The 138,150-nt window shown below is 45.8% G+C and overlaps 19 protein-coding genes and 2 non-coding genes across 23 annotated transcripts; 9 read left to right on the forward strand and 12 right to left on the reverse strand.

The window, feature by feature from the left end:
• The first annotated feature begins 254 nt into the window (after positions 1–254).
• LOC4352872 (receptor-like protein kinase 7) lies at positions 255–3,733 on the forward strand. Its single transcript, XM_015764749.3, has one exon. It carries the CDS (start codon positions 317–319, stop codon positions 3,338–3,340), a length of 3,024 nt encoding a protein of 1,007 aa, XP_015620235.1. The 5' UTR covers positions 255–316; the 3' UTR covers positions 3,341–3,733.
• A 9,944-nt stretch (positions 3,734–13,677) lies between these two features.
• On the forward strand, positions 13,678–17,465 carry LOC4352873 (receptor protein-tyrosine kinase CEPR1). The gene is made up of 2 exons (XM_015763005.3): positions 13,678–16,419; positions 16,646–17,465. The coding sequence occupies exons 1-2, from the start codon at positions 13,863–13,865 to the stop codon at positions 17,020–17,022; spliced, it is 2,934 nt and encodes a 977-aa protein (XP_015618491.1). The 5' UTR covers positions 13,678–13,862; the 3' UTR covers positions 17,023–17,465.
• A 1,729-nt stretch (positions 17,466–19,194) lies between these two features.
• LOC4352874 (xylulose kinase 2) lies at positions 19,195–23,144 on the reverse strand. Of its 2 annotated transcripts, none has more exons than XM_015762788.3 (11): positions 22,949–23,144; positions 22,208–22,865; positions 22,015–22,103; positions 21,751–21,815; positions 21,547–21,602; positions 21,014–21,134; positions 20,847–20,921; positions 20,444–20,497; positions 20,266–20,360; positions 20,012–20,186; positions 19,195–19,895 (listed from the first exon to the last, which is right to left on the reverse strand). In XM_015762788.3, the coding sequence occupies exons 1-11, from the start codon at positions 23,023–23,025 to the stop codon at positions 19,648–19,650; spliced, it is 1,713 nt and encodes a 570-aa protein (XP_015618274.1). In that variant the 5' UTR covers positions 23,026–23,144; the 3' UTR covers positions 19,195–19,647. The 2 variants fall into 2 exon arrangements, with proteins under 2 accessions (XP_015618274.1, XP_015618275.1); XM_015762789.3 differs by having other exon boundaries at positions 19,336–19,914.
• Positions 23,127–23,200, reverse strand: TRNAT-AGU (transfer RNA threonine (anticodon AGU)). Its single transcript has one exon. It is a non-coding gene; the product is annotated as a tRNA-Thr (tRNA).
• Positions 23,201–23,450: 250 nt separating this feature from the next.
• LOC4352876 (ergosterol biosynthetic protein 28) lies at positions 23,451–25,910 on the reverse strand. Its single transcript, XM_015762790.3, has 3 exons — positions 25,681–25,910; positions 24,466–24,672; positions 23,451–23,912 (listed from the first exon to the last, which is right to left on the reverse strand). Exons 1-3 carry the CDS (start codon positions 25,811–25,813, stop codon positions 23,833–23,835), a joined length of 420 nt encoding a protein of 139 aa, XP_015618276.1. The 5' UTR covers positions 25,814–25,910; the 3' UTR covers positions 23,451–23,832.
• Positions 25,911–37,189: 11,279 nt separating this feature from the next.
• On the reverse strand, positions 37,190–38,864 carry LOC4352877 (protein PRY2). The gene is made up of 2 exons (XM_015763982.3): positions 37,908–38,864; positions 37,190–37,821 (listed from the first exon to the last, which is right to left on the reverse strand). The coding sequence occupies exons 1-2, from the start codon at positions 38,816–38,818 to the stop codon at positions 37,476–37,478; spliced, it is 1,257 nt and encodes a 418-aa protein (XP_015619468.1). The 5' UTR covers positions 38,819–38,864; the 3' UTR covers positions 37,190–37,475.
• Positions 38,865–45,777: 6,913 nt separating this feature from the next.
• Positions 45,778–51,595, reverse strand: LOC4352878 (CSC1-like protein RXW8). 2 transcript variants are annotated; one of them, XM_015762841.3, is made up of 12 exons: positions 51,334–51,595; positions 51,170–51,230; positions 49,993–50,355; positions 49,605–49,751; positions 49,264–49,327; positions 48,961–49,170; positions 48,432–48,626; positions 48,037–48,335; positions 47,472–47,748; positions 47,046–47,321; positions 46,494–46,727; positions 45,778–46,343 (listed from the first exon to the last, which is right to left on the reverse strand). In XM_015762841.3, the coding sequence occupies exons 3-12, from the start codon at positions 50,271–50,273 to the stop codon at positions 46,035–46,037; spliced, it is 2,292 nt and encodes a 763-aa protein (XP_015618327.1). In that variant the 5' UTR covers positions 50,274–50,355; positions 51,170–51,230; positions 51,334–51,595; the 3' UTR covers positions 45,778–46,034. The 2 variants fall into 2 exon arrangements, with proteins under 2 accessions (XP_015618327.1, XP_015618328.1); XM_015762842.3 differs by lacking the exons at positions 51,170–51,230; positions 51,334–51,595 and adding an exon at positions 50,516–50,663.
• A 2,059-nt stretch (positions 51,596–53,654) lies between these two features.
• Positions 53,655–56,698, forward strand: LOC136354617 (uncharacterized). The gene is made up of 2 exons (XM_066306120.1): positions 53,655–53,766; positions 55,368–56,698. Exons 1-2 carry the CDS (start codon positions 53,655–53,657, stop codon positions 56,696–56,698), a joined length of 1,443 nt encoding a protein of 480 aa, XP_066162217.1.
• Positions 56,699–59,856: 3,158 nt separating this feature from the next.
• Positions 59,857–61,078, reverse strand: LOC107277786 (short-chain dehydrogenase ptmH-like). The gene has a single exon (XM_015763220.3). The coding sequence runs from the start codon at positions 60,815–60,817 to the stop codon at positions 59,933–59,935; it is 885 nt and encodes a 294-aa protein (XP_015618706.2). The 5' UTR covers positions 60,818–61,078; the 3' UTR covers positions 59,857–59,932.
• A 2,852-nt stretch (positions 61,079–63,930) lies between these two features.
• On the forward strand, positions 63,931–65,067 carry LOC9267813 (uncharacterized). The gene has a single exon (XM_015763255.3). It carries the CDS (start codon positions 64,351–64,353, stop codon positions 64,792–64,794), a length of 444 nt encoding a protein of 147 aa, XP_015618741.1. The 5' UTR covers positions 63,931–64,350; the 3' UTR covers positions 64,795–65,067.
• Positions 65,068–79,271: 14,204 nt separating this feature from the next.
• LOC107279703 (uncharacterized) lies at positions 79,272–80,660 on the forward strand. The gene has a single exon (XM_026021823.2). The coding sequence runs from the start codon at positions 79,272–79,274 to the stop codon at positions 80,658–80,660; it is 1,389 nt and encodes a 462-aa protein (XP_025877608.1).
• A 1,310-nt stretch (positions 80,661–81,970) lies between these two features.
• On the reverse strand, positions 81,971–83,394 carry LOC4352880 (uncharacterized). The gene is made up of 2 exons (XM_026021950.2): positions 82,768–83,394; positions 81,971–82,700 (listed from the first exon to the last, which is right to left on the reverse strand). The coding sequence occupies exons 1-2, from the start codon at positions 83,177–83,179 to the stop codon at positions 82,315–82,317; spliced, it is 798 nt and encodes a 265-aa protein (XP_025877735.2). The 5' UTR covers positions 83,180–83,394; the 3' UTR covers positions 81,971–82,314.
• Positions 83,395–88,183: 4,789 nt separating this feature from the next.
• On the reverse strand, positions 88,184–89,401 carry LOC9272516 (ocs element-binding factor 1). Its single transcript, XM_015763561.3, has one exon. The coding sequence runs from the start codon at positions 89,036–89,038 to the stop codon at positions 88,532–88,534; it is 507 nt and encodes a 168-aa protein (XP_015619047.1). The 5' UTR covers positions 89,039–89,401; the 3' UTR covers positions 88,184–88,531.
• A 7,343-nt stretch (positions 89,402–96,744) lies between these two features.
• LOC4352881 (uncharacterized) lies at positions 96,745–97,444 on the reverse strand. The gene has a single exon (XM_015763505.3). It carries the CDS (start codon positions 97,251–97,253, stop codon positions 96,894–96,896), a length of 360 nt encoding a protein of 119 aa, XP_015618991.1. The 5' UTR covers positions 97,254–97,444; the 3' UTR covers positions 96,745–96,893.
• A 2,900-nt stretch (positions 97,445–100,344) lies between these two features.
• On the forward strand, positions 100,345–101,386 carry LOC107278623 (uncharacterized). The gene has a single exon (XM_015763007.3). The coding sequence runs from the start codon at positions 100,463–100,465 to the stop codon at positions 100,892–100,894; it is 432 nt and encodes a 143-aa protein (XP_015618493.1). The 5' UTR covers positions 100,345–100,462; the 3' UTR covers positions 100,895–101,386.
• Positions 101,387–101,577: 191 nt separating this feature from the next.
• Positions 101,578–104,299, reverse strand: LOC4352882 (U3 small nucleolar RNA-associated protein 5). The gene is made up of 6 exons (XM_015763006.3): positions 104,161–104,299; positions 103,596–103,843; positions 103,265–103,347; positions 102,900–103,011; positions 102,082–102,156; positions 101,578–102,000 (listed from the first exon to the last, which is right to left on the reverse strand). The coding sequence occupies exons 1-6, from the start codon at positions 104,219–104,221 to the stop codon at positions 101,821–101,823; spliced, it is 759 nt and encodes a 252-aa protein (XP_015618492.1). The 5' UTR covers positions 104,222–104,299; the 3' UTR covers positions 101,578–101,820.
• Positions 104,300–104,710: 411 nt separating this feature from the next.
• LOC4352883 (uncharacterized) lies at positions 104,711–110,248 on the reverse strand. The gene is made up of 12 exons (XM_015763977.3): positions 110,034–110,248; positions 109,860–109,931; positions 109,534–109,698; positions 109,267–109,401; positions 108,109–108,248; positions 107,767–107,856; positions 107,511–107,627; positions 106,643–106,795; positions 106,050–106,151; positions 105,362–105,532; positions 105,183–105,262; positions 104,711–105,087 (listed from the first exon to the last, which is right to left on the reverse strand). Exons 1-12 carry the CDS (start codon positions 110,071–110,073, stop codon positions 105,063–105,065), a joined length of 1,290 nt encoding a protein of 429 aa, XP_015619463.1. The 5' UTR covers positions 110,074–110,248; the 3' UTR covers positions 104,711–105,062.
• A 1,544-nt stretch (positions 110,249–111,792) lies between these two features.
• LOC107279569 (uncharacterized) lies at positions 111,793–116,663 on the forward strand. Its single transcript, XM_015763155.3, has one exon. It carries the CDS (start codon positions 111,963–111,965, stop codon positions 113,688–113,690), a length of 1,728 nt encoding a protein of 575 aa, XP_015618641.1. The 5' UTR covers positions 111,793–111,962; the 3' UTR covers positions 113,691–116,663.
• A 4,680-nt stretch (positions 116,664–121,343) lies between these two features.
• TRNAA-UGC (transfer RNA alanine (anticodon UGC)) lies at positions 121,344–121,416 on the forward strand. The gene has a single exon. It is a non-coding gene; the product is annotated as a tRNA-Ala (tRNA).
• An 8,326-nt stretch (positions 121,417–129,742) lies between these two features.
• LOC9270699 (VQ motif-containing protein 29) lies at positions 129,743–130,640 on the reverse strand. Its single transcript, XM_015765214.3, has one exon. The coding sequence runs from the start codon at positions 130,495–130,497 to the stop codon at positions 130,162–130,164; it is 336 nt and encodes a 111-aa protein (XP_015620700.1). The 5' UTR covers positions 130,498–130,640; the 3' UTR covers positions 129,743–130,161.
• Positions 130,641–134,840: 4,200 nt separating this feature from the next.
• On the forward strand, positions 134,841–137,336 carry LOC4352886 (glycosyltransferase BC10-like). The gene is made up of 3 exons (XM_015765213.3): positions 134,841–135,096; positions 135,568–136,153; positions 136,552–137,336. The coding sequence occupies exons 2-3, from the start codon at positions 135,569–135,571 to the stop codon at positions 137,188–137,190; spliced, it is 1,224 nt and encodes a 407-aa protein (XP_015620699.1). The 5' UTR covers positions 134,841–135,096; position 135,568; the 3' UTR covers positions 137,191–137,336.
• The last annotated feature ends 814 nt before the right edge of the window (positions 137,337–138,150 follow it).

Consider the following 138,150-nt stretch of genomic DNA (forward strand, 5'->3'; position numbering starts at 1 on the left):
CAATTGGCGTCTGTGGTTTTTTTCCGTAATGATTTTTCATGTAAAAAGTTAAGTCTCATCTATAATGTAAATAGCTTCATATATTTAAGAACAGAGAGAGTGGCAAGTTAAATTAACCACCATTAATCAATAATGTCTCTGTTTGGAACAGTACAAAAATTGGCTAAGCTAAGCTAATTAAAATAGCATCTGTGTGCTGTCGTTGGAACAGGCTGCTGACCTACTTACTACCTTAAAGCCAATCAGTCAGCTTCACACACTGACACCAAAGGAAGCATCTTTCTTCCTTCTCTTCCTCCTCCTCTTCCCGGCAGCCATGCCACCGCCCTCCCTTCTCCTCCCTCCTCTCCTCCTCCTCCTCGGCCTCCATGCCGCCGCCGCCGCCGTCTCCGAGGTGTCGGCCCTCATGGCCTTCAAGAACGCCCTCACCATCCCTCCCACCGCCGCCGCCTTCTTCGCCCGGTGGGACGCCGCCGCGGCTTCCCCCTGCAACTTCACCGGCGTCGACTGCGCCAATTCCGGCGGCGGCGGCGTCACCGCCGTCGCCGTGGAGGGCTTGGGCGTGGCCGCAACGTCCGTCCCGTTCGACGTTCTGTGCGGCTCGCTGCCGTCGCTCGCGAAGCTCTCCCTGCCGTCGAACGCGCTCGCCGGGGGGATCGGCGGCGTCGCGGGGTGCACCGCCCTCGAGGTGCTCGACCTCGCGTTCAATGGCTTCTCCGGCCACGTCCCGGACCTCTCGCCGCTGACGAGGCTGCAGAGGCTCAACGTGTCGCAGAACAGCTTCACCGGCGCCTTCCCATGGCGCGCGCTGGCGTCCATGCCGGGTCTCACCGTGCTCGCCGCCGGCGACAATGGGTTCTTCGAGAAGACGGAGACGTTCCCCGACGAGATCACCGCGCTCACCAACCTCACCGTGCTCTACCTCTCCGCGGCCAACATCGGCGGCGTCATCCCTCCCGGCATCGGCAACCTCGCCAAGCTCGTCGACCTCGAGCTCTCCGACAACGCGCTCACCGGCGAGATACCGCCGGAGATCACCAAGCTCACCAACCTCCTGCAGCTCGAGCTGTACAACAACTCGCTCCACGGCGAGCTCCCGGCGGGGTTCGGGAACCTGACGAAGCTCCAGTTCTTCGACGCGTCCATGAACCACCTCACCGGCAGCCTCTCCGAGCTCCGGTCGCTCACCCAGCTCGTGTCGCTGCAGCTGTTCTACAATGGCTTCACCGGCGACGTGCCGCCGGAGTTCGGCGAGTTCAAGGAGCTCGTGAACCTGTCCCTGTACAACAACAACCTCACCGGCGAGCTGCCGCGGGATCTCGGCAGCTGGGCGGAGTTCAACTTCATCGACGTGTCCACCAACGCGCTGTCCGGCCCGATCCCGCCGTTCATGTGCAAGCGCGGCAAGATGACCAGGCTGCTCATGCTGGAGAACAACTTCTCCGGCCAGATTCCGGCCACCTACGCAAACTGCACGACGCTGGTGAGGTTCAGGGTGAGCAAGAACTCCATGTCCGGCGACGTCCCCGACGGGTTGTGGGCGCTCCCCAACGTCGACATCATTGACCTCGCCAACAACCAGTTCACCGGGGGGATCGGCGACGGCATCGGGAGAGCCGCCTTGCTGAGCAGCCTCGACCTGGCCGGGAACAGGTTCTCCGGCGCGATCCCGCCGTCGATCGGCGACGCCAGCAACCTCGAGACAATTGACATTTCGTCGAACGGGTTGTCGGGCAAAATTCCGGCGAGCATCGGGAGGCTGGCACGTCTCGGCAGCTTGAACATTGCTAGGAATGGGATCACCGGGGCCATCCCGGCGAGCATCGGCGAGTGCTCGTCGCTTAGTACGGTCAATTTCACCGGGAACAAGCTCGCCGGCGCGATCCCGTCGGAGCTGGGGACCCTGCCGCGGCTTAATTCTTTGGACTTGTCCGGGAATGACCTCTCCGGTGCCGTGCCGGCGAGCCTCGCCGCTCTGAAGCTGAGCTCCCTGAACATGTCCGACAACAAGCTCGTCGGGCCCGTGCCGGAGCCGCTCTCCATCGCGGCCTACGGCGAGAGCTTCAAGGGGAACCCCGGGCTGTGCGCCACCAACGGAGTGGACTTCCTCCGCCGCTGCTCGCCGGGATCAGGAGGCCACTCCGCGGCCACCGCGCGCACCGTGGTCACCTGCCTCCTCGCCGGCCTCGCCGTAGTGCTCGCGGCGCTCGGCGCGGTGATGTACATCAAGAAGCGGCGGCGCGCGGAGGCGGAGGCGGAGGAGGCGGCCGGCGGCAAGGTGTTCGGCAAGAAGGGGTCGTGGGACCTCAAGTCGTTCAGGGTCCTGGCGTTCGACGAGCACGAGGTGATCGACGGTGTCCGCGACGAGAACCTCATCGGCAGCGGCGGGTCCGGGAACGTGTACCGCGTGAAGCTCGGGAGCGGCGCGGTGGTCGCGGTGAAGCACATCACCCGGACACGCGCGGCGGCGGCGGCGGCGAGGAGCACGGCGGCGTCGGCCGCCATGCTCCGTTCGCCGTCGGCGGCGCGGCGCACGGCGTCGGTGCGGTGCCGCGAGTTCGACTCGGAGGTGGGGACGCTGAGCTCGATCCGGCACGTGAACGTGGTGAAGCTCCTGTGCAGCATCACCAGCGACGACGGCGCGGCGAGCCTGCTGGTGTACGAGCACCTCCCCAATGGCAGCCTCTACGAGCGCCTGCACGAGGGGCAAAAGCTCGGCGGCCGCGGCGGCCTCGGGTGGCCGGAGCGCTACGACATCGCCGTCGGCGCCGCCCGTGGGCTGGAGTACCTCCACCACGGCTGCGACCGCCCCATCCTCCACCGTGACGTCAAGTCCAGCAACATCCTCCTCGACGAGTCCTTCAAGCCGCGCATCGCCGACTTCGGCCTCGCCAAGATCCTCGACGGCGCCGCCGCCACGCCGGACACCACCAGCGCGGGCGTGGTGGCCGGCACGCTCGGGTACATGGCGCCCGAGTACTCCTACACGTGGAAGGTGACGGAGAAGAGCGACGTGTACAGCTTCGGCGTGGTGCTGCTTGAGCTGGTGACGGGGCGGACGGCGATCATGGCGGAGTACGGGGAGAGTAGGGACATCGTGGAGTGGGTGTCTCGCCGGTTAGATAGCCGAGACAAGGTGATGTCCCTCCTCGACGCCAGCATCGGCGAGGAATGGGAGAAGGAGGAGGCCGTCAGGGTGCTTCGCGTCGCCGTGGTGTGCACCAGCAGGACGCCGTCGATGAGGCCGTCGATGCGCTCCGTCGTGCAGATGCTCGAGGCGGCGGCGATCGGCCGGGAGTTCGCCGTGGTCACTTCGGTGAAGGTCAAGGTGATCCCCTAGGACTAGGAGGCATTTGGACCATAAGGGGGAGTGAACAACGTGGGTCCTTGTTGGTCGTCCGATCAGAGAATCAACGGCTCAGATCAAGCGTGATCAAACACGGATAATTCATCGTCGTGGCTCGATCTCAACCGTACTTCATCGATCGGATGGTTTCCAAAGCTTGTAGTTATTACATTAGCAAATCAGCTTCAGATGAGATGAAATTAGCAAAATATATATGTAGATAGGACAATCAATCATGAATTATATTCCAGGTCAATGATGCAGTAGCATACTAGCATGTGTGCACAAGTGAGATTTCCACAGAATAATGGAATCTGTAGTTAGTACTAATACTAGTATGCGTGTAACTGTAAAACAGTAAATTTTGCTAAATCATTTTCAGGTCAATGCGGTGAAAATACTCTGCCAAACATTCTCTTGGACAGTTGGACTCGCTCAACTTTGTGCAGATAAATAAAGTACTGGATGCTGGAGATTAGATTAATAATCAGATGAGACAAACCACCTGCACGTGTTCTAGATGGTTTGAACAATTCGGCTTTGAATTGTGCTGACAGGAAGGTTGGCATCGCCATCAAGGTTGGATGGTACTCTTGTCCGGGAATCATTGCAGAGATTAGTCCACGTTTTAATGCAAGCCAGAGACTCCCTTGCATGATTAAGCTCAACAGAACAATTTATCAGATAGTAGTACAGTATTTCTACCTTAAGGGTGTGTTTGAGGATTGGGGAGATTGGGGAGATTGGGGAGATTGGGAAGATACGCAAAACGAGGTGAGCCATTAGCACATGATTAATTGAGTATTAACTATTTTAAACTTCAAAAATGGATTAATATGATTTTTTAAAGCAACTTTCCTATAGAAATTTTTTGCAAAAAACGCACCGTTTAGCAGTTTGGGAAGCGTGCGCGCGGAAAACGAGAGACAATCTCTCTCAATCCCCCAGATTGCCCAGGAACGAACGTTCCCTAAGACCTGGAAGTTGTCTTGTGTCCATCCTGATTTCTTGTCCGGATGTTAAGATGAGATGACAGTGTGTATCTGCAGGTATTTAACTCCTCAAGTTGCTGTGCAACAGTACACTGAAAGCTCATAATTTTTTTTTTTTGTTTGTGATCCTTAAAAGTCATGTTTACTCATCAAGTTGCTGTTCAACACTAGACTACACGGCTGCAGTTCTTAGCCGGCGTGTTCAAAAGTCTTCTTGCCCAATCCGGAACGTCAGCGTAATGTTTACCGTTAATTAATTAGTTAATTTTTCCAAGCAAATCCATTTGTTAGCGTCATAGGGAACCAAGTCAGTTTTTTTTAATCGGTTGGAGGCAATTGATCATGTTGTTACAAGTTATCTTTGCAAGAGAAATTGAAGGATGTACATCAGTAGGTAGATGTATCATTGATGTTCATCTTGAGGCGAAATTCTGAAGTTTCATAGTAGAACACAGATAACAGTATGCTTTAGCAAAGCTGTCACATGATGAACATGTATCAAATTGTGCGACGTCTGTACCTGATCTCCTCCGAAAGTTAGTATATTGAATATATACATAAAAAAAGTTGTGATAAATGAAACAAATTAATGTATCATAGAAGAAGAAAGGCTGATAAAAGAAATTAAAAATAACTCAAAGAACAATTGAGAAAGGCTTTGTTTCAAATTTCTCATTTTGTTATATCTTCCAATGGGAGCCGCCGCCTTGGAGATCATCGGGAAAGAGAGAAAAGGGGAGAGGTGGAGACAGATAGGGGAATAGAGTAGAGAGAAGGGTGGAGGAGAAAGACGATAGCCACTGGTAAATAGGACCCACGTGGGCTCTATCTTTTTTCTTTCCTTTACTATAAGTGCCAAGTAGATGTTATATGGGATGAAAAATCTAGAAAACTTGCCTATGGGTGTAACGTAGGACGGAACCGTTGTTCAAACCATCGAGGGATTCAATTTACACAAATTTTAGTAGTTGGGAGACGTTCTATACCTAGTTTTATTATAGTTAAGAAATGCAAATGTAACTCGATCTATAGTTGAGAGGGACACAAATTGGATTTTGTTTTCTTTTCGTTTTCCTTATGTCGATCAATTTTTTGTTGACGGGTTGTTACTGGCCCGACATTTGATATGCCGTTTTGGGATGCAAATTTTGTAAGAATAAGTTCATTTTGTCCCTCAATTTATCGTCGAATTTGAACTTCATCCCTAAACCGAAATATTAGTTGGTCCCTCAATTTATATAACCGGATCACCCAAGGTCCTAGGCAAGAAGAGGGAAGATAGAGAGGAGAAGAAAGTGCTAGTCACTGACATGTGGGGTCTGCATGGGTCTCACGTTGACTAAGCTTGTCATGTCAGCTAAAATTGAGCATAATACGGTTTTGTAAATTGAGGAAGTCATTATATCTGCTATTTCGGTTTAGGGACAAATTTAGGACTCGGCAACAAATTGAGTGACCAAAAGTGAACTTATTCCAATTTCGTATGTTAGACCGTTTATGGGCTGGCATTTTGACCTGAGGTCGTCTGTGCGTGGAATATTTCTTTTGCTGGGCCTTTAGTGGGCTGCGCTTGCCAGTAACTCTCTGTGGATGGGCTGTTAGAATTTTGGAAACTTTTCTTACGCTCCGGGCCGTTCATCAGCAAACGATTTCTTTAGGTGAGCTGTTAATGGGCTATTCAATGTGCGTTGTTAACGGGCTTTTCTTTCCACTGACGAAGGCTTCAGGCAATACAGCACACACTTCCAATGGAGTATAAAACAGTACCACAATAGACTATGCCTTGTGGAAAATCTGGACACAATATACTAATACTATGCAGGCGCTTTTTCAGGCCTTGTGGCTGATCTGTACCAAATTCGAAATTCATGAATATTTAGGCCAAAGGTTTATAATCACGGAATATCAGGTGAACGATTAACATATATTCATGATATCCCAAGGTTAATAGTCATGAAATTTTTAGCCAAGTCTAACATTCAAGCATTTTTTAGCCATGGTCTAAGAGCCTATTTGGGGGAGCTTCCATTAACTGCAGCTTCTCCGAATCTGGAAAATGAACTAGAAGCCATTCTCACCAGCAGGGGCGGATTCACAATGGGGGCGGAGGGGTCTCGAGACCCCACTACCGCCCCCGAGACAGTGGAGACCCCCCTAAGCCCCCACTAATTTTTTTTCCATAGATCTATAGGATGTGGGGACTGGAGGTTCGATTTATGCTGATGTAGTTTATTCAGCCCCCACTACTATTTTTTTCTAGATCCGCCACTGCTCACCAGCTAGCTTCTCAGTAGCTGCTTCTCATAATTTTAAGCTCCCCAAACAGGGCGTTATATACTCATATGTTTTTAGCACCAAAGTCTAAAATGCATGAATTTTTAGGTGAAAGGTTAATAATCACGAATTTTTTAGCGGACCCTGATATTCATGCCTTTTTAAGACCCAAGGTCAATACACATGTATTTTTCAACTCTTGGTTAATATGCATGATTTTTTTGGGCCGAAGATAAAGATTCATTTTCGGACAGGAGAGTAATATTCACTCTCGTTTGGGCCCAGTACTCATGATTTTTTTTAGTCCAACGCTAAATAAATACCGGTATGTTTTGGGCCGAAGTCTAAAAGTAATGAATTTTTAGGCCAAATGTTTATAATCATGAAATTTTGAGCAAAAGTCTAATAATCACGCTCTTTTATGACTAAGGCTAATCCTTTATGGGTGTTTTTTAGCCAAAGCCTAAAATCAAGAATTTTTAGGCCAAAGGTTTAAAATCACGAAATTTTGGATAAAGTAATATTCAAACCTTTTTTTAGCCCAAGATTAATACTCATGAAATTTGTAGCACAAAGCCAGAATTCACGTGTTTCTTTAGAGATCTAAGCTAATTTGAGTGGAAGTCAAGTCATAAACTTTTTAGGACAATGTTTATTACGGTGAAGTAGTAGAGTACAGAGATCTATGTCCTTGCAGTGAAAAGTTAAGTTTAGAACCACTTTTATTCTTAACGTCTAATGAACTTGATTGAGCTCTCAAATGAGCTTTAGCATGTCACAATGAGCAAGGGAAAATGAGATATTCTGAAGTGATCTTTAAATTGGAATCTAAGTACATAAAGTGTGACCCACTGAACTTTGGCACTCATCTTTGTGCTTCCTTCAATGCACATATCTTCTTGATTGGAGATTTGACAACCATTGACTAATTCATATACCCTTTAGCATCATTCAAAATACACGAGAAGGCTCAATTCAAAGTCATATTCGCAGTTATTTGACCTGGCTTGTGTCTATTAGGAAGATAAATGACTAGAAGAGCACCTGTGTATCTTTCTTGACTTCATCTCGGACTAAGAAGTAAAAAAATAACTGCTGGGAACATTTCGAAACAACTTGCGTACATGTTCGAGCAAAAATCATACTCCCTCCGTTTCTAAATACTTGACGACGTTTACTTTTTTAAATATGTTTGACCGTTCGTCTTATTCAAACAAATTTAAGTAACTAGGAAGGTAGCCCGCGCGTATGCGCGGGTATGTATCGTAATATGTGTTAAAGAAACTTATAAGATTGAAATATTAACCAGATAGTACATGCTACGCTTCAAATTTCAAAAGTAGTATTTCTCTATGAATGTTTTTCAACGATATTGCTTTGATAATTTTTATAAGCTATTTGTTTGTTTTATGCAACAAAATATTTAATTCATCCCTACGAGTAATTATCTGTCCACGTTATCGAGAAAGAAGGTCGACTTATTTTATTAAGAAATAATTTTTAATAAATTAAGTGTAAATTAAAATTGAAGTGTTATTGTTTTTGTCGAATGTTTAGGGTCTCTTTTTTTAAGTAAATCATGGAAAACTACTATTACTGATAATGTGTTTTATTTATACCATTAAGCTAGGTCTCCTTCTAATCGGTTATCTATTAAGAATTTGGAAGGGGATTAGAGGGCACGGGTGGGAGTCACGGAGGGATTGGATTACATACTTGCGTTTCTTTGCATGTGTGGTGGAAGCCACACGAAGGCATGTGCCTAATATTTCTCATTCATCCAAGAAATATTAAATGGTAGGTTTCTATCTCAATTAACCACCTTACAGAAGAGAAGAGGTGTGTTGCGCCATGATAACAGAATATGTGCATATTTTTTTTTCAAACCGAGTATGTGAGCATTTGTAGGGCCAGCAGGGGATAAGGGTATTTTACAAAATGATTCATGGTTGAAAATAAATGGGTTCACCAGATTAAATGAAAACCGACGGTTAGACTTTTGTTTCTCTCTCAAAATTTCTTGGAATTACACTAATTTATTAGAGTGCCACGTGGTGGCCACTGTGTTCTTTCTCCAATTTCCCAACATCTACTCCCTTATTTTTCACATGCACGCTTTCCAAATTGTTAAATGGTGCATTTTTTACAAAAGAATTATATATAAAAGTTATCGTAAAAATTCATACTAATCCATTTTCAAGTTTTCTTAAGCTAATACTTAACTAATCATGCGTTGATGAGCTACCTCATTTTCCGTGCAGGGAGAAAAAGTTTTTGCAGGAATCCACTAAGAGCGTTTGTAGCAAGTTTCATAGACTTTTAGTATTTAATATATAGATTGATATTTCATTACTATTTGGTTGTTATATAAAGGATATGTTCTAGGTCATATGACGTATTTTCATATATAGCAAAAATATGAGCAATATAGGTTGCTTTAATTATAAATTAAGTAACAATTTAAATAAATTAAAAAGTAAAGAAATTTCTAAAAAATAATGGTCGTGACAATACGGAGAATGGTGGAGGTGAAAGGGATTTGTTTTCTTATAAAAGTTGGTCTAATCGTCTAACTAATATTGCATGAAAATAAGAGATAATTAATATTGCATAAAAATAAGAGATAGAACAGAAGGAGAGACTTGCATAATTAGGATGGTGTAGGGATGTCAATACACGTACCGATGTACGTGTGTGTGTGTATATATATATGTACATAGATAACGTGATAAACCGAAGAGAGTCGGAAAGATGTGGTTTTTTTCACTAACATAAGAAAACAAAAGGATGGATCCAATGGTTCAAACCTCGGTGCTTGATTCTTTTTTTTCTATCACCACACCTTCAATTTGTTTTCATGTTATTAACAAAACAAACCATTATACACTGATAATTTGATTCATCTTCACCTTGGCAAATCAGTACTGCTGCGACACTCGTGATGACCTTGGTAAATCACCTTAGCTGCCTTAGGTTTGGTGGTTCATCTCGGATATTTTGCTTTTCTCTCATAATTTTTTGGATTTATCTAATTTATTAGAGCGCCACGTGGTGGCTTAGTATCATTTGTAGGAAGTTTAATAGAATTTTAGTACTGCCTCCGTCCTAGAATGTAACAACCTAGGATAGGATGAGATCCATCCTAGCTCATATCCATATACATTGTCCTAGCATAGGTCTCATCCCATCCTAGGTTGTTACATTCTGGGACGGAGAGAGTATATGATAGATAGATAGATATAGTATTGTGAAATTTACTCTTTTTGTTTGTATACTGAGTTGCGAGCTAAAAAATAGGGAGGAGAAAGTGAGCAAGGAGAGAGAGGAGCGAAGATCAGATATATGTTATTAATTTAATATTTAATTACTTTTTATTTTTCATGTAAAAGATAGGAGTTTTTTTTCCAAATGATATATTCTTGTATATCCAAACATGGCCAATGCAGATAAATTAAATATATTGTAAAAATTATAATCATTTAGATAATTTGCTTTTATTTACATATTGAATTTTGCTAGGTAGAAAATTGGGTGATTGAAAGGTAAATGGCAAGACGAAAGGAAGGACATGAGAGGGAGAGACGTATGTACGTACGTACGTGAAGGGGAGAGGAGGTCATGTACGTACGTGAGGTGGTGGGGTTGGGGTGGGAGGAGATTATGGATTGGGTTTTAGGATTTTTTTAAGATAGATCTAATGGTGAAGAATAATGGGTCCACCATCTTAAGTGAAAATTAACGGTTGGATGTTTTGCTTTTTTCTCAGATTTTTTTGGATTTCTCTAATTTATTAGAGCGCCACGTGACGGCTTGGGAGCGTTTGTAGGAAATTTAATGGACTTTTAGTATATAATAGATTATTAATTCTTTTCCTATCATTTGATTCATAGTTAAATATACTTATATGTATATATATATATATATATATAGTTTTACATATTTCACAAAAGTTTTTAATAAGACGAATGGTCAAACATGTACTTAAAAAGTCAATGGTGTCAAATATTTAAAAAACGGAGGGAGTATATGGCAACCAATCACATATAACACAAATATAAAATTCTTATCTATAAATTATTTTTTGTTGCTTCGTTCATTTTTCCGAGGCTTATCAACTGTTGAGCAAACGATGAGAGGCTATATATGGCAGAGATAAGGCATGTGTAGTTTAGTCAATCAACAATTTTTCAACGTTTTCTTTTAGTAATTCTTTTAATCTAGCTCCAACTAACAGAAGTTTAAAGTAAACTAGGGACAAACTGTAGCTTCAGTTTAAAATAAACAGGGCAAAATCACAATTGAGCTTCAAAGTTGGGAAAAAACACCATTGCCCCCCTTTAATATATGGGAAAAATGCATTGGATGACTGACGTGTAGTGCAAATTAAACTCATAATTATACTAGTAGCTTGCAGGATTAGATGCTCCAGCTGTTGCAAAAAGGATGGATGAATGTAGGCACTAAACCGCACACTTCAGGTTTCTTTGGTATTTTTTGCAAGACTTCAACATTGACTTGTTAATTAGGATGATCGTTCGAATTGATGCAACTTTTGTGCTTGCCTAGTCTTCAAAAGGAGTTCTCATTCTCTATCCACTACAATAGGTAATGCTATGTGAGGTGTTTTCACCTCGCCTTGTTAATGGCCACCACACCATCATTCATTCCCCTAAGCTTCTTTACTAGAACATTTTATAACTTGTTGATTAATTAACACCATTATTTCCACGGTGAAAAAGGGTAAAATTAAAAGGGTTTTACCATGTATACCTAACTCTGCCGTTTTCACCATGTGCTGTAATAATCTTCATGTCACACAATAAGCACACTCACACACCACTAAGTATATCTACTCAGCTTCCAGAGATTGCTGGCAACTTTGACAAGCACCACCAAAAACCTGAAGCATACAAATTCAAGAGTCCCATATATACAAGTGCAATTGAAGATTATGTATTGTTTTTAATTGATTGCAAACACACAGTCCTCCACATTACAACTTATAATTCATGCTTTATTGGATAGCAATTTTACTGTTCTCGTCAATAAGAAAATTACTGTTCCTATCAGTCAATTCTTCTCACCACTTCATCACTTGTACAACATGCCTTGTCAGCATCCACAAAAACACTGCATTAATTTGGGCATGCAATTAGCTCCTGTATTCATATATAATAGATTAATAGTAACCTTGTTTAGAGGTCAGTCAGTCATCATCAAGATTAACAAACTAGCCAACTTTTTTCCATATGTGGCGAACCGTGTTGCTTATCTATGTTTAACAGAGAATTAGTGGCCTGATGTGGTTCTGGACCTAACTAACTAATGTCAATAGCAATCAATTGAAGCAAGAAACACATGAGTGTGTATGTGAAAAAATGGGGATTTTTTTGGCATGTCAAAATCTCCTTTTCCACCTCCCCACAATGGTGAGTTTTTTTATCTAATCACAAATGCTCCCTTTTGAGTGAGCATCTATGTGTGTTCATCCACCTTACCATGACACCATGGCACACATAACATACCTGCTTATCCACTATGGATTCCTCCAAATGGACCCACTGCCACACAAAAAGGATTGTTCCTGTTCATTTTTCACCAAAAAAGTAAGTGGAGAAACTCATTTTTGAATTTTTTAAATATATGTGAAATTCCTTCAAATGTTTGTACACATCAATATAATGGGAAATGTCATTTACTCATTTTATTCGGTGCTATCCAAATACCTATATTCCTACCAAGGAAAGATGGAAGATAAAAGAACAGAGTGGAGCACACGTGTGCCTTCATACATATGCTTGTGTTGTTCAAGTGAGATTTTTAATAACTGTGCAGAATATGTGCCAAACTTCTAGAAATGATCTAGGTAGCACTAATGTTAAGAGTGGATAAATCAAATTACTTCTTTTACATTTTTACACATTCCATGTTGCAAAAGAAGAATGTTGACTATGTGACTTTGAATGAAATTCCCAAATCTCTCTGAAGTAAAATTCCCCCTCAAAAGATTTCTTACATATCTCCCGAACATGCATGCTTTCAGGCTTTACTCCTCTACTTTTGTGAATATAATAAAACTAGATGGAGACCCCCATGATTAATTTATGAGCAAGTACACACTAAACGGAAAAAGATGCAGATTGGCGTATGCGACCATTGTTAATGAGCTACACATCATCATTCAGGCCACTAAGCACAGATATGCAGTAGCTGCTTAGTTGCTACTACTACTCCTACTTTCTGATGCAGGTGTGTGATCACTGATCACTGACTGTTTGTTAGTTACTACTGAATTGTTTTTTAGGAAGAAAAGGGCCTCAGATTTGTCAGCTCCTTGCTTCATCTCCTCCTAAAGTGTTGGCAATGATTGGGACAGGCACCAACTTGCAGTTCCTTTGTTCCCCATAGAGTTTGCAGGATTAGCTACAGTAACTGTCTATCAATCAGATTTGTGCAATCTTAGCTCCCCTGTATATGCAGCAACTCAATTGCAGTAGTAGTGTTAGTGTTAGTGAAGAATCTAGAGCCTAGCAGTAACAATGCCATCCATTTCAGCAAAAAGAGGAGAAAATGCAATGCTTACTGCATTATGTCATAATTATGTGTGTGGTCATCATTGAGAAATGGCTTGTCTGATGAGAAAGTGCTGAATGGGCATGGCTTTCTGACTTGGCTACAACTGAAAGTGAGAGACCGGGTTCGGTCCGGGCCTATGCGGATGCCGGGCCTAGGTGGATACCGGGCCTACAGCTAGTTTGGGCCAGGTGAGGCCCATCCACAGTTCCAGAAGATGTCACAATTGGTTTGACTGGTCCTGAAGAGAAGAAGAGGCTGGAGAAGGTTGTCACTGCATATTGCATCATTGCATGAGTGAGTGATAATCAGCTAGCAGAGCTTGTGTAAGTGTTTGGGCATATATCCCCAATGCAAAATAAAGCCAAGAAAGAAAGGGTCTTTAAGCTAAAGCCATGCATCTCTCTGGTGTGGGGCCCCACTCTTTATATCATCACCACAGATTCTCCCTCCACTTATATACTCCCTCCATTTCTCATCACAATATTATGAACCATTCTATTCTACCACATCACACACACACAAACACACACATATTCTCAATCTAACATAATAACACTACACTACACTACACTTGGAGTTGGTGATCATATACATATACTACATCTCAAGAACAACAACACAAGAAGAGGCAAAAAGAAGGAGCAAATTAAGCCACCATCTGATCTGTGCATGCTATGGTGATCAATCTCTCTTCTCCTCCAATCTTCTTGTTGTTCTTCTTGTGGTGTGTTGTCGTCTTCTTCGTGGCCGGCGATGGCGGCGCGGTGGTGGCGGAGGCGGCATTGGATGCTCAGGCGGCGTACCTGTCCCAGATGAAGCAGGAGTTCGCCGGGCCGGCCATGGCGAGGTGGGACTTCTCGGCGCCGGCCGTGGACTACTGCAAGTTCCAGGGTGTCGGGTGCGACGCCTCCGGCAACGTGACGGCCATCGACGTCACGTCGTGGAGGCTGAGCGGTAGGCTCCCCGGCGGCGTGTGCGAGGCGCTCCCGGCGCTCCGGGAGGTCCGGCTCGGGTACAACGACATCCGCGGCGGGTTCCCCGGCGGGCTGGTGAACTGCACGTCGCTGGAGGTGCTCAACCTCAGCTGCTCCGGCGTGTCGGGCGCCGTGCCGGACCTGTCGCGGATGCCGGCGCTGCGGGTGCTCGACGTGTCCAACAACTACTTCTCCGGCGCGTTCCCGACGTCGATCGCCAACGTCACCACGCTCGAGGTGGCCAACTTCAACGAGAACCCCGGGTTCGACATCTGGTGGCCGCCGGAGTCGCTGATGGCGCTGCGGCGCCTCCGCGTGCTCATCCTGTCGACGACGTGCATGCACGGCGGCGTCCCGGCGTGGCTCGGGAACATGACGTCGCTCACCGACCTGGAACTCAGCGGCAACCTCCTCACCGGCCACATCCCGCTGTCGCTGGCGCGCCTCCCAAACCTGCAGCTGCTCGAGCTCTACTACAACCTGCTTGAGGGCGTCGTCCCCGCCGAGCTCGGCAACCTCACGCAGCTCACCGACATCGACCTCTCCGAGAACAACCTCACCGGCGGCATCCCGGAGTCCATCTGCGCGCTGCCTCGCCTCCGCGTGCTCCAGATGTACACCAACAAGCTCACCGGCGCCATCCCGGCCGTGCTCGGCAACTCCACGCAGCTCCGCATCCTGTCCGTCTACCGCAACCAGCTCACCGGCGAGCTCCCCGCCGACCTCGGCCGCTACTCCGGCTTCAACGTGCTGGAGGTGTCGGAGAACCAGCTCACCGGCCCGCTGCCGCCGTACGCCTGCGCCAACGGCCAGCTCCAGTACATCCTCGTGCTCAGCAACCTCCTCACCGGCGCCATCCCGGCGTCGTACGCCGCGTGCCGGCCGCTGCTCCGCTTCCGCGTCAGCAACAACCACCTCGACGGCGACGTCCCCGCGGGCATCTTCGCGCTCCCGCACGCCTCCATCATCGACCTCTCCTACAACCACCTCACCGGGCCAGTGCCGGCCACCATCGCCGGCGCCACCAACCTGACGTCGCTGTTCGCGTCGAACAACCGCATGTCGGGGGTCCTGCCGCCGGAGATCGCCGGCGCGGCGACGCTGGTCAAGATCGACCTGAGCAACAACCAGATCGGCGGGGCGATCCCGGAGGCGGTGGGGCGGCTGAGCCGGCTGAACCAGCTGTCGCTGCAGGGCAACCGGCTGAACGGCTCCATCCCGGCGACGCTCGCCGACCTCCACAGCCTGAACGTGCTGAACCTGTCGTACAATGCGCTCGCCGGCGAGATCCCGGAGGCGCTGTGCACGCTGCTGCCCAACTCGCTGGACTTCTCCAACAACAACCTGTCCGGGCCGGTGCCGCTGCAGCTGATCAGGGAGGGGCTCCTGGAGAGCGTCGCCGGCAACCCGGGGCTGTGCGTGGCGTTCCGGCTGAACCTCACCGACCCGGCGCTGCCGCTGTGCCCCAAGCCGGCGAGGCTGCGGATGCGGGGGCTCGCCGGGAGCGTGTGGGTGGTGGCGGTGTGCGCGCTGGTGTGCGTGGTGGCGACGCTGGCGCTGGCGAGGCGGTGGGTGCTGCGGGCGCGGCAGGACGGGGAGCACGACGGGCTCCCGACGTCGCCGGCGTCGAGCTCGTCGTACGACGTGACGAGCTTCCACAAGCTGAGCTTCGACCAGCACGAGATCGTGGAGGCGCTGATCGACAAGAACATCGTCGGCCACGGCGGCTCCGGCACGGTGTACAAGATCGAGCTGAGCAACGGCGAGCTGGTCGCCGTGAAGAAGCTGTGGGTGTCGCGGCGGTCCAAGCAGGAGCACGGCCATGGCGGCGGCGGGGGGTGCCTCGACCGCGAGCTGCGGACGGAGGTGGAGACGCTGGGCAGCATCCGGCACAAGAACATCGTGAAGCTCTACTGCTGCTACTCCGGCGCCGACAGCAACCTGCTGGTGTACGAGTACATGCCCAACGGCAACCTATGGGACGCGCTCCACGGCGGCGGCGGGTGGGGCTTCGGCTTCCTGGACTGGCCGACGCGCCACCGCGTCGCGCTCGGCGTCGCCCAGGGCCTCGCCTACCTCCACCACGACCTCCTCTTCCCCATCGTCCACCGCGACATCAAGTCCTCCAACATCCTCCTCGACGCCGACTTCGAGCCCAAGGTCGCCGACTTCGGCATCGCCAAGGTCCTCCAGGCCCGCGGCGATCGCGACGCCTCCACCACCACCATCGCCGGCACCTACGGCTACCTCGCTCCAGGTAACACATCCATCAATTGTCCGTCTTTTCTCATCAGCTTAAACTTTTAGATTGAGCTGTTAATCTTTTCTTATCAGTTTAACCTCTGATCAGTTGTTTGTCTTTTCATATCAGTTTAATCTTTTCGGTTAAACTGATTGATGGATATACATATGTATATGTATTCTTATCGGTTTAAACTTTTTGGTTAAAATTTTGAGTTGAACTGATTGGTGCATGCATACAGAGTACGCCTACTCGTCAAAGGCGACGACAAAGTGCGACGTGTACAGCTTCGGGGTGGTGCTAATGGAGCTGGCGACGGGGAAGAAGCCGATCGAGCCGGAGTTCGGCGACACGAGGGACATCGTGCAGTGGGTCTCCGGCAAGGTGGCCGCCGGCGGCGAGGGCGAGGCGCTGGACAAGCGGCTCGAGTGGAGCCCCTTCAAGGAGGAGATGGTGCAGGCTCTCCGCGTCGCCGTCCGCTGCACCTGCAGCATCCCCGGCCTCCGCCCCACCATGGCCGACGTCGTGCAGATGCTCGCCGAGGCCGGCCCCGCCGCCGGCCGGACCGCCAAGGACGCCGCCAACAAGAAGGACTCCTCCGGCGAGCCAAAGCTGTAATAATCATCTTTAATCTAGCTAATGCGTGCAAACGTACTGTGTAATTATCCGGCCGGATTAGTAGCTAGTGATCATAAGCAAGAAGAGAGATTGTTCATGAGCTAGCTAGCTCCAACTAATTAATTAGGGGGAAAATATTAATTACTACTAATTATATTTACATGTAATAATACTAATTATGTAGATAGAATCATAAGAGGCAAGTTGCAAAGGTTGTTCGCTCTTGCACTAGGGGATATATATGGCTAGTATTTGTAGAGTCGTAGCTGCCTTTTTGTTTTTTTGGGTTTGGGTCACGTACCATTCACATATACTGCTTGGTGTTTAAGCAGAATCTGATGCTCTCAGTGGATGGACCAATATAAAAATATATATATCAAATATATGTATACATGGATGCAAATATATATACTATATATTAATTAGTGCATTCAGCTTTGAAATGTTCCTTTCTCTTTGCATCGATGGAGACCTTTTCATTTCTTTCTTTGTTTTCCTCTCCAACCTTTTGTTTTTGCTGAGTGAGTGAGGTGACAGCGTGGAGCATGAACTGAAGGGAAACTCTTTTAATCTCTCAAGGAGATGCTCCCTCTTTTTTGGTATGTTTTACAAATAGTTATGAAAAAATATCTAACAAGTTGGATTAATATGCAGTATATCACTTCACAAACACATAAGTTTAAATTTGAATTCTATATTTTTTTTTAAAAAAATACGATTGTGAGCACATGTATGCTAGTACAAGTTTATTATGTTCCCTTTGTTACAACTTGTGGATTGAATTTAAACTTATATGTTTGTTGAGTGACATATCAAAAATCTATCTTATCATTTTTTTTCTAAATTTTCATAATTCTTTAAATAACATTTTCTCAAGGGATTAAAATTTCTGAACTAAAGCTAAGATGATAACGAGTCCCCTTTTTTTTCCTTTTTTCAGCTGAGGAAAATTCATTCATGGAAGAAGTTTTTGGCCGCAAGTGTAGTGTACATGTGCAGTTGAAAAGGTAGTTAGATTCTGTTTGTGGGGCCCCAACAGTGACGTGGCAGTGAGTGCATTGCATATTTGCATGATACAAGGGAATGATTAGCGTACGAGTGCCATGGAAGTTGACTCAGCCTATTATAAATTTATAATAGGTTCATGATTAGTGCCACTGTGGCATCCAAGTCACTAATCTTGTAATCCACGTGCCAAAATTCTGGCATAATGAGACATCAAATTACTTAAAAAGAAATCTTAAGAAGCGTATGAAAAGTTGTTATCTCTCATATATTTAAATAAAGTTACACACAATAAAAATAATAATGGTTCCTTGGGGCAGAGAGAGAGCGAGAGATTTTATTTTTCATTATATGACAAATAAAAATAAAATTCTTTCATGCAAAACAAACAAAACCCTCAGTTATGCTTTTGGTTACCAAGAAGCACTTTATGGTACAGTGCCATTTCAAGGGAAAAAGCTTAAAGCACTAAAGAGTAAAGCTAAAAGGATATACCACATTTTTTTTAATCTTTTCATCTATATGCCAATCACAGGATGTCTCAAAACTATTGGTGTCACTTTCATTGCTTCATTTTCATATAGCTTACATGATTTTGTAGCCAGATTATGGAATCCCACAACCAGAAGTCCCTTTTCTGTAAAGAATGTGCATGTAATCACTCAATTTATGGCAATTCTAATGTCTTAGAGAAACTCAAATTTCTTACCTTCTTTTCTGAAAAAAATAGGGAATTTTCATAATACTTCAGATCAGATTGTGCTCTGCCCTAAGGTACCCTTTCATAAACAGGCATATCATAACAAAGGAAAAAAAAAGCAGAAAATAGTACAGGCAACAATATGTTAAAAGAAAAAAAGTGTTTGCTAGCAAGTTGCAAGAACTTGGTGCCATAGGTATCTAAGCTTGCTAGAGCCTTTATATCATTAACCATACATAGTGGCCACGTATGCTGGACTGTGGTGTCTATAAGAAGAATCCACTAATTCAGTAAGTGGCACAAGTGCATGCAGTGTTAAATAGCAGTAGCTCACTAGTAGATTTTGCAAATTTGGTGGCCATCCTTGGTGTAGCCTCACCATGTTCATGTTGAGTAGGATGCCATTCACCAGCAGAACATGCATGCCATTTGACTTGGTGATTTATCAACAGTAAGACAAGAAAAGGTCAAGAAACATACTCATTGGATTTCAAGTTTTCAACCCATAGTCAGACTACATATCGACAAAGGTGATATTGTTCAGGACAGTGCTAAGTATGGTTCTCCACTGGAATGGGGAAGTACAAGGACAGCATTTCCAAAAAGAGTAAGAGAGGCAACATCTGATTCAGAATTTGGTCTGAATTTGACGATCCATTGGATATTGAATAAAAACACTTCACAAAATGTGACTGCTGACCTAACTCATAATTTTCATGACAACTGTAACCTGGTATCTATATTGTACAACTACTTTACTTTTGATTCAATCTCTGTTTACAGTAGCCCATTGTTTTCTATTTGTTTTGTTTATAAGGCGACAATAATCGGAGAAATGCCGAACTACTCTGCTGGAGAACAGTCCACTGTTGAGACTTTGGGACCGCCGCATTAAGTTCTAGCACAAATACACAAATGCTTCATGAATGTCGACCAAACTTCTCGACAAGCTTCTGTTCAATCTCCAGCCTTTTCTTCATCAACAACGTGTAGTTGTTCAGAAGGTCAATGTCCTCCTCCGAGTCTCCAAATGGAGCAGCCAGCTTAATGCTTAGTGATGTTCTATTCAGTCTGTCCGAGTGCAGACATGAAACAGGCACAAACTTGCCTTTCTGGTTGCAAATCCACCCATGGGCTGCTCTAAGAGCAGCACCCAGTGAGGCAGAGTCTGTATCAATTGAGCATTGCTATGTAAAGGACACAATTATGCTCACAACCAGATGGAAAACATGATAACAGCAGATTAATTCGAATCCATATGTGATGCACATGTCTTATATATACCTGGTCTTTGGACGGTGTAAACCGAGCAGCCAAAAATGGATGCCATCGTCTTGAGAATGATCTGGTTCGACGATGCTCCACCGGTCGCTATAATCCGCTTTGGAGGCACTGGCAGACCACACCTTTCAGCATGGCCCCTCATGGACAGGAACTGCCCTTCTATTATTGCACGGACCTATATCACAACTGTTAGTGAACAGCCTGAAGGAAAGTTTATTAGATCGTTTAACGACCAGTTATGGAAGTCCCCGTACTTCTGAAGGAGGATCAAACTGGTTTATCTGATGCTCCACCATCTCATCTAAAGATCCACTGGCTGAGGAGCTGACAACGTAACGGTGAAACCCAACTACAGATTTATAAGCATAGCACATGAGTAATGACATAAAAACTACACGTTGAAGGGAAATGAAATGTAAGGTCAGAAATAACCTGGAAGTGGTGGCAGAATCTCAGGCTCATTGTAGTAATATCCCAATTTTCTTCCTGGTACAAAGAAAGAAAAAGGGGGATTCAAGAATCCTCAGGAAAGCTACCTTTATGTGGTCAACGCAAGTAACTATCATGAATGGGAGGAAAGGCAACTGTGTGATAGTAACTGGCTAAACATCAATTGGATGATCTACAGTTCAAAAAAAAACATTGATGGGATTTAAAGCATAATTATACTGGCTTATCATCTTGCCAAAATGTACAAGCTTTATAAAACAGAGTTTAATATCCTTATGCTGTTTGTGATTTCTAGTGCCAATCAGCTAGCCTGTTTGTTCTAGAAATATATGGGCTGGCATCCTTTTAGTAAAATAGAAAGGAAAGAATAACTATATTGGTGTACCATTTAAAGGAGCTGTATTCTCCAAATGCTTGTTGAACACATCCCATGACCCGTCAGCATAACGATTGCGGACATCTGGTGAAAAATATAAGCATTTATAGTTTCAAAAACAAAAATATAGGCATTAGTAATGGTAAACAGTGAGATAAAAAGAATCCAAATGGTACCTTCCCGTGTTAGAGAGCCATTTTTGTAGCAAAGCATAACCATATATGTCTTGGGGTCCACTGGGTTAGGGAGGATGTTCCCATCCAGGGATGGTTCAGGTAAATCAGTTATCCCAAAAACCTGAAGGACCATAAAGGCATCAGAATAAGCAACAAGGGCTTGTTTGGCAAATGGGTTTGGGAAAAGATTTCCCACCACACCAAAGGGTAAAATTCAATCCTAGCCATTCTTTCTTTTCGCCTCATTTATTATTTCTGTTTCCCAATCCAACCTCCCATAACTCATTTGCCAAACAGGGCCCGATGGTTCATAGATGTACAGAACAACTTTGTGTTGTGAGTTGTTTTTTATTTGTGAATCCTGTATTCAGTGTAAGTACAAGTAAAACAAGGTTCAATCAGCAGTTAGTGTTATTGCCTTATTGGTAGATAAGAACTAGGTTCTAATGTATCTGTTCCCAGACATTGTTGGTACCATTGCCCTTGAAAACAAATGGAGCAGATTTTGTAAAAACAAGGTGATAGATGATTACTGTATCACTTGTCCCAAGACTGATTGCTAGATCACCAGGATCGCTCAAAGTTAAACCTGCATAATCACATAGGAGTGATCCGAAAATATTCTTTTGACCAAAGTTTCTGGCATATGCTTTGAATCAGATCATCTTTTGATTTGACCAAACAGACATGCCATATGTTGTAAGATATTAGTAGGAAAATTGGGAGAACTTATATACCTGCAAGGCTGTTGGGGTTGTCCCCTGACCACTGAACAACTAGACAGTTGCTTGAAAACTGAAATCTGATGAAAAATGAAGCATATTCATATCAGTAATTCGTCGAGTCAGACCCCAATGCAAAAGTGTCTGAAGTTAGTTTATACATATAATAATTCAATCTTGTAGTTTGATGATGTTGTTCACTATAACATAACTCCTTTTTCAAACACCAGTTTAGCAGACACTGTAAAAGGGGAGGAAAACAGATTGATCAATGGCTACCTCTGAACGAAATAAGGAGATAAAGTTCCTGCAACAGCATGCGCCGGTGCTAGCTTCCCAATCTTGTCTTCTAAATCAGGAGCAGTAGCCTACAAACTTGTAAATTGAAATGCATCAGAAGCAGTTGCCAAAAACAAAAAAAAAAAGATTGCATTTCTCAGTCTGAAAATGTGTGTTGTTGCAAGCAGCAAACCTCAAGGGCGTCCCTGCGCAACTCGCGCGTGGTGATGTCCATCAAGTTCATCCCCGCGCCGTCGGTCTCGTCGATGCAGGCGTAGCCGCCGACGAGCAGCGACGCCATGAACGAGCTCACGAGCGAGATCCTCTCGGTGTCGTCGTACACGCGCCGCCTCGCCTGGTACATCTTCCTGATCTGCGGGCCTGTGCACCGCTCGTGCGCGCGGCACCCGGTCATCCTGGCCAGCTCCAGCGCGCCGCCGACCGCCGCCTCCACCTCCCGGCACTGCGCCGCCGTGCTGCTGTCCATCCACACCGGCGACTCCGTCGTGGCGAGCGCCGCGGCGAGCTGCGGTGCCAGGCCCCTGGCCGGGTCGAGGGACGCGAGCACCGCCGCCGCGCCGCGCTTCCAGTAGACGCTGCCGTGCTGCTGCGCGCCGCCGGAGACGGCGGCGACGCGGGCGTAGTCCACCCTGGGCGCGAGCCTGGCGAGCAGCAGGTCCAGCGCCTCGGCCCACATGAGCGGCGGCGACACGACGCGGCCCGGGTCGCCGCCGGATGGGTCCCGGAGGACGCCGCCATGGGTGGCGTAGTGCGGCAGGTCGGAGTCGAAGTGGACGGCGTCGTGGGCGACGGCGGTGAGGCCGGCGTCCAGCACCGTGGCTTTCAGCGACCTACCACCATTAGCATTAGAACTAGAATTAGCATTAGCAAGCACAGGATTAGGATTAGATTTGGTTGGGAGTAAATTGGTTACTGCGTGGAGCAATCGAAGCCGAGGAAGAGGGAGTCGTCGGGGAGGCGGCAGTGATCACCATCAGCCGCCATGGCCATGGATGCTCAAGCAGTTGAGCTCAATCAGATGAAGAAGATGTGGCAGCCAGCCGATCACAACAAGAACAAAAAACAAAAGAATCCAAAAAGAATAATCAAAATGCTTTCGTTGAGAGTCGAACTCAAGACCTCCCGCTTACTAAACGGGTGCTCTAACCAACTGAGCTACGAAAGCTGCTTGTTGAAATTTGTTGGAAATCTTATCTCACCGATGCATCACCATGGTAAGGCTGCAAAGCAAACCAAGATATTCAGGTTGCAACCAAGAACAAACTATTAGTAGCATATAATCAAATCTGTTTTGATAGAGGATAATTACCGGTGGATAAGGGAAGTCATCACACACAATTCAAACAAGCAAACAGCACCTCAGCTCACCTCAGCAGGAGTAAATAAATTATCATCAGAGTAAATAGCTTCCAGAGTGCGAGTAAATAAATCATCATCAGAGTAAATAGCTTCCAGAGTGCATACTGACTGCTACTGTACTATTTTACTAGTATAGTAGAATTAGTACCAGAGAGGAGAAAGTGCAACATCAGGTTCAGGTACCTGTAAGATGGATTGGATACAGAACTTCTACCCCCCTATGGTTACAACGTTACAATTTCAAGAATTGAGCTATTATTATTGTTATGGTTTCTCATTTGTCAAGCTACAACCAATTTTTTTGATAAAAAAAATAAGGGGGCAAAGTACATAGAAATAATGTGTCACTGAACCACATGGAAAAGGCCGTCTGTGATGTTTCTTCAAGCATCCCGATTCCTACACTGTGTACATCACTGGCAAAGCAAATACTACCACTCATGACTGCTTAACAGATTGAGAACCACGAGATTTCCCATGTGAATTCCATTGAAGCAGCATCCATACAATCGATGTCCCTAAGTAAACAGAATGAATTAAACAGTTATTCAACAAAGGTTAGATATGATATTCCAGAAATGCAAGTTATGAGTTCTTGCGATCTATTTCTAACCGAAGTAACATAAATCATAATTGTTTTTTTTTTCTGTTGCTCCACAGATCAGCTTAGCTCAGCAGGAGTAACATGATAAATCATATAGGCGAACTACTTGGTGCATGAAACGAAATAATTTTCAACCTCCTTATGTAGTCCAATGAGCTTCAAGCATGTCATTTGAGTATTACAAGATAAAACTGAAGAGATGGCAAGATAACTGTTATAAAGGTGAATGCTAAGTGATTTTAAAGAGTAAGCATGCACAAGAAACCGCTAGCTGTACTGAACAAATCTTCCACTACTTAAGCACCAGAGACATCAACCTATTTGGTGTATGTACAAGCATGGTGTTTGACTGTTATTATTGACTATTGAATGTTTGAGCTGATATCATCAGTTGACATTATAGTTGCATGATAACTAAGTAGAAGGCTGAACTGAGCAAACAACACAGTCAAAACTAAATTCATTACCTGCGAAGAAGCCAACAGTGCTCAGATTTGCCACAGCCATAGTATGGTATATCAGGTACTCGGTGAGGAAATGACCAAGAGCATAGATGAAGGACAGGAAAGTGGCCAGATAGAGAGGTCTGTTTTCCAGGTTGAATGCACACAGAAAGCACAGAGTACAGGTCAAAAGTGTCCAGACCCCAAAAGTGCGACCATGTATTTCAGTCACTGCATGTAAAGAAGGCAAACGTTGTTGTATTAGCTATGTTATTATTGGAAAATGGTTTCCTCAAGTTAACTCAACAGATTAACTTAAATATGAGCCTGTTGCTGACTGTCTTAAAGAGAACATGAAACTTATAATCGAAAAGAAATAGTGGGTTGCCATGACAATTTAAATGATCCAAAACAAGGCACAAAGTGATTGATACGATGTAGAAGCATAGCAATAGCTGTCAACTTTATCTATTTTCCTAGGAATAAATTTTTTCTTTATATAATCTCATCAATTTTTTTTTGAAGGAAAAGTTAAAAAAAAAACAGAACAATTCTGCTTAGGTTACCTAAAGAAGCTGAGATCAGCTGAGAATTCATAATATACTCGTACGGTCCAATAAGAAGACCGACATGATCTCCGCTTGGAAGCAACTAGGAATTAACCAAATGTCACAAAAGAATGTTGCCATCAAGCTCACCAACCTAATGACGATGACTAATACGCAATCCTTTCAGAGATAGGCATATAAACAACCAATTTGCACATGCACATTTCTATGGTTGACTAGTAACCTTAGCTCTGTGGTTCAGTTCTGTAATCAAACTCCGATTTCCAAGACAGAACGGCAGCAAAGCCATCCTCTTGGCCCTGAAGCTGAAGGTAGTAGACAAATTTATCCAGCAGGGGAGCAAATTTCCAAGCTCACAAACCCAACCAAATTTTTACAGGACAAAAAAAAAGAAATGCAGTTTTGAGACCTATTGCAGCTCATGTGTTTCAAAAACGCTCTCAGGTGTCAGCCTTGAGGTAGAAGTTTGCATTTAACGACCGTGTCACACTACATGGTACGATCCCGAACCAGATCCACGGGCTCTCAGGTTTCGATCTGGTACAAGCAAGATCCACCCGCTCCGCTTGGATGACTGACTCGCGCCACGCATATGGCGGGAGGAGGGAGGTGGATGTAAATATATATATATATATATAGAGAGAGAGAGAGAGAGGAGAAGCACACGTACTGTCAGTTTGGGAGAAGACGGCAACACGGAGCGCCCAGATGTTGAAGAAGCCGAACCAGACGGAGGCGAGGCGGAGGGAGCCGACCAGCATCAGCCACCATCCCAACAACGGCATCCTCCCGCCTCCGGCCATGCTCCCGCTCCTCTGCGGCGACGGCGCCACCTCTGCTCTGCTCGCAGGATGGAGATCGGCGCCGGCGGCAGACGGGATGGATGGAGGAGGTCGCTCTGCGGCCGGCTGCCTATGGCCTATGGGTCATACGCACAGGCCCATCAGGCTGGAAATATTTCTTCTACGAAAAAAGTAAAGTTCACCTAAGGTCCCTTATCTTGTCGTCGAGTTTTAAAACCATCCCTGAACCGGAATACCAGAGGTAATGGATCATTAATCTGGTATAAACTGAGTCACCTTTTGATCCCAAAGCAATATTGCTCTCCGATTTTGGTGACATAGTGGCTGAGTTAGTACGGCCCCACATGTCAGCCCACAATCTTCTTTCACCTCTCTCCTTTCTTCCCATCTCAACCCAAACCTTCAAGGGAGCTGACAATGGGTGGGGAGAAAGGCGGCGGCCAGCGGGGACAAGCTCGACGGCTGAGTAGTATTAATTCTATCTCTTTTTTTATTTCTCTATGTGTGAGTGGATTTTTATTTTAAGATTTTGTGAAACAGTAGTATTTTATATGTTGTACGAATATTGTTAATTTTTTAAAGATTCTTTTATAACTATTTAAATGGTGTTTTCAGCTACCCTCTCAATTTTAAAACTATTTCCCCACATGGTAGCAGCAGCTTGTTCAACTTAGATACAGTACAGTACTAGCTCCTAGATGGCACCTTGCATGGCGGGCCAGATGTGTAGTACTGCAGCTGGTTGCTGCCACTGTAATGAATCGAGAGACCATAGATGAGTTTACGCACGTCGAGACGTGCAAACATATGCAGGTGCTGCAGATAGATGATCATATACCACTCCACTATAGATGTGCAACATTATCTGAGGAGGAGTAAAAAACAAGGAGAGATCGTCGATGTGTGCGTGGAGTGGACCATGCAAACACCTGATCTGATCTCACTTGAGTGAGAGACTGGCAGTAACAGTAGTCAGTCCTAGCAGTATACGGACATACAATTAAAATATTAAACATAGACTAATAATAAAACAAATTACAGATTCCGTCTGTAAACTGCGAGACAAATCTATTAAGCCTAATTAATCCGTTATTAGCAAATATTTACTGTAGCACCACATTGTCAAATCATGATGTAATTAGACTCAAAAAATTCATCTCGCAATTTGCATATAAACTGTGCAATTTGTTTTTTTTCATCCACATTTAATGTTTCATGCATGTGTTCAAACATTTGATGTGACGAAATTTTTGGAAGTTCGAAGGAAAATAAACACAGCCATAGTCTATTTGTTTTTATTTTCACAGGGTGAGTAGACAACACCTGCTGCCTGCTAATAGTAGAGCGCATCGATCGAATGGTGAAGCTAGCACATCGATCAGTGCAAGGAGTAGTCTGTTTACAAAATCGTTTGATGGTACTTTCAACTTTCAGATGAGTCGTCGCTGCAGTCTTTAGCAATGCAAGCGGCAGCCTTGATCAGCAGAGCACCTACTTCCTCCATAAAAAAAAAACCTTAAACTAGAAGGAGACGTGACCGACGATGAATAGTCGAGATTCGTAGTTCCAGGAGTGATTAGTTTTTTTGGACGGATGGATAAAAAAACTTGTTGGATTGAGTAGCTAGCTAGTTGTGCAGGCCTCTCAACATTTTGGCTTCAGCCGCTTGTGAGCACTGACCGCAGTCCGCTGAGTAATGCATGAAGGCTGAAAGCTTGCAATACGTACGTACACTCCAGTAGAAGTATATGAAAATCCATCTCTTGCAATTCGGCCTTGTTTAGTTTCTAATTTTTTTTTCTGAAAACATCACATTATATCTTTGGACACATACATAGAGCATTAAATATAGATAAAATAAAAAACTAATTGCACAGTTTGTATGGAAATCGTGAGATAAATTATTTAAGCCTAATTAGTTTATAATTAGCCCTAAAGTACTATTGACCTTAACTCAACCAAAAGAGGAAGGAAAATAAATAGGAGAAGGTGCGGGAGAATGGGAGATGACGAGAATGACGGTGACCAATAGCTAGCCAGTCATTTTTCTGTTTATAACGGAAATCTCAGAGAGGTAATAAAAGTGTAAAATATCAATGGAGCATAAGAATCCTCTCGATTATTTTTCTTTGTTTAATTTTACAGCACATTCAGGCAACAGTTACATTTGTGCGCTGTATTACAAGATAGTTATGTTGGGATACGTATAGGCTACGATAGTATAAAAATTAAAATTTTCTATCACGTAAACCAGGAACCATGCAAGTATTAGATCATAGATTGTTACCACTCGACACGCTGCGCAGCGGAAGAAGACGCTGAGAAGTCGAAGGAACTCTCGCGAAGTAGCGCGCGTCGATGTAGAGGAAGTAGTCGATCGCACCGGCTCGACCTTCTCCTCCTCGTGCGTTCTCCTCACCGTACTCCCACGCCGATCAGCACCGCAAACCAGCGGCGCCTTTACCGGTATCCGCACGTACGTACAGGGACAGAACGCCACGCGCAGATGTGCTAGCACCCGCGCGCAGCTAGGGTTTTGCTCGGGGAGGAAAGTGACGGCTAGGGTTTCTCACGTGATGCAATGCTCCGCCAGTCAGACCCCTCACGAATATATAGGATCCATCACTCGGGCCTTCAAGGCCCGTAGGACTCCTATTCGGATCCCTATCCGAATTAAGCTCATATTGGATCTCCATTGTCACGCCCAGAAATTTAGCCCAAATTTCCAGACTATTTTGCGTATTAAATCCCTGTCCAGGACCAGCCAGGGTACACAAAACGACAAGTAATATACAGTTCCAAACGTAAATACAGCGTAAAATACTTACAGAAGAGGCACTTAGTCCTCACACCGAAACAGAACGACAGCAGCGGAAAAAGGCGATCTTAGCGGGGCTTCAGCTCCACTCCACAGGCAAGACTCAACTGGGGTCTGAGCCTTGGTCTTCTAACTTCGTCTTCAACTCAGAAGTATTACACTTCTGAAAAGGGGGAACAATAGCAAGGCTGAGTACAACCACCGTACTCAGCAAGCCACACCAATGATGCAGACGTGCAAGGGGAACACAAGGACGGTTTGTGGCTATTTGCATAAAAGCGGTTGTAAAGCATTTTATTAAGCAAAACAGTAAAACAGTTGAGTAATTAAAGTAACCTTAAATCTCCACTGATCAACGCTACACCACGTTGAACAGGCCCAACCAACCCACCTGAACTACAGTGCATTAGGTTGATTTATTAAGTGTGAGACTAATCACGGTGAATCTGGTCGACCGCCCATAACCGCGGGCACGGCTATTCGAATAGTTTTACTCTGATCAGAGGTGTACAACTGTACCCACAAGACACAGCCCCACGACACGTTTCCGTGCGCCGACATGCCACCACGACATACCGGAAAGAGGCCGTGACAGGACCCTTCGCATAACCCCCTCTAACCAAGCACACCACACCTTGTCACACCCCAATCTGATACCGCCGTACAACGGCACCTGACAGGAGCGTGTCGTAGGGAAAACGGCGCGAACCGCTTCCTACGAAACCGCGATCTCGGTACCAGTCCCAGGACATAGTGCTGGTACCCACGGTGACAAATATGAATCATAGCAATCCTTAAGATAAATAGAGGACTTATTTACCTTAACTTAGGTTATAGCTCAGACAGCCCGAGAATACAACCGACGACACGGACGAGGCGAACACCAACAACAGCAGCAGCAGCGGAACCAACGGTCTAACACCCAACACCACAGGCGACGGCTGGGAACCAGGACGAAACCCTAATCTTCACTTCACTTTATCTTCTCTTCAGGGCCGGGGAACTATATATATATATATTTATATAGAGCAAGGGTGAGTACTTTCGTACTCAGCAAGTCACGGGAACTTAGGTGTTTAATGCAAGCTTGGAAGAGAGGCAAGGTTGTTTTGCAAATCTTTTATTTGAAGACATTTTGAAATCACTAAGTGATTTATTTCTTTCTAAGTTTGGGCCGAAAAGAGACTTGCGTCTCGATTCGACATTAAGAGATGTTTTTCAACAGCTCATTTAGTAATGTACCGACCTCCCGGGTCAGATCATTACTTCTCGGCTCCCAGAGCCATTCCACTTGATTAATCGGCTCCCAGAGCCTTTTTCATTTTCTCGGACTCCCAGAGTCCAGCTGCCCAGCAGCACAACAATCCGCTTCCACTCGGGAAGCCTAGTCTATGATGCCCGCAGACATCCCGAATCACACAGATTTGTTTCTGACCACTCAGGTCGTCCATCTGCCACATAGGCTGATTCTGGTTACGATTCCCACACCACAACAACTTTTCACAAAGCACAGGCAAACAAATCTACGCAACGGGAACCACCTCACATCCGCCCATGACCGTGGGCACGGCTGTTCGAACAGTTAGTTAACCTCTGCAGAGGGGTACACTTTACCCACAAGATACGAACTTATTTCGAACACCCGTCGGTATCGGAGGTTCGCAACAAAGCCTTTCCCAAGCCGACCCAGGGTTACCTCATGCCACATAGAAGGATCAAATCCTCACATAAATATAGGCCATTTCAGTTTTCACAAATCAAACTCCAACCACCTCGATCGGTAACCTGGCAAGCTTCGCATTCTTGCCTTACCAGGAACCCGGGTTGGCTCCAATCGACCCCGCCCCGGCGTTCCCCAACTATTGGCATGCGAGGTTTCCCTGAACCGACTAGTTACTTAGCCAGGGTGTCCCATTCCACCTTGTGGTTGCACTTTGATTATGTTCGATGAGTTTCCCATAGGAATCGGTCCTTATATGCGAATACGGGACAGTGCCACATAGGCACAACCTCCGCATCGCGAGTTTTCACAATTCATTTTATTTTCAAACACACCGACACCACATGTCGGGTTTTGATGGCTTCACAAACCCATTTCCCAAGTTTTCGACAAACAACGGTGTATGTGGGATATTTGGTATACGCGCTCAGAGAGCACGAATACCGAGGTACCACAAGGGTGGAGCGACAAGGAATCAGGGTAGTATGACCTACGAAAATTAGTGCGACTACTGGGTAGGTCCGTCGATTTGGCATGCAAACCGAGGCCAAGCAAGTTAAGTGTGTGATTCTAATAATGCAAGTTGCAAACGAAATAATAATGACTTTTCAATTATAGGAGCAATTGATCAAAGGGTGACTTGCCTTGCTCAAAGTCTTCACGAAGCTTCACGAATCTTCGAGAAAACCCGCGATCGACGAAAATCCGATAACCGCAACTATACGCAAACAATCGAAAACCTAAACAAAAGACCAAAAGAAAGATCCTATTTAGACTAATTATTAGTGCCATTAAATAGATATCAATTTTACGGAATTACTGGAAGTGGAACGGAGTCAATCGGATGAGCGGTTGAGAAGATATGAATTTTGGAAGTTTAATTGGAGTTTCTGGAATAGGAGAAATGGTTTATGGAATTTTATAGAAATAATATTCTCAAGAATATTATTGACAGTCACTGACCAAGGAAAATGATTCATGGAATTTTGGAATAAGGAATTGATTTATGGGACAAAGGAAAAAGGATTTATTACATCCCGGGAAAAAGAAAAGGATGGAGGGATGTATATTAGACTTTTTCGGGCGGCAAGGGCGCGGCCCAAGGGTTGAAGGAGGCTCGGCCAAGCCATTTGGGCCGGCGCGGTCGCGGGAAAGGTGGCCCATTAGGGCGCGCGGAAGGGGGAGGGAGCGGTCCGGTGGACCGAGCCCACCACGCGGGGTCCCGGGTGGGGCCCATATGTCGGCGAGACGGTGCACGGTGGAAGCGGCGCACGCGGGGCGGGCGCTAGGGTTTTGGGTGCACCGGATGGATCGAGGCGCGGCGGGCCCACGTGCAGCCGCATGGCACACCGTGGTCCGCGCGCACGGAGGGGGAAACGGAAGGGAGGGGCCGACCGGGTCTGTTGACTCGGTCGTGCCGAGGTGGCGCCGACGTGGCGGCAGCCACGCGGGTCGGCGGAAGGACGAAGACGAGGCCGGCCGGGATGGACGGCGGACGGCGGCGGCGTTCGCAGGAGCAAGGCGCGACCTCAATGGAAAAAGGAAGCACACCGGGGGAAGGGGAGAGACGAGACGAAGCGAGCCGACGGCTCGGATTCGCCGGAGGATGGCCGGAATCCGGCGGATTGTGGCGGCGGCAATCGCCGGCGAGCAAAGAGGGGAATCACGACGAGACGATGAGGGTTCGATTCAAAGGGGGTGGAGCATCTCCGGGGTTCAAGGAATCCGTTTCCGGTGTCGGATGGGGCGGAGAATCACTGAGGAGGGCTGGCGACGAGCAGCGGCCTTCGGGAGCGGACGGCAATGGCGGCGAGGCTGTGCTGGGCGGCGACGGCGCTAGGGAATGGTTTGGGGAGGTCCTAGGGAGCTCAAGGACGGTGGTGGCGCGAGGTATTGGCGAGAGGGCCCACGGCGGCTCACAGGCGGGTGCGGCGGCGGCGAAGCAGAGCAACGGCGGGGCGGCACGTTTAAGGGGACGAGCGAGCAACCGAATGGCTCGGGGCTTATCCAAGATGATGCAGATGGCGAGAATTTGGGCGAGGAGCTCACCGGCGTGCGGGAACGGTATCGGCGGCGATTTGGGGATGGAAAGGGGTGGAAGGCCGATGGCGGCACGCGACCGAGCGGCGGCGCACGGCGGATGACGCCGAGGCGGCGCGGCGTCGAGGCGAGTGCGCCGGGGAAGAAGAGAGGGAGAGGTGGCGCCCGGAGCTCCTCGTCACGCGTTCACGCTCGCACCGGCTCCTCCGGTGCTCGGCGACGGACGACGACGACGAGAGCGGGACAAGCGGCAACAAGGCGGCGATGGTGGTTCGGTGGTAATGGCGCTACAGCGGTGGAGACTGAAGCGGGGAAATTGAGAGGAGGGACTCGGCTTTATAGGCGAGGAGGAGAGGTTGGTTTGGAGGAGGGAAACCGACATTGGCAGTCAAGGGATGCAAGGGCGACGAGCTGGCGGTCGTCGACGCGTGCAGCCAAGGTGGCGGCAGGTGATGACGCCGGCGGTGTCGGGCAAAAGGAAAAAGAAGGGGGAAAGGGGCTTGGTCCCTTGCCAAAACGAGAAAAGGAGGAGGGAGAGTGAGGAGGAGGAGGAGAGGGAGAGCAGCTGCTTCTCCCACTCTTGGACGGGTGCGGCGTGGAGTGGCGGGGGCCATGGATGACGTCGACGATGACGGCGGCGGTCGGTTTGGCATGGAGCGGGGCCGGGTGGCTGCGCGGCGCAGGCGCGGCAGGGCTGACGGCGGCAACGACCGGCCGGTCGGCCACGCGCGAGCGCGGGAAAAGGCGAAGGCGGTGGCGGGTTTTGGGCGGCGACGGCGGGAAGCGGCGTCGGCGCGGGAGAGAGACATCGAGAGAGAGAGAGAGAAACAGCGAGAGCGAGAGAGACAGAGAGAGCGAGCGACGACTCTCTCTCTCTCGGCTCGCATGCGTGCAACGCACGTGCGAGGGGGGGATGATGGGCTGGGAGGGGGAGATGGGCCGGGGGAGGAGAATCGGCCCATCCAAAATCACAGGGAGGTAAGGTAGACTTTTGCAGAGAAAATTGATTTGGATAGAATTGGAGAGATTTAGGGTTTGGATTCGAATTCAAATTTGATATTCGAACTCGAGGGTTTAGGGATGTATCAAGGGGAATTCAAGGAGAAGTCATGGGAAAGATTCAAAAGGAATACTTGGGTATTTGTTCTCGGGATCATAGGGTGGAGTCAAGGAAAGGATTCGAGGCGGGATTTGAATAATTCTGGATTCGTAGAAGTATTTGGCGAGGATTCAAAGGAAGGATTTGAATTTCAGAATTTGATTTCAGAGACTCGAATCGGAAAAGGAATTTGGAGGTAGAGGATTTTGGTTTCGATGAGAGGGAACAACGGGATTAAATTGAGATCATTGGCACAACTTAGACTCAACACTCAAAGAACGAAATTTTCGCAATTAGGATTTTTGCCGAATTAGTTTTTAACGCCTCACGAAAAGCGGAGCGTTACACACCTCAGGTTTCACCCCCACTCCTCGCAAGGCAGCGGGCAGTCCCCTCTCGTGCCTAGGTGAATCCGGAAGCCGCATAGGCCGTCGCAGGGCCCATCCAAACTCCATCACGCCCACCCTTGCCTGGATGCGTCAGCTAGAGGAAAGCTACACTACAAGCCCAGCCGTTGCCCACGCTGGCTTGTGGTAAGCACGATAAGTTCTTCCAGGGCATCCCGCGAACCGGTCCTTAATTGCCATGGGTGCGACTAGCAAAACCATGCACCCACAGCCCACCATTCAGTCGCATTTTAGTTGGATAATTACGACCATGAAGCATGGCCAGATGTCTCGAGCACGCAGCTCATTCTGATACTAAAAAGGTCTAATACTGTAATTATCCCATCAACTGAGCTAGTGGTAATTAAGCATGGCTAAGCATACAGTTCTAGCTAGGTCACATAAGTAACATGAGCTAGTCGATTTATTACCCAAGGTTGACAAAGGACAGATATCAAGTAAACATGGCACACGCAAGCAGATAGGTAATACCCGAATCCCATGTAATTAGCAAGACATGCATGTTTATTTGTAAACGGTAAAACATTTATAAATTGGGATCAACATGTTCAAGGGGAATGTGTGACTTGCCTTGCTTCTTCAAAAAAATCTTCCGAACTCTTTTCCTCGCGACCGCGGACTTCCGAAACAACGGATTCTACACGCTGGCACGCAAAACGAGGAAAAACTCTAATAAAAACCAAGAAAATAGTACATAAAAAGTAAACAAACATGTAGAGCTCAATTTTAGATGAATTTTGCAAGTTGAACGGCACAATTCAGAGTTCGAATGAATTAGATATGAATTTTAGAAGTTTTGAGCCATTTAAATGAATTTCTAGAATTATCATCGAATTATGACGCAATTATTATTTATTTTTCCAAAGGAAAAGAGACGGCTGACGTCATCAAGAGAAAGGGGCGCGCCGACAGGTGGGCCCCGCACGTCAGCGGCACAGGGGAGGGCGCACGGTGGACTCGGTCCACCGCGGCCTGGGCGGCACCATGGACCCGGACCACGGGAGTGGTCCACGGGCGGCCAAAGCACGGGCGCGACGAGGAGCCGGCTCGGCCGAGCCTTGGAGCGACGACGCGCGCGGCTACCAGCGACGGCTACCGGCGGGCGGCGCGGGGAGCGGCGAAGGAGGGAGAGAAGGAGGGAGGAGGGTGCTCACCGAGCTGGCGCCGACGAGGGGCGGCCGCCATGGGGCATGGCGACGGCCGATGGCCGTCGGCGGCGTGCTCCCTGGGATGGAGGCGAGGCGGCGCTCCGGTGACGGGAAGTGGTGGCCGAGGCTCTCCCCGTCCTTGCGAAGCCGAAGGAGGCGACGGCGTAGCGCGGGATGGACGGGAGCGGCAACGATTGGTGGCTGGAGGCGGCGAGTAGAGGTGGTGGCTCGGTTTGGTGGTGGAATGGGAATTTCGGTGGCGGTTTGGGGAGGAAAAGTGGATGCAGGGGTGCAGCACGGCGTGGTGAAACTAGTGGCGGCGGCGGCGCGTCGCGGCAGTGGCTAGGGAGGCGGTGGTGAGCGGCTGGAGGCGACGGCGGAGAGAGGTGGTGCACGAGGCGGCGATGTTCTGGAGGTAGAGAGGGGAAATGGAGTAGGGGCCGGGGTGCAGCACGGCGCCGCGAAGCCGACGGTGGTGGCGGATTGGTGCGACAGTGGGTGGAGCAGCGGGAAAAGGTGGCCGGTGAACTCCGGCGAGCGGCGGCGGCTCGGCTTGGCGAGGGGAGAGCGGGCGAGAGCGCGGGGAGCTCGGGAAAGTTGGGGAAATGGGAGAGGAGAGCACGGGGATCGTTTTTATAGCCTCGAGAGTCGACGGGGAGGCCGGTTGGCGACGGATTTGAAGGGGGAAAGGGGCGCCGGTGACGTGGGTGAGTGGGGCAGTTTGGCGCCGGTTTTGGAGGGGAGAAGTGGGGGAAATGGGCGCGGGGTGAATGATACCGGTCCACGCGCACACGGGGTGGGGTGGAGAGCGGAGGAAGCGGCGACGTGGGGATGGAGGCCGGCGGCCATGGGCCATGGCAGTTGCGGGAGGGGAGGCTGGAGGTAGGGGACGGCGCTGACATGTGGGGCCTCGGGTCCCACATGTCGGCTGGAGAGAGAGAGGGGGGAGGGAAACCGGGGACGCAAAGCAGACTTTTCTCAAGGCGTGGGCCGGCCGAGAGAGGGAGGAGGCGCGCGGCCCGCGGGAGGGGAAGGAGGGGTTGGGCCGAAAATGGCCCAAGGGGGATGGAGGGAGATTTTATTTGTTTTCTTTTTATTTTATTTGATTATATGAACTTTGTATTGTTATAGTTATTTCTTGAGCTCCGAAAATTCACGGAAAATTCCGGAGAGTACATTAGGGCACAAAGAATATTACAAAATATTCCCGGCCATGATTTTTAAAGGAAATTTTAAATTCCCTCATTATTTCACTTTATTAAATTGCTTTAACTTTTATTTAATTTCTAGAAAATGCATTATTAAATGATTTTTTAATCCCGACCGAAAATCGGGGCGTTACCTCCATCCAATCCTCTTATTCCGGCCCATTAAGCGTGCGACCCTGTAGTTTCATATATACTCAGCTGTAACCCGAAAACTCATTTTCGGTCCACGCGTCAACAGCGGCCCCTAGCAGAACGTATTGACTCACCGGGCATACATAAAGATCATATCGGCTGAACCTCTAGTGTATACTTGTATGAACCCCTTTGCCTCACGATATCGATTAAGTTCAAGGCTAGATATATGCCATCCTCTAATAGCTCAATCATTCACTCGAACCTGTCGATAGATTATATAACTTGTGATTGACTCCTCAATCACCTTTGGCATGGCCATGCACTTCCATAATCTACAACATCGAGGGGCCCAGAGATATCTCTTCATAGGAGGGGCAAATCCCATGTTGATTATTCATATCCCACTACATGTTTCATAGCATACCCGAAAACTACTTTTATAACTACCCAATTACGGAGTAGCGTTTAGCAGTCTCTAAGTAAGCTACTACACATGTTGGGAATCATGATAATCTCAAGTCTAAGGATTCAACACCAACACTAAATGAGATCACTGATGACACAACATATATGGTTCTTACAGTGTCTCATGTTGGGTCTATCGAACAATATGTTCACTAACATGTGCCCACATTATTAATTTGGTATCTCTATACCATGATCCAACATGTGCCCACATTATCAATTAATACATGTGCTGATCATCTATACATATTTGTTCCACATATGATATTTGATCAGTGATCCTTTAGAAATAGCAACACATAACATAAAGAGTCTTATGAAAGAATCACACATTCATTAACCAATAATAAGTTTATCTATTTCAAGGAACAAAGTCGGATAAATATGTAAACATAGTGTGTGATATAATCATCTCTATGATAGCCTCTAGGGCATATCACTAACAAGTTAAGATAACATTAATTAATTAGTTATAATAATTAAGAATCTGATGCATATATATATTATTAATAAGATGAGACGACGACGATGGTGGATGCATGGATGACGATCGATCGATGATGGGTGAGAGATGGAGGGCAGCAGCAGGGGTGGTGGATCGATCGATATGATGAAGAATGAATTAGTAGGGCTTGACGCCGACGTAGTTGCCGGGCGGCCAGTAGCTGCAGACCATGATGGTGTCGCCGGAGGTGCAGACGACGCGGCCGCAGCCGACGGCGGTGGTGTTCTTCCAGACGATGGCGGTGTAGTGGGTGCACATGGCGCCGGCCTTGCAGCTGTTGGATTTGTAGTCGTAGCTCTTCTTCTCGTCGCTCCACTCGTCCACCGTCTTCTTCCACGTCCACTGCTTCCCCGTCCCGAACATCATGTTCTCCCCGTAGGGGCCATGAGAGTGCTCCAGCTGGCAATCCCCTCTCCTCAAATCCGCGTACTCCTGCGCGTACTTCGCCAGCGTCGCGTTCCACCTGCCATTATTATATATGCCATTGTCGATCATCGCCATTGCCATTGGCATTCCATCGAACAGCTTGCGTGCGTGCATGATGCTTACACTATGGGTGGCACGTGCTCCCTCGTGCGGAACATGTTGTGCTCCCTCACGATGTCGCTGATCGCCTTCTCGTTCAGCCCGTCCTTCTGCTCCTCCGCCGCCGGAGTGTTGCTGGTCGCCGGGGCGTACGGGTCATTGGAAGGAGGCTTTGGCACCGCCGTCGCCGGGGAAGAAGGCTGCACCGGCGCCGGCACCACGCCTGCTGGCGCCGCCGGGGAAGAAGGCTGCACCGGCGCCGGCACCACGCCTGCTGGCGCCGCCGGGGAAGAAGGCTGGTTCACCGGCACCACGCCTGGCGCCGCCGGAGCATACTCCTTATTCGAAGGAGGAGACGTCGACGGCGTCGCCGGAACAGCTGGCTTGGGCGCCGCCGGCGGGACGCAATTGTCCTTTTGGACCGCCGCGACCGTCGGCGGCTCCTCCGGCTTCTTCGGCTGGGTCGTCGCGTAGTAATCCACCTGCACCTCCTTCGACGGCGGCGATGATCCTGCCGCGCCAGCGCCGCCCTTGGCCGGCAGGACCTGCGCCGCCGGCAGAGACTTGGGAGGATTCCCCTCGTCGTTGGGATCCGGAATCCATGGCACGTCCTGGTAGAATTGCCCGGCGTCCGCCTTCTCCAGCACCGGCTTCATGACGGCAGTCACCCCCGGCGCGGAGTTCGCCGCGCCGGCGGTGAAGCCGGTGACCAGAGCGGCCGCGGCGTCCTCCTCCTCGGCGGCGTCCTCCGCCTCGGCAGCCGCCGTCTCCGCCGCCAAGGCCTTGTTGACGTCTTCCCCCGCCGCCGGCTGCTTCGGCGCCACGGTCGCCGTTGCGCCGCCGTAGGATTGTTCCGGTGCGGTGGTGGCCGTGTGGGCCGCGGCGAGGAGGCCGACCACGACGGCGGCGATCACCGTGCGCATCATCTTGTCCATCTTTTTTTTTCCCTTGTGTGTGTACGTAGCATTGGACAAGTTTTAATTTGAAGAGAGGCGACATGCTAATTTTGGCGCGAACTAACGCACGCATGCATGGGTTGGTTTGTGGCGCCAAAGCTATTTTTGACGCGAGGGTGAGGTCCACTAGTAATTACTTGTAATTTCTTTTTTTTTTGTTTGGTTATTTTCTTACTTTCACATGATATGCATGAGGAATTCCGTACTATTATCCGTCTATTAAATAGGGAGTGTGCCTATATCTATATCTATTCTATACCTAATTAAAAAATACATAAGGATTCCGGTAAATGTTTGGTCTGTTTCTTTTTTTTTTATTTTTTTCCGTTTTATTTTCTTTTCGCTGTCCGTTCCTTTTTTTCCCGTTTCCGTTTCCTCTTTTTTTTTTCCGTTTCTCTTCTTTTTCGTTTTTTTTCCGTTTTATTTTCTTTTCGCCGTTTTTCTTTCTTTTGTCGTTTTTTTGCAGTTTTTCTCGTGCCGAACCCTGCACCGCGGTCACGTTGATTTGCTTTCCCATGTGTTTTCTTCTCCAATTGATTGCAAAAACCGATTCTCTACTACTCTCTCATCATTTTTCTCTCAACAATTTTAGGGATTTCGATAAAAAAAATGGAAAAAGGAGATCAAGGGGATCAAAATCCCTCTAAATTTTGGAGATCAAGAAAGATTCAGGAGAGGATCGGCTCCATCATCGTACAGACACTGGACTATGCGAGCTCGACCCCGGATTAAATTTTGAAGATCAAGAAGATTCCCGACTACTCTCTCATCATTTTCCCTTAACAATTTTGGAGATTTTGATTAAAAAGGAATAGGGAGATCGAGTGGATCAAAATCTCTCAACAATTTTGGAGATCAAGAAAGATTCGACCGGATTTGTCATTTTCCCTTAACAATTTTGGGGATTTTGATTAAAAAGGAAGACGGAGATCGAGTAGATCAAAATCCCTCAACAATTTTGGAGATTGAGAAAGATTCGACCGGATTTGATGGAGAGGATCGGCTCCATCATTGTATGGACACTGGACTATGCAAGCTCGACCGGATTAAATTTTGGAGATCGAGAAAGATTGGACCGGATTTAATGGGAGGATCGGCTCCGTTATGGTACAGGCACGGTATTGTTCGAGCTGGGCCTACAGTTTCACTTGTGGGCTGAGCCGAAGAGAGGTAGGCTGAGCAGAGGGAGGTAGCGGACATGGCTAGGACTGAAGCTGGAAAGGAAGGAATGAGCGTTCGATCCAAAACCAAGGAAGCATTCGGTCCAAAACCAAGGGAGTAAAATGTATAGGATAAATAAAACGTTTTTACCCCCGTTGAAACGTACGGGCATTTTTTCTAGTTCTCTTAAAAACAAACTCAGGTAAGCTTGACAGTATCCAGCCCACACAGTGTCCGACCCAAATATTCTGGCCCAGTTATTGTTATTTCGGCGAAAGCATTATCGTCCCCTAAGATAATTCTTACTACCTCTTGCTAGAAAGTCTTATAACCTGAAACAGAGGAAATATCTTTTAGTATGCAAGCATAGTATTTATTAGCACTTATAAAACCTATGTGCAAACATGCCACATCAACCCATTAAGCACACAAAACTCAACATGTAAGTATATAGTCTACAATTTATTTTATTCTAAAACTAAACATACACATGCTAAATTATCATTCTCAAATCATTTTTATAATATTTCAATCTAAATCATTTCTCCAATATCTAACTTATTATATCCCGCAGCAAAACGTGGGGCATCATCTAGTAATTTGTTATATAAGCATTTATGTGACGCTTTTACTGTTTTGTCCTTTCAGTACCCCTCAGTAATTTTTTTTAGATAATGGGTACCCCTCAGTAATAGTGGACCCTTTCTTCCCACTGTTTCACTTTCTAAAGTGCATTTAATTATGGACATTGTCGTAAAAAAAACTCTTTCGATCTTTAATTCTTTCACTTAATCTCTGCTTAAAAAAGATATCAATGCTTATATTTGTAGTGTGTTGTATGACAGCTGCCACCAATGTATATTACACAATAATCCTAGCTTAACCGGCCGGTTTCTGATCTTGAGGCAGTTGAGTGCCTGATCAGTGTGTGAGGCTCACCGAGGAAACGTGCGGATGTGAAATATTCATATCCTGATTATTGAAATGTGTTTGAAGATCATCATCCGGTCACTACTGAAGTCTCCATCCATGTAGCTTCCCCCTAATTAACTTCACCACTACTACAGTACTATTTGTAGAGGATGCGCATGCAGGTCTATTGGTCTAAGCTAAACACTTTGCGATGAGTTTGATCCACATAAATTATTCATTTCTTCGGAAATCGTTGCATGCATGCTTGGCCATATACTCCCAATTCGTCGCTATTTATGGATCGATCGAGTCAATTAGCTACTAGGATGTACTTAACAACTATGATTTCCGACTGATCATCAAACGGGCGAGATTGAGTTATTACCTTGAAACCGGCCGCCCCATTATGTTTATAGTGATTTGATTAGTCCAAGCAATGAATCAACTAACCATACAGACATCCTGATTTAACTTACTCCCTCCTTATTTTAATGTATGACGCCATTAACTTTTTGATAAACGTTTGACCATTCATCTTATTCAAAAAATTTATTCAAAAAATTTATGTAATTATAATTTATTTTATTGTGATTTGATTTATCATCAAATTTTCTTTAAGCATGACATAGGTATTTTTACATTTGCACAAAAATTTTGAATAAGACGAGTGGTCAAACGTTAGTTAAAAAGTCAACGGCGTCATAGATTAAAATACAGAGGGAGTATACAGTATACCTAGCTATTAATGCCATCACCTCAACAACTACGTGCATCCATCGAGAATGAATTGTAGCGTCCTTTTGTTTTAATTCATACTCCCTCCTTTCAATTTGTCACGAAGACTAAATTTGTTTAACTCATTCCACGTGTAACAAACTCATCCCATATGCATGCAGTTAAAAACTGTATGCATGCATGCAACGTGTATTAAAGATGGTTACTCGGGTTCCGGTAAACAATTCAATCGAGCACCACAAAACAAAACGACAATCTCTTTATTTAAGTGTTGAATGTGTGAAGAATGTGTTAGGTTCCTAGCTATATTTTATCACCATTTACCAATAAATATTATCATACTTATCTAAGTTGAGGCGATGTACATCTTCACAAGCTTAAGGAAATCTTGCTATATATACTTTTTGAGTAATTTTTTTTTTGCAGGGACACTTTTTTTTAGTCATTGACGTGTGGGATCTGGTTTATTGGAAGAAAATCTTGTCACATCTATAGCTACAACCAAATGGTTGTCAAGGTGATCAAACTTAACTAACCTTAGAAGTGGCAGATTGTGAATGGCAACCAAACACCTCTATAAATACGATCATCTCATTTGGAAAAATCACAAAATAAAATATATTAAGACTTTAAAATGGAGACAGTACCGTTTAAGTAATTTCGCAGCGGTATACTTATAGACAACACACCACCTGTTAAAAAAATGAATTAAAAGTACATTTTATGAACACAATTTTGCATCGCGTAAATAATATTACAACAGAGTAATGGCGGTTCAAAACCTTATATTATCCTAACAGAGAGAAATAGAGATAGTACATAGGAAGATCACGGATAGGGGAGAAAACTAGAATTTTTTTAGAAATAATATTATTTTAATAAAAAAATTATAAAAATAGGAGCTGATCAGCTAAAATCGCAAGTTTAATATCCTGTCGAACAACCGCAGTTCGACAGGTTCGATAGGGTAGTTGGTCCATAAAAAAAAAGTACATGAACAGTGCTACGCATTGTTCGGCAGGGGCATATCGAACTTACAAAGTTCGATATGTCCCGCATGAACAATATTGCACAGTGCTTGTTCTCCTTTTTTTTAAAAAAATATCACCTGTTGAACAACCGCAGTTTGTTTGATATGGGCCCCCGTTAAACTGCGGTTGTTCGACAGGATGCTAAACTTGTGATTTTCAACTTCTATTTTTATAATTTTTCATTAAAATAATATTATTGCTAAAAAAATCAGAAAACTAAGCCACATATGTTGTTTATAGTATATAATCAATTGAGCAGGTGGGCAGAACGAGCGATTAGTCGCATGCATGAAAACCATACTCATGCAGTCCAAGCAACGACGAACACACAATTAAGCAGACACGCCATCAAATTAACAACAACTCGATCGATCTCTAGCTAGCTTATTTATACCTGGCCACTCTCGCATCTCCCTTTCGATCGAGCGAGCGAGCGATGGGGAGGTCGTCGGCGTGCTGCGACAAGGCGGCGGTGAAGCCGAAGCGCGGGGCATGGACGGCGGAGGACGACGAGCGGCTGCGGTCGTACATCCAGCAGCACGGCACCGGCGGCAACTGGATGGCCTCCGCCGCTGCGGCAAGAGCTGCCGCCTCCGCTGGCTCAACTACCTCCGCCCCGGCATCCGCCACGGCGCCTTCTCCGACCACGACGACCGCCTCATCCTCGCCCTCCACGCCGCCGTCGGCACCAGGCCGGTCCTCCTCCTCGCCGCCCACCAGCTGCACGTTGCTAGCACCAGTAGCGGCGGCATGCACGTCGGAGTCGGAGAAGAAGGACGCGGCTACGACGACGTCTTCGCCGCCGGTCATTCGTTGTAGTCGACGGCAGCTACGAGCGGCGGCGCAACGGAGCTCGACGAGATCTTCCGTTCCACCGGCACGAGCGGCGGCGATTGTTCATCATCAGCTCAGAATCGGAGCACGGACGACGCGCTGATGATGATGATGAATTGGCACAACCACCAAAACCAGCTACAATATTTGCAAGGCAAATTACAAACTGGTGTGCAGCAGCAGCAACTTGTATTTGGCATGCCTTACTGGTGATAATTAATGTAATCGTACATTGATTTACAGTTGAGATGTTTTGATTAAGTTTTCTCTTGTTAATTTTCTTAAACCACCTGGCATGCATACGCATTGTATGTTTTATGCATATGCACTAGTTAATAAACTGTTAATTAATGTAGGTGTTTAATACTACATAATACTTTTATATATGTGTCCTATATATAGTGATGAGATGAAATGAACCCCCTGGACCATGCATGATTATACTCTGCTGTTCTCTTTTGATGGTTGGTTCATTTCTCTGAAATTTATTTATTGGGTAGTTCAGGATAAGGGTAACTACTGAAGTAAAGGTCATTGTCAAAGTGTCTCGCTAGCTGCGGTGGTTCACTTCGTTGCAACCTCAAGTTTATTCGTACGAACGTACGGTATGTTGAGAGATCAAACCATCAATAGATTAGAGACCCAACAGTTAACTGATCATTTCTTCGTTAGACTCTATGATTATTGAGATCCCAGATTAGCTCTAAGAATTCATGCAGGCAACAAGTAAAGTACCTATCTGTGACGAAATATGATACTGAAGACCTGGAAGCTAGCTGCTCTGTCCAGAAATTCTAGTGTACAGATCACCGCTGACATCAACAAGATCAGTCATCCTTTACACTTGGAAAGTTGAAGTCGATCGATCGATTGAAAATTGGAACAGATTTTGATGACTGGTCGCAGCATCACTAATCTGCTGACGTCAATGACTCTGCCCTTGTGGTTCAAAACTTCAAACTGTACTACACTTATGTCAAATTCAAACACAAACCAGTTTTCCGCAAGGTTCAAATACCGCGGGAGCAGCCTGGTGAGAAAAACCAAAGCTGCAGGCTAACTGCCCTGACCTGATCATCACAAGTAATGTGTGGAATAATACAGTGCCCAGACCATAAGTTGCAGCAGCAAAAACACCACCCAAACTGTGTACAAGCACTCTGAAAATGTTCTGCTTATGTTACAGATCAACTCTTAAAAGCATATGCTTTGAGGGAGGCAACAAAAAGTTCTTGCTTAATTTCCCTGTTCAAAGCACTGGCAGCAGTCAAAAATCAGATTTCTTTTAAGAGTAAATTGCATCGTCGGTACACGAACTTATCAGGTGGGTGCAATCTAGTGCACAAACTTGTAAAATATTCATTTTGATGCACGAATTTGTGTGGTGCGTGCGGGAGAAGTCAAAAAGGACATGACTAATGTTATTGACTTAGAGGCTGATTAGGATACTATGTTAACATATATATGAGGAGGATGCCATTAGACATACACCTATTCAATAAAATATAGAATAGGATTTAGTGAATGTAGAAAAAGATTAAAAAAATCGAGCACTGATATAAGGGTTAGAAACATATGAAATTCATCATTTCAATGATGAAGGATAAAGTAGAGACTAAATTTATAAATATTGCATGTTTTATAATAATCACTGCACGTATGCACGTCACATCCTAATCAACATCAACTTTATAAAATTAACATTGCCAAATTATTTTGGTTCTCGTTCGCACGAACTAGGCAAGTTCATATACTGAAACGAGCATTTTATAAGTTTATATACTAAATTGCACCCACCTAACAAGTTTGTGTACCACCAATGCAATTTACTCTTCTTTTAATCTTTTCAAGAAACAGTAGAGCCTAAAGAGATGGAGTACTCCATACAAAGAGGAAGGAAACACCACCAAGGACAAAAGAAAATATTCACTGAAATCAGCATGCACCAGATTTGTGATGCACAGCACAAAGGATAATCCCCTGAGCTCTTTTGATGACAAAGACTGATGGTGGCTGTAAAGTTTGATGGGGAATATGCCTCCCAACAGCTACAGATATGTATAGATTGCAGCCCAACGCTAAATCTCAAGAACTGCCACCAAATACAAAATGATGGCACATGCTTTTTGACAAATATGGATTAAATTAAAAAAATGTGCAGTCCAGGACAAGCTCTAAGCTAACAGGCATGGAAATTTCAGTTTTACATTCTCAGATGAGTTGAAGTTAGAAGAGGAGGGTAATTGAGTTGCAGAGTAGCTGAGGTTACCAAAGAAACAAGTTTAAATTTCATGTAACAGAATGACCTAGCACTACAACAATATCTGCATGGCAAAGGCTTGAATATACTGATTAACTAGCATGTCCTAGAGTCACTAGCTTGGAAATCAAACGGATCAAAACAACAAAATTGCTTTTCAGGTATCCTGATGCTCTCTCAATGTATGTTGTATGATGTATGTGGCTGTACATTTTCATCGCTGAACAGGCTGATGAAGGGGTTAGTAGTTAGATATCCTATTCTATTCTGACAAACCTCTTTTCTGCAATCTGACAAGGAAAGTAATCGACTTCACAGCATGCCGAAGACGGCTAACTGGGAGTCCATTCAGTGTTGGGTGAGACAACTCCGCTCTGGGTTCCTCGAAGCTTTCTTTTCCATTCGACTTATCAGAGCTACACCCTTGTTCCTCATCGCTCCCGACAGTCTGAATTTTCTCCAAGGGTATATCTTCAGTGTCGTGGAACTGACAATAGGCAGAATGAAGCCGGTGGTGAATTTCATCCATTCTTCCTGACCGTTCGTCTTCCCTGTCCATGTCAATTAAATCCTGTACAATCAAAATGCAGTAGTCAATCACCCACGAGCAAAAATCTCTACCAGTCACCACAATGATAGAATGTGGAGACCATGGGGTTATTTTTTAATTTGTTGTCCACTTAAGTCCATCACTATACACTATGATGGAACTAATACGAACCTGTGCTGGGGTAGTTCTGAATAATGGGAGAAGTCGATTTCTGCAATACTGATTGAATAACAGAGTGAGGATGATAAGAGGTATGGTGAAGCCTGCAGCTACTGGTGATTCTTTCAGGCCAAATACACCAAGGCAGATAATCTGTGTGAGCACGAGAGAGAATATCACTGCGTTGTGTGCGATTGGCCAGTACAAACCCCCTGTGTCATATCTTGTGCGGTAAACATTGAGCAACTGAAAACACCACGAATAGAATATCATTAGCATGGGGAAATAATAGGGTTGAAGAATGAAGCTAAGAAATAAGAAATACTATTTCAGTAAACATTTTTTACAAGAACATGCAATTTTCTTTCCAAATTTAATTGCATGAAACAGTGCGAGCTACTCAACAAATATAATGGTGCAGTAAGGTTCATGTAAAAAATGTTCACCACCACGGTTACAATTTGCAACATAATAAAATATTCATTGATGAAGATATTCATATTTGAGAATAAAAATATGTTATGAACATATAATACTCCAAGTAGAAATGAAGAGGTTCCTCACCTGATTGCGGTACACGATGTAACCAAGGAAGAAGTACACTAACAGAAAAGGTAAGATCAAAGGTGCCAGTACAGAGCATGTGAAGCCCAGTAGTCCGAACAGCAAAACTTTTGGCACTTCTGTGTGATATGGGAATGAGGGAACAAACTCTGTGTCTTCTGGCATACGTAGAATATATTTCCTCACAAAGTTCCATATTAAACCAAATAATTGCATAAGTTCAGATGATAAACTGGCCCATCCTGATGTCAGAACATAGGTGATAAAGAAGGTAGCCTGAAAATATTTACAGAATAGCAGAGAGAAGTTAAGAAAAAAACTAAGGGACAAAAACAGTATCTTTTTGGAGAAACCTTTCATCATGTACTCCAAACTATTCATATCTTCTGAAGCACAAAGACAAAAAGGTGTTTGGACAATATTTACCTGGACAGGTATAGCTCTAGCAAGCTGGACAGGGATGTCCTTTGGGCTTGATAACACATTCAATTGGCTTATGACAGTACCAGATAGTACATTTCCAAAGAATATGTTCCAAACAGTGAAGTACAGCACTTTACAGCAAGCACTCCTCTTCCTTTCACTGTGAGATATAGGCCCCTCTAATGTAGAAAATAATATCATTATCGGTGCAACGGCATATAAAAATATTTGCAGTATGACACTGGGAAGGTACCCAGTTACAAGCTGGCTCATGTATTTCCTGCACACGAAAGAGTACTCAGTAGATGCTGCATAGAAATGAATAGAAGCCCGTATTTCTACATTAAATATTGCCTCAGCAACACAAGAGAAAAGGAAACATCAAACTGTGTTCCTTTACACATTTGAATTGACTAACTGCAGAACATGTTAAATTAATTGGTCTAATCACAAGAATAGGGCCTCACTTTTAAAATATATATATATACATGAGATACGATTCGCACTACAAATAAGAACAAGCTTTGTAATAACAAGAGATTGGTTCCATTTTAACATGTATACTTACTTCTCCAGTATCCCCTTCAGGAAAGGAAGCCTCTGCTGCAACTGCTCTAGCTGAGATAGTCCTTGTATAAATGTCACTGGTATCAGAAAGAATAACATAAAAACAATTGAACCAAGGAGCGTAGCTATTCGGCGAATCCAAAGCTGCTTATAAGGTAGCCAAAGATTTGACCAATACACATCATCTGGTTCTGGAGCTAGATCAGTAACCCATTTCATAGGGTTAGATGTTTGGAGTATTTCTGAGGCAACAAGAGCAGCATACCGAGTTCTGAAATATACAAAAGCAGCTGCACATTCCTGGTACAATTCAACAGTTAAAGTTACTGGTTTTATACTGACTAATTGACGAACTACCAGTAAAAGAGCTAATATTTGTGAGATTACAAGTTCAACCTGATCATCTAGTTTCAAGCTGGAATCTTGAAGGTCAGATTTCCCCTGATTCTGCTCAAGCCCAGTTGCCAACAGCTGGAAAGAATTAGATGAGGCTCCGCACAGACAGCACCGGTATGAAATTGCTCGACACCTCTGATCAATAGTGCTGTCTGTAAAATGTTTGAATTTCCTGTATGCCTTCTTAGCACCAGTCTGCCAGAATATGACTAGAATTGTTACACAATAAGAAGAAAGTGAAATAAAAATATGCAAAGCCATAAATTCAATTCAAGGAACCGGAGATTAATGAACACTACTCTATATAAAAGCACAGAGCTGAGAATCAAATTAGTGGGAAGAATGTGATAGGTTTTGCTTGTTTCCCCCAGTGATTACCCAACTACAAGATAGTAGACCCAAAATTAATATCAAATGACAACAACTATCAAGGCCGTCTTTTAAAATTCCCAATAAACAATCAGCAATATTCTTTATTACAATATGTTCAAATTTATATGCAGCTCATCCCTTCGAGTGCAGATTTTACCATTATCTTCTGAACTTTTCCAACTTTGTAAACAACTTGATGGAACAGGTAGCTTGATCCATGGTACTTGGTGAAGAAATCATCAATAGCATTACTGCATGATTCTTTGGTTTCCTTTGGTATTCCACGAACAAGGACAGTAAAATGGCTTGGATTGGGCATTGCACAAGTAAGATGACGGAGCCTCAGCCTAGCAATGTGCTTGTACTCCTAAATTATCAGACAAATAATGTTATATCAAATCTACTCCTCAATATGAGGAATGAGAATGTTTCAATTACTCCTAAGAGAAAAAGGCCTTACAAGATATAGGAGAATGCAAGCTACTCCTGATATTATGTACAAGGCTACACAATGGACCCAAAGCCTGCAATGCAACCGGCATATAAATCATATCTTTCTCAAAAAAAAAAAAAAAAAGAAGAAATTATTGATTCTATGAAAGTACTTTTGATGACAAATCTATTTTCACATGTCTTTTTTTTTTTGCATTTATTAGTGATTTGATTGCACACATTCTAAAATGTCGTCTATTTGAGAGCGGAGGGAGTTCTCTAAATGCCAGCACTCAAGAGGCGTAAATGTCATGTAGAACATTGGTTAAACTACCCTGTAGTAAAACTACAAGAAGTTTCTCATCTCACCATCTTGATCTCACTTTCACATTCCCAATTGTAAAGATATCCAATGATTCTGAAGGAATCCGAACATGATGTATATCTTGCCCAAAGTAGTTCAGTGGTAGAATTCCAAACACACACAGAATGGCAGCTAGAGAGAAGATGCGTAAGCTGTTGAAAAACAAATGTATTAGCATGTAAATTTGGATAGAGGTAAAAAATAAGGAATATAAATCTTTAAATAAAAGACAGGGGATGTGCTACTGTGCATTACAACAAGTCAGGAACTTATGCTTTATACAGCTACAAATTTTCTTCTCCTTCTGATTCATGCCCATATTGAAGTTTAAAAACTCAGCAATCAGATACCACCTTCTAATAATATATAAACAATACAGGGAAGTAAAAATACCTGAATACTAGAATTCTATTGAAAACAACAGCATCTAGCCCAGCAGCAGCCAAGATCTCTTCCTCGGTACACTGCAGGGCTTTTACTATCCAGCCAGTAGATGGTACAAATCTCTCCAAGATAAAAGCTTCTCGGAGCCGATTATGCTCCTCGGCAATCCTCCTCCCAAAGTAGACCCTGACATTGGCTGGCTGCTTCCTCAGAACAGAATAGAGCGATATAAACAGCACAGAAAGAGCGATATTGATGCCAGCAGAGGTCAGAAGTCCGCTGATTTTCATTCCTTCCTAGCAAGTGCGTGGCGCGCTTATGTCATCCAAATACAAGCACAAATTTCATCCTTGGTACCCAGAGGCTCAGCACCTGCAGGAAGAGATCGCTAAAGCAAATCAAATCAATCCTGCAAGTACAAATCGCTGCAAATTCTGTAATCTCCACAAAGAGAAAGAGAAAAAAGAAAGATAGCAAAACAACAGATAACATCATCACTGCCTATTTCTACACCATGAATAAACAAACGCACATTCCAAAAGTGGCACCAAGGTAAAATCAGATTTGAGAATGAAGCCAATTCCTCGGAGTGGGTGTACGGACAGTGGAACCTTGGAGATAATAAGTAGTAATTAATTGGCTAAAACAAAAAGTAGTGGTAGCATGTAGAACACTCCAGATGCAATGTCATGTGCCCAAATGACATGAGGGCTGCTTATATATTATTCTACTACCAAGTGGAGTAGTTAATTAAAAAGAAGAACACGATGCAAGAGGCGTCAACATCGTTGGCTGCAAGGCTGCAAATAGAGGAATCCAAGCTGTCTGAACAGGTTGGGTTTAGATTCGATGGTTGGAACCGGTGTTTGCGTGTGAGCATCCGCATCACCACAACACCACGCGACAGAAAGCGGATTGCCTGCAAACTGCAACTCTACCTGACCCTGCAGGCTTAGTATAGAAACCAAGCAGAAAATTACTACTACATCGCATTAACCGCGACTCCTCCCCCATTAACAGATTAACCGCAACCGCAGCAAGAGAAGGAACAGAATCCAACTCCGAAATCGATGGACAAAGAACGGGGATTAACAACTGAAATTTCTGTCTAAACCAACGCGTAGTAAATCCGACGAACTAAAACGAACAAGTAGAGAAGACGAAGGAGGAGGCGAGATTAACTTGCCTCCAAGTCGACCGCCCGCTCGCCGGCGCAACACAGCAACCGCCGCCGCCTCGGTGGAGCCCTGCGCCGCCATTAAGTGAAACCCCAATAGAATGAGAAGGAAATCAACCAACGAAGCAGCACAAAGCAGCAAAAAAAAAAAAGGCAGCAGGAGAGCAGATTACCACGGCGACGAGGAGTGGGAGTGGGTTAAATTAAGCGCGGCCGCGGCGGCGGCAATGGCGGGGAGATGCGGACTGGATTGGAGCAGACGAGACGAGGCGAGGCGAGAGGAGGAAGAAGAAGAAGGGGATGATGAATCCAAACTTTTTCCTCTCTCTCTCTCTCGCTTTTTCGATTTGGTTTCGATTTTGGTTTGGTTTTGATTTGGGTTTGGAGAGAGTACGAGACGAGAGTGGAAGGGAAGAAGCCCCCAGGAGTTATTGCAAAATCAAATACGGAGTACTACAGTGTCCTTTAAGTTTTCTTTTTCTTTTTTTTCCTCCGAGGAATAAAGGATTGGTGCATTTTACTACTCCTATCAATTTTTTTTAAAAAAAATTAAAATTGAGATGAGAAAAAGGAGATGCCACGTAAGGTGGGCAGTGGAGAACGTGGTGGGGGTGGATTGGTCCCAACAGTGGGGCCCACACGCACGCCGTGATGACACGTGGTTCTCACCGGGCCATTGGAATCAGAGGCCAAGCAGTGTCTTGTCATGCTTGGTTACCAACAAGTAAAGCACACAATTCATCACATCGATCGATCTTGACATCAAATTAATCAAAGAGCATGATTTGATTTTTTGTTTATCCAGATCGTGGCCAAAAAGTCCCTTGTAAGTTACTCCTATGCAATTAGCATCTTTATTTGTGTTTGGATTTGAGTTCGGGGAGCCTTACGGCATGCACCATTCATCCATTTATTCGTACTAACATTATAAGATTTATAAAAAAAAAAGTCCCTTGTAAGTTACTCCTATGCAATTAGCATCTATATTCACAATGATAAATACTTTCATAATATATAATCCAAATATTGTTAACGGTGGGGTTTTTTTCCTAATTGGAATGTATCATATCATTTTTTTTAAAGTTACCAAAGATTTGCTTGGATTTATTTTTTTTCGCCAAACTTTGATAAATACAAAAAAAATTCTGTCATAATTTTGATAATATTGTCAACTTACCGAAATACCAAAATTTGTAAGGTGTGTTTTAGCTACAATCTTAACAACTCCCTAAGTGTTAAGTTCCTGTAAAAAGTCAAGCTAACATCCATATATATAATATGAAAGAGGTTAATACATAGTATAGTCACTTATTTACGTACGTGGCAGCTGTCTAAACCTTAATTAGGCATCATCAATGGAAGGGCACAGGCAGGTGAGCTAATCCAAGACCAATTGATCAAGCCGACCAAGACAAGGACACTTTGCTTTTCTTTTCCCCATTTTTATGGACTTTGACGTGGCTATAAGAGAAGAAAAATCAGTGGGCATGTGTGAGATTACCATCTACGAGTAGTTTCCACCAGAAATTCCTTCCATACATATATATATATTATATAAAATGCAGATCGATCAGCGTTTCATCCAAAAAGATATAATACATCGGTTTCTTAATATTTAACGCCGTTAACTTTTAACGTGATATTTAACTACTCATGTTATTAAAAAAATTATATAAATATTATTTGTTTTATTGTGACTTTTTTCATCAAATAAACTTTTACATATTTACACAAAATATTTGAATAACATGAATGATAAAACATCGTGCGAAAAGTTTACGCTACGTGTAGTATAAAAAAACCGAGGAAATATAGAATTGTGGTACATATTGAGAAAATTCGGCAGAAGCTGTCTGTCCAATAATAACAAGACAGTGATGACACACGACAAAGATCCACCACACATTTCACATGCACGTTGCGTACGTACCGGCCAGCCAGCCTAACATGCAGCGTCATCCACGAGAAGGAGAAATTCTAAACAACACGTACGCCAGCCAAATATACTTGCTGATGATCTACAAATTGCATGTCAATTTCTCTAAAAAAAAAAAGAAATTGACATCATCTGTCATCCTTCCATCGATGATGCTTTGTGTTGTCTGAGTGGCTAATTGTTAGGATCAGCCTAACTCTTTGTTCTCAAAATCTGAATCGTAATAGGGTCGACGAGGGTCGGTGTTTTAAACTCGGAATAAGATCACTTTGACTCCCTCAACTGACCACCAAATCTAAATCGTATCCCTCAATCGCAATACCAGAAATCTTGACCCCCGAACTTACAAAACCAGTGCAATTTAACTCTCTCGGTGGTTTTAGAGGGTGGTTTTGCTGACGTGGCGCATATGTGGCAGTGTTGACTCGGTCTTTGTGCCACGTGGCATTGACGTGGCACTTATGTGGCACTAAAATAAAAATATATATGCGGGGCCCATTTTTCATTCTCACAAAAAAAAAATTCCCGCCGCCACCGCCGCCGCCGGGGAAGGCGGAAATGGCGGGGGCGGCGGAGGGAGGGAGAGCGAACCCTACCACGAGGCGCCACCAGAGGACGGCGATCAACATATCTCCTCCTCCACGGCATGGCGTGGTGGCGCCTCGCCGGAGTGCGCGGCGGCGCGTAGGCGTAGCAGCTCAGCTTAGGCTTCGCCCTAACTCTCGATCCCAATCCCCATGCGGCGTCTCTACCTCTACCAATCAGGTCAGGCTCCGATCCCCATTCGCTCGTGCTCTCGTCGGCGTGGAACAACAGGTGCAAGAAGCTGGGCAGGCTGGCCAAGATGTCCAGCGCCGACGTGGAAGGGGCCGAGAAGGTGGAGGAACTCCATCTCGTGATGGAAGAGTAGCTGCCTAGCTAGATGCTGCATGGCTGATTGGTTTCAAGTAATTTCATGGGTCTTTTGTTTTTTGAGACAGTCCATTTTGCTCAGTTTGATGTAGTGATGTTCATGCATGGCGTGCAAAGTCTGAGGACTTCTCTCATTTTGCTCAGAGAGAATTAATCCATTTTGTGCAGAGTATGAGGACTTCTCAAGCAAATGATTTTAACCAAACATTGCAAATGATTTTGTGCAGAGCCTGCCGCCGGCTCATGTAAGGGCGGGAGAGAGAGAGAAATAAGGGAGAGAGGAGGAAGAAGAAGGGTAGTGAGAGAGAGGATGAGATGTGGGACCTACATGTTAGTGGATCCCACAATTTTTTTTAATGACAAATGGGCCCACATATTTTTTTTCTTTTAATGTCACCTAAGCGCCACGTCAATGTCACGTGGGATAAAGACCAGGTCAACATTGCCACGTGCGCGGCCACGTCAGCGAAACCGCCCTCCAAAACCACCAAAGGAGTCAAATTGCACCGGTTTTGTAAGTTTAGGGGTCAAGATTTCTGGTATTGCGGTTGAGGGATACGATTTAGATTCGGTGGTAAATTGAGGGAGTCAAAGTGATCTTATTCCTTTAAACTCCGAACTCCTATGGCTATTTCGTGCGCTATCTGTAGGCTTAGATGGGCCTGAGTGGGAATGCGACTCTCTCTTCTGGTTGGGCCAGAACAGTATCAATGACATACATGCGGCCCATATTTATTGGGCCGGAACGGGATTGCTACTTCGTGCGGTCTGTATATTATGGAGTCCCCCAGTTTATCTCTTCTCTACAATTATAAAAATCGAAGATATTTTTGCCGGTACTTTGATACGTTATTTGAGTTGGTTTTTAAGTTCGTTTGCTTTTAGAAATACAGAAGGAGTCAAATAAGAAATCTATTTTTTTTAAAAAAAACTCGCATGTTAATTTGAGATGAACAGCCTGCTAACTGCAACTTATTATGATTTTCTAAAAATATACATATCTAAGCGAATTCCTATAGTCAATTTCACCTTAAATAAACATAACAATAATAAGATTAAAATAGTTTTCACCTGTTAAAACGCACGGATATTTTTTTTATATAAGAAGAAGAAGAATTGAAGAAGAAGAACGGTGAAATTTTCTTTACCGCCTTCACCCACGTGCAAGCCGAACGGTGAAATTTCCTCCGTCCATATCCGATTCCGTCTCCATTAATCCGTCCTAATTCATGCAATCCATATCCTCCTCAAATAGAATGCATGCAGTAGCTAGCGAATCTCATATTTTAACTCAATTAAATTTCCCAAGCCAGCAACGCAATTAAGCTAAGCTAGCTACGCATGGACTGCTGCTCCCAGCTGCCGGGCGACCTTGTCGCCGCGACATCCTCCGCCGCCTGCCGCTACGCAGCCTCGCCGCCGCGCGCGCCGTTTGCCACGCCTGGCGTGCCATCGTCGACGAACATTCCCTCACCACGCAGGCGGTCGCGCTCCTCCCAAACCATCTCCGCGGCCTCTTCGTCTGCCTCAATGAATCGTGCCTCCATGGCTTCTTCGCCCGTCCCTCGCCGCCGGCCACCATCCCCGGCATCGACCTCGACTACGACCTGGACGACGATGCCACCATCGAAGTCCACTGCAACGGCCTCCTCTTGCTCGATCGCCACATCGTCAACCCGGCCACACGCCAGTGGATGCGTCTACCTCCTGTCCCCCCGTACGCCTCACTGCCCAACATAATGTACGGTGATCGGGGCCTCGTCTTCGACCCAGCAGCGTCACCACACTACGACGTCCTCTGGATGCCCTACCTGATTCTTCATCGACTCCCTGCTGCGTCTCTGTCGGATCAGTGGCCGCCGTCGCCGTTCATCCTGCACGTCTTCTCCTCCACGACGGGGCGATGGGAGGAGAAGTCGTTTCTCCGGGAAGGCGACGCCACCATGGGCACCATGGCTGATGTATCCTTGGCAAGGGTACCTTACCACTGCAAGACTCACTCCGTCTACCTCCGGGGAGCGCTCTACATGCATTGCCAGAATGATTGCGTCATCAAGATCACACTTAACGACCACAAGTATCGGGTCATCAGATTGCCTGGCGACTCTGCATCAAACAGAAAGACTAGGGACCCTTTCCTAGGAAAATCAAAAGACAGAGTGTGCTACGTATTGGTCACCGGTCTAAGTCGACTCCAAATTTGGCTCCTCAACGAAACTTCTTCTTCTTCTTCTTCTTCTTCTTCATACGACGACAACGAGTGGGTGCTCAAGCATGGTGTTGACCTAGGGCCAATAATACAAAGCTACCCCTGCAACCATGGTCGTCAGCAATGGATATGGCATAATGCTGACACTAAACAAGACAAAACCAGGGAATTACCAGCTGTAAATGATATGGAGGAATTTGAATGGGCTATCGATAAGGACTCTGATGACATTATTAGTGGTGCCAATGAAAGCATCCACCATAATGGAGAATACATCTCCGCTGTACTCGGATTTCATCCTTTTAAAGACATCGTCTTCTTGCACGATACAAATTTAAGAGTTGTTGCATATGACTACAACAAGGCAAAGGTTCAAGACTTGGGTATGATGTTCCTATACCATAATACAGATAGAGTGGTAAGCTCATTTCCATATACACCTTGCTGGATACGTGATTTGCCTGGAATGCACTACGGTTGATTTTAATGTATATTTATGGATATATGCCCACGTTGGACGGAGCGGAGTTTGATTGCCCTATAGCTTTTTCACTCGTTTATCATTTGTAACAAAGAGTGATTTATTTGTTTGATTGTATATCCGGAAGACTGGTCCGGTATATTTTGAAATTGACAAAGTAACCCAATCCCTTCTTCCTATAAAGTTATCCCCCACTAAGTGCAATTAATCTCCTAAAGCTCAAACCTCAATGTTCCACGTCATCATTAATTTACAGCCGTTGGATCGGTAGATTACATCCCATTTTAGCCGTCGGATGGAAAGGCTCAGGGTTCACAGCACGTGAGGCCCATGTCACCTTCCTCCTCCCATCTCATTCTCATCTCACCATCCCACGCTTTTGGACTCCCAAACGACGCTGTTGCCTTTCGTCAACCCCCACTTCTCCTTCCCCGCCGCCGCCGCTCGCCGCCCGCCCGCCCGCCCGCCATGGATGAGGAGTACGACGTGATCGTGCTGGGGACGGGCCTCATGGAGTGCATCCTCAGCGGCCTCCTCTCCGTCGACGGCCTCAAGGTACCTCTCTCCTACCCAATCCGATTGATCCGCCGCCTCCCGTGCTCGGATCGGTGCTTGATCCGTAGAACGGCCTTCCGCCCCCTTCATCTCATCTGGGCTTGACGCAGCCGCACTCGGATGAGCTGCTGCTGGTTGCTTTTTTTTTTTTACCTCGCCATTTGATCGCTGCACAGAGATCGAAGGGAGGGCCTGCCATGGCCGCTCAACGTACTCCCGCCCCCTCTCCGCCCTCCACTGCCTTCTACACATCGGCTCCTCCCTCTCCACTCCCCCGCTTTTGCACCCACCACCGCATCCCCCGCCCGGAGACCGGCAACGACGGAGGGTTAGCTTCGACGAGCGACCGACCACGAGATATGATATGAGTTCATCTGCGCCTTCCCTCACAGCGTCCACCTGCTGATCATCCTCCAAAACCCGGCGGAATGGTAAAGCCGCCTACCTCTTGCGTCCGCCTGAGGGATGCAGTCGCTGAACATGTGTTGCTCATGTTTGATCATTGGCATGCTTTGCGTGAAGCTTCCTGATTGTAGCAATTCGTTTAATGCGGTTTCAAATCGAAGTGATTTAATATTTTTTTCCCATGTTAATTCGTTTTAGAGTTCAAACCGAAACATCATTTTAGAGAGATTTTTATTTTGTAGTTTATAGAGGATTACAATGTTTCTGCATATATAGGTAAAACATGAATGCATTTAAACACCATTGTAAATTTCCCAATGACGAATGGAATCATGAGAATATATCCAATTTTTTCTTCTATTGCTGGGGCGAAAGTTAATATTATAGTAGGTTCTCATGTTTGGGCTGAAGACCCTGAACTTGCCTGGGTCGATGGAGAAGTTGTTAAGATCAAAGGCGAAGAGGCCAAGATCCAAGCAACCAATGGAAAGAAGGTAAGCTGCTAATTCGTTTTTGGCCTTCAGTTTGATGTACTGCTACTTATGTTTGTGCTGTCAATTCTTTTAGATCATTGCAGCTGCTGGTGGAGTTGATGATATGACAAAGCTATCATACCTCCATGAACCAGGAGTTCTGCAGAATTTGGCAACCAGATATGAACTTAATGAAATATATATATGTTATTCTGCATGGCCATTTACTGTAAATATGCCATTGTTTCAGTCGTACTGTATGACCTATAACTTTAACATTTTGACAGACATATACGGGAAACATTCTCATTGCCGTCAATCCTTTCCAAAGATTGCCATATTTGTATGATCCACATATGATGCAACAGTACAAGGGAGCACCATTTGGAGAGTTAAGTCCACATGTTTCGCTATGGCAGATGTTGCATACAGGTAAAGTAAATATGATAGGTGGTATTTGAGTCATCAGTGTTTCTAACTTTCTACTCCTATAAATCGTGGATCATCCTGCTGTCTTTTTACATGAAACAGAGCAATGATTCATGAAGGGAAAAGCAACTCTATTCTTGTGAGTGGTGAGAGCGGCGTGGGTAAAACAGAAACAACAAAATGCTTATGAGATATCTTGCCTATTTGGGTGGCCGAGCTGCTACCGAGGGAAGAATAGTAGAGCAACAAGTTCTCGAAGTAATGAATCGAGTTCTTATTTTTGGAAGGCCATTGTATTATTAAATTAGTTATATTCCAATTGAATTTTTGCTACATATTCTTTTTATGTCTGCAGTCAAATCCAGTCCTTGAAGCCCGATCCGTAGATCGGCCCCTGCCCCCTTCATCTTATTTGGGCTTGACGCAGCCGCACTCGGCACTCGGATGAGCTGCTGCTGGTTGCTTTTTTTTTTTTATACCTCGCCATTTGATCGCTGCTTTACTTACCTATTCAAGCGTAGCGGGATGGTAAATTGTTCATACATCGTGGCTGGGTAGGTGGTGCGCCATGGTTGTGGTGGTTGCTTGCGTTTGGGGAGGAATTGTGAGTGCGTGCCTGAGCTTACGACTTCCCTATCCCACTTAAAAGAGTAGCGGCATAGTGATTTTGGGGGAGTTCAGCTAACAGAACGATGTATTTGTCATGTATTTGAAGGTGTTGCACATGGATAGGAATGACTACTATGAAAGAGATTCCACCTCGCTCATCGTTAACCAGGTAAGCAATTGCAATAAACTTAATTTGAGCAGTAGAGAGTCTCTATATCTGTGTGCTCATATCATGTCAAGGAATGCTTATGTTATTACAGAGTACATTATTTGCTATAAGATAGTTCAAACAATCATGTATGTCTCAATTGGCAACCTTTCATTCAACATTATATTCCTCCTCATATTAAGTTGCACTATACTATAAGTCATTATGTGTTGCAAGCAGTAAAACAAAGCTCCACATTGTTAGCTTATGAGCTTGATATCATTTCAAGTATTTCTTACTTCAGTGCCTATTTTACCTATCAATTTGTTTTCAGATTCAAATAATACAATCTAATTGTTCATTCTTACATGCATATTTCATCTTTTCTAATGTGCCCGCCGCAACGCGCGGGGTTTCACCTAGTTTAAAAAGATGAGGACCGGGGTTTAATATTTATGATATTTTGCGATTTAAGATATAATTCGAACTCGGTATCAAGATGAGTAACATAACATGAACTTATTCCTAGATATGTTGGCATAAAATAAAAGGCCCAGTGAGCCCAGCCCACTACGCAAGTTGAATACACCAGTCATGATGGCTTCTTCTTCTTCTCTAGCGCGGTGGTAGCATCTTGTCGAGGCCGAAGCGCTTGGCGAAGAAGGCGTCGCGCGCCCACAGCGGCGCCGCCGCCAGCGCCGCGAACAGCAACGTCATGTTCCCGTACACGATCTCCCGCGGCGGCCGCGCGCTCATCACCCGCCGAGCCACGTGCGCCGCGAACACGCCGCCGTCCGTCGCGCCCCCCGCCTGCGACGCCCGCGCCCTCTCCGCGATCGCCGCCGCGAACTCCCGGTACAGCCGCCACTCCGCCTGCCCTCCGGCGAGCTGCGCCGTGTTGGCGTGGCCCAGCCCGGACCTCACCGCGCCGGGCACCACCTTCACCACGTGCACGCCGAACGGCCGCAGCTCCACCCGCAGCGCGTCCGTCGCCGCGTGCACCGCCGCCTTCGACGCGCAGTAGGGGCCGGCCCACGGCGTCGCCGCCGTGCCCACCACGCTGCCCACGTTCACCACGCGCCCGGAACGCCGCGACGCCATGTGCGGCGCCACGGCGCGCACCATCCGGAGCTGGCCGAGGAAGTTGACGTCCATGGCGCGACGCACGGCCTCGCCGCGGAGCTCGGCGAGCGGGCCGGTGCACCCGATGCCGGCGTTGTTCACCAGCACGTCGACGCGCCCGTGCTCGGCGAGGACGCGCGCCACGGCGCCCTCGACGCTCTCGTCGGAGGTGACGTCGAGCGGGAGGTGGTCGGCGTCGAGGCCGGCGAGGTCGGGCACGCGGTCGGGGACGTCGGTGGCGACGACGCGGCAGCCGAGGGAGGCGAAGGCCTTGCAGTACTCGTAGCCGATGCCGCCGTTGGCGCAGCCGGTGATGAGCACCACCGGCATCTCGGGCTTGTCGTCGTCGCCATCTCCGGCGTCATTAGGCGGCGCCATGGATTATTAGTGCGGCAATGCAATGCACGTAATTATAATTGCAACATTGTGATTGGGGTTTCCGTCACCAAGGAATATGCAGGAGGGATATGCGGCTGCTCATGGCGTCTTCCGCTTGGAATTAATCGTTTTCGTTGCCGTTCATGCATGCTCGATCCATTTCGTTGTGTGTATATGCTTGTTTATTTAGGATTTCTTTTCACCGTCTGTGTAGCATGATTTCGATCGCCAAATTAAGTATAAACGCTCTGCTTCTCTTCACTGAAAATTCAGTTTAGTCTCTTGTTTTACTTTAGGCCCATTGTTTTGGTTTTGGGCTCTGCTTTCTGAAACAGTGCTCTTGTGTCTTCAAGCTTCAATCCAGAATTCCAGAGACAAAGCCCAGCATATGCTCCAAGCTTATATAATACTATCATGTAGCTTCAGCTAAGTTTTCTCCATTCAGATGAAGATTTTTACGGTACAATCTACTGGCAGTATACAACTAGTTTTGTTTTCTGAAGGAAAAAAAAAAAACCTACTCCTGGAGGCTGGAACTATCAAGATTCAGTCTATGTCTATCTGCAGGTAGCTAGGGTTGGTAATCTGACTTAAGCGTACCCAGGTTATAACAGAATTCGATTGCTCTGAGAATACATTAGTTATTACTTGCACAATTGGACTGACGAATCTTGCTTACCTGCTTAATCAGCATGTATTAAAACGTCTAAACAGCGGCAGAATGGGCAAAAAAAGATTCATGTGTTCCTTTCTGCTGATTAGCCATTTGAAATGCTTACAAGCCAGTAGCAGCAACTAAACAAAAAGACACACGCTAGATGCAACCGTAACTTTGTAAGTTTCTGTAGAATGACATATGAATCACATTACTCTGACTAATTCAGAGATTTAGAAACGTAGTACTAGGATAGGGGGCGGCTGCAAACCAAAACCATCTCTAGAAAGATTTCCGGACATGATTAACTAGTATAGTCATTTTCTGATGGAAAATTTGCCCTTCGATCGTCATCATCATTATATTATCATCATATCACCCCGTTTGTCACTGTCACGCAGTATTTTGAAAATTGCATTTGGGAAGATTTCTATTTTTTTTTTGGATGGATCTACTTGTACGGTATTGTGCAAGACAAAAATCAGCAAGGAAGCTTCATTCTTGATTGAGCTGCCTGTTTTGTTGAACAAGACCAGTCAATATTCCGAGCACACTAAATGATAATATTAGCAGAGAGTGACTAGAATAGAAGTCATAACAAAAGATAGAGAATAAGAAAAAGAATTATATATGATTATGCAGGCCAAATTTATGACGATGTTGGAATAGTCATTTGCAATCAGATGACTGATATGCGACTAACATACGTAGCATTAAAACACATATGTACATCATGGCCAGATAAGTAAGTTTTACTAGTAATTTAAAATTAAAAGGACAAAAATTCTCTAAGATAGCGTTGTTTTTGCATGCATAATATTCCAAAGCATTAAAGAACTGTTGGCGAGAGAACTATCCAATTTCTGATTAGTTGCTATTTTGTAGTTTTCCCGGCAATTTGGTGCTCCTCCTTCCGGGTGTCAGTAGTGGTCAATGTTGATGGTTTGGCATTTTTTTGTGGCCTACCACGGACATGAGAAGGATTTTCCAACTCCTTGATAGCTACTGCTTGCAATAATCTTTTGGAATTTATCGAGAAAATTCCTTATATGATCCTCATATATAACACCTAATCAGTCTATAAACTCAAATTTGGAATAACAATTTTTCATATAACACGCAGATAGCTAAAACCATCGACGGATTAAGCAAGATGAAGTCTTCGATTTTCAAATAGTTTGTTGCAAAGTTAATGCGTGATTGGGATTCGGAAACCCACATGCCACATGCTTGACTGTTAAGTCTGTAACTGACAGACAGGTAAACAATTGGCATTCTACAGCTTAGATCAGATGCCTCCTTATATATTTTCGTAGGTTCTGAACTATGTTTTCTTTATAATCACAAAATTCGTAATCAAATTACATGACAGTACTCTGTCCTAATATACTCCTTTTATTATTAATTATAAGGTATATTTTGTTTTGTTACAACTAATAATCTCTTTACTAATATATTATTTATGTAATGTAAAAGTATAACCATAAGTTTTTTTAGATGCGAATCTAATAACATTAATTTTGTAAGGAAAAATCCTAATAGAAAGGGAGGGAGTAGCTAAAACTTGTTTCTTCAGAAGAGTAATTTGACCCTAAACTTGTAGTATATGGGAAGTCAAGAACTTGCTTTGACTGTTGTATTGTGAGCTGTAAGTCTGTAGTAACTGATCGGCACGAGGTTATAGGAGGTTTCATGTGTAAACAAAAGCCTCTGCCATTTCTATGAAAGGTCAAATGTAGTGCCATCAACTTGGCATAGTTAATTTTGGTTTCTACTATTATTTCCCCCCCCCCCCCTCAATGGATTCAAGTTTTGGATGTGTTATTCAAATCGATCACAAACCAAACCTTCCAAATGGATATGTTTTGCTCAAAAAGAAAATCCAAACAACCACCAAACACGAGTATATAGAACCTAACCCAAGAATGAAGCCCCATCTTCTAGATGCAATATAATGCATGCACGAACGAATTAATTCATCCTGCTTTGATGATGTTACACAATTTTTATAGCTAGCAGTCGTACTGACGAACACATTGCCGCCAGTTTTGTTGTACTGGATGACATGCGTGTGTTTGTGTTGAAAAACACCAAGGCAAGGAAAGAACAAACCAATGACAAAAAGAAAAATCAGATAAGGATGCTTGTGTATGTATATGATGTCAATCTGTCGCTGTTGAACTTGAAGCTCATCTACTCTTTAACGAATTCATGCTAATGTACTGTACATCCACCCTTTGCTTGCAATCTCTGTATTTCTTTGCTTGCAGCAATACATGATCCATTTTATTTTATAGCTACGTACATAGGCGTATATGAATGAAATTCAGTTAGAAAAACCATGGGAAATTAAAATAAGTACATCAGTGATCAATATCGTCTTGCAGTTGGGCTGTTGGCTAAAACAAATACTACTAACAAACAGGAAAGAAAAGAAAAAGGAGAAAAGGAGATGAGGTCACATGTTCCAATCCGTTAGCCTTCCGTGTTCCAAGCTACACTAAACTGTAACCGAAACAAATTAAAGAGCATAATAAGCTCCATTTTGAAGGGCACACACACTACCCACACGATTGGCATGCATCCGTGCATGATTCATTCATGATCCATCTCCATCAATTTCTCCACTGCTAAAACCCCTCTCATCTCATCTCATCTCCTATCCTTCTTCCAAACCAACCAACTCCCTACTTCTTCTACTCCTCGTCTTCGTTCGTCTTCGTCTTCTTGTACAATTAATTCCTCCTCTTTCTCCGCCCAAGAAACCCACACCAAAAACATCTTCTTCTTCTTCTCCGTGTCAAAACAAACACTGTTTCTCTCTCTCTCTCTCTCTCTCTCTTTCTCTGTGTTCAGAGCCAAGAAGTCTCTGCTCTGCATGGGTCAGGAAGAAGCAGCAGCCGCGCCGGCCACCGTGATGTTCTCGTGGGAGCAGGAGCTGGGCGTGCCCAAGCAGAAGATGGCTTCTGACGACGACATGCCCGAGAGCCCCAGGAAGGCGCCGCCGCCGCCGGCGCGGCGGCTGTCGGTGCCGCCGCCTCCGGGGCGGATGCTGATGGCGGGGAGCAAGAGCTTCTCCAAGGCCCGGGCCGTCCGGCCGGAGGACGACCCGTTCTTGGCGGCGTACCTGGCCTGCACCAAGAGCAGCAACGGCGGCGGCGGTGGCGTTGCGCGGGAGAGCAAGGGGCAGAGGCGGTCCAGATGGGCCGGGCTTGGGCTTGGGCTTGGGCTCGGGCTCTCTTGCAAGAGCTCAAATGGAGTTGTGGAGGACAGCATGGTGAAGATGGCCAAACTGCCTGAGGTTCATCCTAGGGATGCTTAGTGATGATGATCCAGTTAAATATATTCTCATCTTCTACCAGTCTAAAAAAATCATCTTCTGTCTCAATTCTCTTGTTTGTTTTCTTTGATTTGTTTCTTGATTTGGAATTTTTAGTGATGGTGATCAAGACTTGCTTGCCTGCTTGGTACTTAGGAATTAATTAGAGGTATAGAGGAAGGCACATGTAGATGTGTGCTTGTTTCATCTTTCTTTGCAAAATGGAGCATATCATTTGTGCAGGAGATTATCAAGCTCATCTGTCTATAAGTTCAAGATTGTGTGTGACTTGCATGCTCTTTTCTCTCTCGCTCTCTCTCTTGGTGAATGGCGTCCGTTTTTGTGTGAATGGCAACTTAGCTTGTCAAAGACACAGTTTGACCAAGGTTTCCTAGAATTAATTCCATTGATGTTTTAATTTGTTCATATTGAATGGCTGAATGTTTAGTGAATAGAGAATTGCTATGGTTGTTCAACAAACGCAGGTTGGTGTATGCATGCGCCACCCTAATACCTGTAGAAATTAAGATAAAAGATTGTACTTGTGTTCCCGGAAATATATATAGATGTCACCCAAAAGAAAAAAAGAATCAGATGTCGTCAGATCCCAAGCTGATTATCCGTGATATTTTGTGAAAGCATCCTTAGTTCAGTTTTTCTTTTCATTTTATTTATTTTTTTGAGAAAGCATCTTCATCAGTCAAGTTCTCTCTCTATAGACGAAGGTGCCAAATCGCAATGGATCGATGTTTAGTACTCACCGAGAAAGAGCTGAGCTGATGAAGTTGAAATATATATAAACTCTTCTTTTTTTATACGTTCTATAATTGATTGATCACCGCTGTTAAGTCCAGTCCAGATGTAAAAAGGACATTATTTTTTTCCAAAATTTTACTCCCCAGTCGCTAAATATCTGATGCTATTAACTTTTTAAAATATGTTGACCGTTCGTCTTATACATAAACTTTTGTGAAAAATATAAAACTATACTTACGTATACATAAAAAGTATATTTAACAATGAATCAAATGATAGAAAAAGAATTAATAATTACTTAATTTTTTTTATAAGACGAACGGTTAAATATATTTTAAAAAGACAACCGTGTCAAATATTTAGGAACGGAGGGAGTCGGTACTGGGGTTCCTAGGGGGCGCGTGCGTGCCGGCTGCTTAACTGGCGCAGCCGCGCGCGTCCCCCTGACGACTAGTTCACGCGCTGCCGCCGGTAATTATGATAATTAGTGTTAATTACTGTCATTAGCATTATTTTTAAAATAGTAACAACATACATAATTCATAATTCAGTTACCAATCTTTTTAGAAAAGTAATTGAAAGTTTTAAATTTGTAGTCAAAAGATTTTGAAATTTGAGTTGAAAGTTTTAAATTTTTATTTCAAATTTTAAAATTTTGACATAGAAGTTTTCAAGTTGAGTTGAAAGTTTTTGAAATTGAAGTTGAAAGTTTTCAAATTTGAGTCAAAAGTTTCAAAAATTAAGTTGAAAGTTTTTGAAATTTGTCTTGAAAGTTTGTAATTTGATTTGAAAGTTTCGAATTTTTAGTTGAAAGTTTTTGAATTTTGAGATGAAAATTCTAAAATTGTGAGTTGAAAACTTTCAAATTTGAATCGAAAGTTTTCAAATGCTGAGTGGAAAGTTTTCAAATTCTGAGTTGAAAACTTTTAAATTTGAATCAAAAGTTTTCACATGCTGAGTGGAAAGTTTTCAAATTCTGAGTTGAAAGTTTTCAAAATTTTCAATTTAAAAATTAAATCTTTTGTTAAAAAGTTTAGTTAAATGTTCTAACCACTGTATGCATGTATGTACGTGGGTTTTCCAATTACAATTAGCACATACTACTACCAATTGAGTGTGTTACTATTGAATCATCGTTAATCATCGTTGAAAAAGTCATTAGGCCCAGCAGGTGTAGCGCTCGTTCCGTCGTGGCGCCTAGCGGAAAAACTATCTCTTAAAAACCCTAATTGCGAAATCCGTTCCCTTGCTTGTTGACTAGTGTCCGTGCCATCTCAGATCTCAAATCCCCGATCTGTCGCCAAGTTCAATCCCGAATCCAAATCCTTCCCAAATCAAATCCCTCCGCAAAAGTCTATTTGCCTCCCTCGGGTTCGATGGGCCGAATTCCTCTCGGCCCATCTCCCCCTCCCTCCCCGGCTCTCTCTCTCTCTCTCTCGCCCGCTCTGCCGTGAGCCGCGCCGAGCCCTCCCTCCCGCTCTTGCTGCCATTCCCGCCGATGCCGCCAAATCGCCGCGCCACCCGCGCGCGCGCGCCGTGGTGGCCGACCGGCCAGTCGCCGCCGCTGTCAGCACCTGCCGCGCCTGCCCCGCGTCTGCCGCCCGTGTCGCCGCTCCACTCCAAACCAGTCCACCGTCATCGCCGTCGTCATCGACCCGGCCCCGCCACCGCTAAGCGCTGGCTTCCAAGGGACGAAGGCTGAGCCCCGCCCCCCCTCTGCCGCATCGCCCCCTCTCCCTCCTCCTTTTCCCCGAAGTGGCAAGGAGGCAAGCCCCCTTTCTCTCCCCCTTTTTCCCTTTTCCCTCCCGCTGGCGTCATCCTCCCCCCCTGTCGCCGCTTTGGCCGCGACCGCGGAGCGCTGGCTCGCTCCCTTGACCGCCCAAGGTCGGTTTCCAAACCAACATCGCCGCCCTATAAACCCAAGCGCCTCCCTTCCTCTTTCCTCTCCCAATCTTCCCCGTTTCTCGCCCGCGCCATTGCCGTCCCTCTCGCCAACCGTTCGTCGTCGCGCGTGTCGGAGGAGCCGCCACGAGCGAGGACGCGGAAGGGGACTCCGGGCGCTCGTCTCCTTCCTCTTCCCCGGCCCGAGGCTAGAGAAATCACTCCCGTGCCAGCGGCCTCTCGTCACTGCGCCCCATCACCCCTGCACGGTAGTGTCTCCCTCCGTTCTCTCTCCTCGTTCCATCTTCTCCCCTTAGACTCGGGTAGTAGCACGAGTAGCCTCCCCGTAGCTAGCTGGCGCCGCCCCGACCGTTGCCGCCGCCCGCTGTGTGCTCGCCGCCATCGCCGCCCGTGCTCCGTAGCACCCGCTCGTCACCGGCCTCGCTCGACGTAGCTCCGCCCAATTCGACACTAGCAACGGATTCCCGTAGCCGTGTAGATGCTCTCGCCGCCGGGAATCGGCCCCTCATGACCTCATCACTGTTTCCCCCTTCTCCCACCGCCGGTTGCCGCCGCCGCAATCCGCCGCCGTCGAGCATCCCCCGGCGAATCCGAGCTGTTGGCTCGTCTCCCCTCGTCCTGTGCGACATCCCGGTGTGCTCGCCTTCGCCTATATCGCCATGGTTCGCTCCGCCGCTCGCCGCTGTCGTTCGCCGTCTGTTCCGGCCGGCGTCATCGTCTACCTCCCGACGGTCCGCGTGGCAGCCACGTAGGCGCCACGTCGGCGCCACCTCGGCTGCGACCGGGTCAAGCAGACCCCGGTCCGCCGCTTCCCTCCGCCCCCTCGCGCGCGCGGTCCACCGCGAGCCGTGAGGCTGCGCGTGGGCCTGCCGCACCGCGTCCTCCGCGAACCGCGCGCATGCGCCGCATCTCCCTTCCCAAACCCTAGCACACCCCGCGTGCACCTCGCTCACGGTGAGCCGAGTCACCGACAAGCGGGTCCCACCCAGGACCACGCGGGATGGACCCGGCCCACCGGCTCTCTCTCTCCCCTCCCCGCCCGCGCGCGCCTTGGGCCGCCTTCTTGGGCCGGCCGGCCCATTAAGCTCGGCCGAGCCGCCCCTTTCTCTCAGGCCGCGCCCTAGCCGCCCGAGTAAAGTCTAATTTCCCTCCCTCCTTCTTTTCTTTTCTTTTTCAAAAAGGATTTAAATAAATCCTTTTCCTTTAGACCAAAAATCCAATAATCTTAGAAATTCAATATCTTCCCAACCGTAAGCCCATTTGACTCCGTTCAACTTCCAAAACTCCTCAAATCTTGAGATCTATCTAATGGCACGCCTAGAGGTCCATAATAGGGCTTTATTTTCGCCGTTTGTTGAGTTGTCCCGTTTCGCGTGTAGTTTCGGAGCCTGAAGACCCGCAGTGCGAGGATTTCGAGGATCAAGCTCAAGATCTCGAGTAAGGCAAGCCACATTTGAACATCTTGAACCTATATTTGAATGTAATTATGTTACTTGAAAAATATTATGCATTGATAGGATTGCACTTAATCTGTTTGCCCCGTCTGCAAGGCAGACCGGTGGGCCTACCTAACTTGTTGCATCTGATCCTTCCATTGTTAATTGTTATATCATGTTTCCTTGTAACCACCTGGTCACGCCTCGGTATTCGTGCACTCCGTGCGAGTATCGACGGTCGCATTCAAACTTAAAATCTGAGAAACATCTTGGGTAAAACTTGGGTTTTACAAAAGACTTGGAAAACCCGACACCTGGGTCGGTGCTTGCGAACTAAATGAGTTTCCAAAATCGTGGACCGGGGAACGTACCGGGTGTACGGTTTCCCGCTCTTGCACTTAAGGACCGTTTCCTTGGAATTTCATCCGAACATAAGACAAGTGCGACCACATGGGTGGAATGGGACACCCCTGGCTGAGTAACTAGCTAAACGGGGGAGCCATGATGCCAAGAGACATGTGGATTTAACGGGGTGGTGTCGGGGAGAACCCCCGGGTTTCCTGGCACAGTATGGTCTGGGACCTAATCTGGTGTTGGTCTGGGACCCCTCTCGTTGGCATATGGTGAACCTGTGTCGGCTTTCGAAATGCCTTGTCATGAAAGCCTTAAGGTCTCTAGTCGTGGCCGTTCTGCACGCGCTGGATGATCCGGGTTAGTAATGTCGTGTGGGTAAAGTGTACCCCCTCTGCAGAGGTTATTAAACTGTTCGAACAGCCGTGCCCCCGGTCATGGGCGGATGTGAGGTGATTCCTAGCGTAGTTTTGTTTGACTACTGCTTTGTGAAATTTGCTGAGGTGGTTTGGGATTGATGTTTGGAAAATCTGCGGCTGATGGGATCAGCCAGGCCCGGGTGGCCGTTTGAAAGCTGTTGGCCGGGTGCCAATCTTGATCAATTCAAAAGACTGATATATTGCACATACTCCGACCGGACGAGACGCACTATCTCATCCGTGTCGTTTGAGAAGCACTCACTTAGTTGTTTCAGACAAGAGTTTAAATAAAATCAATTGCAAAAACAACAGCCTTTCCTTGAAGCCTGCATTAAACACTTATTTCCCATGGCTTGCTGAGTACTCCTGTACTCACCCTTGCTCTATATAAATAATCCCCCCCCAGTTGCTGAAGAAGATGAAGCGGATCCCGCTGACGAGGAGTTCTTCCAGGAGCAAGTCAGCTACGATGAGTTTTAGGGTTTTCGGCCTAGTTCCCAAGTCGCGCCTGTGATGTTTGGTCCAAGTCTTGGTTTCCGCTTCCCTTTTGTAATGCAGTTGTAAGCTCGGGATCTGTCCGCAGCCCAACATAACTATACTCCTACTCTATAATAAAGAGACCTCTGTTGCTGTGATATTCTGTCTTCCTGTGATACCAGCACTGTTTCCTGGGACTGGTATCGATTAACAGGTTAATTTGGAGCGTCACGGGCTAGTTCCGCTCGGGACTAGTTCGAGGCGTGACAGCAGGCCCATGTCAGACACGAAGTTGAGGCATTGCCGTCGCGAAACGCTCGCGACTTGCTGATCTCGCGCGTACGCGCGAATTAGCAATCTCGGTAGGTACTAGTCTTTTTTTCTGCCATACCCTAATTAAGATGGATGATTATGAGCCGTCCATCGGATCAATCGGATTCCTGTAGTACGTTGCAATTGCAAAAGGAATAAGTTCACTTCATGACCCTTAAAAGTGATCGAAATCTAAACCATGACCCTAAACTACAAAACTGGATATCTCGACCCCCAAACTCCTAAAACCGGTGTAATTTGACTCCCTGGGCGGTTTTGCTGACGTGGCGCCACGTGGCGCCTACGTGGCAATATTGACCGAGTCGTTGTTACACGTGGCGTTGACGTGGCACCTACGTGGCGGTAGAAATAAAAAATATGCGTGGGACCCGTTTGTTATTCACACAGATAAAAAATGTGGGGCCCACTGACATGTGGGCCCCACATGTCATCCTCCTTCCTTCTTCCTCCTCCCTCTCTCCCTTCTCTCTCTCTCCCTTGTTCACCCTCGGCCGGCGGCGGGGCATGGGCTGCGGTGTGGTGGCGGCCGGTGGGAGCTGAAGCGCCGGCGGCAGCAGGAGATAGCTGGAACGGGTTCTGGAGCGCCGCCGGCGTGGTGGACGGAGGTGGCGCAAGGAGCTCGTCCCCGGGTCAACGGCGATGGACCTCGGCGCGACGAAGAGGCGGTCACCCCCCTCCGACGGTGGCGGCGGTCCCCCGAGTGGAGGAGTCAACGATGGCGAGGCTAGCGCTTGGCGAGATGGGGTCGTCGTCGTGGAGGAAGTCGACCGGCGGTGGTTGCCCTTGGCGTCGTCGATGGCCGAAGACGGAGGCGGAGGTCGAAGGCGGCGGTCCACGCGGTCGAAGCCGGCGGCGCAGCCGTGCCGGGGTGGAAGAGCGAGGCGGCCACTTGGGGCCGCTACGAGACGAGCAGGACGGCGGCGGTGGCCACAAGTTCCGGCCCTCCGAGTTGGAGCAGGGCCGAGCCACCCACCCGCCACCGCTGCCGCTCCGGCCTTCCACCGCCCGCTGCCGCCGCTCCAGCCCACCGCCGCCGCCACTCCAGCTAGCTCCCGCTGCCGCCGCCGGCCGAAGAGGATGAAGGGGAGAGAGAGAGAGAGAGAAGGGAAAGAGGGAGGAGGAAGAAGGATGACATGTGGGGTCCACATGTCAGTGGGCCCCACAATTTTTTTTATGTGTGAATGACAAACGGGTCCCACGCATATTTTTTTATTTCTACCGCCACGTAGGTGCGACGTCAACGCCACGTGTAACAAAGACTCGGTCAATATTGCCACGTAGATGCCACGTGGCGCCACGTCAGCAAAACCGCCTCTCAAAACCGCCCAGGGAGTCAAATTGCACCGGTTTTAGGAGTTTGGGGGTCGAGATATCCGGTTTTGTAGTTTAGGGTCATGGTTTAGATTTCGATCACATTTGAGGGTCATGAAGTGAACTTATTCCATTGCAAAAGGAGAAGGGCTGGGCCGGCTTGTTCATGGGCCTAGTACGGCTGCGAAAAATACAGGGCGGCCCAGACCATATATGGGCCAATTGGACCAATGTGTTAGCTTTCCTCGGATCAGCCTTGGACTCTCGATTGAATCAAATAATGGAAGTTTTTGAAAGAACCCATCGAGCTGGTTTTATATTATAGAAGAAGTGAGAGAAACTGTACAGAAGAGAAGGCAGGGGAGGCGTTCCCAGAGAAACTCTTCCTGCCTGCACTCCCTAAAAAAACAAAAGCCTAATCTCTTAACATATGATAATACACTTCACTCCCTTGACACCTGCCATTTCCCACAAATGAAGCTCATCTATGATCTTGCTATGGAACAAACTGATCTCAATCGAAATTCGATAGAGCTTTGTAAACGCGCGTCAACCTGTTAACAGTGAAATTTGGTAATCGGCAAAGACGTCATCAGCTTAGAATCATTATCGGCTGCAGCATCTCGGAATCAGCCGATGGGAGTTATCAAGTCGCCAATAGTCGGATTCCTGCTATATTCGGTTAAGGAAATCAATCTACTAAAGGAAGCTTATCCCTAAGTGACCGAGTTTAAAGAGGATGCGGCATGGCAGTTTATCTATTAATTAGGAATAGTTTGTTAGTTTCCTTTTATCTTTAGGAAGGTGTGTTTAGTGTCCGATAAGGACTTTATGTTTTCCTTTTATCTTTAGGTTAGTTTCTTTCTTGTCTGACAAGGACTTGTATCAACCCATGGGTATAAATATGTACACCCGGGGTCTATGTAATCTATCTCCACGATCAATACAATTCGGCGCATCGCCACCTTTTACCTTTTCTACTTTATTTTATCGTCCGGTGGGACTTGGCACTTGACGCGGGGCTGCATCGGTGTTCGATCTCCGGCGAAGGGATAAGTCCAATGTTCCGTCGGTCCAGGCAATTGTATCGTCTACGTCGGCGTCGTTCAAGGCTGCATCAGTACATTCGACCTCTTGGATTACTCTGGTTTGGATAATATATTTGCCTAGCTATTTATCATATGTCTATGTTAATCTAGTCCTAGCATCTCAATTTAGCTCTATCGGTTGTCTCTCGCTTTAGGGTTTCCGCCGGTATCGGCTAAATCGCCTTGCTATATTAGATTAGCCTAGACATCTACCACCCTGAAAATCAGTCAACGGCTTGATTGTCTAGATATTGTGTTTCTTTTCATACTTAGTGCTGCATCAGTTAAGTTTGATCTACTAAGTCGTGCTTAGAACCATAATCTCTCGCTTGCTTTTTGACTGCCAATAAGGGTTTCATCGGGGTTTCAGCCGATGAGTTATCTGGACGTTGCATCGGCTCATAAGGATTGCATATACATATAAGTTGGATTTAGCCGATCGCAACATAGATTTCACTGTTTAATCTAATCTTGTAGATTTCATGACATCGGACCTCTGTAGCGCCCGTTCCGTCGTGGTGCCTAGCGGGAAAATTATCTCTTAAAAACCCTAGTTGCGAAATTTGTTTCTTTGCTTGTTGTCTAGTGTCCGTGCCATCTCAAGATCTCAATCCCCGATCTATCGTCGAGTTCAATTCCGAATCCAAATCCTTCCAAATCAAATTCCTCCGCAAAAGTCTATTTTGCCTCCCCCGGGGTCGATGGGCCGAATTTCTCTCGGCCCATCTTCCCCTCTCCCCCGACCCATCTCCCCCCTCTCTCCCGGGCGCTCTCTCTCTCTCTCTCTCTCTGTCTCTCTCCCTCTCACCCTCCGCCTCGCCCCGCGCCGCGCGCGAGCGCGAGAGCCGCGCCCTGCGCCCCTCCGCTCTGCCCGCGCGCGTGCGCGTAAGCCGCCTGCGCCGAGCCAAGTCCTCCCTCTCCGCTCCCTCGCTGCCGCTTCCCGCGCGCCGTGTTCGCGTGCGCGCGCCCGCGCGGACGCCGCCCGTTGCAAGCCGCGCGCGCGAGCCAAGTGGCCGACCGCCTGGTCGCCGCCGTCGTCAGCGTCTGTCGCGTCTGCCGCCCGCCGTCATCGCCGTCATCATCGCCCGGCCCCCGCCACTCCGCGCGCTAGCCTCCAAGGGGCGGAGGCAGCGTCCCTCCTCCCTCTGCCGCGTCGCCCCCGCTCCCCTCCTCCTTTTCCCGAATCGGCAAAGGGGCAAGCCCCCTTTCTCCCCCTCCTTTTCCCCTTTTTCCTCCTCGCCGGCGTCATCCTCCTGTCGCCGTTTTGGCCGCTAGCCGGAGCGCCAGCTCGCGCCTTGACCATCCAATGTCGGTTCCCCTCTCCCAAACCGACATTTCCGCCCATTTAAACCCAGCCTCCCCCCCTTTCCCTTCCTCTCCCATTCGCCCCCGTGCCATTGCTGTCGCCCCTGTTCGCCGTCGCCGTTCGTCGTCGCGTGTGTGCCGGAGGAGCCGGTGCACACTAGGACGCGGAAGGGGACTCCGAGCGCGCCCTCTTCTTCCTCTTCCCCGGCCCGAGGCCGGAGAGATTACTCCCGCGCCGTCGGCCTCTCGTCACAGCGCCCCGTCCTGCACGGTAGTGCCTCCCTCCGTTCTTCCTCCTCGCTCCATCTCCCCCCTTAGATTTCGGTAGTAGCTCGAGTAGCCTCCCCGTAGTTAGCCGGCGCCGCCCCGAGCGTTGCCGTCGCTCGCTGTGTGCTCGCCGCCGTCGCCGCTCGAGCTCCGTAGCACCCGCACGTCGCCAGCCTCGCTCGGCGTAGCTCCGTCCAATCCGACGCTAGCGTCGAGTTCCCGAAGCCGCGTAGATGCTCTCACCGCCGGGAATCGACCCCTCGTGGCCTCGTCGCCATTTCCCTCTTCCCTCCCCGCCGGTTGTCGCCGCCACGATTCGCCGCCGTCAAGCTCCCTCCGGCGAATCCGAGCCGTTGGCTCGTCTCCCCTCATCACGAACAAAAGCCCGGTGTGCTCGCTTTTGCCCGTATCGCCGTGGTTCGCTCCGTCGCTCGCCGCCGCCGCCCGCCGTCCATTCGCGGCCGGGTCGTCGTCTACCTCCCGCCAGCCCACGTGGCAGCCACGTAGGCGCCACGTCGGCGCCAGCTCAGCCGAGGTCGGGATGGGCCAACCCCGGTCAGTCCCTCCCCGTGCGCGCGTTCCACCGCGAGCCGTGAGGCTGCGCGTGGGCCCGCCGCATCCGCGTCCACCGCGAGCCGCGCGCGTGCACCGCGTCCTTCCCCCGCCCGCGCGCGTGCGCCGCGTGCTCCCTCCGCACGGCGAGCCAAGCCACTGACAAGCGGGTCCCACCCGGGACCGCGCGTAGTGAGCCCGGTCCACCGGACTCTCTCTCCTTCCTCCGCGCGCGCGCGTCTTGGGCCGCTCTGGGCTGCCTTCTTGGGCCGGCCGGCCCGTTAAGATCGGCCGGTCCGCTCCAATTCCCTTGGGCCGCGCCTTAGCCGCCCGAGGAAAAGTCTATAATCCCCCCCCTCTTTTCTTTTCTTTTTCTTTTCCAAAAAGGATTTAATTAAATCCTTTTCATTTAGACCAAAAATCCAATAATCTTAGAAATTCAATATCTTCCCAACCGTAAATCCGTTTGACTCCGTTCAACTTCCAAAATTCCTCAAATCTCGAGATCTATCTAATGGCACGCTTAGAGGTCATTAATAGGGCTTTATTTTCGCCGTTTGTTGAGTTGTCCCGTTTCGCGTGTAGTTTCGGAGCCCGAAGACCCGTAGCGCGAGGATTTCGAGGATCAAGCTCCAGATCTCGAGCAAGGCAAGCCACCCGAACATCTTGAGCCTATATTTGAAATTTAATTATATTGCTTGCAAAATATTATGCATTGATAGGATCGCACTTAATCTTTTATCCCGTCTGCAAGGCAGATTGGCGGACCTACCTGACTTGTTGCATTTGATCCTTCCATTGTTAATTGCTATACTATGTCCCCTTGTAACCACCCAGTTGCGCCTCGATATTCGTGCACTCTGTGCGAGTATCGACGGTCGCCTTCAAACTTAAAAATCTGAGTAACAACTTGGGTAAAACTGGAGTTTTACAAAAGACTTGGAAAACCCGACACCTGGGTCGGTGCTTGCGAACTAAATGAATTTCCAAAACCACGGATCGGGGAACGTACCGGGGGTACGGTTTTCCCGCTCTTGCACTTAAGGACCGTTTCCTTGGAATTTCATCCGAACATAAGACAAGTACGACCACATGGGTGGAATGGGACACCCCTGGCTGAGTAACTAGCTTATCAGGGGAGCCATGATGCCGAGAGACATGTGGATTCGCCGGGGTGGTGTCGAAGAGGACCCCCTGGGCTTCCTGGCACAGTATGGTCTGGGACCTAACCTGTTGTTGGTCTGGGACCCCTCTCGTCGGCATATGGTAAACCTGTGTCGGCTTTGGAAATGCCTTGTCATGAAAGCTTGGAGGTCTCCCGACGTGGCTGATCCCCACGGGCTGGGTGATCCGGGTTAGTAATGTCGTGTGGGTAAAGTGTACCCCCTCTGCAGAGGTTAACAAACTGTTCGAACAGCCGTGCCCACGGTCATGGGCGGATGTGAGGTGATTCCTAGCGTAGTTTTGTTTGACTACTGCTTGTGAAATTGCTGTTATGAAAAAGGGGTTCGATGTTTGAAAAATCAGCAGCTGACGGGATCAGCTAGGCCCGGGTGGCCGTTTGTAAAGTCGTTGGCCCGGGTGGCCGTTTGAAAAGCTGTTGGCCGGGTGCCAATCTTGTTTCAATTCTAAAGACTAATACATTGCACATACTCCGACCGGACGAGATGCACTGTCTCATCCGTGTCGTTTGAGAAGCACTCACCTAGTTGTTTTTAGAAAAGAGTTCAAATAAAATCAATTGCAAAAACAGCCGCCTTTCCTTGAAGCCTGCATTAAACACTTATTTCCCTGGCTTGCTGAGTACTCCCGTACTCACCCTTGCTCTATATAAATAATCCCCCCCAGTTGCTGAAGAAGATGAAGCGGATCCTGCTGATGAGGAGTTCTTCCAGGAGCAAGCCGGCTACGATGAGTTTTAGGGTTTCGGCCTAGTTCCCAAGTCGCGCATGTGTTGATTGGTCCAAATCCTGGCTTCCGTTTCCCTTTTGTAATGCAGTTGTGAGCTCGGGATCTGTCCGCAGCCCAACATGACTGTACCTCTACTCTATAATAAAGAGACCCCTGTTGATGTGATATTCTGTCTCCCTGTGATACCAGCACTGTTTCCTTTGACTGGTATCGATTAACAGGTTAAATTGGAGCGTCACGGGCTAGTTCCGGTCGGTACTAGTTCGGGGCGTGACAACCTCCAGCCGATGTATGCTTTAACCTTCAGATCAGTGCTTATTATATATTGTTTCTAGCCGATTGGTTTCTATCGGATTATATTATTGTTATTTTATTACATCTTCATCAGCCGATTGCCTTCATATCATTATCTACGTTGGACATATAGCCGATTGCTTAAATCCTATCGCTATCGGCTGGTATTAGCATCGGCTATTATCGGCTATCGGCTGGAACTACTCCATCGGCTTGTCAGCCGATCGGCTGTTTGGATCTACTATTTGCATATCTTGTCAGTTGCAGGATCAAACTGTCTGGCACGCTCGCATCTAATCAAGATTTGGACCTGCACAGGAGCTAAACAGATCTCCCAGGCCGGTGTGTTCTATTTTCTCGTCAACACAGATTCTTGGTCCCACCGCGGCTGCGCTCCTCCCCTGCACGCTCCGCGGCATCTTTGTCCAGATCGGCGTGCCAACTCTCAGCGGCTTCTTCGCCCGCCCCTCGCCGTCGGCAGGGACGAAGACGACGAGGCCACCCATCCCCGGCGCCCTCCACCTGGACTACCTCGACACCGACGAAATCGAAAAATCCCTTCTCACCATAATCGACCACTGCAACGGCCTCATCCTGCTCGACCACCACGTCGTCAACCCAGCCACCCGCCAATGGACGCGCCTTCTCCCTTACTCGCCGCCGGAGTCGTCGCCGCCGGGCAGCGAAATCATCCTCGACGGCTATCACGCCCTCGTCTTTGACCCTCATCGTGTCGCCGCCGCACTACCAGTTGTTCTTGATGCCCTACGTCCTCGGACGACGAGCCACGGTGTTTTCTCCATGTCTTCGCCAATTTGAAAGTTTTCAAATCTTGAATTGAAAGTTTTAAAATTTTGTGTTGAAAGTTTTCAAATTTAAGTTGAAAGTTTTTAAATTTTGAGTTGAAAGTTTTAAATTTTGACTTGAAAGTTTTCAAATTTGAGTTGAAAGCTTTCAAATCTGGATTGAAAATTTTAAATTTGAGTTGAAAGTTTTTCAAATTTGAGATGAAATATTGAAAGTTTTCAAATTTTAACTTCAAAAATTCAAATTTCGAGTTGAAAGTTTTCCATTTTGTGTTAAAAGTTTTCAAATTTGAGTTGAAAGTTTTCAAATCTGCGTTGAAAGTTTTCAAATATAGGGTGAAAGTTAATTTTCAAAATTTGACTTGACGTATATATATTTTTTAACCTGTTACTTAAAAAGATCGTGAAAAAATTCATCCGTGCTTGATTAAGAGAAAACACGAAAAAACTAACTCATGCGAGTAGAAATATACTCCAATCCATTCACACGGTAGCACACATGCCGGATAATCGTTGGACACAGGCCTGGGCCTCACGTGGGACGTGGCTTGCCAGAAAGTGCGCGCCGCCAGCGCGTATGCGCTTAGTTTTCTCGGAATTATAATGGTATATTTTAAAACATGAAAATTTATAATGGCATGGATCAAATTAACCCCATCTTTAAACACAGAGCAGAGTTAGTTATGTTTGCCAGCTCTAACATTGATTTGCATACATTTAGGTTCTTCATTGATGTTTGTCTGTCTTTCAGATCAATGATTTTTTTTCTTTTTGGAAGTGGAAGCTTGTTTTCAGATCAATGAATTCCAGGTTACTTAATTTTCCTTCCAATTAACCAATGGAGTACTTGACTAACCAATGGAGTACTTGAACAATATTTTAATACTTTTTCCCAATTAACTCTGTAACCTTGCTGAATGATGCAACTGCCAGAGTCTTCGGTTTCATTTTGACATGGTCTCCTGCTTTGCCTCTAATATTGTTCATATCATAGCACAGTCCATAATTAATGCCATAGTGAAGGGACTTTTTAATCCTGGTATTTTTAATCGACGTAGATTAGCATTAATAAAATTAAAATATATTAAAAATCGGTCCAGGAGAGCAACGAGAGACGGATCGGCCTTAGACTCGCTGGCTCTGCCTCCCTCGTCCGACGACATACGTCCACGTATGTATATACTACTCGTACTCGTACTAGTATAGCATATATCTATGATCTCTCTTATTAAATCAATCAATCAAGACTAACGCGCGTCAACCGTAGCGGCCATGCACCTCTTACCCGACGACGTCCTCCGCCACCTGCCGCGACGCAGCCTCGCTGCCTCACGCTGCGTCTGTCAGTCCTGGCGCGTCATCATAGACGACCGCTCCCTGCTCGCCACGGCCGCGCTCCTCCCCTGCACGCTCCGCGGCATCTTCGTCCAGATCGGCGTGCCAACTCTGAGCGGCTTCTTCGCCCGCCCCTCGCCGGCGGGGACGAGGAGGCCACCCATCCCCGGCGTCCTTGACCTAGACTACCTCGACACCAATCAAATCGAAAAATCCCTTCTCACCATAGTCGACCACTGCAACGGCCTCATCCTGCTCGACCACCATGTCGTCAACCCAGCCACGCGCCAATGGACGCGCCTTCCCCCTTACCCGCCAGAGTCGCCGGGCAGCGACATCATCCTCGACGGCTACCACGCCCTCGTCTTTGACCCCGCCATGTCGCCGCACTACCAGGTGTTCTTGATGCCCTACGTCCTCCGACGAGCCACGGTTTCAGGCCAGTGGCCGCCTTCGCCATTGCTCCTCCATGTCTTCTCCTCGAGGACAGAGCCAGAGGGGAGTACATGGCGGTGGGAGGAGAGATCATTCGTCCGGGAAGGGAACGCCACCATGGGCACCATTGATGAGGTGTGCTCAAGCTCGGGGTGGGAACCCTTTGACACCTACTCCGTCTACTTCCGGGGATCGCTCTACGTGCATTGCCAAAACAATTGCGTCATCAGAATCACAATTGCAAATCACAGGTATAGGATTATCAAATTGCCTGGCGATTTTGTGGGAAATCAAAATATTACTGTCGATCCTTACTTAGGAAAATCCCAAGAGGGAGTGTACTATGCATTGGTTATTGGTTTATGTCGACTCCAAATTTGGTTCCTCAAGGAATATCAATCATCATATTCTTCTTATTCGAATTCATACTGTGGTGGCATCAATGGCGACGGCGGTGGCATGGAGACGACGACGATGGATCATGAGCACGAGTGGGTGCTCAAGCATGACGCAGACCTAGGGCCAGTGCTAGCAGCAGGCTACACTCTCAACGACGGTGGCCAGCAATGGATATGGCATAACATTGACACCAAAAAGAAAAACAAGGAATCACTAGTAAAGGAAGAGGAATTCGAATGGAACGACTCTGATGATGAAAATGGTAGCGCCGGTGAAGATAGGCAGTACAAAGGATACATCTCTCAAGTATTTGGATTTCATCCTTTCAAAGAGATCGTTTTCTTGTACGACACAGACACTAGAGTGGTAGCCTACCATTATAATAGATCAAAGGTTCAAGACTTGGGCGTACTACAAGTACGTGAACGAGTGTCAAGGTCATTTTCATACACTCCTTGTTGGATGCCGGATTTACCTGGAATGCACAATTAACATTTTGATTTGAAATACATCGACGCTGGAGATTAAACACCAGCTCGATCGTCGGCTTATCATTTTTGTAAACAAAACAACGTGTTAACATACGAGTGGAATCATGCTAGCTTTGCAGAGTTTGCAGGTGTATGGTACAGGACGAGATCAATCAATCGAGCGTCCAAGGTGGCATGGGGATATTTGATTACAAAGAAAAGTGTTGCTACATGGTTTGCTAACTGCATCCAAAAACTGCAGCTGATTATGGTAGCTGATACTTGTAGATAAGTTAGTTAATTGCATAGCAAGTAGTTCTGCTCTATGTGCACGTGTGGTCCTATATAAGTACAATAGTAATCGACTAGTTAGTCATCTATTACTGCATGTCCCACTGTTAATTACCATATCTCTGATTAGATTGTAAGGTCGATACTAACAACCTGCAAATTAAATGACTGAGCATGCAAAGTTAGATGGGTGTAGGGCCATCAGCAAATGAAGCTGCAGTAATTGGTGTTAACAAATACAGTGACTGTCCTCATGGCAAACATGTCATACCAGCAATTTTTTTCTGAGCACTATTGACAAATTGCATTTGGAGTTTATGCATGCATGGGAAAAAAACAGTGTTTTTCAATGTGGCAGTTCATATACAGACCAGTGCAAATTCAGTTCACCAGCTTGCTAGCCACACATGTCAAAGGATTTCAGACTTGTAGATTTTGAATATATTTCAGACTCTTGTGAAATGTCAATGGTAAACAGATTTATCTGATCCCAACTGCAGCTGCAGATTTCTGCCTGTAATGTAGTATACACCTCAGTACCTGCCTGATATTGTCCAGCTGCTCCAAATCTATACTCTGATGAGATGAATCATGAATCCCAGTTAAGTGGACCACTCCTCCTCCATTTCCATAAGAAAAACAGGAAATTTCAGAGCACCAATCAGATGATTCAGGCAGGAAAAGTTCCAGATTCAGATAGAGAAAGTTGCAGATGGGGTCAGGTTAAGTCTAGAGTGTTAATTAAGATTGTATGATGTTGTCACTAGCTCTGAGATTTCATGATCAGATCTAATCAGAGCTCAAGTATTCCTCGAGCATCTGAAGAAGTGTAGCTGTCATAAGAAAGGAAACATGCAGGAGAGTGGAGTATATACTATATATGCACATGATACCCAACATCCAATTGGTTACTCCAGACCTCAAATCCAATTGCCATTTGTTTAACATGCCAGTATCCACATGAAAGAGATTAACTACTAGTAGCAGCAGCAGAGACCAAACACACAAGTGCACATATTAATAAGTACCCTGAATTAATAATGCTCTATGAATCTTGAGAGGATTCCATATTAGTGCACGTATTGTACATTTGATTTGTCATTTAGCTTCTTCACTTTATCAGAGGCAAACAACATAGGTCTACAACCTGATACAATAACACTTTTACACACAAAGGAGACCTGTAATTCCTACCACTGAAAAAAATTGCACTAGAAAAAAAAAGAAACTACTTTTGTCTGAAGAACAGAAAAGAAAAACTCATTTGTGTTACACATCAAAGAACCCTATCCAGTTGTTTTTTTTCTTTTCGTTTTACAGTTGGAATCATCAACAAGATGTTGTGCCCAATTGGAATTTATTTACATTCAGGAGGTGTCAAAGATTCAGGCAACAAGCATCATGTCACGCACAGCCTCCACTCTCATCTCCTCGAAGATCATGGCCTCTATGCTTGCCCCTACCTGCGATGCTTCCTCCTCCCTGAGCCGCCTCCATTGCTGCAGTGAGCCGGTGAGGTCGAGCTCCACCAGCGCGGGGATCCTCGAGATGTCGCCGGAGATCCTCTCCCAGGAGGAGATGATCATCTGCTCCTCCAGCTTGGACCTCGTCGTCTCGTACTCTTCTTCGTCTCCTGTCTCCGCTTTGCAATTCTTGCCGGCCTCGTAGAAGGTGAAGCATGGAGCGGCGGCGGCGTCGAGCGGATTCTGCTCCGGTGGCGGCGGCGGCGAGCTCTTCCCTGAAGTCGACGGCGACTCGTCGTCCTTCTCACCTGTATGGAGAAAACAGAGTCAGAATTGAATTCTTGAAATGGCGAAGCAGCAGAGATCAGGGCTTACGGTGGCCGACGCCGAGCATGGAGGACGATTCGTCGTCGGAGTTAATATCGAGGTCGAGTACGGACATCGGGCTGAGCTGCCTCGCACATTCCTCCTCCTCGTCGTCGTCGACGTCGCAGCCAGCAGCAATGTCGCCGGCGCCGGCGTGGCGCAGCCGGCGGAAGCTCTGGCGGGCGCCGCAGGAGAAGCAGCCGGCGAGGAGAGCCCTCCTGACGGCGGCGCCACAGAAGACGGCGGCGCCCAAGCCCCCCAATGCGCGGCTCTTGTTGCTGACGGCGGCGCGGCGGTGGCAGAAGGCGAGCAGGCGGCGCCTGCATGCGTCGGCGAGGGAAGCTCCGCCGGCGAGGAGGAAGGGCTCCTGCTGCTCCTGGAGCAGGTCCGAGAGCCTCCTGACGTAGCAGCTCTCGCCCATGAATTCTCTCTCTCTCACTCTCTCAATCTGAAGAAGAAGCAGAATTATATATTCTGTGTGAAGAAGAATCAGGAATCAGGATGAAAATGGTGGGGTGTGGATGGCGACGGGTGCGTATATAAAGCTAAGCTCGACATGGAGACCTCTCTTCGTCTTCTTGACTGTCTCGTTGGAAAGCAAAAGGAGGCAGCAGCAGCTACAAACAACTGCATTAGGCTGGGCCTCACAAGTGTTATGTACTCTTCACTCTTCACTGTATAAGTAGAAGTGTTGTTTGGGCTTTTGGATGACCAGGATATTAATTAAACTGTTGTAGTAGGAAATTAATTAGAGCAAGTTTAATAGTATAGTCCACTGCTAACTTCAATTCATCTATAGTCAATCTAATAGCCAATTCATATAATAGTTGCTTACTATATATACTATCAATATCCGGTCCCACATGCCATACACATATTACGTCTTAGAGTTCGTGCTACAGCTGGCTACAAATCTGTAGCCCGCTGCTCTTCTCTCTCTTTCTTTTATCTCTTTATAATATGTTTACAGCTGGCTTATAGCCTGCTATTGTACCTGCTCTTAGGGAAGCAAGAAACACAAAGTAGATGCTGTGTAATTAATTAAGAAGGTCCCCTCCCCAGTAAGGTAAGGTAAGGTAGTTGCTGAATACTGTAGTGTGGAAGAAGAGAAAGGTGTGTGTGAGTCATGTGGTGCTTGCTACTCTGCAAATCTGCAGTGCAATTTGCCGGTGGGAAATAGATGAAGAAAACAACACTGCTACTACTGCTCTACTACTAGTACTAAACAGCAATTAATTAATTAAAAAGATTTGATTTTGATTCGTTTGTGGAGGAGTATATGAAAGTGCTAGACGCCAATGGATTGTGGATTCAGGCGTGGTTGAGCTATCATCAGGTGGAGTACAAGAAGACATGGGAAGAGACAAGCAGAAAGCTCCATAGTTGTAGTACTCCTAAATGAAATGAAAACACATGTTGAGCCGAAGTGAGGAGAAGATGTGAGAGAGTGAGCTGATTCACTGAAAAACCAAAGCCAGCGTATCATATTTGCCGTAGTGGCACGCAGAATTTGCAGATGCAGCAGAGCCTGCCGAATTGTTTGTTAGGCCACGCCCACGCAGCTCCCCTTGTTGCATCCAGACATAAGTATATGGATGCATCCAGCAGTTCTGTACTCGTAGTTAATTATAATTGTACCACCATGCTTAGCACTAGCAGTGCAGGTTTGTGTCTTGTTTCATTTGTTCGTGTCCCATGATATTCAAAACCATGTCAAATCAAAATTCAGAGCTAGTAATACTCCAGTCAATATTCAGTCACTTTGGTAAGATATTCATTACTAGCCTTACAACCAACATCAGCAGCAGCTGTAGTAGTTGTAGTCGTAGTACTCGTCATCTTTTGGCTGTAGGGCTGAGCTGAGAGGGGGCAGCTTAGCAAAAAGGCCTGCAAGAGATGGGCTCCATGGCAGCTTGCATCTTGCACTGCAGCGCCAACCTTTTCCCCTCCCTCTCTCTCTCCCACTGATCACTCAGCAGGACCATGCATGCATGATCAGCGTCAGTTCATCGTCAGGCCATTCATGCATAATTCATTGATGCAATGAAAATCATGCAAGCAAATGCATCAAGAAGAGCAGTGGAGTGTAGTACCAGTGCAAATGAGTCCTTGCATGTCCTTCCATTGGGTACCTTTCTGCTGTGCAGCACAGAGTTGTTCATTAGCTCAAGAAAATGGCCACAGCAACACCGGTTCAGTTGCCAACGAGTGTAAAAGTGGAGACGAAGTTAGGTGCATGGTTAATTTACAACAGTGTCAATACGCGTTTTTGATAAATGTTGGCGTTTGCAGATTCAAAATATTTGAATTTCTCTGGCCTGACATTCCAATCCTGTGCAACAACTGTATATATTGCTGTTGTATATTTCACCCAAACAATGAATGGATGAAACAAATGCATTTGCTGCTACATCTTGCTCTCTATTAGCCGATGACGAGATGGTTCAATGCAAAAAAACGACCAGGAGTATCTTTTTTATCTCTTCGATCACTAGCCTCCTCGCCATCACTTCACTTCTTTCTTTCTCGTCACTGAATGAAAGAAAAGAGTGTTCAAGAAAGAAAAAGAAGCGACGAAAGGAAGGTGAGAAAGAAACCAAACAGACAGCTTTGCTTGCTTGCCTGCACAAACCAACCAACCAACCAGCCAACAAAAAGTCTCATCAAAAAAATGAAAACAAGCAGAAACACTGTAGACAGTAAGCTTGTGATTGTAACCACAGCTGCTGCTTTTCTTTCCTGCCACTGCCAGATTGTCACCCTGCCTTGGGACTGATGCCATCTTGCCTCCCTTGTCCTTGTTCTCTTTCAACGCACATTTCACCTGCATTTTGTTTTTTGTTTTGTTTTTCTGAAACCCAGCAAACCTGAACTTTCAAATTCAGTAATTCTAGTAGTATTTGCACATAAAAACATCATGCGGCGTGCACGAGATCTTCTGTCAGTCATCAGGCTCAGTAATTCAGTATGCAAGTGTAATCTTACAATACTGAGTAGAAGTAACATTTTCACTACTTCAAGTCTCCAACTATAGTACTGTAGTATGGCAACCAACTAGTCATCAGCCTCTCTGTACCAACATCTTTCTTTTTCCTTTTCCTTTTATTTGTTTCTAAAAAAACAGAGAACTTTTGAGAAAGCTGCTGGGCCTCTCTTGTGTTGGTATAGAGAGGCTGATCAAATTGGCCTTTATCGAACGGGTTAATGGACCAAAATGCAAAGCCTCTGCTACTGTAAAATCTGCAGCCCATAGCTCACAGGCTAATGGGCCCTGTATAAATTGTACTCCCTCTGAGCGAACTTTCTTTTTTTGAGAAACCCTCTGTAACTAACTGACACTGTTAACGATGGCCGCCTATCACTAATTACTTTCAGATGGTTATATTACCATAAATGAAAGTTGTATTATTATATATTTATAATGCAACACATTACACACGTCTTTTTTTAAGATAATGGAATATAGCATTTTGGTCTTTTTTTTAAGATAATGGAATATAGCATTTTGGTCTTAGTACACACTTCTATAATATAAGAAGAAGAGAAAAAATTATACATGCCTACGTACAAAACAACCTTGCTCGTAGCTCTCCTAGCTCCTCATGACAACATTCTCCCAATGTGTTTAGCGCCGGCCATACCACACCAACCTAACTCCTTTTAGATACGATTGAGCATCTGGTGCTGTCGTCTCCTTTTATCTAAAGATTCTTCCATTCCTTCTAGATTTTCCAAGCGATGAGCAATAAGAGAGATCTAAGTCTTTTTTTTTTGTTTTATTACTTCTGGGTCACTTGTTTCTTATGTCCACCAATTCAAGAGGTTTCTACTCTTATTCTATTTCAGGATGAAGTGTCCTTGGCACAACCATGTGAGAACTCCAAACCAAATTTGCTTCGAGCAGGCATTTGAACGATAGGTTTTAAGATTCCGGAAACATAACTATAAGAAATAATTATTTGGCCATCCCTTGATCTGTAACCGGTCAGTTGTCCACAGGTAGTCAAAGTTTTAACTTAAATAATACCGGTGTCGATTATTCGAGAAGCGAAGGAATACCAGTTGGATATAGTTCAGCGGGGTAACTTAGTCCATTCAGTCATACAAGTTGAAGAGGACAATGATGCCTCCTGCAAATTTTGCCAAGTTATTTAAGATAAATTTGTCCACTTCAGGTGTATCCATCACAAAAGGCAGCACAGTAGGACACTGAAAGAGGATCAACAACGAATCGCCATGGTGTGATCCTCTCTTTTTCCTGAAGGCTCCATCCAAAGCTGTCCAAACATCTGTTGGATGCAAACACATCCAGCTACAGCAAAGCACAGTGATTGTTTCAGATTAATGTATCTACCAGCTTGCATCTGTAGACACATACTACCAGAATCCAGAAGTAACAACTCAACGAACAAACGAAAAGAAGAGAAAGCAATTAGACATGTTAATTAGCTAGTAGGCTTAGGCTCCCAGGATTTCTCCATGGAATCAAATAAACAAATTAAAGTCAGGGCACGAAGTAATTAAAAGTGGCGAGAGCAACACAAGCGCCATTAGCAAACGAGACGTAAAACACATTGCTAGCTCGAATCGATCGATCGATCGCGTTTGTGCTTTCGACGTGGCGATGGTGACTCGCCACCAGCTCGATCAAATTACTGAAAAAAAAAATCTTGTTCTAATACTTCCCTCTGTTTTAAAATGTTTGACACCGTTGACTTTTTAGCACATATTTGATCGTTCGTCTTATTAAAAATTTTTTAAAATATGTAAAACTATATGTGTACATGAAATATATGTGTACATAAAAGTATATTTAACAATGAATCAAATGATATGAAAAGAATAAATAATTACTTAAATTTTTTAAATAATACGAATGGTCAAACACGTACTAAAAAAGTCAACGGTGTCAAATATTTTGAAATGGAGGGAGTACATGTATAAAAGCCAGCCGCCATTGGCTCACTGTAACTAATGTTCTGTTCAGCAATGAAAACGACATTAATTGTATAGCATCTGACCAGCTAATTAAGCTTTGATCAACCACGGGTGATTAGCTCAGCTCAACTGACCGCTAGCTTATGATCTTCTGCTATCGATTATACTGTAAACTCTATGATTGTGAGTGAGAAGTCCGTTTCTGATGGATGCAGAGAATCCGATGGATCTTTGATCAAATGGTTCATTTGTGTATATGCATCTCATATATCACTTTCGCCCATGCGATATGAAGGAAAAAATAATATTAATTAACCGACAAGAATATGTGCAATTCAAACATCAACTTTAGTGATCACCAAACTCAATTCCATCTCTGCTTGCTCGAGAGTGACAAGTACCAAATACCCCCACAGGATTTGACAGCACGGAACGAAAAGTAAAATGGCTGATTTGATTGATCTCGGAGAAATTTAGCCCGGATAGATCGATCAATTGGTGCACTCAAGTTCATGTCATGACATATCAAATTTCATCGGCATGATATATTGAATTCGGGACAATTCGTCCTCCAAGATCGAGAAAAATGAGCAACTGATGGTCGAGCGATAGTAATAGAGCGTTCGTTCATCGTTAGCTTTGCTCGTCCTTGCCAATTTCATCTCACTGTGATTATTTTTTATCTCAGCAAAATGATTGCTACTTTTATCTACAGCCATTCGAGTTCATCAGTTCATCCATTCATTCGAGTTGGAGAATTCGTTTAACCGGCCCAGGTTTGACCAAGTCAAAAAAGTCGGCACGTGCATGCATGCGTCCACGTGGGATCGATCGCCTACGCGATCAACGAGGCGAGCGCCTGCATCTCGAAGCCACCGCCGGCGGCGGCGGCGGAGTAGAGCTGCCGGAGAGCTATGACGCGGCGGGCGGCGGCGAGGCGAAGCGCGAGCTTGCCGGCCTCGTCGCGGAGTTGCGCGTTGGTGAGCGCCACGAGCGCGGCGCGCGCCCTGGCGCCGCGGAGGCGCGCGACGAGGTCGCGGCTGGTGGCGCGGAGCGCGGAGGCCTTGGCCCGGAGCTCGTCGAGGTGCCGCTGCTTCCGCGCGCGCGACCGGCGCGCCGACTCGCGGTTCGAGATCCTCCGCCGGAGCCGCCGCCGCCGCTCCTCGTCGGCCTGGTCGTCACCGGCCATCACCGGCTCATCAGTAGCCGCCGCCGCCGTCGTGTCCGGATGCGACGGAGACGGCGCCGGAGCAGCTTCCGGACATGGTGCGCCGAAGCCAATGTCGGCGAGGAAGGCCTCGAGGGCGGTGTCGGAGTCGGAGGGGAAGGGGAGGCCGGCCATGGCAGTGGAGGTGAGAGGGGCAGAATGGTAATTAGCAACCAAAGAGAGGGGGTCGAGTGGAAGGAGAGGGAAAAGGGAGGGAACAAGTGAAGGAAGGGCCCATTTTATAGCCGTCGATTCGATTCAACCCAGTGGGTTTGTGGGGCCCACTAGTGGTTTTCTGACGTGGCAGCCAACTTTGTTTGCTCTTCCTTCCAGTCCCCTCTGTTGAAGCTTTGGAAAAAGCTTCATTTCATATCATAGACAGACAGGTGGATTGTCGTCGCATATAACTTTGCAAGTATACTATGTCCACTCGCATTGACGATTTGCCAAATTTTGTAGAAAGTGGTAATAATCAGCGAATATATATATATTCTGTTTTCCTTTTCATTGCCGTGGTTTTTGATCCATTGCAAAGTTACAAGTTACTGCTTTTAATTAATCCAACTAGGAAGGTAGCCCGCGCAATACGCGGGCATATGTATTGGCTTGTTAAAAACAGGTATGGCAAATTAATTTTAAATTAGAAGTAAGATGTTTTTTCCATTTGCTTTTTTCTTTCAGTGAGCTGAGTCGAATGATTTGGTTCTTTTTTTTTTCAATTTGAGTCAAAATCACGCGCTCTCTCCCTCGTGAACGAAACATATATGCGGAGTACATGCGGCTGACTCATGGATGGCATCATCAAGCAATGGAGGATAGAATCATCTTGAAGTTTTTAAGTAGGTTAAGATTAATATTAGATCTAATGATTGTAAATATTAAAAAAAATCAATGGTTAGATTATTTTAAATATAATTCCTGTGATTTTTTATAATTTATTAGAGGGTCGCATGTCATTTAGGAGCAGTCACATGTCATTTAGGAGCATTGGTATGATTGCCGCGTGGCGATTTAGGAGCGTTTATAGGATCTAAATTTAATATTTGTTTAATATGTTGTTTAAAAATTTGCTCTTAAACATTTATATTAGAAGTTTGAGCTATGTATATGGATCTCGAATTATGTATTTAATTATATATAGCACAATAATTCAAAAAATGAGAAAAAAATTAACTTGAGATTTACGATCATTTAGAAATCCAATTATTAATTTTTGATAGATTGAGTCTTAGCTAAAAAATAGAAGTTAGCTTAAGAAATAGAAAAGGAGGGGAGAGTTAGGAGGGTTATGTGCGCACGCACGTATGGATGTGGCGGTGAGGGTGCAGGTACCAGATTTTCTTTTCAAATGAAGATCGTATGGTTAAAATTAATGGGTTCATCAACTTTTATAAAATTAGAATTTTTATGATTTTTATTAATTTGTTAGCTAGAAGATTAAAAAAAGGAAGGAAGGAAAGAGGGAGGGAGGGATGTACGTACCGCGAGAAGAGGTGGCCCAAGAGGAGGGGGCGGTGGAGATGGGTTTTGGGATTTTTCTAATAATGTAGAATATTGGGTCCACCGTATTAAGTGAAAATCGAGGGTTAGATGTTTTGCTTTTTTCTTGTAATTTCTTCGATTTCTCTAATTTGTTAGAGTGTCATGTGGCAACTTAGAAGCGTTTGTAGGAAGTTTAATAGACTTTAGCTAGATAATAGGAAGGGGAAGAGGAGAGGAGAGCACTGAGCTTTTCGGAGAGGGAAGGGTCCATCGATTTAAATAAAACTCATGGTCATATGCTTTTTTTTTTCTCAAAATTTTTATGTTTTTTTTAATTTATTATATGTGAAATGTGTAGACATAGAGATGTTGTAATGGACATCTAACAGATGATGATATGATATAGGTTGTCAATTTTTATACAACGTTTCGTTGCTGTTTAGTTGTCACGGAAAGGATATAGGTTTATGCCTAACAATATATTTATCAGATATCAAGAAAGGCCTAAATGGATCAAACTAAAAATGAATATATTAAAAAAATATAATCATTTAGCTATCTATTGTTTATATACAATCATTTATACTATGTAACGATCCGCCACCAACCATGCATGTAACAGAGGAACTCATATCCCATACTTATATCTCAAACGGCTAAATTTTTTTTACCCATTAGATACCCATCACATGTCTATTTCTATATAAAAACATAGTAAATATAGTGAATATAGGACTTAGCTTGTTGATTAATTTAAATAAAAAATACAACCATTCAAGCGTATATCATAAAAGTATATATCGTCCATAAAAAAAATTACTGCTTGCAGGTTGCACAGCCAGCTTGTTGCTCCATGCAAGAAGGGATATAACCATTTACAATAATACGTTATGGTGTGTATCTCGTAATAACTACCTTAATTAGAAAAAAGAAAAAAACGAGAAAATGAGGGGAGGATGCGTACGTACAGAAGTCGGGAAAGTGCACGTGTGGGCCCAGGAGAGAAGGGTGAGGAGAGATTTTATTTTGATCTGATGGTTAAAATCACTGGGTCCACTGTTTTAAATGAAAATCGACGGTCAGATATTTTTGTTTTTTTCTTATAGTTTCCATAATTTATTAGAGCGCCACATGGTGGCTTATGAGCGTTTGTAGGATGCCACATGGCGGCTTGAGAGCGTTTGTAGGAAGTTTAATGGATTTTTAGTATATAATAGAAGATTGCGCATGTCAAAACCATATATTCTTTCTAGTTTCTACCCTGGTTTTACCCTTACCTGCAGTATTTGGTACAATTTGCAGATGAAAGCTACACCAGTTCAGAGTTGTTTCACCTTTCACCCTATGAAAGTGCAAAACTTTAACTGCAAAGTAAAAAGGTTGCATGACTAGCTAGTTCAATTGTCTACAAATTAAATTACAGATACTGCGATGTTTACCAACTTTAACCTGACGGCCGTGTAACCGCACATAGATAGTACACATCCGTGTAGCATCATACTTAGCAATAGAATCTTGTGAACTACAAAAGCTCAAGAACTATTCACATGTATCTAGGGTGGCTGTGTTCTGTGTACACCTTATGATGCTTTGGGCATATTCTTACATGGACAAGGGAGAATCCTAGATTATCATCTGTGAAAATGAAAGGTAGGTAGCTTAGCTAGGTTGGTAGTCTTCACTCTCCAGAGAAGAAGATATAGGATCGAATCACAAGAACTAAGCCAACCAGAGGGGGGTGAATGGTTGGTATACCCAAAAACCGAAAACTTTTAGTGGAAATAAAAGTTACCCTCGAAATCGACGAAAGTCGGTCTGACTGAAATTGATCTGCCGGTCTGACCGAGTGGATGCCGCCGGTCTGACCGGTGTAGAATCTCCGGTCTGACCGCCGAAGTCGCCTGCTACGCCTGTCGCCGCTGCCGGTCCGACTGCCGTGCTCCCGCCGGTCTGACCGCCGCTTGCCGCCGGTCTGACAGCCGGTAGATCGCCGGTTAGATCGCCGAAACCCGGTAAACACAAATCAAAGAACTCTTAAAGTGGATAACGACTTTATTGATTCTCTCTGTCTTTACAAAGTGTATCAACATCACTCCTTACAAAAATTTCGACTAAACTCGAAACCCTAACTCAAAACTCAATTCTATTGCTCTCTAAAGCGATACCGGGAAGCCTCACGCTCCCCCTCTATTTATACATGAGGTAGGCAGCCTAAAGCCACGAACCAAACTCATACTAGGAGTCCTAAACACCTTAGGAAACCCTTTAGTACAAGAAAGAAACTTTACATAACCAATCGTATCAAATTTGGACTCCTTCCAAATTCGACTCCGCATCCCATACGCACACAATAACTCCATCGTATACCATATGGAATCTCCATCAACCACGTGCATCAACTCTAGCCTAAGTATCCCGCATGATCTCTGACCACCACGGACGTCGTCTTATCCCCAAGCCGACTCCCCGTCCATCACTGCAAATACTCTCCTGAGACATCGAGTCACCTACACATGGAACAAACAAAGAAACCATATTCTGAGACCAAGCTATCTCTAACTTGACTCATTAGCAGCAAACAATAGTATTACATACGTATAGTATCCATCTAGAAGTCATAATCATGAAATAAACTCGGATATCCAAATAAACAATCCGAAACCGAAACCGATACAGTGTCGGCCGGTCAGACCGCGGGTTGCGCCTGTCTGACCGCGCAATACACACCGGTCTGACGGTCTGACTAGTCCACATAAAATGATAGATCCTGCGATCACCTGTAAATCCGATCATCTCCAAAACCACTTCGTGAATAAATTCCAAATAACAAAACCAATAATCTCCAATGCCCAATTGTTTATCACAGAATAATAATAAAAACACCTTTAATTTTACAGAGGATCGAGAAGGGAAGAAAAACTAGTTAAAGCCCGACCTAGTTACTCTCATTGAGAAGCTCTAAAACCTTAATCACTAAGGAAAGGGAGAGGTATATAGCTAGCTAGCAGGTTCTTCTAATTGTTTTTTGCACGCCCACAAGATATTGGATAGCAAATCTTATATTCGATTTTTTTTTGCTGCCTAGGGCCAGCAAGATCTATTGATTTGCATGCTCAGCTGTCTTATATACTGATAAATGATTATTCTATGACTAGCAATCGAAAAGTTTGTTTAAACCCATCCTTAGTCAGTCTGACCTGAATTATTTGATAAGATGTTGTTGAATTTCTTGCTGGATTGCACCATCGATCTATATATCTGAAAGCAAGCGACAGTTAAACAGTACTAGTATAACTAACAGAATTCTATATTATATTATTACATGGACACAATGTAATCGTGAAATTAAATTAATATATGTAGCCTGATAGTAGAAATTAAAAGCCATTACATTATGACATTGAAACCATGGAGCGCACCCACACCACTACTTTTGGGACACCAGCAAACCTGCCCTTGATTTTTATGCAGCAAAGCTAGTGCATTCTTACTGATCATGACTGTTCGATGATAGGTCATCGAAAGCTACATGTAATTAACTCAAAAGGGGGGCATATATATAAACATTCTGGTTGGCCATGCTACCTTAGCTCTTTCATGAAGGAATACAGATATCTGGTCGATGGAGTATATGCTCAGCCACTGGAATATATAGCATCAAAGCTAATGTTACACTAGTCACCCATCATCATCTCAAAGAATAAAACTTGTAGACAACATATATCTATATATGCTTCCATCTATGTGGAATATTCTAGTAGTATTGCATATCATAGCAAGTAAGTAATCTTCCACTGTTCCTCTAAAAAAGGTAATTGCATCTTTCCTTTAATGATCAGCACAGTGTCCACCCATGCATCAATATTTAGTGACTGTCAGTGCTATGTGCAAGTAATTTGATTAGGTAGAGATCATGCATGCAAGCTGCATGGTCGCATGATGCATAGCAAAGCTTTCAGAAAGATGGGATTAACTCCAATTTGTAAGTCATACTCTAGTGCAAATCTCAAAGGCAACATTCACAAGTTCAAAAAAAAAAACAATGATGCATCATTAATTATGTTTAAATGTATATGCATTATTATGCATAAGATCTAATAAGTACTAAAGCTGCCTCCTTTAGCTAGACTAATAAAGCAGGCGATGTTGAGGCACGACCTTTCTGTTACAGCAAGTGGGTAGCACGAGACAACACAGAGAAGGTATGGAAGATCAACCAGACAATGGTAAGCTCTAGCTAGCTAGCTCGACAGAAAGATCAACATACCTATTGCTTAGTGAAAGGGAAAAGGAGACAGTCTGAGAAGAGTACTGTGAGCTAGGGTACTAATCAAGAAGAGTCATTGGAGATAAAAGTATAGTTTAGTTAGCTAACAGTACGAGTATAATCACATAATATAGTGAAATAAAAGCAGGGAGTTATGTTAGTTAAGTGCCATGGATGGACAGATGGCCTCCATGCATGTGTAGTTCCTATCCATCAAAGCCTGAATTTTGGTGTCTGTACCTGAAGTCTCTGAAGATGCATGCACGCACGATGAGATCTAGCGACTACTGCATATATTTGCAAGTGCAGGCACATGGTTTGCCTCCAGGTTTGGAGAAAAGACCGCATCTAGGGAGGCTTTTGGAAATTCAGAAATTGGAATCTTAGTTTCTTGTTTGGTTTGACAGGGAGGATGCACTGAGGAGATTGGGCCAGGTGTCCGGCTATATGCTAGCAACAGTTCTCTGCATACACCTTTATCTTATATAATTAGTTTTTAGTAGTAATTATTGTGGCTTGTCAACTTTATTCAGTGTCACTTGAAATATGTTACTTTTCGATTAAATGACTAAATCTAGTAGTAAAAGAGTAGGCAGGCATGCATCTTTTGTAGTAAATGTATAAATATGGTGTATATAGTTAATTTCCTACTGCCTTTGGATTAGGAACTAGAATTAAGAGTCACATATTGCACAACATGTGACAGGTAGGCATAGACTCTCACTACAAAAGGTCTCACAATAATGTTCTTTTTTCTTGTTGAAGTAAACACTCCTATGTGAGTCTGAGATCAGGAGATGATGCATGTAGACAGTATACCATTGGTTGTTTTCAAAGCTAAACCAAGCAGTTAAAACAGAAAAGGCAGGGCACATGCAGTTGTCATGCTGCCTGGGGCCATTAGGAAATGGGCAAGTGATGGGTTAAAGGTGTTAATCAGAGTTGAGAGTACACCCCCGCAGGTTCAGATAATCAGTGGATCTCCCTAATAGGTAAGCAGGATCTTGAGAAAAAGAAAGCTTAGTTAATGAGATGTTGATGGAGAGGCACTGGAAATGTGAATTGTGATGGACATTTGGGCATGTGGGCTTGGGCCATCCAGCTGCTGGGCTGCTGTAAACTAGGCCTACTCTGTAGAAGCAACGGCTTCTAATCCTAGCTAGCTTTATGCTGATGGATGGTGCGAATCAGGCCGTGCAGAAAAAGAGAGAAAAGAAAACCAGTCTAAAAAGAAAGAGAGAAGAAAGAACAAACACAAGGAACAGATTCATCATCATTTAGTTAGGATTAAGTGATATGTATGAAAACCGAGGTCTTTTACGGTGCTTGAAAGGTACCTCAGGTACCTTCTATCAACAGTCCAGATAAAGAGTTTTTTTTACCGTCCAACGGCCGGTACTGAATTCCTAGACCCGATCCAACAGCTGGTAGAGTTTGGTACCGTGAGATACCAATTCTGTCCTTGGTACAGTACCGACCTAAGAACTAAGGTGGAAAGGCAAAAATATAATTTCACGTGCAATAGATGGATGGGAGTCAAGCGGATAGTGTGATAGGGTTCCCACCAATGCCACCGCCGCTGCCTGGAGTGCGTCGACCTCGTCCGTGCGGCGCCGCGAAGAACTCCGCCTCGTCCGCCCCTCGCCGCTAGGAAGTACGTACTCATCCTCTCGGCACCGAGAAAGAATCCTCCTTCTCCATCCGTCGCCGCCAGGAAGGACTACTCCTCCTCGGGCCCTCAGCGCAGGGAAAGTATCCTCAACTCCGCCGCCCCTGCTCACACGCCGTCGGTGCTGAAATTGAGCGCACCACTGCTAATTTTCTCTCCCAATCCTATCCATCCCGAATTGAACGGTCGGATGAGTTTTGGCACCGACCGGTACCAGTACCAGGCGGTACAACTTGCTGGACAGTAAACATGCTCCCAGATAAATCCCAAGCACCGTAGAAAATCTCATGAAAACCACGTAAGTTCATCCGTGCAATCAAGAATTGAAGATGGGGGATCAGTACGTAACTGCACGCTAAATATTCCTACATTTCAACCAGATTAAATTAAGCTGGAGAGCAATTGAACCGAAGACCATTGGAGTGTGATACACATATAGGAGTATATATGTAGGATGATTCATCCAAAATGAACTTATGACATAGTACAATTCATCAGCGAGAAACTAACTAACAATTGGTTTATTCATTTGCAACATGCATACTGCAAGAAGAAGAATTGAAGACTATTGATTAATTAGCAGTGGTGGTGTTGTCACAACAGCGAAAGCCACCCCTGCTGATCTTGCCCTTCCCGGCCGTCGTAGTCGACGTGCTCTTCTTCGGCGCCGCCGTGGTGGCGCGGGGCAGCAGCGGCGCCGCCTCGCTGACGACGACGACGTCCCGGCTCCTGGGAGGGTGGTCGTCGTCGTCGTCCGTGGGGAACTCGACGCAGGAGCAGCGCTCCAGCGACGCGAAGAAGGCGGCGGCGAGGCACCCGGCAGCTCGGCCCAGCGGGCGGCCGCAGCTTTGGCCCAGGTGGGCGTGGGCGCCTCCGCGGTTGCAGGAGAAGGACGCGCACCGCGGCGAGGAGGTGGCGGCGCGCATCGGCATATCGATCGATACTAGTGGAGTGGAGTGGAGTGGTGAGTCACCTTGGCTTGGATCGATTCTTGCGCGCGAATATATCGATCGATCAAAGATAGATCATCCTAGGCCTAACTATTATGGTTTGACGGTTTTGTTGAGTTGTATTCCAAATTCATTTGCACATATATAAAGACCAGCTTCTGTCAGAGCGAAGCGGAAGCCCATTATTGGAGGCTTGGCCGGAGCGAAGCGTAGGGTATCGTTATCCTTTTAAGATTTCACCTTCGGTGCTGTAATCTTATCCCAATATAATAAAGATATTTTTGTTGACTGATGTTCGTGTCTTTTGTGATTGATCTATCATTGTTTATCGTTTATTTGCCTAACGTTTCCTAACAGGTTTTGCCCTTGTTATCGATCGGGTCGGATCGCCGTCGACGTCAACCAGTGAGTCTCCTCTCCGGCCGTTGGCCGCACTGATCGATCCGGTAGGCGGGCGGCGGACAGCGAGAGCGCAGTGGAGTGACGACGGCTACCCACCAATCGTCATCATCGTTTGCTCTTGCTAGCTCCAGATAAAGATGATGACGACTGGTGGGTAGTGGCCGTGGCCATCGGCGAGAAGGACGGCGATTCCCTTTCCTTGTGGGGAAGACGGAGGATCCAACACCAAACACGGCATATATGCAAAGGAAATACGGGACCGCTATATGTGCTACCATTAACCAAAGGGGTTCTTTTAAAAAATTCCTAGCACAATCAAAATGGGCTTCACGTATGTCGCATTACCATTTCGGCCCAACAAAAACAGGCCTCTTGTAGGTTAGAAACCCGTACCGGCCCAAACATTTCGCCCGCACGTCGCATTACCGACTTACAGTTCAGGCCCATTTTATATGGGCTGCACGGATACAACCAACATGGGCCTTCCCTTCCAGTGCAACAAGAATGGGCCAAACTTGTGACAGGGCTTGGACCAAGATGGGGGTTTGAAGGACCAAGAATGGGCCTTTTCAATATTGATCGATCTGGTTCTGTGGTGCTAGAATTATAGCTAAAAAAATCTATGTGATTTAACGCTAGTCAATAATAAATGGGAGTTGGGGATTTGTTTCATCACCTTATTTCTTATTTTGATTTATTTTTATCTTTAACAAAATTTTGGATGTGTCTTATGATTGAAGGCGGAGATACAATCTATTTTCATTATTAAAAAATAATACATGTTTGACGATTGATTGATAGAAAATTTTGAGATGCAGAGCTTACTGGTGAACCGCTGAAGCAAACATCTACCAGTAGCAATTTGTGTAGAAGTCGTCTTGTAAAAATAAAATGCGTGGTAGGGCATAAAAGCCCAGGCATGCATCGCATTTGTTGATATGCAGGAATAGGGATCGATGGATGGAAAGAGAGACCGGGATTCCCCTGTCGGCCGGCAACAATCCTCTACTATTAATTCTTTCGTCAACTGAACCTGAATGGATATCTGTATGGTTGTTCAATCCCATCCATCCAAGATGCAGGCCAGCTCTGAGCTCCTCTATTTCATCTAGTGCATGCAATGCACTGGCTGCAGTACTTATATATGCATCTGTCTGAGGTTCTCTTTTCTCATTTGGAGGGGATCAAATCAAAACACAATTAAACAGAGGAGTATACAGTTAGAAAGAGCATGAAAAGTTGGTTTACGTCTGCAATAAAATTCAAGCAGGGATCGCAACCACTTTACTTTGCCAAAGAAACTACTTTAATACTTCTCTTCCTGTACGTGTGAAAGAGCAGAAACTACGTTCTACTACTTTACTACTACGAACAAAATCATCCAGCTTCCTTTCCAGCATGCACCTGACCTCGCGATCGAATCAATTCGATCGGCCGACGCATCCATCGATCAATCCATGTCGCTAGTTCAAACCGTTTACACCAACATATACTCCCTCCACTAATGTATGACGCCATTGACTTTTTATCTAATGTTTGACCATTCATCTTATTCAAATGTTTTGTACAAATATAAAAATATTTATGTCATGCTTAAAGAACTGAATCAAGTCACAATAAAATAAATGATAATTACATAAATTTTTTGAATAAGACGAATGATCAAACGTTGGATAAAAAATCAACGGCGTCATACATTAAAATTTTAATGAAGGTAGTATTAGATGGACATGAAATGATGTTGAGCTTACTGGTAGCTTTAGCTTATTATTGTTAGCAAGTGTCGCTAGCTGTTGCTATTGCAAATGTGGTGGTGGTGCGAGACAGCCATCTGCCGGCCGGCCATGACAAGAGAAAGTTACGTATGGAGTATCATGGATGCATGCTCATGCTGGGGCCTTTGCTACCACTGCCTCTTCTTCCTCTCAAAGTCCTAGGTTCCCAGCTTTCTAGTTTTGAGAGCCTGTTCCGAAAGTTTTTGATAGCTGCAGCTTTTCAAATTCAGAAGGTTCCTCAAATAATTTAGCTTTCCGTTCAGATTCTAAGAAGTTGTAGTTGTAGAATTCAAAAATTAAACTAACAATCAAAAGCCGAGTTTCTCAGCTTTTCTAGATTCTCATAATCTGGCGACCAACTAGTTGTTTCTCAGAATCTTAAAGCTTCTCCAAACATGACCATATACTCCTCGTCAGGGATGGGCTCAGAGCGCGCGATTACATCATCTTGGTGTAACTGACTGAGGGAGTGTTTGAGAGAAGGAGAAAAGAGAAAATGCATAAAACAATGTGAACCACTAACGCATGATTAATTGAGTATTAATTATTTTTAACTTAAAAATAGATTAGTATGATTTTTAAAAGCAACTTTTCTATATAAGGTTGTCATCGGTTGGCCAATTACGGATAATACGCCAAATGTTTGGCTATTGTGAAAAAAAATTTGGGTTAAAACTTTTATATATGTGTTTTTTTTACTTCAAGCTAAAAAAAGAAACTACGAAAAATAAACCTCAAAATCAACTTTTGGTATTGGCATATAACTTATACTAAGACAAAAAAGATGTGACCCTAAATTTTTTACAAACAACACATCTTTTAATAGTTTAGAAAACGTGCACGTGAAAAAACAAGGTGAATTTTCTCTCACAATCATCTGTGGACGAACGTAACCCAGTCTTAATAGAGCTTCTATTATCTAAAATTAGACTCCTCTCCTCTCCAAGCCAATTTAGCTTCCATTGCACCACCTCCCTCCCTCCCTCCATCCATCTCTCTTACCACGTACCAACAATGGCCACCATGGCTCCAAGGCTGCTCATCGTCGTCGTCTCCGTCCTCTTCACCGCCGGCATAATCGCCTCCGCCGCCGCCGCGCGCGACCTCACCGCCGACCCGGCCGGCCAGGCCCCGCCGGCCTACGACTTCGGCATCCCGGCAGGCTTCTTCGTCCCCGGCACCAACAACCCGTACAACGGCGATCCTGCAGCGTGGGCAGCTGGGTACGGCAGCGCCGCCGCCGGCGACGTCGGCGGGTTCGGGAATGGTGGGGCGGAGGCGCCGTCGATGGTTTGCTCCGACAAGGGGCCATGCAACGGCAAGAAGCTGACCTGCCCGAAGAAGTGCTTCGTCTCCTTCAGCCGCTCCGGCAATGGCTACGCCGCCGGCGGTGGCGGCGGCGGCTGCTCCTTCGACTGCTCGACCAAGTGCGAAGCTACCTGCTGATCATTTTACTACTTCATTTCCTCACCCATCGAATCCAAGGCCTCCTCTTGCATCAGCTCAATACTTCATCTATACACATCATCATCAGCTGATGATACCGCTCCAGATATCTATCTATCTATCTATCTAATCTACAGGTTTGGTGCTTGCTTGCTAATGTCTACTACGTACCCATCTTAATCTGCTTAATTAATTGGTGCAAAATATATTTCTACCTATATATGTTCTTAACTAATCCTGCATATATATTCTGGAAAACGGACATGCACATCTGTTTTTTTTTACTTGTTCGAATGCTGCATGTACGTGTTTTCATTACCTCTACTGCAGAGACTACTACTTGTGTGTGTAACCGTACCTATAAACTTGTACTCCATCACGTAATGATGAATGAATAAAGGAGCGTGTCATATTTGTAACCCGTGTTGTATCTGCGACTTGTGTTGTAAATTGTTATGATGGAGGAGAATATAATACCGCATGTTTGCCTAACCCTGCCTGCAAAACGCCACCCGTCTCAATGTTTGTTGTCAGCCGCTCTTTCAGATCTCATAACTCAAAATTGCCGGTAAGTACATATATATGCATCTTAATTCAAGCTATTTCAGTGGTCCACCAAATGATGAATCTTTTGCTGTAAGTTTTCATGCTTGCCTTCTTTTACTGTCAAAACTAGATGTATGTATCTAAAAGGGTATTTTCATGGTAAAGAGTATATGTGTTTCACAAGTGCAGGCAAGACTGAGTTACCCATTAATTCCAACAACATGCTCACAAAGAATTGAAGGCAACTCGCAACTCATCAGAAAAAATCAATGTGAAAAGTGTTCAGAAACTATCCTATCGACTTCTTCTGCCCATCATGAGGTTAACTCACAACTCCAACTCTCATCACGAAGATCAAGAGCTCATCAGGTATCGATTCATCAGTCGCTCATGACCTCACTTCCATCTGAATGCTCAGAAGCATCAGTAACACCCCCCAGATCTTCACCCTCCCCACTGGTTTCCATATCATCAACTTCAGACTCTTCATCATCAGTATCCTTGTCCTCATAAATTATCGGCGGGGATCCTTCTTCCTCTCCGGATCCATCATCGTCAATCTGGGAGATACATACTTTCAGTTATGGATTTGCAATGCTCAAAATGATGGCACTTGCTGGTGGGGTAAAAGTAAAACTTACCTCACTGAAAAGATAATCTAGACAGGTAGACAACTGCAGCGATGATTTGAAGGTCGATGTTCTTGCATCAATTAGCTGAGAGAAATGCAATCAGTAATAGTAAAATCCAAAAATAAACATGAGCACATGACTTATAATTGTTATTATGTCTCCACTAGTGCACTAAAAGCTGACATATTCACAGTAATTTTGACATCCACAAATTCCAAGGGGCTGTATAGCCTAGATGCAGACATCCTGATGCACATCACTAAAGGAGGTTGTAAGTGGTGCATACGGAGACAACTCTTTATGCAGTACAGGCCATACTTTGCTGCTAATGCTATAGGTATGTAAACTCTCAGAGGTATGTTGCATATATATATGGAAATAATCCCACGAGTCAGAAAGAATATGCAGTCGGTAACACTAACATTCAAAACAAAAATGACCTGCAATCTGTCTCTTCATGTCTGAGCTATAGCGTGCATACTGATACATTCAAGATAATAATTGGCGCTAAACAGGTTACTTGAGAATACGGTGCTTAGATATCCAGAGGCTAGTATCATTCAGGAGGCCACCATCTGGTATAGGTAAAGAAAGCTCTCAACTTCACTTCACGTGGGGCAGTAAAGTTCTAAATCAATCACCAGGAAATGATGTGCTGGTTTTTCAAAAAAATATTTGTTGCTCCAAAGGATATAAAGGAAAAACATATTTTAAACAACTCACATGATAGAGTGAGTTGAGAAGAAGCTCAATTACTGAACAATATCCTTCACATAAATGTAGCTAATTGCTACCTATGCAATCAGAATTAGTTAATAAATACTCACATGATAGAGTGAGTTGAGCAGAAGCAGAGAAGACTCCTGAGAAACTATGCTACTCATGTGTTGACTGAGCAAACTTTGCAGCCATGGGAGCAAGGAAACCAGCACTGCACCCCTGACAAAGGGGAAAAAATGGAAAACATAAGACCTCTACGTCAAAATATAACCAAATAATCTTGGCAGTATGTAAATATAATCATTGTTTGAGTAGCCCATGAAAATCCAGTCAAACATAGATGCAGAAAAAAGAATTGAAGCTCTCCTTTTTTTCATGTCTACTGATGAATTACATAATAACCCGAATTGTATATCCTAAGCCCATCTTCTTTGTACTGAATTGCAAAAGTGCGTCTAACGAATTATCCTACCTCGATTGCATAAGCAATATGAAGAACTTGAGAAGCTTCACAGCGTCTGCTGGTGTAAGAAGTGATATTGAATTAACAATGACCTGCACAGAAACCAACACTGAAATTATCAGATTTGATGACCAAATTGCATCAAGGATTAGTCAATGTTAACTTATAACATCTCTCAATAACAGGTAAGAATTAGTGATTAACACTAGCAGAGCAAGTGATGAATAAAATCATATTTCAGTACCACGAAAATCTGGCGATATAGCCGAATGCAGTGCAAGTGAAACGGCAGGCAAGCATCGCATTGCATCATTGCAAGAAGGGAAAACCATGACGATACCTTGTGGTCTTTATTGTACAAGCAATTGAGCAAGGATGCGTGGTCATCAGCCCGCAGAGCCTGCTTGAGCAAGACGTGAACCGAGTCCGCGCTCGGCGGCATCACCACGGGGAGTGGCTGCTCCTGGGTAGCTTCACCTGCTGTCCCGTCGCCTCCTCCGTTGAGCAGATTCAGGGTGGCCAGCTTTTCCTCCATGGTGGGTTCGTCAAGATTATACTCCGGATTAGCACCACTGTCGTTGATTGCATCTGAAACATAGACACCAAGGGCATGTTCACTTTGATGCCAAAAAAATACTTACCAAATTTTGGCATTGCCGAAATTTTAGCAACTTGTCAAAATTTTGGCAAGATTTCTTATATAGTTACCAAAATTTGACAGCAAACTAAATATAGCCATTTTTTGGCAACTTTATCAAAATTTGGTAAGGTTGAAAATGACATCAAAGTGAACAGGTCCCAAATCATGCTGTCACCAATGGCTGTTCAGAGAGCTCGCGTTTATCTGTGCCAGCGGCTAGCCTAGACAAGCAGGGAAAAAACCAAGAACTGAGGAACAGGGTTACCTGATGGCAGGGGAGCGCCCGGGGCAGGTTGCCTCCGGCGGCGCCGGCGAGTGAGGTCCATCCGCTTACTTCAGCACGCAGCTGGCGTCGGCGCCGGTGGAGACAAACGAAGCGAGAGAGCAGCGGCGGCGGCGGCGGCGGAAGAAGAGAGAGAGGGGGAGAGAGAGAGAGATGAAGGAAGTGCAAGGCCGCACGGATGGGCCGGAATACGGCCCAGCCCATCCTATCTCCAGACATTTTTTATATTTCTTCCTCTCCTTTTTTTTTTCTAGTTTTCTTTCCGTGTAATTCTTTTGCACGTTCGCGAATAATTTTCTTCCAAATAGTAGCTGCTCATACTGGCATTCCTGTCTACCTTTTCAATGCTCACGACAAGCATGCTCATTTTCTCATTTTCAGAGGTTTTGTTTCCAAAAACATTTTTACTGAAAGAATTTGAGGCTGGCTAGGAACACCAACAGTCCAATGCCTATGGTTGACATAGGAGTACACGCAAGTACGCAACTCGCGGCAGGTGAAGCAAATTAATCATCCGAACATACTCAACAACTATCACAAGGAAGAATTAGCATTTAGTTCATCATTCCAACAACATTTCTTCTCCATCTGGAGCAAATAAAAGCCATCATTCCTGCGTCTCGCATGCTAAAATCACCACAAGCTTACTGGACAGTCTGGGCTGAATGTTGTAAGAATCCATATCTCAAACAGGATGTCAAAGTTGCCATTAACCTATGCTTCAGTTCTAATTCTTCCGAAGAAGACGCCGTTCTCCATACTCCCACCATGAATTCAAGCCTAATGCCAAGTACTAGTACTGCATATGCACAAAATTGCAGCTGAGCTACTAGTTAAACTGTCTCTAAACCAACAAAAAAGGGCTTCGGGTCACTCGGCATTACTCAGTTCTTCAGGTCCATCGCCTCCCTGAGAGCAAATCTCCATTAGAACATCCAACACAATGATATCAAAGCACAACTTACAATGCACAAATACCAGGACTAGTGGTGAGAATCTCTTACCAGAACAGTTTGTCCATCTCATCACTTTCAGGATCCAACTCTATACCATGGGTCAACGCCACGCAAGCTTTCTCATAATCCTAATGAAGGACAAAATGCGCATATGGTCAGCCAAATGAGATGGTAGTTAGTTAGCAATGAGAATGGAATGGTGAATTGAAGTTTTTTTTATGCTGCACCTTCTCAAGCATTAGAGCTTCTCCTAGCCGATGGTAGGCCTCCGACAACTTCGGGTGATGTTTTGCGCATGTGGTTGCATCTTTCACAGCCTTTTTTCCCTCACCCATGCGAAGCCAGCAAAGACACCTCTTTAGAAGAGTTGTGGCATCACAAGGATCAACTTCCAGTGCCTGCGGTGAACCAAACAGTATCTGTCAAATATAGTGTTGCTGCCACATCCAAAAATTTAATTGTCACAAAGTTACATTTCTCATTTATCTCAGATAGAGTTGAACCCATAGTGAAATTCACATATCAACAAGAACTTAAAACTGTAGATGGCATAGCAATTATATGACAGAATTCCTAGAAGATATATCATCCCACATAACTGCTGTTGCTCAACTCATACTGAATCATCAAAATAACTACTCGAAGGAGACACTATTTCGTAGTACATATACTTTGTGCACAAAGCTCATGATGATTTTATATCAAAAAATCATTGCTTATCCTGTAAAAAAGGTATAACTGCTGATTTTTTGAATCCATGAAATGGAAGAAAGCTGCATCTTATTGACAATTCAAGGAAACAGAAAATTTTGCATTGAGTTGAATGAAAAGAAGTGATGAGCTCATGGCACTAGTCTTTCAGCATAGTAGCATTCTAATAGTCGATGCACTATTTAAGTAGATAGAAGAATGTACCTGTGTGTACCACACTGATGCTTTTTCATAATCCTGCTCATCAAATGCTTCATTCCCTTTTTGTTTCAGGTCAGACATTTTCGTGTTAACGTAATCATCATCCTGTTCAATTTATAACAGCATGAGTCAGACAGATTCAGAGGTCCAATGTGACAAAATGCAATGTAACAAGTAAAAGGGGATGTTTATTGATAAACCCTGTTTCTCTATTGTTAGGTCTGATGAACAAGCTACGAGCTATTGTTAACTTTGGGTCAAAACTAATACAAACTATCCTGCTGCTGAGAACAAGGTGGCATGTTGCCTGCAATGGGTACAAACAATTGTGGTTCCTTGTGTCAAAACAGGGTTTGAGACCCCGCTGGTAATCCACCATTTTTACCAGTGATCCTGGGAAACCTGATGTGTATCAGTATCTAGAAAAGCATGTACCAATCCCCCTCACCAGGTATCAATTCAGGGAAGCAAATTTAATATAGAAACAAACTTCCTTCATCTTCTTTTTGCAAGAACAATAAAACAAGCCCACATGAAGAAAGCTAAAGAGAGCAACCAGACGCTAGCAAGTATGGGCAACTGCTATAGTAACATACCTCTAGCTTCTTGCGTTCCAGATTGGCATAAGTAATTACCCCATCAACGCTCCAGTCAGCAACAGTTGGAATTGGGTTGGTCAAAGGAAATAGAATCTCAACATCTTCCCTTGTACCATACACAGCAGCCAGCTCTATTGGCATTCTACCATGCTGTTTGGCAAACGAATAAAGCTTTATAAAGTCATATTGGAGATCAGAGAAAGGTAAGACGATGCTTCCTTCCAATAACGCTAATTTAGGAATTAACTTTGCTCCACCAAGGCACATCACTAAATGATGTAATGCCACCACATAAATGACTGATGAATATGGAATAGTACTTGTTTTATCAATAATTTTTTCAAAATTGCTACCATCAGTTCTTGTTGTCCTAAACTTTTTAAACATGTTGCCATTAGAAAAGACCAATTAGCATTATGCTCACCGACTATTAATTATCTCTATGCACCTGACCAACAAAAAAAGCTAAATGAAAATGAAAACAGGGAATTTAGCAGGCTTGTGTCAACTCTAGAAGCAGATGATAGTGGTCTGCGAAACACACCACAGAATGGTGTACACATGTCTCACAAATCAAATCACACTATTCAACTGATGCTCAAATGCTCCAAATCTTTTGCATAATCTTGTTTCCGAAAGAAAAAAGAATTTCCTATAACCAAAAACTGTGAACTTTCGATGCTCTATAACCAATTTTGCCTAGTATCTTTTACAAATAAGCGTGTGCCACATATGTGAATTTTCAGGAATACATTTCATTGTTCCATACTAGTGATGCATATCAATGCCACAGGCCTAAAATCATTGAAGCTACAAACTCAATCTGCTGATAGTGATGGTGTGATAAGCAAAACAGAAGGCTCACCGTGTCAGGACAATTTGGGTTTGCTCCAGCCTTCAACAACAACTTTATAGCTTCAGTTAATCCACTCCCTGCAGCTCTCGCCAGGGGGTTGTTTGTAGCATTTACATCAGCTCCAGCCTACAAATGTTTATGTATAATACAAAATGATTATACATTTTCTTCACATAACTTGATGATTATAACAGCTCTAGCCATATATAGTATCAGTTATTTAGCCTTATCCTATTGCAGCAGTCCAAAGGAGAAAATATTGTACCTGGATCAATAGCTTCACACAAGGTAAGGAAGTAGTGAATAACGCCGCAGATAAAGGTGTTGCTTGAGAAGAAGGCATAACCTTGTTGGGCTGGAAAAGAAAGAAATGTATTATCATACATTATGACAGTTCCTAGAGAAAGAGATAATTTAAGAAAGTTGTTTGTGTTTCTTCCGTTGTTCCTATTGATTATTCAGTGGAGTAGTTGTTAATGTGTGGATCACGGCTCAGCCAGACCTGGGCTAGCTCAGTGCTCACACATCAATAACCAAAATGAGAGTAAGGATGGAACAGTGGGAGGAAATAGTAAGCCCCAACATAAGAAAAGTATAAGCATCGTACATCTGCTTGGTGCTCCAACAAAATCTTCACAGTACTTTCATATCCTTTAATAGCAGCAAAATGCAGAGGTGTCCCATGATCTGATTTGCCATCAACATGAGCTCCTCTAGAAAGCAGCAATTTTACTATTTCAGTCCTCCCTGAACAATCACATAAAAAAATTGAAGGTCACTGATGTATGAGAGAAACAATTTGGGGGCAGACAAGTTTGAGAAGCCAGAGCAAAGAGGCAATTTAACACTTAACTGCTTAACTGGAGGATAATAAAAGAAAAAGACAAACCAGTCCTAAATAACACACAAAAAGAGCAGTTCACTCTTGGAGGAACATGTTTCAGTGGCTAGAACAAAACACACACACACAAAAAGAAACCCTGGCAGCAGGTTGATAAATAAATATGAGGTTTATGAAGTAGAAACAGTCCAACAGTTATACTAGGATGAATGGTAAAGTGCAGATAATCTATGATGATGTGAATGATATATTTTAACATTTTCTTATGATGAATTAATATGTATAGGCTGATGAACATGAAAAGTGTACATCAGCAAGGTCTATATCACTTAAACAACACCTGTAAAAACAAAATGCGTCAGGAAATGCTGCATTAGGCTTGCTTTGTTGTACATTTGCTAGACGCTAAGGTCCCCATCAGTTGCTTACAACTTATTATAAGCCGTAACGGCTTATTAGCAATTAAAAAATGTTGTGCGAAAAAAACTTTTGTATATATATTCTTAGCGACTTAAAAGTCAAAGCTGAAAAAAAAACTATGTTGAAAAAAAAAACATCAAAATCAAATTAAAAATCAAGTTTTAAAGTTCAGATTTTGGCTTTAGCTTATAAGCCATAGGGCAAACAATGAGGCCCTTACAGTATTGTCTGCATTTTTCTCCACATTCAACGTAAGGCTGCTCATCATGACAGAATGCAGATTGGATGTAGCAGGGAATCCTACAAGAAGATAGGATATTCCCCTAATAAATCCAAGGGCATAATGCTGTTCCACTGAACGGGATTGGGTTGAAGCAGTATTCCGAATGACACATAGTATGCCGGGTAGTACAGCATAACTCAGATTGTTCTTTTGTAATAAAAACAAAAAAAGAAAAAGAAGAAGTTGAACTAAATCTGAGGATTGGTTTCCCCTGTTTATACCTTTCTTTGCAGCTGAATGAAGAAAAGTGATGTTTCCTTCACGTTCATGATGGATATCAGCACCATGATCAATGAGATACCTGACAGAGGGCAGGTCCCCACCGGCAATGGCTCGCTCGAGGGGAGTCTTCCTACCTAGCGTGGCAAGGCAATGAAAACCAGATTCACAATAACAGTGAGACATCCAGCTGAAATAGCTAGCTAGTACTCCTAGCTGGCGAAGAGGACAAAAGGAAGCAGAAGAGGAGGATGAATCTTGACATGCACCTGGAGTGGTGTCCGGCTTGTTGACGTCCATGTTGGCCACCTCGAGCAAGTAGCGGTAGACGTGCAGGCTTCTGGCGGCGTGCAGCGCGTTCATGCCGTGGAAGGCCGTGCGCGCCACGGTGGCCGCGATCCCCTCCCCGTCGTCGTCCAGCGTCGCGGCGATCTCTGATTGAGCACAACAGCAAGCAAGCAAGTCTCGTTCTATCACTTCCATGAGCGGAATCAAGAAGCCCGAAAAAGATTTTAAAAAAAGATTTTTTTTTTTGTTTTGTTTTCTTGCATGTACAAGTACAGGTGTTCAGGGGTGGCGAGGAAGAGAAGTGTACCCTTGATGCGGCGGAGGTTGCCGTCGTGGGCGGCGAGGAGCAAGTTGGCCTCCGCGGGCCAGCTGTCCTGATCTGCGCGTGAATGGCAGGCAAAGGGATCGAGGAGGAGGAGGAAGAGATTAGATTAAGAATAAAGAATGAAGAGAAGAAGACATGATGAATGCAGCGCAATACCGTCGCCGAGAAGCTTCTCGAAGAGGTCGGGCAGCGACATGATGCCGTCCTGGCTAGGCTAGGGTTTCGTTTGTTGCTGCTGCGGCTGGGTTGTGTTTGGGTTGGGGAAAGGAGGAGAGAAGGGAAGAATGGTCCAAGAATTGAAGAAGAAGAAGAAGAAGAAGAAGAAGCGCTTCTCTGCTGCAACTCTGCAAGTGCAGAGAGAGCAGAGAAAGAGAGAGAGAGAGAGAGGCGAGGAGGCGGGAAGTGATCGATCGAGTGGGGTCCCACTCCCAGACGCAGAGGCAGAGGAAGTGGAGCAATGGCGGGTCGACATGGCAGCCCCCAATCCCCGGCTTTTTTCTGCTCCGATTCTCCCCATCTTTTTCCATGTCTTTGCCTTCTTCTCCTCTCCTATCCTCTTCTTGGCTTCTTGCTTGTTCATCCTGCACACCACACTAGCAGTGGAGTAAAACTGTAAAAAGTATTTCAGATCTTTGATTTTTGCTTGGTGGTGAGAGATAAATAAAAGACAAGTCGTCTGCAACCCTGCATCAATAACCTCCATACAGATAAACAAACTGGGCCTTGAGTAGTTCCCAATTTTTTTTTCTAAAAAAGTCGCATCGAATCTTTAAACACATACATGCAGCATTAAATATAGATTAAAAAATTTAATTACACAGTTTACATGGAAATCGCGAGAGGAATCTTTTGAGTCTAATTAGTTTATGATTAGTCATAAGTGCTACAATAACCCATATGTACTAATGACGGATTATTTAGGCTTAATAAATTCCTCGCAGTTTCCAGGCGAGATATGAAATTAGTTTTTTCATTCGTGTCCAAAAACCACTTCCGACATCCGATCAAACATCCGATGTGGCACTCAAAAATTTTCTTTTCTCAAACTAAACACACCTTGGGCCTCCTAACAGCAGAATTACTACTAGTACTCCAGTATGTAAATCATTCTAAGGCCGACTTCTTTTGTAGATTATTTTTACCGATTAACTGTACCTAAAACGAGAAACATGATTATTAACTAAATATTAATTATTGAAATTTTTAAAAATAGATTTTATTTGATTTTTTAAAGTATTATTGTCACGGCATGCACTACTTCAGGACCATCTCAGGAAGGCGAAGAGCAAGGCAGGAGACAAGATTCAAAGCAACCCTTGTTGCGGCGATCGACACGTGAAAAGCGGCCCAACAGCTTGTACCAACCGAGTGTGTGGACCCAGTAGAATTGGGCTGGGCCACAGTGAGGGAGAGAGGTCCATAGCTCATCGCTATAAGAGACCGGCAGGGAAGAGAACGAATCAAACATTGTAGAAACAAATATTCGGAAATCAATTCAAATCTCTCCCTGTTCTATTGCTGCCTCTACCTGTTCTTAGCTGTTCTTCCCCAAACTCTCAATTCTCTCCCTAAATCCTCAATTTCTTCCCTTGTTGTGGCACAAATTCTTCAGAGACGTAACAATTTGGTATCAGAGCAATCATCCTGGAGAAGCCACGCTATACATCTAGGTTGCAATTGCAAGTGGAGGCGATGGAAAAGCAGAATCTGGACTTCGGCAAAATCCTCGGCGACATCCAGGAATCCCTCGCATCGCTCAACACCAAGCAGGCGGAGACACAAGCAGCCGTGGTGAAGTTGGATGCGGGAGTGAGTGGATGGAGACCTCAAGTGGAATCAGCAATTCAGGGGTTGCGCGAGGAAGTCAGCGAACTTCGTCAGTAACTCGACCTCGTCGGCAAATCTCAGCAATCTGCACCGGCTGCGTCTTCCCCTTGAGTCCCATCGACGGGTGAGGAAAGGAAGGCGCCGCTGCTGCCGACTCCATCGGAGGCGAAGGCGGCGCGGCTTCCGACGCCGCCGACTTCCACCCAACTCGCCGCAGCCGAAGGAGGAAGCAAATGGGCTGCAGGCCACCACGTTCAGATGAATTTCCGGGGAAGGACACCGGTGGTCAGTTCGACTCAGGGTCCAGCCCCGGGCAAGGGTACGATTGATTTCACCCCGAATTTTACTTCTAAATTTGATGGGGGAGGTTGGGAGTCTGGGGAATTTGATTCTGAGCATGGTGATAGACAGTACAATCATCGGGTGCCTAAGTTAGACTTCCCAAAATTTGATGGTTCAGACTCTCAGGAGTGGAGGATGAAGTGTGAGCACTATTTTGATGTTAACAATACTTTCCCGGGGTTATGGGTGAGGATAGCAACCATTTACTTCCTAGGACGAGCAGCATCTTGGTTGAGATCTTCTAGAGCTCATTTGAGATTTCCAATGTGGGAAGATTTTTGTGCTGCTGTTTCTGCAAAATTTGATAGGGATCAACATGAGAATTTGATTAGGCAAATGGATAGCATAAAACAGAATGGTACAGTTTGGGAGTTTTATGAACGCTTTGATGAATTGATGAATCAACTGTTAGTTTATGACCCAACTCTTAGCTCAAAGTACTTGACTCATAGATTTACTAAAGGGTTAAGGAGGGAGATTAGAAATGCAGTTTTGTTACAACGTCCCAAGGACCTCGAGTCTGCCCTTGCTGTTGCCTTGTTGCAGGAAGAAGTGATGGAAAATTCTCCACCTACCACTGTCAGAGAGTTTAAGAAATCAGATGGAAGCTCTTCTCTGAAGATTAATGGAAAAGGGGCTTGGCCATTACCATTACCACCAGGAAAAGGAGGGGGAGTGCCTGTCAGTAATCGTGCAGATGAGAGACGCAGTTCAGATACTGTTCGCAGTCCGACAAGCCTAACTGAAAAAGTGTCTGCTCTGAAATCTTATCGGCGAGCTCAAGGGTTGTGTTATGTCTGTGCTGAGAAGTGGTCTCCAAATCATAAGTGTGCTTCATCAGTGCAATTGAATGTGGTACAAGAGTTACTATGTCTGTTCTTAGAAGAAGACAGTCATGTTGAATCAGAGAATGCTGGACAGAATGGTTCTTTGACTAGGGAACTTATGGCCATTTCCTTACAAGCAGTACAAGGGACTGAACCAGATGGAACCATGCGAATGTTGGGGCAATTACAGGGTAAGGAGTTATTGGTTTTAGTGGATTCCGGCAGTTCTGTCAGCTTCATTAGTTCACAGATAGCTGAAGGATTGACAGGAATACAGCCTCTCTCTAGAAGGTTGTCAGTCCGAGTGGCGAATGGAGAGACATTGTGTTGTGGAGCAATTATTCCAAACTGTGAATGGCAAGTGCAGGGTCATAAATTTCAGACAACTCTAAGGGTTTTACCTATAACCAGCTATGACATGATCTTGGGAATGGATTGGCTAATGAAACACAGTCCAATGTCAGTGGATTGGTCTCTGAAAACTATCACTTTAAGCTTGCAGGGAACTACCGTCACACTGCAAGGGGTGCATTCAGAATTGGCTCATTGCAAAATTCTTTCGGCAAATGAAATGCAACAGTTCCAACAACGCAAGGCTGTGGCACATATGGTTCAACTTTGTTCAATCACGGATGATGTTGAGCCTGAGACCATTCCAGTTCCTGTACAGGAACTAATGCAGGAGTTTACTACAGTTTTTGCTGAACCAAAAGGGTTACCTCCCACAAGACCCTTTGATCACTCTATACCATTGCTACCTGGGGCACAACCGATCAATGTGAGACCATATCGTTACACACCGGCACAAAAAGGATGAAATAGAAGCTCAGGTCACTGAAATGTTGCAAAATGGCATCATACAACACAACACTAGTCCCTTTGCCTCTCCAGTCTTACTAGTGAAGAAGAAAGACGGATCTTGGCATTTTTGTGTGGATTACAGACACCTAAACGCCATCACAGTGAAGAACAAATGCCCTTTGCCAATAATTGATGAGTTGTTGGATGAACTGTCAGGTGCACAATGGTTTACAAAGTTAGATTTACGCGCTGTATATCATCAAATCAGAATGAAAGTAGAGGATGAGCATAAGACTGCCTTCCGTACTCACCATGGGCACTTCGAGTTTAGAGTGCTACCGTTCGGACTGACCAGTGCACCAGCAACATTTCAGGGAATAATGAATAGCATCCTGTCAACATTACTTCGACGTTGTGTGTTGGTTTTTGTCGATGACATATTGATCTACAGCAGAACTCTAGAAGATCATATCCATCATCTTCGGGCAGTTTTTCAGATTCTGAACAAACATGGTTTGAAGGTTAAACAGAGTAAATGCTCATTTGCCCAACAAAAGTTATCGTACTTGGGGCATAGCATTGGTCCAAATGGAGTGGCCACAGAAACTGACAAAATTGCAGCAGTTAGAGATTGGCCTACACCGCAATCGGTCAAGGAGTTGCGCAGTTTTCTGGGCTTGGCAGGGTACTACCGCAAATTTGTCAAGAATTTCGGCATCATCAGTAAGCCTCTTACTAATCTTTTGCGTAAAGGTCAGTTGTTTGCTTGGACCTCAATGACTAATGAAGCTTTCCTCACCCTTAAGCACACACTTGTGTCGGCACCGGTCCTTGCACTGCCAGATTTCTCTATTCCTTTTGTGGTTGAAACTGATGCATCGGATAAGGGAATAGGTGCAGTTTTAATGCAAAGAAATCATCCTGTGGCTTTCCTTAGTAAGGCGTTGGGTCCTCGACATTTGGGATTGTCCACTTATGAGAAGGAAAGTTTGGCAATTATGCTAGCAATCGATCATTGGAGACCGTACTTGCAACATGCCGAGTTTTCAATTCGTACTGACCACCGCAGCTTGGCTTTCTTAGATGAACAGCGTCTCACTACACCTTGGCAACACAAAGCACTCACCAAACTGCTTGGTCTTCAGTACAAAATTCTCTATAAGAAAGGTTCTGAAAATAGTGCAGCTGATGCCTTGTCTCGGTATCCTGATAAAGAAACTGTGGTGCTGTCAGCTCTCTCAGTTTGTATTCCAGAATGGACTCAAGAAGTGATTGAAGGCTATGCCCAGGACTCTGACTCTCTTAGTAAGGTTCAAACCTTATGTATCAATAATTCTGCAATCCCAGATTTCACTTTGAAAAATGGTCTTCTCTATTTTAAGGATAAAATGTGGATAGGAAATAATCCTATTGTCCAGCGAAAGATTTTAGCAAACTTGCATACAGCTGCCATTGGGGGACATTCTGGCATTACTATGACTTATCAAAGGATTAAACAGTTATTTGCTTGGATTGGTCTGCGATCTGATGTAGTGAAGTTCATTCAACATTGTACCATATGTCAACAGGCCAAAGGAGAGCATGTGAAGTATCCTGGGATGTTGCAGCCATTACCGGTTCCAGAGCAATCTTGGCAAATTGTCTCTTTAGACTTCATTGAAGGTTTGCCTCGGTCTTCTACCTTTAATTGCATCTTGGTAGTGGTGGATAAATTCTCGAAGTATGCACACTTTGTGGCTTTGGCACACCCATTTACAACTTTGGAGGTTGCTGAGGCATATATGCAACACATTCATCGATTACATGGATTGCCTGAGGCTATCATCTCTGATCAGGACCGTATCTTCACTAGTAACCTGTGGACTACTTTGTTCAGACTTGCAGGCACTCAGTTGAGAATGAGTTCCTCTTACCATCCACAATCCGATAGGCAAACTGAAAGGATGAATCAGTGTCTCAAAACCTTTTTGAGATGCTTTGTGCATGCTAGTCCTTCACAATGGAGCCGTTGGTTAGCCCTCGCGGAATATTGGTATAATACATCTTTCCACTCTTCGCTGGGTACTACTCCATTTGAAGTTCTTTATGGTCATAAACCTCGTTATTTTGGGTTGACGGCCTCTGCTGCATGTTCTGCACCGGAATTATCAGATTGGCTTCATGAGAGAGACAAGATGCAGACTCTTATTCGTGAGCATTTACTAAGAGCACAAATGCGCATGAAGCATCAGGCGGATACCAAGCATTCCGAGCGTTCGTTTGCTGTTGGTGACTGGGTATATATGAAACTCCAACCTTTTGTGCAGCAGTCTGTGGTCACTTGCACCAATAGGAAGTTGTCATTTCGTTTCTATGGACCATTCCAGGTGCTTGCTAAGGTGGGATCAGTGGCCTACCGTCTTGATCTACCCCCTTCCTGTCTTATTCATCCGGTGATTCATGTCTCACAACTCAATAAGGCAGTAGCTCCATCAGATCAAGTTCATTCCAAATTGCCAATCCTGGATGATGCAGATGCTGTTACTCCTGTTCCTCAGCAGGTGATAGATCGTCGATCTGTGCATAAAGGTGCTAAGATGGTGGAGCAGGTTCTAATCCGATGGTCAGGTCCAGACTCTGCTGTGGTGACATGGGAAAATCTACAAGAACTACAACAACGTTTTCCTCAGACAAAAGCTTGGGAACAAGCTTCGTTTCAAGGAAGGGGGAATGTCATGGCATGCACTACTTCAGGACCATCTCAGGAAGGCGAAGAGCAAGGCGGGAGACAAGATTCAAAGCAACCCTTGTTGCGGCGATCGACACGTGAAAAGCGGCCCAACAGCTTGTACCAACCGAGTGTGTGGACCTAGTAGAATTGGGCTGGGCCACAGTGAGGGAGAGAGGTCCATAGCTCATCGCTATAAGAGACCGGCAGGGAAGAGAACGAATCGAACATTGTAGAAACAAATATTTGGAAATCAATTCAAATCTCTCCCTGTTCTATTGCTGCCTCTACCTGTTCTTAGCTGTTCTTCCCCAAACTCTCAATTCTCTCCCTAAATCCTCAATTTCTTCCCTTGTTGTGGCACAAATTCTTCGGAGACGTAACAATTATCTATATAGAAAATTTTCATGCAAAACGTATAATTTGGAGTAGTGTCACACCCCAATCTGATACCGCCGTACAACGGCACCTGACAGGAGCGTGTCGTAGGGAAAACGGCGCGAACCGCTTCCTACGAAACCGCGATCTCGGTACCAGTCCCAGGACATAGTGCTGGTACCCACGGTGACAAATATGAATCATAGCAATCCTTAAAATAAATAGAGGACTTATTTACCTTAACTTAGGTTGCAGCTCAGACAGCCCGAGAATACAACCGACGACGCGGACGAGGAAACACCAACAGCAGCAGCAGCAGCAGCGGAACCAACGGTCTAACACCCAACACCACAGGCGACGGCTGGGAACCAGGACGAAACCCTAATCTTCACTTCTCCTTATCTTCTCTTCAGGGCGGAGGAACTATATATATATTTATAGAGCAAGGGTGAGTACTTTCGTACTCAGCAAGTCACGGGAACTTAGGTGTTTGGTGCTAGCTTGGAAGAGAGGCAAGGTTGTTTTGCAAATCTTTTGTTTGAAATCATTTTGAAATCACTAAGTGATTTATTTCTTTCTATGTTTGGGCGAAAAGAGACTTGCGTCTCGATTCGACTTTAAGAGATGCTTTTCAACAGCTCATTTAGCAATGTACCGACCTCCCGGGTCAGATCATTACTTCTCGGCTCCCAGAGCCATTCCACTTGATTAATCGGCTCCCAGAGCCTTTTTCATTTTCTCGGACTCCCAGAGTCCTGCTGCCCAGCAGCACAACAATCCGCTTCCACTCGGGAAGCCTAGTCTATGATGCCCGCAGACATCCCGAATCACACAGATTCGTTTCTGACCACTCAGGTCATCCATCTGCCACATAGGCTGATTCTGGTTACGATTCCCACACCACAACAACTTTTCACAAAGCACAGGCAAACAAATCTACGCAACGGGAACCACCTCACATCCGCCCATGACCGTGGGCACGGCTGTTCGAACAGTTAGTTAACCTCTGCAGAGGGGTACACTTTACCCACAAGACACGAACTTACTCCAGACACTGGCCGGTGTCAGAGGTTCGCGACAAAGCCTTTCCCCAGCCGACCCAGGGTTACCTCATGCCACATAGAAGGATCAAATTCTCTCATAAACATAGGCCTTTTTAGGCGTGCACAAATCAAACTCCAACCACCTTGATCGGTAAGTGAGCAAGCTTCTCGTTCTTGCCTTACCAGGAACCCGGTTTGTCCGACCCCGCCCCGGCGTTCCCAACTATTGGCATGCGAGGTTTCCCTGAACCGTCTAGTTACTTAGCCAGGGTGTCCCATTCCACCTTGTGGTTGCACTTGATTATGTTCGATGAGTTTCCCACAGGAATCGGTCCTTATATGCGAATACGGGACAGTGCCACATAGGCACAACCCCCGCATCGCGAGTTTTCACAATTCATTTTATTTTCAAACACACCGACACCACATGTCGGGTTTTGAAGGCTTCACAAACCCATTTCCCAAGTTTTCGACAAGCAACGGTGTATGTGGGATATTTGGTATACGCGCTCAGAGAGCACGAATACCGAGGTACCACAAGGGTGGAGCGACAAGGAATCAGGGTAGTACGACCTACGGAAATTAGTGTGACTACTGGGTAGGTCCGTCGGTCTGGCACGCAAACCGAGGCCAAGCAAGTTAAGTGTGTGATTCTAATAATGCAAGTTGCAAACGAAATAATAATGACTTTTCAATTATAGGAGCAATTGATCAAAGGGTGACTTGCCTTGCTTAAGGTCTTCACGAAGCTTCACGAATCTTCGAGAGAACCCGCGATCGACGAAATTCCGATTACCGCAACTATACGCAAACAATCGAAAACCTAAACAAAAGACCAAAAGAAAGATCCTATTTAGACTAATTATTAGTGCCATTAAATAGATCTCAATTTTACGGAATTACTGGAGGTTGAGCGGAGTCAATCGGATGAGCGGTTGGGAAGATATGGATTTTCTAAGGTTTAAGGATTTTCTAATCAAAGGAGAAAGGATTTAATAATTTATTAAACCCCTTTCTGGAAAGAGAATTGAAGGAGGGATGTAAACTAGACTTGTTCCGGTGGCATTGGCGCGGCCCAAGGGTCGAAGGAGGCTCGGCCAAGCCATTGGGCCGACGCGGGCGCAAGCAGGCGGCCCATTAGGGCGCGCGGGAGGGAGAGGGGGCGGTCCGGTGGACCGGGTGCACCTCGCGGGCTCCCGGGTGGGGCCCACATGTCGGCGGCAAGGTTCACGGGGGAATGGGTTCACGCGGGGGTGGCGCTAGGGTTTATTGAAGATGGCGCACGGGCGGTGCGCCGGATGGACCGAGAGGCGGCGGGCCCACGCGCAGCCATAGGGCTCTCCGTGGACCGCGCGCACCGGTCGAGGGAGGGGGAGGCGGCAGGCTGGTCGTGCTGACCCGGTCGCGGCCGATGTGGCTCCGACGTGGCGCCTACGTGGCAGCCACGCGGGCCGGCGGGAGGAGGAAGAAGGGGAGGCCGAGATGGACGGCGGACGGCGGCCGAGTTCACCGGAGCTTGTCACGACGATTCGAGAGGGAGGGAGCACACCGGATTAAAGAGACGGAGGAGATAAAGTGCGCCACCGGCTCGGATTCACGGAAAGGAGACCGGCGACGACGAAACGCGGCGGCCCTCGCCGGCGGTGAGAAAAAGGGCAAACGGCGGAGGGGCGACGAGGATTCAATTCGAGGCGGTGGAAGCATCTCCGGGGTTCAAGGAGTCCGCTTCCGGCGTCGGATGGGGCGGAAGAGCACCAAGGAGGGCTGGCGACGAGCGGCGGCCTCCGGGAGCGGGCGGCAACGGCGGCGAGGCCATGCCGGGCGGCGGCGGGTCTAGGGGCGGCGTCTACGCGTGTTCGGGAGTGCCACCGAGCTATCACGCAGACTAGAGGGGGGGCGAGGGAGAGCGAGGAAGGGAAACGGGAGGAGGCACTACCGAGCCGGGCGGGCAGTGATGGGCGGTCGACGGCGCGGGGCGAGTTCTTCGGCCTTGGGCCAGGGAAGGGGAAGAAGAAGGGTGGCCGGAGTCCTCTTCGGCTCCTTGCGCACACGCTGGCTTCACCAGCACGCGCGACGGCGAAGGGAGGGTCGGCAGCTGCTAGGCGGCAACAAAGGCGCGGCGGCGGTGGAAGAGAGATGCCGAGAGAGAAAGAGATAGGGAGGCTCGGCCTGGGCTTTTATAGACGCGGGGGATGTCGGTTTGGGGAGGGAGGAAACCGACCTCGTGGGCGGTCAAGGATGCAAGGGCGGCGAGCTGGCGGTCGTCGACGCGTGCAGCCAAGGCGGCGGCAGGTGATGACGCCGGCGGTGTCGGGCAAAAGAAAAAAAAGGAAGGGGGAAAGGGGCTTGGTCCCTTGCCAAAACGAGAAAAGGAGGAGGGAGAGTGAGGAGGAGGAGGAGAGGGAGGGCAGCTGCTTCTCCCACTCTTGGACGGGTGCGGCGTGGAGTGGCGGGGGCCATGGATGACGTCGACGATGACGGCGGCGGTCGGTTTGGCATGGAGCGGGGGCAAGGCGGCAGCGCGTGGCGTTGGCGGCGACCGGCCGGTCGGCCACCTCGCGAGGCGCGCGCGGGAAAGGGCGAAGGCGGTGGAGGTTTTGGGCGACGACGGCGGGAAGCGGTGTCGGCGCGAGAGAGAACAGAGAGGGAGCGAGAAAACGAGAGAGAAAGAAGAGAGGCGATGCCTCTCTCTCTCGGCGCGTGCAGCGCACGTGCGGGGAGGAGGAGCAGCCGAGAGGGGAGAATGGGCCGAGCAAGGGAGAAACGGCCCACAGCCAAGAGGGACGCAATTTAGACCTTTTCCGAGAGAACTGATTTGGATAGGATTGGAGAGATTTAGGGTTTGGATTCGAGTTCAAATTTGATATTCGAACTCGAGGGTTTAGGGATGTATCAAGGGGAATTCAAGGAGAAGTCAAGGAAAAGATTCAAAAGGAATACTTGGGTATTTGTTCTCGGGAACATAGGGTGGAGTCAAGGAAGGAAACAAAACGGGGGTTTGGACATTTTGGGATTTGGAAATGTGTTTGGCGAGGATTCAAAGGAAGGGATTGACTTTCGGATTTAGATTTCGGAGACTTGAATTGGGAGAGGAGATTTGAGGCGGAGGATTTTGATTTCGATGAGAGGGAACAACGGGATTTGAATTGAGATCTTGGCACAACTTAGACTCGCACACAAAGAACGAAAATTTTCGCAATTAGGATTTTGCCGAAATAGTTTTTAACAACTCACGAAAAGCGGAGCGTTACAAGTAGCTTTTTAAAATACGTGTTAATAGAAATATAGAAGTAGCTAGGGCCCTGTTTAGTTCCAAAGTTTTTTTTCTAAACTTCCAACTTTCCATCACATCAAACCTTTTATACACACAACTTTTCAGTCACATAGTTTCAATTTCAACCAAACTTTCAAACTTCAGTGTGAACTAAACACGGCCTAAGTTCAATTACCTCTTATTAGAACGCGACCTTAGAATAGCAAAAGGTGTATGTTTTGGATCATAATATCCTATAATTAATAAACTCGCATCAGCAACCGATCAGGGGATGTAGCTCAAATGGTAGAGCGCTCGCTTTGCATGCGAGAGGCACGGGGTTCGATCCCCCGCATCTCCATTTTTTTTTATTTTTTTTACTTCCCTATTCCAAGCACTATCTTCCCAACTGTTCTGAATGTTCAAGACCGTTTATCTCAACTTTCTGAATATTTTCCTTATTCTAGTAACTTGTAAAACGAGATGGAGAGCAATGAGATTATTATCAGTCCCACCATGATTATACATATAGTCGGATCAATTAACTGCGCACATTCTCTGAACTTTCAGAATATTTTGTTTACCCTGTTCTAAGACGAGAGGAGAACAATGAGATTATCTGAGTCTCACCACACCATCTGCATCTTTTGCATACATACGGGTGTGTTTAGTTCACGTCAAAATTACAAGTGATGTGATAGAAAAGTTGAAAATTTATGTGTGTAGGAAAGATTTGGCTGTGTTTAGTTCAATGTGATAGAAAAGTTGAAAATTTATGTGTGTAGGAAAGATTTGGCTGTGTTTAGTTCCTGAAATTGAGAAGAAGTTTGGGAAAAGTTGGTAGTTTGAAAAAAAAAAGTTGAGAGTTTATGTGAAATGTGATAGAAAAGTTGAAAATTTATGTGTGTAGGAAAGTTTTGGCTGTGTTTAGTTTCTGAAATTGAGAAGAAGTTTGGGAAAAGTTGGTAGTTTGAAAAAAAAAAGTTGAGAGTTTATGTGAGTAGGAAAGTTTTGGATGTGATGTGATGAAAAGTTGGGAGTTTGGGGAAAGTTTGGTGTGAACTAAACAGAGCCTTTAATGTGATGGAAAAGTTAAAAGTTTGAAGAAAAAGTTTAAAACTAAACAAGGCTGTAATAGATCAATTAACTGAACACGCTACTAGTCTCAAGTGCAAATCAGACGTATGTACACATGTGTGGAGATTATGGGTACCCCATACCCACACGGCATGGTTATCTGACTAGTTATAGGGGATAACTTATATGTATGTAATATGTAACAGATCATAACTTGGGTGTTACGTTTCCTTGTATATTACGGAACGGCCTAAAGTCCTGGTTGGCTAATATTGTAAAGTAGATTTAGGAAACCGATACCGTATTGGTTAAGGTTTCTATCTCGTAATCCTGCCCCCCATCCTATATAAGGTGGGCAGGAGGCCCTCTAGGGGGCAGATGAGACAACCTGATCGTCAGATCAATACACACTCGGCGGATTCAAATCCCCAAACAGGAGTAGGGTATTACCTCTCATTGAGAGGGCCTGAACCTGTCTAAATCCTTTGTCTCCACATCCATCCACTTTTAGGTCTCGTGCGCTACCCCGTTTTATTATTGCCGAATTCATGTTTCGACAGTTGGCGCGCCAGGTAGGGGTAAACGTCGAGTTTCCTGACGACGAGTGCGATGGAATCAACTTTATGAGTCGCCGGCTTCGTCTTCGCTTTGGGAGCTCCTTGATTCCTCGCCGCCGACGACTTCAACAAGACGAATCGTCGCTGCTATTCTCTGCCTGATCTTGTTCGCATCAGCACGACGGCAACGACGGGGCAACGACAGTTCGACGGATTTGATGGTCGTCCTCGTCCACCACCAAGCCTACTGGTCCAATCTACCCAACGAGGATGCCATGGTGTTGCAAGATGGATCTACAAACACGAAGCATGCCAAAACCGATCTAATCGGATGCATAGGAGACGGCTGCAGCCACGCCGATGCCTCCCTGCCGTCCTGCGTCGTGCTGATGGACACCAACGCCGCCCGCGACTGCGACCTCCGCCTCCTCCGCTCCGTCTCGGAGTCAGTCGAAGAGATCAATCTCGGCGAGTTTTTTCCTTTTAATCTCCGACTTCGCCGGGTTTTTTCCTTTTCAACTTATTGTTGTTTATTAGATTGATCTCTAAATGTCAGATTAATCTCTCTTGGTATTTTCTGCTGTTTGCATGTAACGCCGCGGCACTACTCTTGCCGACTGGTGCTTCCGTCTGCATGGCTGGCCTATTAAGCCGCCGCTGTTGGGCGTCTACGACTTCACCGCCGGCCTGCCTCCGTCGCCGCCGATTGGTGCCTCCGCCTACACGGCTGGCCTATTATGCCGCCGCTGTTGGGCGTCTACGACTTCACCGCCGGCCTGCCTCCGTCGCCGCCGATTGGTGCCTCCGCCTACACGGCTGGCCTATTATGCCGCCGCTGTTGGGCGTCTACGACTTCACCGCCGGCCTGCCTCCGTCGCCGCCGATTGGTGCCTCCGCCTACACGGCTGGCCTATTATGCCGCCGCTGTTGGGCGTCTACGACTTCACCGTCGGCTTGCCTCCGTCGCCGCCGAGTGGTGCCTCCGCCTACACGGCTGGCCTATTATGCCGCCGCTGTTGGGCGTCTACGACTTCACCGCCGGCCTGCCTCCGTCGCCGCCGATTGGTGCCTCCGCCTACACGGCTGGCCTATTATGCCGCCGCTGTTGGGCGTCTACGACTTCACCGTCGGCTTGCCTCCGTCGCCGCCGAGTGGTGCCTCCGCCTACACGGCTGGTCTATTATGCCGCCGCTGTTGGGCGTCTACGACTTCACCGCCGGCCTGCCTCCGTCGCCGCCGATTGGTGCCTCCGCCTACACGGCTGGCCTATTATGCCGCCGCTGTTGGGCGTCTACGACTTCATCGCCGGCTTGCCTCCGTCGCCGCCGATTGGTGCCTCCGCCTACAGGGCTGGCCTATTATGCCGCCATTAGTGGGCATCTTCGCTTTCACCGTCGACAGCCTTCGTCGCCGCCGACTGGTGTCTTCATTGTTATTAATGGACGACTTTGTTCCTACATTGGCCACCTCTGCCATCACCAAGGGGAATATTACAAAGCTAAGTCATCATTTATTTTATTCTTTATATGATATTTTTCCTTTTCCTCTGCCTCACTACACCAATTGGTCTTCCATTGAGTAGTGAGTCGGGGGCTACAGATGTTATATCATATTTTTTATAATATTTATCTTGATTGCTTGCGACATAATCTGAGTACAAAAGTACCTATCGAGTTATGGAGTTCTATCTTCCTATGCTTTCCGTTTGGTTTGCCAATGGATGGTTGCCTTTGGGCCGATTCCTAGCACCCGGGGGCTCGTTGGATGGACCGAGTAACGCAAGGTGCTAAGTATTATTCGGAATAAATCAAAAGCATAGAGATGAGATAAATTTATTTTCTGCTCTTAATAATTGCAAAAGTACCTAAGTAGTAAATTCTGATCCGTGAAACTTTGTTCCATTAATGACGAACTCATGTCACTCATATGCATGTTTGGGAAATGCCTAGGCCGACTCCCGATGCTTGGGGGCTATGACTAGTCGGACAGAGTGTTTAAACGTACAGAGTCATCTGCTCGGGGAAATCAAAATTGACAAGAGGAGAAATACATATTTATCAATATTTTAAAATACTTGATTTTTTCTCGAGTATTATATTTATATCAGATACTACTCATCCTATATGTTTGTTCTGCAGGATCCAGATCCAGATATGCATAAAAGGGATTCATGGCTTTAAGCTTATCTCTTACGCTCCAGGAATGGATCAGTCAGAACATCACCAACCGGCCGCCTCGTCTGCCGCCGACTGGTGCTTCCGCCTGCACGGCTGACTTATTATGCCGCCGTTGTTGGGCGTCTACGTCTTCACCGACCGGCTTGCCTTCGCCGCCGCCAACTGGTGTTTCCGCCTGCACGGCTGGCCTTTAATGCCGCCGTTGTTGGGCGTCTACGTCTTCACCGACCGGCTTGCCTTCGCCGCCGCCGACTGGTGTTTCCGCCTGCACGGCTGGCCTTTATGCCGCCGTTGTTGGGCGTCTACGTCTTTACCGACCGGCTTGCCTTCGCCGCTGCCGACTGGTGTTTCCGCCTGCACGGCTGGCCTTTATGCCGCCGTTGTTGGGCGTCTACGTCTTCACCGACCGGCCGCCTCGTCCGCCGCCGACTGGTGCTTCTGCCTGCACGGCTGGCCTATTATGCTGCCGTTGTTGGGCGTCTACGTCTTCACCGACCGGCCGCCTCGTCCGCCGCCGACTGGTGCTTCCGCCTGCACGGCTGGCCTTTATGCCGCCGCTGTTGGGCGTCTACGTCTTCACCGACCGGCCGCCTCGACCGCCGCCGACTGGTGTTTCCGCCTGCACGGCTGGCCTATTATGCTGCCGTTGTTGGGCGTCTACATCTTCACCGACCGGCCGCCGCATCCGCCGCTGACTGGTGTCACCGCCTGCACGGCTGGCCTGTTATGACGCCAATTGATGCTATCTTCTTCACGGCTGGCTACATCACCGTCACCGCTAATAGGCATCATCATCTTCAACACAAGCTGTCTACGTCTGCTGCTGACTAGTGCCCTCACCTCTACGTCTGGTTTAGACAGCTACCACTACTGATGAACATCATCGTCTTCCGTCGCCGACTGGTTATGCTGCCGCCGACTAGTGCTTTTATCTTCACAACTGCGCGTCTTCACTACCAGTTTGCTTCTGTCACTTCATCACGGCAATGCAACTTTGTCATCATGGATTTCTACTTGGACATCTTCAACATTTATCTTCAATCAAGCAATGACTACTCGACGATAAGAAGCTATAATTCTCGACTCTATGTTCAGTTGTTTCCCAACTAAACAAAGAGTCGGGGGCTACACAAATACATGGCTCAAAATTCGACAAGCTTTATGTCAAAGATGGAGCAATCAATTAATCAGCCAACGAGTCAACTCCAGGAGTCATTATCTTCATCTTTGCTTCGGAGCAGATATTCTACTTCAACAACTTCAAATATTTCGGTTTAGACGAGTTGGGCAACAACATCAACTCTCCTCCAATTATTTGTCTTCACGGTTGGCCTACTACGCAACTGCCGATAGAGGATCTCATCGTTATCATCGGCTGCTACATCGTTATTGACTGGATCACTGACATCGTCATCTTCATCAACATCTTGTCAAGCCTCATCAACATAGCCTACTCTGCTGCCGTTGATGGGAAACTTCGTCATCATAGTCGGCTATCTCTGTTGCCGCTAATCATCATTACCGTCGGATGCGTTTGTCGCCGCCGATTATTTTCTTCATCTTCATGATTGGTGGATTTCGCCATCACCGTTGATGCGCGTCTACGTCTTCATCCTTGTCGTTTCCGTCGTTGCGAAGGTTCGCGAGTGCGCCGGAAGTATTCAAGAAGATTAATTGAAGACCGATTATTGCAAGTTGAAGACAAGTTGCAAAGGAGAAGACGTTTGGCTTATACCCCAGTTGAGCTGCCTGTGGGAGTGGAGCCGGAGCTTCGCTAGATTTTATTTTCCGCTGCAGTTTTCTTCATGATGAGGACTAAGTGCCTCATAAGTAAGTATTTATCGTTTTAGTTAATTTGATGAATCTGTATATTAAATTGTCAGTTTGTGTACCTCGGCTGATTCCTGGACGAGGATTTTATGCACAAATAAGTTCGGAAATTACTAGTGAATTTCCGGGCGTGACATTTTGTCACCACCGACTGTTCTTTCGTTGTTGTTGGGCGCCTACATCTTCACTGCTAGCTGACCTGACTGTTGCCGACTGGTTTCTTCGCCTCCATGGTTATGCAACTTCATTACATTTGATTGGTGGCATCTTTACTACCACTGACATCTTCCGTTACTTCTGATGAGCAATTTCGTCTTCATGTTGGTCATTTCATCTCCATGCCGACTGCGTCAGCTATTGCCAATAGACAATTTTGACTATGATAGAAGGACAAGCTATATGCTCAGGGGCTCATCAACTCAAGCGTGAGGATTATATCTCCAATTTGGACTTGTTCCGGATACATTCCACATGGATTCATAGTTATGAGTCTATTTTCTATGCTCAACGACTGGACCAATTATTATTCCCCGTAAGGGCTATCAACCGAATACTTGCGCCATTCGGGATTCAATTATTATATTTATTTTGGAGTATCCCATAAGGGATAATCATTCAGATCAGAAGCTATTCATATGAGCTACACTTGGTCTATATTACCCGGAAGATTTATTACTCGGGAGCATGTTACATGCGTCATCCTTTAAAGGGTGTCGAAGGCATATTTTTTGGCCTAGGCCTAATATGTCTGCAGCCCATATTTTCAGGTGTGGCCTGTCACGTTCTTTTAGGGACTTAGGCACTTTTTGCTTAGGCCAAAGTGCGCGTGATCAAGTGCCCAATACCTTAAAATCCTTTTATACCGCAGTTACTTAACTTTTTAGGAGTTGGTACAATGCATCTTAAAAGGTGTCAAACAGTAAAGCTTTATATAGCTGTCCCGCTGACTTTTTTATAAGTCAAGGTGCTGTTTGGGTTTTTAAGCAATTGATTGGATACAATATTATTGCTTTTTGCCACGTAAGTGTGCATTTTTATTGACCAATATTATGGCTTAGGCTGATTATATATTGTGATCATTTTTCAGGCGGTTGGTAAATCCTTTATGAGTTTATTTACTCGGATTTTATACCACATATGCCATATATTTCCAGGTGTGGTGGAACCATGTGTCTTCTAGGGACTTAAGCACATCTGTTAAAGCAGTGTGCGCATGGCGTATGCCCAGTACTTTGAAAATTTCTTTATTCACAACATACAAGCTTCTTTATAGCTATTTTGCTATGTGAATTTTCAATGATGTAGCCAACTTTAGGTTACACTCATCATATTTTACAAAGCAGTCGGTATATCACTTGGATCATATTATTCAGGGATTCACACCGCATCTGCTACATATTAATATTAAGTCGCTTGGTTGACTACAATTATCGAAACCACTCGGTGCATCTAGTCGATGCACCTGACTTTATTTTTTCAGCCCTCCACAGTCTTCTGATTTAGAAAAAGTACTCGGGAGATCATGGCGAAGATGATTGAAGCACTCGGCTTTGGAGTAATCTAGTTCGAGAGAAGATTATCTTTCTGACTGTGAAGGTCTCAGGGGCTACTGTGGAGATTATGGGTACCCCATACCCACACGGCATGGTTATCTGACTAGTTATAGGGGATAACTTATATGTATGTAATATGTAACAGATCATAACTTGGGTGTTACGTTTCCTTGTATATTACGGAACGGCCTAAAGTCCTGGTTGGCTAATATTGTAAAGTAGATTTAGGAAACCGATACCGTATTGGTTAAGGTTTCTATCTCGTAATCCTGCCCCCCATCCTATATAAGGTGGGCAGGAGGCCCTCTAGGGGGCAGATGAGACAACCTGATCGTCAGATCAATACACACTCGGCGGATTCAAATCCCCAAACAGGAGTAGGGTATTACCTCTCATTGAGAGGGCCTGAACCTGTCTAAATCCTTTGTCTCCACATCCATCCACTTTTAAGTCTCGTGCGCTACCCCGTTTTATTATTGCCGAATTCATGTTTCGACAACATGACGTCTCAAGTGAACAGCGGCACGCAATTCAACAGCATAGGAAAGTTGAGATCATACATGGTTGCAGCGTATGAACGGCGGAAGGAGGTAGGCCGCCGGATCAGGCGGTCATGGCACGGCACAAGAGCCACCCAACTCGGTAGGCTGCTATGCAGAGCTAATTCGTGAGACAAGTTATTTAGGCCTAATTAATTTATAATTAGCATATTTTTTACTACAGTATTATATAGGATAATCATAGATTAATTATACTCTATAGATTTATCTCATAAATTAGTCCAGAGTTATGAAATGGGTTTTATCATTAGTCTACGTTTAATACTCTAAGTTAGTGTCCAAACATCCGATGTGACACGGACTAAATTTTAGTCCTTCTAAATTAGTGTCTAAACATCCGATATGACATGGAACACCACTAAATACCACTAAATAATGAGGTAGTCATATTGTACAATAGTAATCTGAATGTGACACAACATGGCCATACATACATCATAGACCAAGAATGAACTCTTTATACTACATACTAGTCTGATCACGCGCTTGTTTGGTCAGAAACACAAGAGTTGCGTTGAATTGACTGAACCAACGCCAACGCCAACGGCCGGCCAACATATTTGACTCCCCTCCAAACATACACACAGTATTATTCCTCACCGCCCTACCTTTTCAGTTAGCTTCAGCCTCAGCTTCTGCAGACAGTGCAGAGTACGCCATTGTTCATCCACTCCCATTTTGCAAGTCAGTGCTAACCAAAAAATCCAAAATAAAACACCCATCGTTTCATTCGCAAGTACTGCTGCTGTAATCAGCATGCAAGAATCAATGTTAACAGGCTACTGATTGAGTTGATTAGCAGCTCGAACCCTTATCCCTTTACTGGAGAATGGAAGAAGAGGAATGAATTTCCATGCATTCATTCATATAGAACCAGCAGGTAGATTAACGAGATGTTGGCAGAAGAGAAAGAAGTAACAGGACACGATTAAGAGTCTCCTCAAGTTAGACATGCTACAGTTTTATTCATTACTAATGCAGACCAATATATGTTCAGTGTTCATCATAAGCACAAAGCCACAAACACTCTGACAGCGAGTGTGTTCGTTGCTTGCTCAGGCAGCTAGAAAATCAGTAAAGTGTTGGTGCTTCTTCGATCTACAATTGTTATTATTGCAATTACAGGAAGAACAACTAGTGGTACTAACCTGACTGTACTGCTATCCTGTATGAAATTATACATTTGTATAGGCTACTGAACACGAACAATCAAGCCATGCATCACCATCTTACACTTGATTACACTAACTTGTCCCGATCGATCGATATTGAACAGCAAAACTAAACTAATTTTTTTTCCCTTTGCGCCGGCGAGCTATGTAGCTTAGGCCATGGCAGCCGTGGCGGGCGGTTCAGATGAGGGCGCCGTGGGCGGCGTCGAGGGAGGCGGCCATGGGCATGGGGAAGCCGAACCATGGCGCGTACAGCTGGGCCTCGTCGACGGCGGGGCGCACGGGCACGGGCTGCGCCGGCGCCACGGGCTGCCTTGGCGGCGGCGGCGCGGGGGCGCCCGTGAGCCTCTGCACGAGGTCCCTGAACTCCCTGGGCTCGACGCGGTACACCTTGGGCGGCGCGGGGCCTGGCGCCGCCGACGGAGAGGCTCGCCACGGCTTGGCCGGCGGCTTCTGCACCGCCCTGAGCGCCGCCTCGTGCGCCGGCCGCCTCGCGTCGGCAGCGTGCATATCCATTGAATTGAAGAAGAAGAAGAAGCTAAGATAAGCAGAGTGAGAGAGAGGAGGAAGAAGAAGAGAGGGCAGAGCAGAGGAGCGATGGGAGGAGGAGGAGGAGATATATAGAGTGGTGGGTTGGGCGAGGGCGTGTGGAGGGGGTTGGATTCTAGAAGAAGAAGATGAAGAGGAGAGGTGGCGGGAGAGGAAGCGGAGTGGCGGGAGTGGCGGCGAGCGGGGGGCAACACGTGGAGGCGGGCGGTCAATGGTGGCAGGCAGGCAATGGCGATGGCATTCGCTAATCGCGCGTGTTGCACTTGCATTGCTGCTGCATTCCTAACCATGCACGGCTCTCTCTCTATATCAAATGAAATCTAGTATCCATCTCCATCTCATTGGCATTGGATGCACCGCGGCGATGGCGTAGCATAGCAGAAGCAAAATAAGTGATGTGAATGATGAGGCAGTTGAGTTGGGGCGGCCACCTCGCTCTTACCGATCAACAAGGGCAAGGGCAAGGCCTTGTTGATGGCTACGCTCTGCCTGCCTTATATCATCCTCTTATGTAGGAGTATAACATTTCTTTTTCATTATCTACTTACAAACTACCTGAGGATGTAGTGGCTGGTTTAATTCATTATTTAAATATCTAAATATTTTTAAAAATAAGCGTAGTACAATTCGTTACTTCTAGCAACCTAAAAGATATAAAAAAAGAGCAGCCAAAAAGTGTTCCAACACATATACTGTAGCTCTCAACTCTATCCTAATATATAAAATGGGCGCACCTAAGCGTCGATTCGTTCAGAAAAAAGTATTGTAGTTACAGAGTAACGTTCAAAAATCACACGATAACGCACTATTTTCGCGAAGTGAAGGTGGCGGGACCAAATCCCCTCACCTATGCGTGTGGCCATAATTTTTTTTTCTTACTAGTTTGCATGATTTGTGAAGCAAATCTAACATTCGAAATTATATGAAAGTTATATTATAGTTACATACCAGTTACAAATGCAATTACGGTATAATTATATTGTATTTATATTTGATATTTACTTGGACAAAATTTATTAACAAATATTGTTGTCAAAATGACAAGAGCTTCACGTCGAAGGACGTGGTTCCCTCGGTGGAGTGATTTGAACAATAAATAACATATTAATTTATGAAATTTTTTAGGGATCCCCCTTACACAACCCTAGGGGGATATTTATAGTCTTAGTACATGCCTATACCCACTAGGGTTCAATATGTACAGAGAAATTTACATTATACCCTTATGATAAGGATATTAGAGGGACATGTAGTGTCCATCCCAACTATATTCCCCTTGAAAGGCCCCTGGCCTGGCCCATAATAGGCGAATGGCACCATGGGCCGTGCTGCTTGGCGGGCTCCCTGGCGAAGCCGGTCTTCCATGGGGCGAACCTTTCGTGCTCCGCCTTGAGGCTTCGCCCAGAGGATAAACTTGGTGGCGAACCCCCTTGACTTCGTCTTTTGGCTTCGCCTGATGCAGTGGCTTGTTGATTTAATGGTTTTAGCAGGTTCGGCCGAAGGCTCTCGTGGCATGCCTTAACAAATATATAGCAAAATTATCCACTAGATGGATTTTAAGTCCTACCTAGATAGCCGCCAGGTCACTGAATAGTCAGGTACGTGCAGTAGAAACTCTTTTTTTCCTTAGTCATGTATAAAAGGGCCTCCTTTTACTTTGTGACTAAAGAACATATATATTCATGTGAAACCGGTGACAAAGAAGTATATTTTTAATTTCTTTTTCTTTCCCACTGTTCCTACTGTTCTACATTTCCCTCGTGCTAGCATACGTACAATCATGAAATAGAAGCACGCATATTAGTTTCATTCATTCATGCATGCATTCAAATATCTCATACGCAACCTACTATTTCTGCAGCTAGCGAGCAAGGTTTTCTCGCAGCCTAACCACCGTACCACAAGACTATTCTCTCTACTGTTAGCTTGTCTGAATGTCTGAAGAAGAATAACTAACAATCAGGTTCAGGTTGAGTACTTGAGCACGCACGAGCGGCCGGCCCAGTCAACGATGGCACACGCACAGCTATGGACATTCCATTTCTCTCTGTACGTCTCGTTATCATTCTGAAACGAAGGAATTTCATATGAGATTTGCAGGGCCTTTAATTTGATAATTAATTGACCGGTTGACTATATTTCAGTTGATTGGCGAATTAACCACGGACGTACAGTTAATAGTAATACTCCCTCCATACTCACAAAGAAAGTCATTTAGAACATCGATACGGTCTCCAAAATACAACTTTAACTTCTTTTTTCTATAAAAATATTCATTGAAAAGTGATATATGTATACTTTTATGAAAGTATTTTTCAAGACAAATCTATTCAAATAATTTTTATATTTTCAATCTCAACAACTTAAGAGTTATTCATGATTTATATTCCCAAGGTTTGACTTAAACATTGTCCTAAACGACTTCCTTTACGAGTATGGAGGGAGTACAAGTTAGTACTCCCTCCGTTTCGAAATGTTTGACGCCGTTGACTTTCTAGCACATGTTTGACCGTTCGTCTTATTCAAAAAATTTAAGTAATTATTAATTCTTTTTCTATCATTTGATTCATTGTTAAATATATTTTTATGTAGGCATATAATTTTATATATTTCACAAAAGTTTTTAATAAGACGAACGGTTAAACATGTGCTAAAAGGTCAACGGTGTCAAACATTTCGAAACGGAGGGAGTATAACTCAACACGTTCAGTTCAATCCGGCACGTACGCGGATATTCGGTCAAATTTGATCAATTTTTTTTCTGTAATTTCTTGTCTGCAGGCTAGAATGGTGAGATGATCCAAGTCCGTCGTCCTGCTCTGAATATGTCAAAACTTGCGCTTGGCCTGGACTTTCCAGAATTCCAGTCGTCTCTCGTCTCTTCCCAAAAAAAAATCTCTCTTTTTAGCTTACTTTCCTTTGGGTGCATTTTGTTTATCACCTGATTGTTCTTCACAGTCCAAGAAAAATTCTATTTTTTTCCAGTTTAGTTTCCTTTGGCTGCATTTTTTTATCACCAGATTATCTTCACAGTCCTAAAAGAATATCTCACAAAAATCTCATTTTTGGGCTTACTTTCCTTTGACTGCATTTTTTTTGGTTTATCAGAAGATTACTCTTCCCAGTCCAAATTTTTTCTCTCTTTTTTTTTCAGCTTCATTTCATTTAGCTGCACTTTTGCTTATCAGCATGTTATTCTTCAGTCCAAAATATTCTCCCTTTTTCACCTCGATTTCCTTACACATACGACTAGTAATTATTCCTAATGCACTGTACAGTTTAATCTTTTGATACCTTTCTCTAATCACTCCCACAAGATGTATGTACAGTTCCTGGATGTCTCCTGGAAGGAGGAGATCAGGAGATGAATCCCAATCAGTCTCTATCTCCCTTCAGGGACAGAGTAATCTACTACTAGTATAGTCTACGGTTAGTGGGGCCCACCTCAAACAACGACATGCAAGAACAGGAGGAGCCCACAAACTGATAACTGAAATCATGGTCTTCTTCTCAATATCACCCCCACCTCCCCTTCAATTATATACAAGTCACCCTTTATTCTTTTTTTCCTCTCTTCTTAGGCTGTGTTTAGTTCAGCGCAAAGTTTAGATTTTGGTTGAAATTAGAGATGATGTGACTGAAAAGTTATATGTGTATTACAGGTTGATGTGATGGAAAAGGACTGAAGTTTGGATCCAAACTTTAGATCTAAACACAGCCTTATACTAGTGTATCCTTTTGGATGGCAAAGTAAAAGCAGAGGTTGACAAGCACATAGCCATGTACATCAAGTCACATGTGGGTGTGCACTTTGCACTTCTTTTCTATTTGGCAGGTCATAAGAGCTTTGTCAAATTCGAGAGCTCTTTGGTGAATATATAGCTGCAACTCTTGTAGAAAATTAAGAAATAGTTAGTTCAAGTACTATCCGTGCTACTAATAAAGTATGTTTTCTTCGCACTATCTACGATGAAACGAACTCTAAAAACAGTAGAAAGTTACATAACATATACGTGCATATGGTGCACAAACAAATCATCTACCAAAGCAACAAAGTCAAGGCCAAATGGATAGCCAAAAAATACTGCAAGTGAAACACATCGTAGTTCACTCGAAATTGACGCTTCAGAAACCAACTGGACAGCCAAAATATTGCAAGTGAAACACATCTTAGTTCACTCGAAATTGACGTTTTCAGAAAACAAAGAAAGGGAAATTTTTTAGTCCTAGAAAAAGCATCATCGAAAAGGAATCCGGTGGAATTTGCGAATGTCTTGAGGGGGAGCACTGAAAAAGTTGTCCCCAAGTAGGCGTAGGCAACAACAATTCAACCATGGCCGTGCTGAAAAGCCAAATCTTCCCTCTCTAATCTCCTTCTTTCCTCTGCTTTCCTCTAAATGTCCAGATGGTACCACCACCCAAGTACTCCGATTTTTTCAGCTCGGCGATTGAGGAAGATCTTCTCATCATCACCACCACCGTGCTACCCTAGCCTAACCTAGAGGCCTTCAACCTCTGCTCGATCGATCTGCTGCTGCTTCTCCAAGGCGAGCTTCGTGATCAAAGGTCCTTATTCTCTCATCAGCTCTGCTCTGCTTGGTTTTGGTTTTGGTTCATTCAGTTTGATTCATTTGATGGATAGATTGGCAAGGAGTATGAGTATCTTCTTGTTTCCCTTTTTGCGGCGATTTGCTGCTCTTGTTCGCTTTCAGTTCGTCTCTCATCTTTATGCGTTTCTTGGCTCCCGGTGAAGGAATCACGATTCAGGAATCTCGGACTCCGTGATTTTCACCAGAGAAATTCTTTTTTTTTTAACCCACTCATCACCGTGTAATTTTTTTAATTTCTTCTCTGCTTCGATTTCACCGAAGGGCAGAAACCGCTCTTCCTTGGACGTAACCGCTTCTCGGATCCACACATACATTAATTTTTTTTGCATTTTTGTTTAGGATAGGATTGGAGCCAATAATATTGTTTACTAGTAGGATTTTTCATTTTTCAATAAGATGTCTTGTTCTTGGATGTTGCCATGGACAGCATGCAAGGAGGGGTAGCGATGGTGGTGACAGTGAACGGCGGCAATGGCAAGGACAGCTTCGGCAACATGGCGAGGCCGCCGTCGAGGAGCCTCCTCCCCCTCAAGCTCCTCAAGCCGTTCCTCATCTTCGCCGTGCTCGCCACCGGCTTCCTCGCCGCCGCCGCAGCCGCCCTCCTCCTCCTCGGCGGCGGCGCTGGCGCCTCCTACGTCCCCAACGTCCTCTCGGCAACGGCGTGGCAGCAGCAGCCGCGGTGCGCGCAGCAGCAGGAGGACGGCGGGCGGGCGGCGCTGGAGCGGTGGACGCGGCTACCGGCGGCGAGCGCCTGGCACAACATGAGCGACGAGGAGCTGCTCTGGGCGGCGTCGATGGAGCCGCGGGTGCGGCGGTATCCGTACCGGCGGGTGCCCAAGGTGGCGTTCATGTTCCTCACGCGTGGGCCGCTGCCATTGGCGCCGCTCTGGGAGAGGTTCTTCAATGGCAGCGGCGGCCGGGAGCTCTTCTCCATCTATGTCCACTCCACGCCCGGATACAACCCCGACTTCCCGACAACCTCCGTCTTCTACCGCCGCCAGGTGCCCAGCCAGGTACTACAAACTCAAATCTCATATCAAATTTGATTAGTTTCCGTTTCAAATGCGAGATGATTTTTTTCATTTCTCAATTAAATTAAAAGATTGGGGGGAATTTGGAGAGCGTTGAGTCGGGTTCGTGTCCAGATGAATGTTCAGCTTCCGTGGCATCTTGGCAAGTGCAGTGCGCCACGAATGCAAGGGTGAAAATGACATGGTGTAAAAGTCTCCCTCCTTAATAATCCCAAAAAAAAATAAGAATATTCAATCACACTTGTACAGGCTACATACAATTAGCTAGAAACAAATTTCATCTCGTTTTCTCATCCATCGTCAGCATCTCTGAAACAATAATTCCAGAAGCAAACCTGAAGAGTGTATGAAATGGATTGGAAATTGAAATGGGTGTGCAGGTGGCGCAATGGGGGCAGACGAACATGTTCGACGCGGAGCGGCGGCTGCTGGCGAACGCGCTGCTGGACGGCGGCAACGAGCGCTTCGTGCTCGTCTCCGAGTCGTGCGTGCCGCTGCACGGCTTCCCGGCGGTGTACGGCTACCTGACCGCCTCCCGCCACAGCTTCGTCGGCGCCTTCGACGACCCGGGCCCGCACGGCCGCGGCCGCTACAGGGCGGGGCTGGCGCCGGAGGTGTCGCCGGAGCAGTGGCGCAAGGGCGCGCAGTGGTTCGAGGTGGACCGGTCGCTGGCCGTGTTCGTCGTCGGCGACGAGCGGTACTACCCGAGGTTCCGGGAGCTGTGCCGGCCGCCGTGCTACGTGGACGAGCACTACCTGCCGACGGTGCTGTCCATCGAGGCGGCGGGGCGGATCGCGAACCGGAGCGTGACGTGGGTGGACTGGTCGCGCGGCGGCGCGCACCCGGCGACGTTCGGCGGCGCGGACGTCGGCGAGGCGTGGGTGAGGAAGGCGGCGGCGGGGCAGAGGTGCCTGTACAACGGCCAGCCGTCGGAGGTGTGCTTCCTCTTCGCGAGGAAGTTGGCGCCAAGCGCGCTGCAGCCGCTGCTCGCGCTCCCGCCAACGCTGCTCGGCTACTAGAATTTTTTTCTACTACTACTCTCATCAGTTACGTATAGATGTACGTACTGTACGTCTCTCACTCAAATGTCTACATTATATATACGATGTATACTCACATCACAGAAATTTTTTGAGCGGTAATATATAAAATTTTTTATACTCCATCCACTGTTGCGGTTAATCGGTTATGGATGAAAATGGTATGGACTTTCCCAACCGTATCGACTATCGTTTCCGTCTTGTACCAGCCGTTTTATTTCGATCATGTGTTTGAAAAGTTACTACCTACTGCTTTGAATCTTCACTATAATAGGAACATATGATGTTAATATATACCGCCTCCAATTCAAAATGTACGATGCCATTAACTTTTAACATAACGTTTGACCATTTATTTTATTCAAAACAGTTACATAAATATTATTTAGGGCTTGTTCGGTTCATAGAGTTTTCAAATGAAAGGAATAGTAAAAGCAAAGAATCAGGATGTCACATGCACTCCATTCCTTAGGAATTTTTCTAAAAGGTCTCACATCATGCAAAGAATCCTATAAAATAATTTTTGCCGTTTCTCATGTGCTATGTAGACAAAGAACCTGACAAGCTTCATATTACACAGTGCAAGTACTTAGTAGTGGGTCCCACATGTACATCTTTTCACTTTTCATCTCCCAATCTCTTTCTCCTCCCCAACCGAGGTTGCAAGCTCCACAAGACCACAACGCAGCGCCCAGCCGTTCTCCCTGCGTTGCGCTCCCTCGACCGTCACGGAGAACGCGTGCCCTCTTGTGGCTCCGCCTCCGCGAACTCGCCCAGGCAACGCACTTTGGCGACGTGGTGTCAATTTTTCCGTTGGCACTGACCGGGCTGAACGACACGTAGGCCCATTGTAAATGCCCTAAGGCTACAATCCTTATGAATTTGATAGGATCCATTCCTATGAAATGAATGATGCATATAGGAAAAGAATCATAAGGT

Source organism: Oryza sativa, chromosome 12, assembly GCF_034140825.1.
Source record: "Oryza sativa Japonica Group chromosome 12, ASM3414082v1".
NCBI lineage: Eukaryota > Viridiplantae > Streptophyta > Magnoliopsida > Poales > Poaceae > Oryza > Oryza sativa.

Excerpts from the sequence above, each read along its gene's own strand:
- LOC4352886 (XM_015765213.3), top strand. The coding sequence starts at position 135,569 with ATGCAAGGAGGGGTAGCGATGGTGGTGACAGTGAACGGCGGCAATGGC. Across the intron at positions 136,154-136,551 it reads GCCGCCAGGTGCCCAGCCAG|GTGGCGCAATGGGGGCAGAC; the intron begins GTACTACAAACT and ends ATGGGTGTGCAG.
- LOC4352880 (XM_026021950.2), bottom strand. The coding sequence starts at position 83,179 with ATGGGCGAGAGCTGCTACGTCAGGAGGCTCTCGGACCTGCTCCAGGAG. Across the intron at positions 82,701-82,767 it reads CATGCTCGGCGTCGGCCACC|GTGAGAAGGACGACGAGTCG; the intron begins GTAAGCCCTGAT and ends TTCTCCATACAG.
- LOC9272516 (XM_015763561.3), bottom strand. The coding sequence starts at position 89,038 with ATGGCCGGCCTCCCCTTCCCCTCCGACTCCGACACCGCCCTCGAGGCC.
- LOC107279569 (XM_015763155.3), top strand. The coding sequence starts at position 111,963 with ATGAATTTCCGGGGAAGGACACCGGTGGTCAGTTCGACTCAGGGTCCA.
- LOC9270699 (XM_015765214.3), bottom strand. The coding sequence starts at position 130,497 with ATGGATATGCACGCTGCCGACGCGAGGCGGCCGGCGCACGAGGCGGCG.
- LOC107277786 (XM_015763220.3), bottom strand. The coding sequence starts at position 60,817 with ATGGCGCCGCCTAATGACGCCGGAGATGGCGACGACGACAAGCCCGAG.
- LOC107279703 (XM_026021823.2), top strand. The coding sequence starts at position 79,272 with ATGCACCTCTTACCCGACGACGTCCTCCGCCACCTGCCGCGACGCAGC.
- LOC9267813 (XM_015763255.3), top strand. The coding sequence starts at position 64,351 with ATGGGTCAGGAAGAAGCAGCAGCCGCGCCGGCCACCGTGATGTTCTCG.
- LOC4352873 (XM_015763005.3), top strand. The coding sequence starts at position 13,863 with ATGGTGATCAATCTCTCTTCTCCTCCAATCTTCTTGTTGTTCTTCTTG. Across the intron at positions 16,420-16,645 it reads CTACGGCTACCTCGCTCCAG|AGTACGCCTACTCGTCAAAG; the intron begins GTAACACATCCA and ends GCATGCATACAG.
- LOC4352878 (XM_015762841.3), bottom strand. The coding sequence starts at position 50,273 with ATGAAAATCAGCGGACTTCTGACCTCTGCTGGCATCAATATCGCTCTT. Across the intron at positions 48,627-48,960 it reads GAAAAGTTCAGAAGATAATG|ACTGGTGCTAAGAAGGCATA; the intron begins GTAAAATCTGCA and ends ATATTCTGGCAG. Across the intron at positions 46,728-47,045 it reads ACATCGTGTACCGCAATCAG|TTGCTCAATGTTTACCGCAC; the intron begins GTGAGGAACCTC and ends TGGTGTTTTCAG.
- LOC4352883 (XM_015763977.3), bottom strand. The coding sequence starts at position 110,073 with ATGTCGCTGCCCGACCTCTTCGAGAAGCTTCTCGGCGACG. Across the intron at positions 109,932-110,033 it reads CGAGAAGCTTCTCGGCGACG|ATCAGGACAGCTGGCCCGCG; the intron begins GTATTGCGCTGC and ends ATTCACGCGCAG. Across the intron at positions 109,402-109,533 it reads CAAGCCGGACACCACTCCAG|GTAGGAAGACTCCCCTCGAG; the intron begins GTGCATGTCAAG and ends TTGCCACGCTAG.
- LOC4352876 (XM_015762790.3), bottom strand. The coding sequence starts at position 25,813 with ATGGCCGGAGGCGGGAGGATGCCGTTGTTGGGATGGTGGCTGATGCTG. Across the intron at positions 24,673-25,680 it reads CGTCTTCTCCCAAACTGACA|TGACTGAAATACATGGTCGC; the intron begins GTACGTGTGCTT and ends CTTTACATGCAG. Across the intron at positions 23,913-24,465 it reads CACTGTTGGCTTCTTCGCAG|GGACATCGATTGTATGGATG; the intron begins GTAATGAATTTA and ends CTGTTTACTTAG.
- LOC4352881 (XM_015763505.3), bottom strand. The coding sequence starts at position 97,253 with ATGCCGATGCGCGCCGCCACCTCCTCGCCGCGGTGCGCGTCCTTCTCC.
- LOC136354617 (XM_066306120.1), top strand. The coding sequence starts at position 53,655 with ATGGCGGGGGCGGCGGAGGGAGGGAGAGCGAACCCTACCACGAGGCGC. Across the intron at positions 53,767-55,367 it reads CGTGGTGGCGCCTCGCCGGA|CTGCCGGGCGACCTTGTCGC; the intron begins GTGCGCGGCGGC and ends TGCTGCTCCCAG.
- LOC4352882 (XM_015763006.3), bottom strand. The coding sequence starts at position 104,221 with ATGGACCTCACTCGCCGGCGCCGCCGGAGGCAACCTGCCCCGGGCGCT. Across the intron at positions 103,012-103,264 it reads ATATTGCTTATGCAATCGAG|GGGTGCAGTGCTGGTTTCCT; the intron begins GTAGGATAATTC and ends CCCCTTTGTCAG. Across the intron at positions 102,157-102,899 it reads TGCTCAACTCACTCTATCAT|CTAATTGATGCAAGAACATC; the intron begins GTGAGTATTTAT and ends CATTTCTCTCAG.
- LOC4352874 (XM_015762788.3), bottom strand. The coding sequence starts at position 23,025 with ATGGCCATGGCGGCTGATGGTGATCACTGCCGCCTCCCCGACGACTCC. Across the intron at positions 21,603-21,750 it reads CAACCCCAACAGCCTTGCAG|GTTTAACTTTGAGCGATCCT; the intron begins GTATATAAGTTC and ends GTGATTATGCAG. Across the intron at positions 20,922-21,013 it reads TGGCTCTCTAACACGGGAAG|ATGTCCGCAATCGTTATGCT; the intron begins GTACCATTTGGA and ends ATTTTTCACCAG.
- LOC107278623 (XM_015763007.3), top strand. The coding sequence starts at position 100,463 with ATGGCCACCATGGCTCCAAGGCTGCTCATCGTCGTCGTCTCCGTCCTC.
- LOC4352872 (XM_015764749.3), top strand. The coding sequence starts at position 317 with ATGCCACCGCCCTCCCTTCTCCTCCCTCCTCTCCTCCTCCTCCTCGGC.
- LOC4352877 (XM_015763982.3), bottom strand. The coding sequence starts at position 38,818 with ATGGACAAGATGATGCGCACGGTGATCGCCGCCGTCGTGGTCGGCCTC. Across the intron at positions 37,822-37,907 it reads GAGCACGTGCCACCCATAGT|GTGGAACGCGACGCTGGCGA; the intron begins GTAAGCATCATG and ends TAATAATGGCAG.